The sequence below is a fragment of the Varanus komodoensis genome, unplaced genomic scaffold (genome assembly GCF_004798865.1).
Source record: "Varanus komodoensis strain SLA01 unplaced genomic scaffold, ASM479886v1 scaffold1, whole genome shotgun sequence".
NCBI lineage: Eukaryota > Metazoa > Chordata > Lepidosauria > Squamata > Varanidae > Varanus > Varanus komodoensis.
In genome coordinates this window covers 91,405,457-91,549,632 of record NW_025335268.1, presented here as the reverse complement: position 1 = coordinate 91,549,632, position 144,176 = coordinate 91,405,457, and the positions used below count along the sequence as shown (strand labels likewise).

Here is a 144,176-nt window from a genome sequence, read left to right as displayed (position 1 = left end):
GGAAGGCTATTTTAAACAATACATTAATGACTGGCACAAGAATAGATAAATAGGACGTGGGAGCCACTGTAGTATAAAGGTAAGAGTGTGAAATAGGTTGGAGAAAGTGAAGGTTAAAATTCCTGCTCTAACATGAATGTTACTCAGGGGCCTTTTGCCCATCAACACCTCTCAGCCTAATGCACTTTGCAGGGCTGTTGTAAAATTAACTTGGAAGGAGCCATGGATCTATCGTATGCTCCTAGGAAGAAAAGTGGAAAATAAATAAAACAAGAAAAAACTGCATGTATTTATTTAATATATAGGCTGCCTTTCAGTGCAAGTTGCCAGGGCTATTTACAAGAAAAGCAATCAATATAAAATCAATGCAAATAATAGAAGCATCAGCCAAGTACCAGCAAATCCAGTAAATCTTTCAAACCCAGCAAGCCATTAAAAAGCCCAGCCTTAATGCCAGGGCAAATAAAAGTCTTTCAGTGGCACTGAAGAGAGATCAAGGTGGGTGCAAAGCAAGCTTCTTTGGAAGAAGCATTCCACATATGGGGTGCTATGACTAACAAAGATTCCTGCTCAATTCTCATCTGATTATGTTCAGTTGTAAGGGAACCCAGTGAGAATGAAGGATTGGGGCATGATGACGTAGTAGAAGGCACTCCTTCAGAGAACCGGCTCTCAGGGTTATGGAAAAGAAAGGAAAAGATAATCCCAGTGGCTGGGATTTGGAAAGCTTACATAGGGCAGCTTGCAGGACAGAACTATTCCGACACCAAACATTGCATCCCTGGGGGCTAATTCTCCACTCGGTTACACAGGTTTTATGCTGCCATGACTCTATTGACTTCAGTGTAACTGAGTGGAGAATGAGGCCCTATGGCCATAGCATAAGTGAGGAGTCATGAACTGAATTTCCACAGGACATGGAAAAGTATTCTGGTTTTCATCCCTTTCACCCTGCACACTGAACTTTTAGTTGCCTGGCCAGTGACCCTTTATCAGTGCCTACTGCTGACTATGTTGCCTATATTTCTTGGCTAATAATTGACTCTTTCTTTCTGTTTGTGAATTGTTCATGAAGAGCCCATGAGTTTTTCTCACTGCATAGTTCATAGGTTAAATTTTGGAGGAAACTACCATTGCGCTTTCTTACAAGAACAGTCTCTGCATCTGAGTCATCAGTGTGAAGCAGTAAGCATGTATGAAAAGCCCAGCTTAAGATAAGGTATAAGTCAAACAAATAAATACACCCTGCTTGATCAGGCCTATCTAGTCCCATGTACTGTTTCCCAGGGTGGCCAGTCAGATGCCCAGGATAGCCAAAAAGCAGAATAGCCCTCTTTCATGGCTGTTCCCAGGAACTGGTATTCAAAGGGCCACTGCCTGTGATCCCAGAGGCAGTGATAGCCACCATGATAGCTTGCCATTGACAATCTTACCCTCTATTAATTTATGTAACCCCTTCAAAGTCATCTGATTGGTGGCTGTCACCATGCCTCATGCCATTCAGCTTATGTAGGTGTCATACGGGAAACAGGTCTTTTTTTCTCTGCTCTGAACCTCCTATAATTCAGTTCATCAGTTCATATTAGAACAAGAAAATATAACTCCCCAGTGTTATTGAAATGCTGGGATGGGCTAACATACATTAGAGTGTTGGGACAACCCCTCCACCATCTTCTTGGACAGCAATGGGATAGGGGGAACCTGTGTGACCTGAGGGAAGGCGGAAGAGGGGACACCCAGGCTGGGAGCTTGGCCATCAGCTCCCTAACCCTTCAACCAGCCCGAGAGAACCATATTCTAGTTTTTTTAAGTTTATTATTTTGGAGGTATCATATGTTCCTTTCTATATTTAAAAATTATAAACTACCTGAGTGTCCTGGCAGAAAAATGGTATAAAATGTACAATAAATGAAGAAAGATAAATACATAAAAGAGGACACTGTAGGCAGTACTCCATTATGAACCGGAAATGCTTTTCCTAGAGGAAAATATATTCTGGCTTCAAACCAGAGTTGTGGTCAACAGCTGAATAATGAAGGCCATATGCTGTATGTATACAAGAGAACCCTGGGGCGGTCCTCATCATATTTCACTCTTGCTGCACTATCTCCCCTACTGGGTTAGATATCACAAAGTCTGTATCTATATTTCTATTGTTATGTTTATACTTATTCCAGAAGTGCTTTCAAGGTTACTAAGTACATAAAAATCATACAAAATAGAAATGAAAAATGGAGAACATTAAAAGACCATCAAATAAATAAATAAGTCAATTTGCGCAGTAAGACTATAAGACAGGTTAAAGGCCTGGCAAAACTAAAAGGTTGTAATAGCCCGCCTAAATTTAGTGGTGAGGAGTTTTCATGCCAAGTCTTTTACTTCCAAATAGGTATTTCCTAGCACTAGCAATCAAAGGCACGTCTTTCCCTCCTCAACAATTATTTATGCAGTAAGGAAAAAAAATGGAAGAAGCTGTGGGGAAACACAGGAAGGTTACAAATAGAAAACTGTATTGGTGACCCACCCACATCCCACACGCTCCAAAAACGGGTGTAAATAAGGCAAGGCGATTGTACAACAAGTCTCTTCTGGAAGCACCCCTCAGCAACACATTTTCCAGAAATGTCTTTTGTAGGAAATTCTTCTTAGGCATTTTCCAAGAAACCTACCTCTGGCACTGCTGCTTCAGAAGATAGTCCAGCCAGTAGCTGAAGCAACACAGTGTGCCGCACTGCCAATGAATTGCAGTATTATGAATAGCAGCCAGTATTTTAGACATGACATATTGCTTTGTATCCTGTACATTTCATATTTCTCAGAGCCATCCTGTTGCCCCAGTATCCTGGTGGCTCTGTAAAGTTGGGTCATGCTGGCATAGTACAGTTTGGCTTTCCAACCACTGTAAGTTTGCAGTGGATTCTTAATGCTCTGTGGATAATTTTTGGGTATCACAGGTGATGCCTAATACTTAGGCTGCATCTATACCCCAATTTCAGTCTGATTAATTGAGAAGCTTCCATCATTTTATTCAGGTATTATATGCTAATTAGTACACTAATTATACTAAAACAAACATTTGCATACATTATTTTAGTAATTCTTAAGGCTCTACAAGCTGGACCATCATGCTTATGTTATAGATGGCCTGAGGTGCAAAGAACTGGTGTTTGTATAATGACATCTCTTAGATGTTCTGCTGATCTCCCAGTGGGCTGTTTCCTCACCACCACCAGCAGTAGACACAAAGACGTTTAACTAAAAGCTTTATTATGGTAATGGAAACCAGGAAGGCTGGCTTTAAAGCACAACTTAACCACATTGCCAAACCAGTAGCAAAAGAAACATGTTTAGTTGGAATACTAGTGTGATCTCAATGGTTAACAGCTTGATTCCAAATGGAGGACTTCTACTCCCACCCAAGTACAGATTGCTAACACCCTGCCTTTAAGGTAGGTCCCCTTGCTTTAGGGCCGACCACTCAGAACATCTTCTCAGTTGATTTGCCATCTTTAACTGGCAGCCCACTCTCAGATTACTTACACAGGCTCACTGTCGCTTTCCACGGTATCAGAAGTTAGTGGGCTCTCCTACTTCTCCTTCCTCTAACTCAGTATCTGTCCCCATGTCTCTTGAGGCTCTTTTACAGCCTCAAGTACTAAACAGTTGAGCAACTTGGGTTTGCGTGCCACATTGCAAAACCTACTAAAGGACACTATAATGATTTGTATTCTAAAGTAGGCAGTGTGCCCACATGTCCCCAAGAACCCCTTTATTTAGATCTGAAGGATTGTCATTACAGGTGAAGCAGATCGACATGGGTCAAGGAATCTGCTCATCTCCATGGATGTTTACAATTGGCTCCCTATGAGGTTACACTCTAAAATAGCACGTTCACAACTTAGGATGGGCTAAGAATGTCTCATCCGAAAGTCACAGCATCTCAACAAATTCCAGTTTCCAATATCCTTTGGGAGAAGCAATTATAGTTAAAGTGGCAAAAGAAACAAATGCATAGCACAAATATGCTCTTTATTGTTTCCACCTCCTTCCTTTTTATTTAAGATGTAAACTCATGAAACTGACTCTGAGGTCTGTTTTGCACACTAATGAATCCCGGGAAATGAGAGTGTCCTTGGGGAATGCACAATGACAGTTGAATACAAGCAATACACAAATTAATTAGGAATGATATAAGACGCAGCCGAGTCACTGAAAGGCAATGAATTTCTAGGAGGTAGGCAGGAGACAGTTGCCATGTCTTGAATTCATCCACACATACAAAAAGGTTATTTACTAAAAACATTAGGAATCCATTACTTTCCATTGCCTGGCATTCCCTCTTTGCCTACTGGAAACTGGATCACTGCAGAAAGTTGCTTACAGTTAACATAAATCAGAATCTGTTTTCTTACTGAAAACTCCAACACAGCAAAGAGACTGAGAGTCTAAGAATAATGCAGCATCCTCAGTCACAATGAAAGGAACTTCAGCAGAAAAGAGAAAAGTTGCACCACAAATTGGCATGTTATAATTTGCAACTTAATTTGTATGCATTGTATGTGAACTTGGAGATGTGGCTGCCAGATCCCACTTGATGAATACATCACAGCATGGTAGTGATGCAATCTTAGGATATCTGGGAAAGAGAGGTTCTACTTTTCTAGCATACACAAGGCAGTTTACTAACTGACAGATTATGTACTGTCTGTTACAAAGGATAAGCTGTGGAAATGATTCAAACTGTGCTTTAATCAACGTTGATGAGTCCTTCTTTTTAGCCTTCAAATTATTGTCAACATGCTTGTTAAGCAGAGTGAACAAGAAGTATCAGTCTGAACTTAATGGTGTTGATGCCTACTCTTTTCCTGCACCCAATCTTACCATCTTATGGGGGAGCTCGTTAGATGGTAATGAGTATTACTTCACTTACTTCAAGTGATCTCGCAGCTGGGCTGGGGAGTCTCTTGAGAGGGTAATATCTGCCATGCCACTTTTAGGGGCACTCCTGCTCATTCTGTTGTGGGAGACCCTAAACATCTGCCCAAAGTCCTGCTGTAGTGGTTTTACTAATTCCAAATGATCCAATTAATTATATTTTTTAGAAAGATTACCTCTTGTGGGTCCCATTCCAGTGTGGAATTAATTCGTTTAAGAGCCTTTTTCTTTCTGTACTGAATTATGGCTGCAAATCTGGTTTCTTATCCTTTTAAATGGTGTGCTATTCTTCTTTAAAGCTTTCTATTGTACCCTCAAAGGCTCAGTTATTAAATGGTGTGTGGAATTAAACTCCAGCTTTTCATAAAAGAAGCGCTTACACAGGACAGTCAAGCAGGCTTGAAGGCAATCTCCTTAGAATGTTCTGCAATGACCTGTAAGTTTCATGACCTCTTCTATTTACAGATACTGGATGCTGGAGACCTTGTGGTCATGCCAGGGATAATAGACCCTCATGTGCATGTCTGTGAGCCTGGACATCCAACTCATGAAGGATTCGCATCAGCAACAAAGGCTGCAGCTGCAGGAGGCATCACCACTATTCTCGATATGCCTTTGTATGGAACCAGAGGAGTGGAGGGATGGAATAAGGGTTTTCCTATTTTAGTGCAAGATGCACAAAGAGATTCAGTTGACTGTTGTCGCCTAAAACCCACAACGTAAATGAATATAGGCAGGGTACATATTTGCCTCTGCCCACTTATCCCCAATTCCCTAGGTCCCACTGAGGCGCCTGTCCCACATGTGATTTCCGAGGAGGCTTTCCAAGGACGGCTTTAGCAGGGAAGAGAGGGCTGGGATTCTCTTTGAATGAGCATCCTTGGTCTTATTGTGCACTGGATGGAAGCCACTGTTTTTGTTGCTTTCTGTATCGCTGCATGAACTCACTTTGCCTAACTATGTATTCTTCTGGCCTATCTTATAGATTTCTGGAATCCATTACTTAAACAACAAACAAACAAACAAAAACTAGGCGTCGTCTCTCTCCCTCTCCCTCTCCCTGTGCATAAATAATTCCCAAACTGCCATCTATGGTCCTACAGTGCCAGCTACTGGTCATATTCAGGTGCTGTAGCAGGTAACCAAGGATGCAGTTGAACATTCAATTTTCACACCAAAAATGCATGGCTTTTTCTTGGAATGACATCTATATATAACTATAGCATATCACCTAAAACCACACATGCATATACTAAACATTAACACTGAGTGCCTATATGGTGTAATAGTTATTATTCCTTCATTTATCAAATGTATGCTACATCTTTACGGATTGTTCAAGGGAGCTAACAAAGAGAAAAATATTCAGGCTAGTCTAGAAATTCCTGCTCTGCCATGAAGCTTTAGTGGATGACCTTGGAGCACATCACTTGCTCTTTCAGCCAAAACTACCTCGCAGGTACATTTTTGTTATGAGGATAAAATGTGAGGAGGAGGGAGAATTATGTGCACCATCTTTATGCAAACCTTGCTGATACCTCCCTTCTTGTGCGTGGGTACTGCATTTTGGCTATATAAGAATCCAGACCCAGAGAATGAGTTTGCTATTACTATACAGGGTATAGCAAGGTGTATGTGCTCCGAGGCTGGCAGACAGACTGGGTTAGCTATGAGACAGGGCACAGTTTGGATGTTCTTCAGGTAATATTTTCCCCTCTCATGTCTCTGTCACGCAGGTACTCCTGTCCTCCAACAACAACCTTGTCTGCCCTTGATACAAAGCTCCAGTCTGCTAAGGGGCAGTGTCATATAGATGTTGCCTTTTGGGGTGGCATAATACCTGATAATCAGGTTAGTATACAGCAATGCAACTGCATCAGCTCACTTGCCTGAAACACAGAGCATTCCAGAAGTAGAATGATCCATTCAGTGTGAACAGATGGTAGATTCTGCCCCATTATATTGGTTGGAGGGGAGGCTAGAGTTTGGAACCAAAACTTCTGTGAACTGCACCCAATCAACAGGCTAGAAGTTTTCCACTCCTGCTGCATCTTACACAAATATCCAAGTTCAGAACAAATGTTGGCACCCCTCATTTAAAACAGGAATTACGCCCTGCAGCACTGAAGTTGGGCTGCTCCTGTTAATTCCACGCAAATATTTGATTTATGGTGTCCAGTTCCCTCTTGCAAAATAAAGTGCTTCCATTCTAATATGAGCCACTCTGGTGAAAGATTTAGCTGATTACTTCAGAGATATAGGACTGACTGGGGACTTGCCCATGCTCCCACTTGCTTTTGCTCTAAATCTAGCAGGAATTGCAAGAGATCAGGACTTAACGTGCACTTTAGCCATTCCCCTCATCTCATTAACATGCTTTCTGTTTTGTTAACTTTGCCTCACACTCCCTGGAATTCTGATCACTATCCTTGTACTGTCTGTGTAGGCTGAGCTCTTGCCCATGCTGAAGGCTGGTGTTCCTGGATTTCAGTGCTTCCTGATGACCACCGGTGTGGAAGGTTTTGCCCATGTGCGTCTGCATGATTTACACATGGCAATGAATGAATTGCAAGACACAGACTGTGTACTCCTGGTAAGGATCTGGGGTTCTAGGCTTCCACTCAACACCCTTCACTTTAATACCTGTGGTGGTTGTTTCTCTTGAAATTCTCTTTGCAGGGCTGGTCCTACCATTTGGCAAAATGAGGTGCCCATCACAGGCTGCTGATTCTAAGGGCACTTAGAATCAGACAGCTGCTCCAGCTTTTCTTTCTTAATGGATTTGTTAGTTTATTTCTGGAAAGAAAAAAAAGATGGGGAAAGTAATGGAAAAAGCCAGGAGGGTTACAACAGAAACTCCCATAAAATTCCATGGATAATCAAGGGCAACCCCAGGATAAGGCTTGCTCCAGACAGAAAAGGCTTAGCACTAATACTTGGAGGTATGTTGTAGCCGTCCAGTCTTTTTTCTTAACTGATTTTCTGCCATAAGAGAAAAGATGAAAGAAGCAATGGGAAAACATGGGAGGGCTATAGCTGGAAGGTGAAGTTACTGGGATCTCTGGCTTAGCATCCATGAGGAAGGATGACATCACCATAAGGGCCTCATCTAGAAGTGCCATGCAACGGTAGTAAATAGTTAGCTGCTTGGTTTATTAATATTGTATTTTTTTCTGCTATAGAGGTGTCACCTATTATGTGCAAAGGAGAAAGAAGCAGCCCCAACATTTAGTGATAACTTGTGGTACTGCTATTGCCTTCATTTTGGTGCATGCCTGCCTTCCAGAATACAGCATCATAGTGGAGTAAACCTGTTCCTAGGAGCACATTCCAGAGAAGGGAGGTGCTGTAATGATCAGGGTGGTGTGGTGGTGAGAGTTTTGGACTGGGGACCTGGGAGATCCAAGTTCTAGTCTCTGCTTGACCAGGAAGCTCACGGGGTGACTTTAGCCCAGTTACTTACTCTCAGCAAAACCTGCCTCACAGGATTGTTGTGAGGAAAAAAAAGCTATGTAAGTTGCCCTGGGTTCCTCACAAAAAGGAAAAAGGGTGGGATATATATGCGATTTAACAACATCAAAATCATCATCATCAACTCAGCAGTTTGGATTATTTTTCCCCTCAGTGCAAGAAAGTATTTTTCCACTTTAAATCACATCTTGTGGTGATCCTTTAGATGAACTTTAGATTTTTTTAAAGGAAGGGAATTATTGTTGAATTGTTCTCTCCTTGTAGCAGCTCTTTTAAAAATTGATGCTAAACATTATTTCTATTTGGGGCTCTCTCCTCAGTTTCATGCAGAACAGGAGCTAAATGAACCAATGCCTGTCCTGGAGGGTATGTATGATGACCATTCTTGGCAGTACTTTTCCTTTTACCCCACCAAATGTGCCTGCTAGGAGACCTGGATGCAATTCCTCCACCACCCCATCCCACCCTCCTGGTCATTCCTTTGTATTCTAGTACACTTAATTGTTTGTAGAGCTTAGAGCTTATTTTGTACCAACAAAGAGAAGGATAACAGAGGAGATACCATCAAAGGGGTGAATGAGAAAGGGTGGATAACACAGGAGACAGCAAAGAAAGGAGAATCCCTAGACAGTGAAACCTTTGAAATATTCCAGCTGTCCTCTTCTTTATGACATACAATGAAAGAAGATTTGAGTTGCACAAGAAATGGGAACAATTTTCCTGGGGTGTAAGCACCTGTCCTCAGAAAACAGTGTGTATTTTAATGCACTCAAACATTTTTAATAACCTTGCTAAAAGCATCCACAGTTCCTGGAACCCTGGAATTAAAGCCAACAAGGAAATTCCACGTTTGCACATGTGTACATGTGAGTGCACATGTGCACCCTGTTTCCAAAGGCTTCACCACCCTTCCTGCTGTTGCTGACTTACCAGTGCTAAGTGAGGGAGCAGTGCCACTGCCTGTACCATACCCTGGGCCTCATCTCGACACCTTTACTTTTCAGTGGACTGCTGAGGAAGATCGCAAAGAGCTCTTCTGGCACATGGACAGTGCTGCCTGCTTGCTCAGGGCAGTTCCCCTCCCCAGCTCCTGTTTGCTGCTGCCAGAGAATACAGGCAGTGGCAAGTGCTGATTCAGCTGGCTTGAGCTGAGTTCACATGGAAGCCCATCAGGGCAGTCAAGCAGGAATGGAGGGCTCTCTTGCTCCAGCACAATCAGCTACTTCACGCAGTGGAAGCAGGGCATTCTCTCCTCACCTTGCCAGCCCCATGGGTGTCTACACAAGCTGGAAAGGATCCCGCTGCAGCCAGAATGGAGGCTGGATAGACCAGTGAATGAGTGACGGAGTGCACAGTGGGGTGCCTGCCAAGAGCCTGCACCCCAGCAAGGACTCACTAACAGAAGCCTCAAGAGTTGCCCCGCCTCTTCACCACTGCAGCTGGCTTCCTCACTGACCTCTCACTCTGACCAAGACGAGGAAGGAGAAGCTGCAGAACCCACCACTTGCTTCGTTACTGCCTGTCTTCCTGGCGAGCTAGCAAGGATCAGGAGCAGCTGGTGCCAATGGTGGGGATGAAAGTCAAGTCATGGAGTGGGGAGGCCTCATCCAAGGGTTCTCAAAACCTATGGCAGGCACTGAGCCCAGTGGCCAAAGTCCAAATCCCTGTTTCACTAGCCTGTTCTTAGGGCACATAAGGAGGGGGTGCAGCAGGGGTGTGGAGGGGTGTGGAGACCCTGGTGGCCTGTATTTGTCCTGCATGCCAAAGGTTCCCTAGCTTTGCCTTATGACCGCAGTACTAAATTTGATAGGATAAAGAGGGTATCTTTATCCCTTGTTTTTCCTCTTGCCCACCCAGACAGCACAGAGTATGACACTTTCTTGGATTCGCATCCTGACACCATGGAGATAGAGGCTGCCATCACCATTGCTGAGCTTTGCCTTCAGTACAAGTGAGACAACTACCTTGTTTAACAAAGTGCCATGGTCAGGTTAGAAGGGAAATTCAAACCCGATGAGATTCTATTAATGAAATTTGCAATTGCATGAATTTTAGAAAGAAAACTGTAGACATGTGGGAGGCAGCCTGGATTGGCACCCTGGGTTCTTGGACCACTGAATTAAAGCTTGGAAACAGTGCAGAATCCCAGATTAGGAAACCTGTTATGCATATAGCTGTTGCAAAAGGATCTACTAATTATACACATCCCATGGTCAAAATATCAGAAGATTTTAAAAATAATATTATGGGAAGGTATTCTGAAAAGAAAGGAAACATGTATTTTTTTCTTCAACAAATTCATTCCATTTGTAGGTATACCCTATAATATATTATGGCACTTCCTCTTGAACATTTGTTTAGATCTGCCTCCTCTTGAGCAAGTGCCACAGTCTCCATAGAACTAATTTCCTTCAGGCACAGAATCCATGGATTTAAGCTAAGTTGAGAGAGATCGGTCAATAAATGTCTGATTATCCTGTGGTTTCTACCTAATAGGATACCATGTCACATCATTAATCTCTCCTCTGCTCAAGCCTTGCCCATCATCAATGATGCTCGTCAGAAGGGAGCACCAATCACTGTAGAAACGACCCACCACTACCTCAACCTGACATCTGAATGTATTCCTCCAGGAGGCACCTACTACAAATGCTGCCCTCCTATTAGGGACAAAAACAACCAGGTGGGAAAGCATATAGAAATGGAAGTTTACGGGAAAGACACAATCAAGGATGGTATATACAAACACAAAAAGAGAAAACGGAAGTGATGGGATGAGAGAGGGGACATGCAGGACAACACTGGGTTTATTTAGAGGATATAGTTGATAATGTTGGTAAGAATGAAACAAACTAGTAAGAATGGAATGCGGGAAAGATGGAATAAGCCAGTATGTGATTACCAGATGTTGCACGTTTGCAGTAATTGTAGGTTGTTCTGGATTAATCAGACACAGAAGATTATTAAACTGGTAGTCTGTACACACCTGCTTTGCAACACTGCTCAGACACATGAGACTTTTCTACATGAGGCATGTATTGTAAACTGCCCAGAAAGCTTCTGCCATGGAGCAGTATAGAAATGAAATGAATGGATAATAATGTACTCTCATCATTCCCTACTCACAGTTTAGATGACATTGTGACTCTTCAGTTTCACTTCTGGCTCTAAACAGAATTTTTAGTGTGTTCTTGTGATGCAGTATTATTTAAAGAAAGCAAAAGAAAACACTGTTTTCCACTGCTATATGTTGACTATTCTGTTATGCCATAGGTTATAACCTATAGGTTATGGAGCAGAAAATCAGGAAAAGGAAAGTTCATCTAAATCTAAATTCTGTGACAAATCTGAAAGTAGATACCAAGGATGAATAGCCTCATTTAGAAAATGTAATGGAGGGATGGACAGAACCTGCCTACCTGTAGGCCAAGTCAGGTATAGAGCTGCCTTTTTTAACATTATGAAGTAGCACAATGAAAAAGAAGGAAAGGAATCAGGGAGAAATAAAAGGCAAATACATCAAATGCAATACATCTAATTAGTACTAAAAATAGTAAAGGCTAAATTGTATAGTGTGTATATTTCTCACATTATACATGTCTATAAATATATCTACATGACTGTTATAAGTTAAATCTAAAATATTAGAACAAGTTAAAACTCTATCAGTATCAAAACTGTACCAAATAGAAGGAGACCACTTTACATTACATTTTCTAATATTTATTTCCCAGTGCTCAGATAGCAATCTTCAGGTCCCTGGGCAAGCATCCGAGAGACCATACGATAACTTGGAAAAGTCCTTCCAAGGTTGGAGACAGCTCTCCAACCTCAGGAGGAGGAGTCAGAGATCTGCTTTCCTTCCTCACAGCTGGTGAAGAAAAAACTGCTCTGGCTGCCTCTCCAGGAGTGGAAAATCAACCACCAAAAATCAATGAAATTACCTCTCCAAAACAAATTGCTCTAAATAGCCTTACAGGATTGCCAGGAGATCTAAGAGTATTGACAGATGCATTATCAGCAAAATTCTATTACACATATTGCTCACCAAATCTTTGGTTAAAATCTTCCTATCTGAAAAGAAGCAGCTTGGAGGTTGTAGGAACAGAAGCCTTCAGCTCTAAGCTGAGCTCAGGCAGGCTGTGGGAAAAGATTTGTGACCTGGACATCAATGATATTTTTGTGAAGACTAGAGGATATTTTTCACTGCACACATACATAGCTGTGCATCACCACAATTTATTTTTAAACATGGAGAAGTCTGAAAGTGTGCATGGAGTTACTGAACTTTTTTTAAAAAGCAACTGGAAACAGCAACAAGGCCTACCATTTCAGCAATCGCAACACTACACTGTGGCTTCAGGCATGTCTCCCTTTAACCATGAACTGTCTGTCTGGTAGTCCACCAAGCAAAGAGGGCCATTTGAGAAGGCTTTCCTAGGTATTCAAGGGTAGGCCATGGTTTTCCATGTTGGTTATGTCGTTCAGTACTTTGTGGCCTCTTCAGCATTTATGATTTGTTAGTACTTCTTATTCATCTTAACTGATTGTAACCAAAGTGATGTACAATAAAAATAGGTAAACAGTGGCTCAGTCAAGTCAGTATTATTGTTTATAATCACTGGTCATCATGACTTAAATACACAATGCAAATGGTGAATTGAACAACTGTTGCAGAGTGAAAATAAACTGGCCAGATAAAAATGCAGAGTCATTTAAACATGTAAATAGGAAATGTGTGCCAACAAGCCTAAACTGAAGCATTTTTATATCAGATAATCACCATTATGGGCAATTGTTTGGACAAATATAAGTTGGATTTTGCAAGCTGCAATAGCAACTAAAATGGTTTGTAGGTGATATATTTATCTTGATCTGAAAACAGAAAATCAGTAAGGGGCATCAAAAGCTATGGTATGATCTAGTTCTAGGATTGCAAACTCTTCAATCTTCTGTATACAAGCAAAACACTATTACATTTTGGTTTTGCTCAAGCATAATTATGCAAAAGTAAGTCCCATTTAGTTCCATAGGACTGACTTTCTTGTAAAACTGACTAAGACTGAAGCCTTAATTGTTTTATACACACTCTCTCACACATATAATGGCTCTTTCTACCACTAGGTTTTAATCATGAGGAGGTTCATAGAAGATAAGGCAAATCCATTTGCACAAGCATAGTGGCCTAGACCATGAAGGACCTTAGAGATAACAACAGCACCTTGCATTGGGCCTGAAAAGTAATAGCACATACAAGCAATAATATATTCTTCTTATTCCCACTACCATCAGTAGACATGAAGCTGCATCCTGCACTGCAAGAGCAGTTCCACAGGAAGCACAGTAATCTATTCAAACAGCTACCAAGATATGCAATTGCCATATCTTTGTTGTTGAGGAAAACCTTCAATTGGTGTCTGAAATGTAGTTGATCAAAGTATAGCCTGCTGGGCATCTAGGAGCAAAATTGAGTCTTAAAGCACACCTGAGTTGCTTGCCTGGGAGATGCATGGCTCCATCTAGAAAAAGAAAAGTTCTTGAAGTGCACAAGTGCAAGCAACATCCATCAAAACTTTACTCTTGTCTGGATTCAGTTCATTATTAGTACTTCCCTAGCATATAACAGCAGCAAAACACTGGTTCAAGGATTCCATTGCTGTTCCTTTATTTGATAAAAAAGAAAATTAGAGTTGGGTGTCACCAGCATACTAATAGTATTGCATTTCAGTATGATGAACAATCTCTGGCAGCTGCTGAACATAGATATTAAATGAGGGACAAGCTGGAGCTTTGCGGGATCCCTAAGATAATTTCCAGATGATAAGGCATTGATCAGCCCATAACATCCTCTGGAACTATCCCAAAAAGCAGGCATGGAATCACTTCAAAGTGGTGTCTCCTATTCTCAGTTCCTTAAGATTGCCCAGAAGCATTTGGTAGCTGAGAGTACCAGAAGGATTAAACTTGCCCACACTCTCCATATCCCTTTCTAGATAAAGATCATGAAGCAGTTCTCTGTCCATGCTTATTCCTTTTTGCCTTAGCAAGTCAATGAAAATAGCCATTAGCAGCAGCCCTGCCACTGTTGATATTGGAGGGTCTATATTAGGACTGAAAGGTCACACAGGAAACATTGGTACATTAGGAGGAAATGTTAGCTTAGTGTTACTTTTCTGTTTGCAGGAATATCAGAGAATTAGTGAGCCCTGGATGACTTTACTAACACCATAAGAGTTTAGTTACTTCATGTTGCTCCAAGAAATCTGTGAAAATGTTTCCTTGACATAATCTGTTCCTTTACTTCTTTCATATCTCTAGGAACAACTGTGGGCAGCTTTGCAAGAAGGAGAGATAGACATGGTTGTCTCAGCCCATACTCCTTGTTGCCAAGACTTAAAAGTTTTGAACAGTGGAGATTTCCTCAAGGCTCAGGCAGGGATTTCCTCACTACAGTTTGGTAAAATGTTTATCAGCTACACTATCATTGTCTATGGTATTTCTTTTTGTTTTCTCCATCTCTTAAGCAGATCCTAAGAATGGAAATTATTATTCTTGTGGCTGAAGACTAAAGGTTGCTTTCTTACACTAGGTCAGATGCTTTGTCTGTCTAGCCCAGTTTTATCTGCTCTGATGGGAAGCAGCTCTCCATCATCTCTGGAAGGTCTTTCCCATCAGCTGCTATCTTGCTACTGGAGATGCCAAAATAGGGGAGCTTCTGTAGGCAAATCATGTGTTCTGTCTTTGAGCTATGATCCCATCACCAAAGGATGTGATACCCAACACCTGATCCAAAGCATCCCACTTCATTTAAATGATAATATGCAACACTACTTTTCACCACATAAACTAAAGTAACTATTGGGATTGGATCCAGAGCTTCATGGAGCAAAATTCTATCACCTGGATGATCCCATGGGTGGAGGAGGAAAATATTTTTCAGTGCCTTCTTTCTCCCCGCAGCCCTGATTGCCACTTAAAAACTTCCCTGGCAGCTTGGGGGACCCTTCAGAATAGTGTGTGAGATGGCCATGGAAGCTGCAAGAGAAGAAGGAATCAGCAAAGATCACCCTGCCATCTTCTCCTAGTGGGGAGTTTCTGTTGAGCCCCAGTTCCATCTGCCAATGGAAGAAGACCTTCCATTGGCAGGGTCATCTCAGGAGAGTTAATTTAAGATCAAACTATTGATTTTAAAATGACTATTCAGAATGCTTTTTCTAAGATCATGCTTGCTACCTCCAGTTTTATGACTATCCTTATTAGAAATAACTAAAATGGTTTTTAATGATCTGCAAGGATGTCCAGTTCTCCAAATATGCTTCGGCTCTTAGTTTATTTCCAGTCCTTGCAAAGAAAGGTGGCAGTGTTGTCATAGGAACAAAATGGGGGAAATCTGACAAGTATGTCCAGTAAAAGAAAGCAACACAAACAATATATGCAGGATCATTTTGAAAAACAGTTTGTTTGATTCTTACAGATCTTTACCAAATCTTCAAGTCTATGAATTCTAAGTCATGTCAAGTAATTTTCTGTGGGAATGAACCAGGTAAGAACAACCTTCTCAACAGTATGATCTTCCCCTAACTGTGCCACACAGGTCTTCCTCTTTTTTGGACCTCTGCAAAATCCAAAGGGTTCTCCTTCCATGATCTAGTACAATTGATGTGCAAAAATCCTGCTACTCTGAGCAGACTGGAGGACCAGAAGGGGTCCCTTAGTCCAGGGATGGATGCAGACCTGGTCATCTGGGATCCAGAAAAGGAGTTTGAGGTAAGGATGGAAGAAGACATAGGTAATTTTTTATTGTGAGAATCATGTTAGGGGCCTGGGACAGGACTGAAAGCAGGATATAAATTTAATAAAGAGTAACATTCTAGAAAATATGCAAATTACCATACCAAATGGAGAATTAAATATGCCAGACTTATGATAGAGGAATCCAATCCATCACTTACTCTTGAAAGTTTCCAATATAAAATCATAATTATTTCAGCCAAACACTTTTGGACTCTGTTTATGCTTCTTAACAACTGAACAGTCTTCACATATATCATTCTCAGCCCATGGAACCAGGCTTTGGATGACCAATAGTGTAGGTATAACTTTTCTTTGAGTTTTTGTGATCTATGAGCCTGGGAGCACTGCAATGATTGAGGCAGGGTGATTGCACAGAAAGCTCCTCATCTGTAAGGACCTCATAGTTCATAACTTGTTTGAGCAGATCCAGGAAAGGGTCAGCTTAGAAAGAGATGCATTCTTTTTGATGTAAGACAGAGACAAGAATATTAGCTTGAGAAAAAATTTCCAATGCACAACAACATTTCCAAACTAATATGTATTCTCTTCTCTTAGGTGAATAAAGATATGATTCATCATAAGCATAAGGTATGGGAAATGCTCGTGTTTTCTCTATTCTCCCAGTGTTCCCACCACTGACCCCCTCCTCAGGCTACTTCCTGTAAAATTACTGCACAATTCACTGAACTTTTTGGTCTCTAGTTAGAGCAGGCTTTACTGCTAGGCAGGAAATCTCCAGTTTTAGTTTGTATGGTAGGGAAGGATATCAAGAATTCTCTTTGTATGAATTGGTTCTTTCATAATCTTAAAAGCATCTGCTTGTCAGAGAGTTTGCCCATCCAAATTCATGTATACACTGGCCCAAATAGGTATCAGAATTACAAATACACATGCAGAGAGGTGTAAATTCACATCTGGTATGAATCTGTGTCATGGACCCAACCTTGAGCTCAATGTCAGAGGAGGATGGGCTGGCCATGTTTGGGGTTCCTGCACCACCAGCTGAGTTCATGATACTGAACCTGTAGCTAGTGGTCAGGAGTCAGGATCCTACTGGATGCCTTGCTCTGAGCAAGATTTGTCAAGAGCATCCCGTAAGTCTAACTCCTTTGCACCTGCCCTATAATGAAGAAAGTGGACCAGGTGGGAAACCACAGAAAAAATAAATACTGCCCTTCAATCTAGAGGATTAAGGATTCACATTCTTCAAGTGGGCTGGAGGTTCGAAGCACTAAAGCGGATGGAGGAATTCTATAATGCCTCACTTTGGAGCTTTCCATGGTGCTGCAACCACTGCCTTGACTTGCTTTCCAGAGAATACCTGCTGTAGATGGATCAGAACCGTAAACTACATTTGGGGCCAAGGAGGTTGGGTTTCATATTCTCAGTATTGTTACTTTCTCTCTCTTTCTCTCCAACTTTAGCTGACCCCATATCTGGGTTTTCAACTCTGTGGCAAGGTCTTTGCAACTCTTGTACGTGGCAGGCTGGTTTATATGAATGGGAAATTTGCACCCAAGCCAAAAGGAGATTTGCTTCTGATTGAAAGAAGGACACCCACAAGAGTCTCTTCCCCATACTACTAATGGAGGAGTGAGAACACAAGGAGCCTACTAGCCAAGTCAAAGTACCAGGGACACTTTGGGTCTGGATAGAGGAATTGTACAAAGTGAGTGGTTAGAAAGAAGAGAGGAGGATGAGAAGCACACAGGAATAACACCTTTCACATTCATGGTAGAACCAAAAGGAGAACAGAAGCAGAAATGTCTGATGTTGCCTCACAACCATTGAATTTCAGCTGATATGCACAGAATTTGTGACAATAGAACAAAAGAGGTCATAATCTTGGATGGGCACCAAGTTCAAACATAATTCTGTCTTGCTGTCTACTAATGTAAATGAGGTTAATAAAGATGTGGATAACACAGAAGGATCTCTGATTTCTTTGCTCTTGCTGTTCCATCTCAAAATGTTTCTTTTGTGAATTATCTCATGATCAGATCTAGTGTAACACACTGCTTGCAATACAGCATTACACAAAAGGGTATGAAGACTTTCCAAATGACTTTCAGTCCAGCATCAAAGTGCTAGAATAAACTTAGACACAAGGGAAAACCAGCTTTGTAATATTTCCATGATATTGTTGCAAGGGTTGGGAACACTGGTAAAGAAGGATTGGTAAGTGGGAAGGGTACCTTTAAAAAAAACCCTTTCCCCCTTACTACTTAGGGTCCAAAATTGGAAGTGAGTCCATGAGGGAAAACAGCCTTATGCAGGGGAAAATTGATAGGAGCAGGAGCTTGAGTACTGATACTGTCACTCACAGCTGTGTCTTCAAATTCCCCCAGGCTCGTACACTTCCTTCCCTTCACTATAAAGAAAGGCACTGAGATCTTGAAATGCAGAATCCCTCTCTACAGGGTGGGTGCAGGTGTAAGCCAAGGCCTGCTCCTAAGTTCACTCTAAAAATCTCATTAAAAACAGCCATGAGTAAACAGGCCCTGGGCATAAACTTAGCTGTCCCTCAGCTGTGAATCTGAGTTCCTGGCACCCTCCAGGTTTAAATAAGGAACTAATAAAATGAGGCTGGGAAGGTGTCTTTCACTGTTTGACACTTACAAATCAAAGGCTTCTAATTGCTTCTAAATAGCTTCTTCCCAATAAATGGTTCCATAAGATATGGAAGTTTGGTTTTGATAAACTTACTAATTTATGCAGTTATGTGATGGGAGGCGACAAGAAGAAATAATTGAAAAATCATGAACTCCATTTCTGTCAGATATGGGTCACTGTTTTAATGCAGAAATCAACACATATTTCAAACCATTTGAGATTTGCCATGCTATTAAATTTTATCACATGATGTATAATGCAAAGGAGAAATATATGAAAGACTATAAAAATTATATAACCCTGCATCAGAGGAAATCCTGGATGTCTGAATAAAGAATTAGAGCCTCTGTCAGATGTGGGCTCTTGACTGAAATCTATTTGGCCTAGTTTGCCCCATGGGGTTTAAACATCACTGACATAGCAGTCTTTGGATAGTGACAATTTTCTTTTCCATGATCCAAAGATACAACCATAGAATCATACATTTGGAAGGGGTTTAATAGGTCATTGGGTCTCTTCAATGCAGGACTCCGGTAACCCATCCAAATACCAACCAGGCCTAATCCTGCTTAAGCTTCCAAGATTAGGCAGGATCAGGTACCTCAGACTATATGGACTCTGGAGTTTACATGTGGCTTCAAGAACTCCCTGTCTTGCAGCAGCAATCAACTGGGTGCCAGCTTGTGCACCTCAGGGGATCCCCTGCCGCCCCTTCTCTCTCTGGCAAGCTGTAGTGAGAAGGGGACAGTGCTATCTTCTCTTTATTACTGCCCCCCCACACACACACACACACACTGACATGCAAGAGGTACTTTCCTCTGGGCAGAGGGGGATCTGTTGAAATGCACAGCCACAACAAGGCACCACTGGCCAGCTGATTCTCATTTCTTCCTTTCATGTGCAAGGGGACATCAAGGGAGAATTCACAGGGGAGTGCTGCTGCTGCCCTTCCCTCTTGCTTCCCTCTGGTGAGTGAGAGGGGCTGCACAGGGGAATCCATGGAAGCCTGCGACCCCCAACCAGATGCTGCCACACTCTTGGTTCTTGTGGGAGGGGCAGAGGGGATCAACAGAGCAGCCTCCTCTCCCAGCACCAATCAGTTGATTGTCCACTCCTGCACCAAAGGAGGACTTGAGGGCTAGAGTCGGATTGAGCAGGGAGACCTCTGACAGTTGCACAGAACAGCTCTTGCCAAGCAGCTTTATGGTTTGGGCCTTGGTACTAAAAGAAGTTTTGACTTTCACTTTGAATGACCCAACAAGCCATTGTGGTACTAAGAAACTGAAGAACAGTTCATTGTTTCTGTTTGTGGTTTCTAAAAGTCAAACATACTATGCTGAGATATCAGACAACACAACAAATCACCTTGCACAAAAAAACTGTCGCTTGTCATGTTGTGTGAATCATGCATCACAACAATCTCCCACAGAGTGTGTACCAAATGGTTGCTGAAATAATGTTACTGGTGTGCCATTTCTTACAGTGTATCTGAATCTGGTTTTCCTTGTATAAAAAATGTACACATGTTGTTCTCTCATGTCAGGGCCCGTTTACTTCTATGGGGGCTCATTGATGCATGGATGACACTTCCATGGGAATGCACATAAGCTCAGTACTCAGTGTTCCTTTGTTTCTGGCTTCAGTTAGTAAAGCACTTTCTAAACTATCATAATTGTAATCCAGCTTCATCACTGCACAACAGTAATAAAACCATAATCATTGCACCAAAAAAGAAAATGCTGTGATCCGGAAAACACTTAAGTAAAGAGAAAAGTTGTAGTACTGCAAAACTTACTGTTCAGCTTCTTTGTGGATTAAATGGATCCTTTGTTGTTGTTTTTTAAAATTTCAAGACCTTGAGGAAAGCAAGATAAGACATGTTTACAGTGGGCTATTTCTACTGATAACCTAAAACATGTCTAAACTCCAATCCTGTGCAATACACACAACTTACATTTTTGTAGTACTTACCCCAGGGAAAATTAATTGGCGATGCTGCCATTTGCCCACCCATTATGCCACTGCAATCACTAATGGATTTTTGTTTGTCTTGGATTAATTATCTTTTGCTACTGTGAACAAAACTACCTGTTTACTTCCATGTTCAGCAACAATACAGCTCTGTGTACTAATTGCTCTTAGTATATGTCTGTGTGTACTTATTTCAGTGGCTGTGTGCATTCATCTGCAGCCTCCATACAAACCGAACCCCATTACCAGAAGTAATGAAATCAGGTATTCTACATTTGGGGACATGACAGCATGTTAGTACAGTATGGTGTTTCTAGGTAATCAGCTTTCAGTTCTACCTACTCACTGATTCTTCCAGGTAAGAAAAAAGATTCACACCTAGTAAAAGTCTTTCACTTCATGAAAATAATGGTGGAATTTGGTTTCATTTGGGTATCTGAAAACTCTAAAACTCCACTGAACATGAATACAATTTTCTGAGAGAAGTTGTTGAAGCACATGATCAGGAATATGTTTAACTCTGTCTCCATGAATTAGGTATGGTGCCCACATAGTGAATTAGCTAACCGTGTGGCCTCTGGACTCCTTCCAGAGTCATACTCTGTGCAGATTCAGTACACAGCCTCAAATTTGTTTACAGCACTGAATTTGCATTGTAGTGGGCATTCATTCTAAAATTATGTCCATCAGTTTGAAAGTAATTTTTTTTCAAATTCCTTCTCTCTCTCTCTCTCTCTCTCTCTCTCTGTGTGTGTGTGTGTGTGTGTGTGTCTGTCCATTTATCCAAGATCCTATTCAATTTCTTCCCATTGAAAATGGTAGGAGCACTGATTCAGGTTGTGGCTCTGTTATTGGGCAAAGGCTTAGAGCCCTCCCTACCCTACTTTCTCATGTGAGTCTCCTGGTCAGTACTCCAAACCAATAACTCAAAGGTAGAACTGCAAAATAAAGGTCATCAGTTTGCTCCCAAAGCTGACAAAGAGCAAGTATGGTGTGAAAACAAAGGTGTGCCCTAAGAATGAAGGTAAGAAAGACTTAAGATCTTGTAATATTACAAAGACCACTCCACTTTCTTAGGTGTAGGAAGGGATTTCTTCAGGATCTAGAATAATTTCACGCAGCAGGCAAGCAGGACCAGCTCTATCACTAGGCAGGAAGAGGTGCCCACCTCAGGAAGCTAATTTTGAGTGTCCTGAAAGGGCAGCAAATGGTTACGTTATTTTTATTGCATTTTATTTATTTATTTATTTATTTATTTAATTAAAACATTTCTATGCCGCCCCTTGCCGAAGCCTCGGGGCGGCTCACAACATTGAATAAAATACACAATAAATTAAAACAATAACAATTAAAATATATACAGTAGAATAAATAAAATAAAATTTTACTACCAGGGAGGCACTTATGCACTTATGTAGAAGTACCAAAATAGCTTGACCAATTTTAGGTAGTTATGCATCTAAGAGACATTTTTGCTGTTCCACTTCAGGCAGGAAAATGTGTTGGGATGGCCCTGCTGAGGCAGGGGAAAACTAGCAGGCACAGTTATTTGTTAACCCCTTTATTCATCTAGAATTTGCTGCTCCTGGCAAACATTTAACCGAGAATTGTTTAACTGACCAGTGCTTGGCAATTACACTGAAGAATACAAAACTTTCATGGATACTATTTTGGGTTCAGTGATTTAGGACATAACCACATTCCAGCAGAATAGTCCAGTAGTTCATTTTCTTTCTGATATGTGTGGGAAGCAGATTGTATAGAGGTCAGACAAACAAGAAGTCCTTGTAGGAATTGTCCAAAGAACAAGGAGAAATATCACCAGAGGAACTTTGTTTGTATTACACTTAACTTTTCAGCCCCTAACAGGTGCAGAATTCTCAGGCAAGGAGGCCAAAGGCTTGAGAAAGCTGAACTCTCTGGGACAAAACAGGAGGAGTGAGTAGGTTGGAAGTCATATGTTGCAGTTTCTAAGTCAAGCTCATCTTACTAGGAGCCTGAAATCCAGTGTCAGAACAAAGAGGGCTCAATAGAGTTTGAATAACTGGAAGATTATTCAGCAGAGGAGGGAAACAAGGGAGGTGCTCCAGCATTTATCTTATCTAAGATCTGTTGATTTTGCCTGCCCTCTACAATCCCTCTATTTAAGGTCAGGGATGAGCAGTGCATTCCTAGTGCTGCGGGCAGCAGGCTGGGCTCGTGTTCAGTTGCCTGTTGTTTTGGCTCGGCGTTGCCACACCATGTCTTCTCATACACCATTGATGCCACCTCCTGCGCTCCTGGTACAGCCACTGTTTGTCCCAGAGAGGCTATTGCTGGGCCCTGGGCCGTCCAATTCTCCTCCCCGGATCTTGTCTGCAGGTGGTCGACAGCTCATAGGACATATGCACAAAGAAATGATCCAGGTAAGTCAGTCCCAACCAGTTGCAACAAATAATTCTGCCTACCATTTGCTGCTTTTCCAGGCCTGAGGCATGACACTGAGAGGCTGCTTAATTAGCCACCAATATAATACATTTCTTTTATTTTTACATTTCCTTTAAAAAAATAAATTTCTAACTAATTCTTTTTACTAAACAATGCAGTTTAGATTCCATAATAATGATTTATCTGTTGTTCAAACCGTAAGTCAGTTAGAGGAATTCAACATAAAGAATATCGCCTCCTTCAGTGTGACTTCTTATTTCCTCTCATTTTAAGTGGTTTCATTCTACTGTTTCCACATGAGCTTCAGGCTTTCCTCTAATCTTGAACCATGTATAAATTTGTAATTTTTTGTGGCAACCTCCCTCCCTGTTTAAATATATAAACCCTGTGGTTGTTGTGCTTTGCTGGTTTTCATTCCTCTTTATGTAACTGGGAGAACTTCTTTTGAGCTCTGTTATCTGGGGACGGTTTTGTTTGAGGGAGTCAGGAATCATGAGAGCTCTGTGTTGACCCAAAATCTGCTGTATAACAGACAAACTAGTCACTGTGTTCCTCAAATTAGGCAGAGTTTTGGAATTTAAATGTTTTCCTTCACAGAAGAACATGGTTACTGCTCCGCGTAATATAGCAAAAGCAACCATCAAGTTCTGGGATGCAAGAAAATGAAGAATCAAGAGCAGAGCTTCATATCTAGTTGGGTCACTGTAGAGGCTGAGGCAAAACCTAAACACTGTAACATAATTCCAGGACCATGTTTGGGTTTGGTTCGTCCTCTTCTGGTTGTTGTCTTCTGCCTAAACAAATATATGCACACAACTTTATTAGGTGCCACACTGTTACTCCTTTCTCCTGTGAATGTCCCTTTGCAATTACACTCACACTGCTAACCCTGGGAAAGTTCTGTTTAACTTTGATTGCCCTTGCCTCTTCTGTCCTCAGATAATGGATGAGATCAAACTGGGAATCCAGTATGCATTCCAGACACAGAACCCTCTTACATTGGCTGTCAGTGGCACTGGCCATTGTGCCATGGAAGCAGCCTTCCTGAATGTAGTGGAGCAGGGTGACAAAGTGCTGATAGCAGTGAATGGAATTTGGGGCGAACGAGCAACGGACATTGCCAAGAGGCTGGGTATGGACTTGGGATCCTTTTGCTTTATGTTTATATTTCAAGACTGAGAATGCAAAAGTAGAAGTTATCAAATTCTCCCACTTTTTCAGTAGAATAATTCATCATTCCTTGAATTTGAACTGTGCTACCGTGATCCAAGGCAGCCAGCATTCAGAGCTGCTCACAAATTAGAGAATATAGCAGATCCCTAGGCAAATGCAAATGAACCAAGGTACTCATTGCCCCCCAGCACACCTGAAATCACACCTGTCTTCCCCTGAGCACACCCATGAATGCGCCCATCCCCCCCCCCCGCGCGCCCCCAAACCCCCCCCCTCCCCCCCCCCCCAACACACCCGTGATTGCACTGTCTTCCCTGTGATTAAAAATATATATATTTTCAGAACGGATTAGCCTTATTTACATTGAACCTTATGGGGAAATTTGACTTGGCTCACGACCAATTTGAGTCATGACCAGAGTCATGGAACAGATTAAGTTCCTGAGCCAAGGTACAACTGTACACAGGACTGTGCAGTCAAAGTATATGCTTTGCAATCTTATTGTGTACAGGAGGATAAGATGGGGTTCCATCTCACTGGTGGTGGTATGTACTGTTAATGTACAGGCACAATCCTATGCATGTTTAGAAAGAAAAACATCCTAAAAATCCCAGCACACCCCAACCAGCCTTTTTTCTGTCTAAGCGTGCATAGAATTACACCTTAAATGACATAAATGGCTGTACCAAGCTAGATAGCTTCACAAAGATATCATGACCCTGCTGTAATTAGAAATGGGAAAAAAACCTGACTTCTGATCAACAGGAGTTGATTGATTGTCCTCCTTTTCACAAGGGGAAGCACAATTAACAATTTCATCTCATATCTGGGTGGGAAATAACACATGCTGAAGTGCTGGCTTGGATGTTGGTCAAATGTACAGAAATGTTTAAAAATAGTAAAGAGTCCTGCGGCATTTTAAAGACTAACAAATATTTTGCAGCATAAACATTAATGAGCTAGAGCAACCTTCCCCCACTTGGTCATTGTACTACAACTCCTATAATTCCCCAGCCTGGATGGCCAATGGCGAAGCTGACTGGGAATGATCAAAGCTGTGGTCAAAGGAATCTGGAGGGCACCAAGTTGAGAGATGCTAAGAGCTATAGGACTGCTTTCTAACTAGGCATGGGACTGAGTGCCATAGCTGAGGTGTGTACACACGAATGCATGAAACCCCATGAAACTTAAGCAGCATAGGATCTGCAAGGGCCAAACAAAACGTCTACAAGATAAGAATGAATTTTACATGATTATCCATATTAGAATTTTTCAATATGAACAAAAAATAGTCTTGTGGTACTCTTAAGGCTAATGATGACTGTGACTCAATTATTCATGGATCAAATGTACCTTCATAAAATTACTGATAATACTAATTTGTTGTTTTCCTGTAGCGTATCATCACTGGTATTCAGAGGAGAAAATATTCACATAATTAAAAGTACATTTCAGATGCAGGGAGCTCAATTCAGATCAGGGTCTCAGGGGGTCATATAAGGTTTTAGCCTTTATTAAGGTCCCAGTCCAGAGTGAGAGAGTGAGCGCATGTGTGTGCGCTTTGCGTGCTATTTGTGCTAGACAAGCTTTCACGAAGAGGTCTGGAGATGTGAGCTGAAAGGGTTAACTGACTTGGTTGGTATTTTATTAATTCCCCCAGGTTCAGCTCCCAGGATCCTAATAGAGTGGGAAGTCTCTAGCTGGAAACTCTGAAAAGCTACTACTGGCCAATGGAGAAACTGAGATAGTTGAACCAAATATTTGACTTTGTTCCAAACTTGCCTTTGGATCTAACGCTACTTCATTTTAGACAATATCAGATGTCTTAATAATTAAATGCTCTTTTTCTGGCCCGTGTTTAATTGCACTAATTGTACTATACAATGGATGTTCCCATGGAACTTGAATGGACTTTGACAGGCTTCTGCTATGTACTTAAGTTAATATATGACTTATTTGAAACAAAAACCCCAATAGCTCTCTAAAATAACTATCTGTGATCTGCCATTAAATGAGAACTGGATATTCAATTTTCCCATCTGTCTAGCAGAAATGCTATTCCACCACAGCCCTTGAACTTAAAGGTTGTGAGAACTACATGATTTTAATGTGCTAAGACTCCACATGCATTTACTGTAGTGTATTGAACCAGGAATCTAAAGGCTTCAACCTGTGACTAGATTGCAATTAATCCTAGTTCAATGTTTCTCCAAACTTTTCAGGGTGCACCTAAATGCATCCTTATTAGCCACAGCCACACATACATGGCTAATGTTAGTTCCTGCAGCTGAAGATGGATGTGGTCCCCTGTTTTGTTTTTCAATCAGCCAAATCCATCCTTCTTCACTGAAAACCTCCAAAAAGCTACTCAGCTACACACAGTTGTCCCTTGCTTCAATTCATAGGGAACTGAAGATAACTGAGATGAGACAATTCATCCAAAATTTGTGGCGTACTGTGAAAGTCATGATAATTAGAATCATAGTTGGAAGGGGCCAGAAGCCCATCAGGTCCAAACCCCTGCTATTGCCGAACACTAAGTTACATTCAGCTGTCAACTTAACTATAGAAGGGCTCAATGGTCTATTTATTGCACACACAAATAAATGTCAATGCTTTCCTACAGTCTTTATGACAATTTCTTGCGTGGATTTTCATTTCAATTCTGGTGAAGTTTAAACAATATGATTTGTCATTCTTTACCTTATAGGAGCTGAAGTACATCAACTGATAAAGACCCCCGGAGAGTACTTTACTCTAGAAGAAATAGAGAGGGTGAGCTGCATAGCTAAAGTATGTTGAGAGTAGTGATACAGTATATTTAATGAACAGATTACGTTTTCTGTCTTCCTCATGGAAATTATTGCGAAAATTGATTCCCAAACAAGTAGGATTTTGCCACTATGATTCCTTTTTATCTTGCTGCCTCATAGGGTTTGGTGGAGCATGCCCCCTTCTTACTTTTCATCACACATGGAGAATCATCTACTGGAGTGGTTCAGCCTCTAGATGGCCTTGGAGACCTTTGTCACAGGTCAGTGGAGCCCTGGAGACCAAACTCCATTTGCTTCAGAGAAAACATGGTAGGGCTGTGATCTGAGCTGACTGATACACTATTGTGATCTTTTATAATAGATGCTACAAGTCCACAACAAACATACTTTTCAATAAAGCTATTTCTTTACTGAAAATGGCACAGAAATAAAGAAACTGAGCAAACAGTGCCAACAAAGAACTCACTGAAGTACACAGTTGTGGCATGATACCAAAAGCCAATGATCATTTACTAAAGAATTGTGCTGCACTCAATGAAGGCTGACTAATATTATGTGTTTCATTCACGCAATAGTGCTACAAAACTAAACTAAACTAAAAACTAAACTAAACTAAACTAAACTAAACTGTAGTACAGCATCAGAGTACCTTAGTCTTGCTGAAAAAATGTGGTCTGGGAAAACAAAGTGACAGATGAAACAAGATACACTCAAACACAAGGAAGCAACAAAATTTTATCTTGCTATGGCTAAAACTCCTTGTCCCATGAGATCCCATTTTTATTTTGCTTGTGAAATACTATAAAACCTAAAGCTGTCAGATAGGTTGCAAGGCTGAGTGGTGAAAGACAGGTCATTTGAGAGGCTCTGAAAGTCTTTTTCATCCCATTACTTTTCCTTGCACAATCCCCTACCTCAACTTAATCAGCTTCTAATATCTTCAAGTTGCCTTTTCACTTTCAGAAAAGAAAAACATGGAAAATCTTATATATTGAGTTCCATGAGGGGAAAAACAGTTGAAGATTTTGAACCAAAAAAAAAAAAAAAAAACCCAAACCCCAAACCCAACAACAACTGAAAGAGAATAACTTCTAGCCTTCTAGCACTATCCTTCTACCATTCAGATATTAAGTATGCAGTAGGCTGCTTTGAGTCAAAATCCTCCTCCTCCAAAAGCAAGGAGCTCCACATAATATATAAGGTGTTCTGAGTAGCACGATCCTGTGATTATGTCCAGTATAGTATAGGATTATATTTCCAGTCTCTGGGGTTTTCTTCACATGGAATTATCATGTGCTCATCATTCCCCACTCATGATTGTTTACATGTTCTTTAGATGACATCATGATCTTCCAGTTTTGTTCCTATATCCAAACAGCACTTTCCACATGTTTTTAGAACAGGACAATGTAAAACTGTAAATTGTGAATGGAAGCACAATTTCCTCTTATGCATTTGTACTATCCTACTATGCTACAGTGCCACCTAGAGGTTTTCGAGCAGGAAAGCAGGAAAGGAACTGCTCCTAGTGTGCTGCTCACATCTGTGTTCTGTGTTGAAATCAATAACTTCCCTACACAAAGCTGTTAATTAGGTATTAAACCCTTGTATCCACTTTTAGTTTCATCACAGGTAGCATGTGCAGTTTCCAAGAGGAAATGCCGTTGCTTTCACATTTGCTGCATTTTCTCTACGGTTTTTTTAAAAAGCCATTAGTGCTTCTTAGGCACAGAAGCAGAACTGGAATAGAGAATGATGAGTGCACAGTATATGCTTCATGTAGGAAAAACCCAAAAGTAAATCAATGGATGAACAAGGTCACGTAGAAAACCAATCTGTTCTTTCCTTGTTTTAGGCATAATTGTTTATTACTAGTAGATGCTGTGGCATCCCTTGGTGGCACTCCAATTCTCATGGACCAGCAAGGTGAGCAACATGTTTCAACCTGTTATGGTAATATGGATATTTGACATCATTTTATAATGTTATGGTTTGTACAAAATGGAATTATGTAGAAATGGATACCAACTGGGAAGTTTTAAATGAGATTTGCTTGGCTATCTGCTCCTGGAGAAGGCTCATGCTAGAAAATAAATGTACATTTGCTGAAAACATAGTTTCAGTGTGGGCTTCTATAACTGCATAGTAACACTAGCAGGAGAATGCAAACATTTTTTCTTCTTCAGATGATTCTGTGTTCTGATATTATGGCCTATAAAGGGCTGGTAGGCAAATCTGAAACTAATGCCCCACCTCCTTGGTCTAGGATCAGGTTTGTACTTTAGGAATAGATGAAACAGAAGATTCTATGCTATAGTAGTCTCATGCACCATATTTACTAGACTTATGTTGGTTTTAGACCACTTTAACTGCAATGGTTTTTCCAGAAGAATCCAGGGAAGTGCCATTTTTGCCATGCTGTTAGAAATGTTCAACATTTCTTTAGAAGAATGACCTCTAAAGTTACAATCCTATCCATGGGTAGATGTAAAAAGATCTTCAAGTATCAGTGTTTCCCAGCCAGGGGATTCTGGGAATTGTAGGATTTGTCTCCCTCTCTAAACATGTATAGGATTGTCCCTAAAGCAGTTAAAATGTGTAATAGTGCTATGTCCCACAAAGCTGTCTTAAAAAATTGTGGAATTCTAATTCCTTGAAAACATCTTCACTTTGCAATTTCTGAAAACTATACACCTTTACAAAAGAAAACCAGAGTTAGTAGAAGACAGCCAAAATGCAGAATTAGACAGTGACAAAAAAAAAACAAGGCCCAGGTTACTCCTCCATGGGAAACATCGTTTGTGGGCAACTATTATTAAAGTGAATTCTTAAAAGGTTGTTTCTTTATTGAACACACAGGAATTGACATTCTCTACTCTGGTTCCCAAAAAGTCTTAAGTGCACCACCTGGTGCTTCTCCTATCTCTTTCAGCGAAAGAGCCAGGTAAGAATAGATGTTATATATGTTATTTTCAGCAGGATGTTAGCTGCCATTCCTTCTGGGATAATATATCCATTGAGATAGCAATGGGTAATTTATTTTCCTCCTAAAGACATTGGATTTGAGTCAAAAGCACAGAAGGTGGCTGGGATATGGTGTTTGGGAATAATATCAGTAATAATATACAATTATAAAATAATTATACATTAATTATTATACAAATATTATAATTGTTTGGGCACCAGGTCTGGAAAACCTGCAAAGGGTGGCCTCAATGGGGGTGAATGGGTTGGGGAAGAAGGCGGGCAGGATGATGTCCTGGTTCAGGTGAAACGAAGATGTCACCTTTCGGATGAAGCTTGGGTCTGGATGAAGTACAACCTTGTCCCTGTGGAACGTCGTGAAGGGAGCGTTGATCCAAAGGGCTGCTAGCTCACTGGCATGTCGGGCTGATGTGATGGCCACCAGGAAAGCAGTCTTCCAGGACAGGAGCCTAAGGTCCGTTGTGGCCATAGCTTCGAAGGGCCTCTTTATGAGGGTCTGCAGGACTACAGAGATGCTCCAAGAGGGGGAGTGGGGCCGGCTTGGTGGGGCAAGGTTGCAGAGGCCCCTGAGGAAGCGGCGTGCCAGGGGGTGGGCAAATACAGAGGATCCTTGTATGGGGGGTGGTGGAAGTGGGAGATGGCCACTAGGTGAACCCTAATGGAGGAGGGGGAGAGACCCCCAGTGGCCTAGAGCACGCATGTCTGCACAGTGACCACCCCAGCCGGTGTTGGAGGCATCAGTGGTGATGGTCACAGAGGGCTGGGGGGGAGGAAGGGGATGCCCATGGTAAGATTGTCCATGGTGCACCACCATAGTAGGGACTCCCTGACCACCTGGGGGGGGGGGTCAGGTGGGTTGTGTGAGGGTCTTCATCCCACACGAAGGCTCTCATGAACCACAGCTGAAGAGGTCTCATGTGAAGCCTTGTCAGCTGAAGCACCGCCCCTGTGGCGGCCATGAGGCCCAGCAGCTTCTGGATGGTGTGGGCAGTGCGGAGAGGTGTGGCCCTGACGGTAGTGGCCAGGGTGGCAATGGCCTCTGCCCATGGCTGTGGAAGAAAGGCTTTGGCGAGGGTGGTGTCCAGGCAAGCCCCTATGAAGAGTATAGACTGTGTAAGGGGAGAGAACAGATTTGTCATGGTTCATAAGAAGCCCCAGGTCCTGAAGGGGACGGCGTGTCAGGGACACACCGCGTAGTACATCCTCCCTGGAAGGGGCCATGAGGAGTCAGTCATCCAGGTAGGGAAAAACCTGAATCCCCTGGAGCCTGAGGTGGGCACAAACGACCGCCACGCATTTGGTGAATACGCGTGGGGCCGTGGCTAACCCAAAGGGCAGGACGCAGAACTGAAAAGCCTGCTGGCTGATTTGGAAGTGCAGAAAATGTCTGAACTTGGGCTGGATCGCAATATGGAAGTAAACAATGCTGAGCAGTGCTAAAAACCCTGAAAAACCACAACAATTTACATTAAACTCGAAGTGTTCCTGTGAGGCACCCCCACCCTCACGCATGAATTGCCATGCCCCACTCATCAAAAGCAGCTTTCCTTCTACTGCTACCATTGAGATAATGTGTGGTAACAAATGGTATACAGTAGGGTAATTTCTTGCCAATGCCACAGTTGTTTCTTCATATTCATAGCACTTTTCTCATTCAGATTCAGCCCTTATAGGATTGGGCAACAAATCGTTGCCACACCCTGGTAAGTGGCCTCTAGTGATATTCAAATATGAGGTTTAGAGCACAAATATGGGACAAAATGACACATGACAGCTGTACTTTGGAAGTGGAGTTCTTGCAGTGCCCAATATTTACCTTTTCTTTTTGTCAGGAAGAAGATTTCCAGTAGGAAGACAAAACCAATCTCCTTCTATCTGGATATGGAAGAGCTGGCTAAATACTGGGGCTGTGATGATAACCCAAGAAAGTAAGGGCTGATCATATAGCGTTTTAATCTTTGAATCTGAAAAGTGGCTCCTTGGTTCTCCAGAAATGGACTAAGCACTATTGTGCTACGTGTATTTGTGCACCGACATTTTCCCAACTGAGACTTAAATTGCATCAATTGTCTGGGAAACTGGTGGGGTGGGGAGAGATTTGAATGGGCAAATGTCAGGAAAGGGAAGAGCAGCTACTCCCATCTGTCACAGTTTCCATTCAATTTGTTCAGGCTTTCTTTTCTTTTTTCTTTTCTTTTGCATTAAAATACAAGTCTGGGCATATTAAGTTATGCAACTGAGAGCAAAGGAACAGAGGGCAACATCCAATTTAAAACAGTATTTTAGCCTTGAAAAAAGAATGGTGCAACAGTTCCTCACTTCTTGGCTCCCTCCCTCCTCCTATCTTGTTTTGGGATGGAAGTTGATACTTAGAATGGTAGATTATACTAGAGATTCTGGTGCGTGCAAACTGAGCAGCTCATATGTATTTTGTTTTTACAGATATCATCATACTGCACCTATCAACACATTTTTCTGTCTGCGAGAAGCCTTGGCAATTCTTGCAGAAAAGGTCAGTCATTATACTAAAGTGGAAAGCCTATAGTTTGAAGATGGGGTGGGATATAGAAAATGAAGAAAAGTTACTGATAATCAAGCTGTTCCTGGTGCTTATTTAGAAATTTTTTAACTCCTTCAGACATCATGTAACTATCATGATTGCCATGACAACACACCCTAGAATGGCCGCTTTGAAGACTTGCTTTTGACCAGTCAAATCCAAGTTATCTAGTTCAGGAGGCAACCTTGGACGCCAATTTTGTAACACTAGTAGATTCTATGGGGCTATTTGCTTCCTAATGAACATTGCAACACAACCCAACAGACAAAATGAACCTCTTCCTATCAAATTTTTTTATAACAAAACAGCTTGAACAATTATAATACATAATTACAAAATACTACAACCCATGAACCTAAGTCTCTGGCAACAGTACCAGTACAAATAAAAGTGGCTGTAGAGTTTCAAAGTTCAAATGTCCTTTTGAATACAACACAAACAAAGGAATCCAAAATGTCCTCTTCACCTCGTCTGAACACAGAAAAGTCAGCTGCATGTGCAGAATCCTCAAAACCCTGGAATAAAATGCCAATTCAGTTGTATATACATGAATTCATTATGTGTATTCACCCCCAACACAAACATATAGGAATTTTACCCAGGCCAAGTTGGGAAGGGCCTTAGTGGCAAGAGCAGGTCCTGCTTCTTCAGCTTCCCTGCTCTTTAAGATTTGAATTTCTTACAGCTCCACCCTTTCTTAATTCCACCCCTTTGGGTTGAACCATATTTCATAGGGGTTACACCCGCAGTAAAACATGATCGAGTTGATGTGTTCCTAAATATACAACTGACACATACAGATCCTGCACAACCAAGTAGGCCTCCCCAGCAGATGAGTCCAACTTGTTTAGGACTGCAAGTCTTCCCTTTGTATATTACTGGAAGAATGAAAAACTTGCTGTATAATATCTGAAACAACTTTGTATTCACAGAAGGAGCTAACAGAAAAATGGCATGTTTTCTAAATTGGAAAAAGAATGAGGAATCTTGACAGCTGATTCTGAGTTCACTTCTGAGGTCCATCCTTGGATTTTCTGAGACTAATAAGGAAGGTGCCATGAGTACATCCTTTTTTCAATGTGGATGATAAGAAACTGAAAAAAGTATCATATTGCGTTTGAACCATTCTTTGCTATTAAATTATCAAAGAGCTGGTAAAGCCAATATCCATTGCCGTTAACTCAGCTGAGATTCCTGAGGTAAAAAGTGTTGATCCATGGAATAAACTAGTACATACCAGTGATATCTACATGTAATAGTATTGAATTTGAAAGGATGCTTTATTGCCCCTATAAGGTAATGCATTTATTTCTATAATGTGTTTATTTCTGCACAGGGACTAGAGAACTTCTGGAAACGTCATAAGGAGAACAGCGTGTACCTGTGTGCAGGACTACAGAAGTTAGGCCTTCAACTCTTTGTGAAAGAACTGGTAGGACTGAAAATATAATTATGGATATAGAAGTAGGCCAAACTAATCATCAATATAATGAGCCAGGAATATAAATAGAAAAGAAAGAGAAGAAATCAAAACTAGAGCCATATTGCAGACACTTAGTTCCTACCAACTTCAGCCTATGACCTTAAGCTGGAGATAGACAACAGTGTTTCCAGTTGTAAGCAGTTTTGTAACAGGGATAGTTCTTGTGATAGGAGCACTCACCCATGTTTAGCTCTGGTAAACAGGCCTGTACAGTTTCAAATCCTTTTTGACCAGAAGAAATCATAAGACAAAGATCTGTGTGCAAGATGGAATATAAAATTTCCTGAAAGTCAGCTTTCAAAATGTAACTCTATCATTACACATTACAAGTTGAAAGAACCAATAGTTGTTCACTAGCTTCTACTGTAAATTAGCTGGCCATTTCAATGGGAGGGTCTCTCCATTGACAAAACATGAAAAACATAAGGAGGGTAAACCATTAAGACAGACTGAGCAGCTTCCTACAAATCCTGGACATAGCTAATAATTTATACAAATCCAGAAACCACTTAACTAGTTCTGATCAATCTTTTCCATTTTAGGATGCAAGACTTCCAACAGTGACCACTCTCTTTATACCTAAGGGATATGACTGGAAGGATATTACAGAATATATTATGAAAAATCATGGGATTGAGATTTCAGGAGGCCTAGGTGCTTCAGCAGGCAAGGTAAATACAAATTCATGGCAAGGAATAATAAAACATGTAAGATATTTCTGATTTCGTAGGTTTGGTTGATTTCTAACAGATGAAGAACAGAGCTTTATATATCTTGCATTACTCCATTACTATGCTATTCCTAACTATATAGTTCAATTATATTAAACTTGGTAATAGGGTACAGGCTACAAATTAACGTCTTCAAAATTCTCTGTCCATTAAAAAAACCATGCTAATTAGAATAGTCTTTTCCCTAGTGTGTGTGTTTTCTGTGTGAAGGAAGAAATCTAGATGTGCAATTACCAACCCAATGGTCTTATTAATCTACAAGACCAATTGAATTCAGTATTTGAATGCAGATTACAGAATAAAAGAGCTTCATAAGTAAAAATGGTCTTTCCCCTTTACAAGTACAAACAAGAGAAGGGGCTGTCTAGGGGTTTTCCAATAGTTATAGAACATTTGCTAGTCTACTGTTTGGTATTTTCTGCCAGGTTCTTCGAATAGGATTGATGGGCTACAACTCTACTAAATTCAATGTTGACAGAATTCTCCATGCCCTGGAAGATGCTCTCCAACACTGTCTCAAGACCAAGCTATGAAACTCCACCTCATTATTAAAGAGAATTTGGGTCCTATGTTCTTCCTGCCCTCACTCTTCCTATTTGCTTTGTTCAGTATGGGCTAGTATTTTTTCCAGCTTATTGATTCATTATGTCATCTTTCAGAGTTAGTAGGACAGTCAGAAAGAGCTGACAGTAAAAATATTGCCTCACAATCTGAAGGCCTTTCTACTTCTACAACTGAACCCCAAATTCCTTTTCTGCATTGCATGGTGTTTTCATAACTAGCTTACGGTTCAACAATAAAATCTGTTTTCATTGCCTATTATTCTGTGCACACCAACATAATGTAACATCCATATGCAAGCCATCCTCATAAACCTGGGGATTTGCTATGCTCCTGCCACTTCCTTTGATTTTTATGCATGGTTCATTACCCAAGTTGGTATATGCATGCCCATATTCACATGAGCTTCTAACAGCATGCAGGTGACAGAGGCTAAGCATGCTACCTTTCACACACAAATCTTCCCAGTTTTCTCAATTCCACTTCTGCTGTTGGAACCTTGTTTTCACCTCTTCTGGATCTAGGCAGTGGCATTGAGAAGTATGAATTAACTCTGTATGAACACTTCTATAAGTGGTACCTATTTTCAAGTTGTATCTATGGTGCATCAAGCTTAGCATTCTGTGAGTAACAGCAACAGGGCAAAATGGACAAGTACAATGATGAACGTTTCTGCCCAGCATCTCCCACCATCTTGTCAGAGTTATACCCAGGCAATGAAGAAGCTTGAATGAGTTGGTGGCTTACTCTTGCTGTTCCATGTCAGCTTCTGCCACTTTCTTCTTAACACCAGAAGATGCCAGGATAAAGGGACACACATCTCTGAAACACAGAACTTTCACACCAATAGTACAGAAGATTATTTTTGTAAACTTCTCTTGGAATATGACTCAACAGGTGGTATATAAAAATGAAATTCCCCTCCCTAAAAAGTACTGAGCAAACACAGCAGTCAGGAATTAAGAGAAAAGGTCCTCTTACAGATTTATAATCACAAAACAAGTGTTGGTTGAAAAAGAACTGAAGTCTTGGGGGGAGTCCTTCCATGCCCTATGGGCAGGCCTAGTGCCAGGCTCCCACTGAATACTAATTAATCAGCTTTTGAAACTTCCCACATGAGCTCCACGCATGTGTGCAGAGCCCATGCATGTGATACACAGAGACCAGGAGAACTTGAGATTGTGGTGGTTAACCCAATGAAATGTCAAATCAGTGTGCAGCTATTAAAAAGGACAACATTATGCATAATTAGAAAAGGAACTGAAAATAGAATTTGCCAAAATAAAACTTTCCTTATTCAAGTCTATTGTGTGAGTACACTTGGAATAATGTGTACAATTCTGGTTATTGCACCAAAAAAGAGCTGAAAAGGAGCAGTTAAAATGACTGTGCAAGTGGAACAACTCTGCTATAAGGAAAGGTTATAGTTTCTGGACTGTTTAACAGAGAAAAGGCTAGTGAAGTATACAAAAATATGCATGGTGTGGAGAGAATGGATGAGTAGGTATTAGCTTCTACTCGTTAGCTTCTACAGTAGATTTTCTCCCTGATATTAGCATGTGGGTCATACTATAAAATGATTGGTAGGAGATTCAAGTACTTCTTCATACAGCATATTGTTAAATTATGGAATTTGTTGCTGCAAAATGTAGCAATGGCCACCAATTTGGATAGCTTTAAAAGGAAATTTGATAGATGTATAGCTCTCAAGGAGTACTTGCTCTGATGGCTACTTTTAGCATTAGAGCAAGTATGCCTACGTGCACTAGTTGTTGGGAAGGATAGGTGGGAAGGGTGCTGTTGTACTCACATTCTGCTTGTGGCTTCCCCCACAGGCAGCTGGCTGAACAGAACAGGACGCTGGATTTGATAGACCTTTGGTCTGATTCAGCATGGTTGTTGCAATCTTGTGTTCTTAAATCTATGGCAACTATATAAGCTTGGGGTAGATGGGTAAAAAATGGCAACGAATGGCAATTTTGAAGTACGCATCATTCATGCTGTATTGCAGAGAAAATTCACTATAGAATGCTAGCTGGAAGAGGAACTGCAATTTTGTAGTATCAAAGTACTATGCTAGAAAAATGCTGTTGCTCCACAACAGAAGTGCTATCTTGATAATAGCAATCAAATAAATTATGTAATTTATTCTCAATTGTATGGAAAGGCCTTAAGAGAAAGAAGCCTATATCATGACTAGAAACAGAGAGTAGTTTCCAGGGAGGTGAAGGTGGTATGACAGCCAGAATTTTTCATGCTGTGGGTATACTTTCATTTAATCAGTTTTAAAAGTGATCTTTTTAAAGGGCTACAAAAAACAACTCCACAATTCACATGCATCAATGGGTCGATCATACCACTTTTAACCACCAGAAGGTACCAGTTTAACTCTAGCCTACTGGTAATAGATTGGATGTTAGCTACAAAAAAAGATCAAGGTGGGCCTTAGATCAACGTAGGCTTTACAAAGCGAAGTCTCATCCCTCTGCCTTCTTCAGAATCAGTTTTATGGGTTGTGATTCTGACATAAAGTACTGATGCCATTCAAGAGGAAATGGAACTACTCCAATGCATTTCTTTTGCTTCCATTGATTTCCAGTGTGTTCCTAGGGAGCTTAAGTGCTGACTTTATTAGCAGCATATCAACTGTTTACCACTCATGGTTTCTAATATATCTATAATATTATAATATGTAATATTAATGCACTTTACCATAAGCAGAGTGTAGTTACTTTTAACTTCTGATACAGAATTGCATTCTTGTTATATATATTCTGAAAAATAAACAGAGACCCAATCTTGTATTACAGTTATGAATTAGTTTGAATGGACAAACAAAATCTAGCAGTTAAGGACAAAAACATATTTGGGCATTTCCTGGACTGTTAGAACTATTCAAAGTGAGCCAAAAGGTAAAATGTCCTGACCTAAAGTGTACTCACATGTTTCACTCATTTCCTGTTTTGCAAGTTTACTTTGAAGGCTGAAAAACAAAGGGAAGTCGTTCTCCCAAGAGAAATTTAACAGAAACCACTATTTACATTAACCACTATTTGAATTAAATAAAATTAAGCTTATTTTATTCTCAGGTACTATGTAAAATAAGTCATGCTAACTTCTTTTTACGGCAATTATGAACAAGCCTTTATAGAGGAGGATCTGTGTATAAACTACTTATAAGCATCTTCATGACCTGTTTTTATAATTGACTTTCTTAACATTTAGAACTTCTGTTTGGGATAGTTAGATATGATGGTTTTAGGCTACTGCATATATGTATTTTTAAATACTTGACAGAATTTTAAATATTGAACTTTTTCTGTAACATGCCTTGGTTTCTAAATTTGCTAAATGAAATTAATGGTCACAAGTCTATTGGGTGTAGTGAACATATCCTAGCAGGCCATTTACTTTGGGGCATATTCTGAAAAAGGGACCTAATTGAGTGCCAGTATCCTAGGCCTACACTTGAAGACAGGAATATATTTACCTTCAGATCAGCTTCCTTCCCTTGGCAAAAGATTTTGGTCACTTTATTCTACTAGTCCTCCAACTGGATATCAGCCTCTGCAATGGACACAACTATCTTAATCACTTCTGTTCCTGGCTTGTAACACGATCTTCAAACTACAGTTTAAAGTTTCCAATTCAGTTGAGATTAAAAGTTATCTCCCAGGAGGTAAGCTATAGACCAGAAGATTTTGGATCACTTCCACTTCCTAAAATTTTAAAAATCAAAATGTTTTCCTTAATAAAACAGTTAAGATACATCACTTGATCAGTTGCAAGTTATTCACTAAGCTTAAGTCAAAGACAGAGGGGGAAAAAAATCTAAAGGCACTAGGCCAGGGGTCGGCAGCCTTCAACACTCAAAGAGCCATTTGGACCTGTTTCCCACTGAAAACACTGGGAGCCGCAAAACCCTTTTGACATCCAAAATGAAGGTAACACTGCATATATTTTTACCTTTATGCTATGTATAAAAAAACTATAGTGTGTTGCATTTATGAAATCAATGAACTGCTAGAGAGAAAACAAATTTTTATTCCTGCATGCAACAAAAACATTTTGAACTCGGAAAAAAAAGACGCTGGGTTGAAAGTTACTTTCAAATAAAATACTCAATGTCTATCTGAGTCCTCCTCATATTTATGAAATAAAAAGTTGAACTTAAATTATCCACCTGCAGCAAACCAAAAATGCCATCTGCTTCTGTGTGCCCTCATCCTTTTATCATGTGTTCTGGAGGGTGCAGTCAGCTGTCAACCTGAATTTAAAAAGGATTAACTGCAATACAACAAATATAAATAATAGTCTAGTGAAATATTGAGCAAACATCCCTCCCCCAATGTAATAATGTTGCTGCAATTTTTATAACTCTTCTTAAAACAAGGAAGTAGATCTATATCTTCATCATGAATTAGCTGCAGCTCTTGTTCAGTCACTAAAAACTGTTATTTTTAATCTTACATTATAAACTAGTAGGACTCCTTTCATATATTTTGAATAGGAGAACAGCTTCCTGCAAAGTCAGTGCTAAAGGGCTGCATGCATTAAACAGCAATCCCCATAAGTTCGTCAGCAATAAAAGCAAACTAATCTACCCACATACCATTAAACGTTCGGTTTTCTTCAGAAACTTTTCTTCGATTTATCCATGGGTGGCCTACCGGGGGAAAAAGCTCAGTAAATTGCCGTGGGTTGCAGATTGGCAGCCGTGCCGGCACGTGTCACAGATCAGCACCTGTGCCGGCGCAGGTTGCAGAACGGCGGCTGTGACGCATATTTTGAGCGATGGAGCCGCAGCAGAGGGAATCAAGAGCCACATACAGCTCCGGAGCCGAGGGTTGCCGACCCCTGCACTAGGCTATTGATTGTACCCATGATGACTCAGAGGCTTATGAACATCCTATGCAAAGCAGAAGGAGCAGATCTTCACACACAGCATAGTTAAAATATGGAATTCATTATGTACTGATGGCTTCCAATTCTGATGGCTTTCAAAGGGGTTTGGACAAATTCATGAAGGTGATCAGTGACTTGAATCTTGATAGCTACATGCTACCTCTGGTATCGGAGGCCTATATACACAAGTTGCTAGGAAATTCGAGCAGGAGAGGGCTGTTGCACTCATAAACCACTTTGGGATCTTGTGAGCAGCTGGTTGGCCACTATGAGAACACAATGTTGGACTAGAGAGACCATTGGTCTAATCTCTTATGCTATGTCTTCCTGCTTGGCATTTTTTGATAGAAGGGTTTTTGTCCCTGCGGTTTAAAAGGAGGTGGAGGGAGGAGATCAATAGAGGCTCAGGGTAGCCTCATACCCTGGCCTCTCCACTCTCCCTCACTCCAAAGCACCCTCATTTCTACCTTCTTTGAGGTCAAGTTCCTGATCTTGGAGGCCATCTAGCATGGTTCTTTCCACACCAGCTGCAAAAGAGAGGAGGGTTAGATCTTCAACTCCTCCTTCTGAGATTGGAGCGCCGTCTTCTACATCAAAAGGGGAACTCCAGGCAAGCCTATGAGTTCCCAGACACTGTCTAGAGATCATAGGATTGCTGCTAAACTCTAATTAGCAGCAGGGGACATATAGCAAATAATGTGTCATATACATCAGAAAGAAAGAGCATGAAAAATCTTTCCAAATGGAACCAACTCTGTTCTTTTATCTATTGTAGTGATCACATTCCCAAACATTTAACACTCTAATCAACCCCTGAAAATATAAACACTTATGCTCTTGAATAGATTTTATACTACAGCTGATCCCTAGCTTTTCTGAGCCACCATAAGAATTAGACAAAACTTTTATAATTGAAAGTTAGCATTTTCTGAACCTTTACAATTTGCAGAGTTCCACAGTTCAAATCACCTTGACATTTGGAAAAAATCTGAGAAGATAAACTTGTTAATTTCTTAGTCTCAGACAACAGTTTCTTCTACAAGGGTGTAACTAGTTCTCCACAGACCTAAATTTTACATTCTTTCTTTTTTAAAAAAATGATTCCTAAGCTTAAAATGCTTACAGTATAGCCTTTCCATCAAGAAGGAGAAAATATTAATGGGGCCAAACCATTTTAAATATGTTCTCCAGTAAAAGGTCATTTTTATTTACAGTGTTTTTCTATTTGTACATATTTATAGCAACATCAAAAAGTATTCACAATGCTTCACTGAGTGCAAAATGCCACTTCATTATCACCTACCATCCTAATATTTAACCAACCTTTCCCCAAACATTATCCAGATTGTCTTAGCACAGTTTATAACCTTCTTGTACATATAGGGCCACTCCATTAAAAAGCAACCTCCAAGTGTGAAAATGAAAATTTGCACATCTCAGCTCTATTCAACACAGTTTTAGGCATATCAATATTTCAAAGTAAATGGATATGCATATGGATGATGGAGAAATGACAACAACATTGGAAATGCATGTGTAATAATAATCCAGAGTGCAAAAGCAGCAGCCAGGCTAAGGAAGCCCTCCCTCTTCCCACCCCTTCTTCCTGGGGAGTGGATTTGAACAAAGGAAGCAATTTTTCTCAGTATTATTAAGGCTACAATCACTATAATGACTTAACTAAGGCTTCTTATTTCTGAGGTACTAGTTAGCAAGTGGGTACACTGCTCAAACCTGCAGAAGTCCAATCCCAATGAGTCTGTAGCAATGACACTGAGAAATGACATCACTTACTACAATCCCTGAATCACTATTACTTCCCTTTTAGCATAAAAGAATACATTAAAACCATATATAAAAACTCTGGTTTTATTTTACCACCTCCCTCCAGCTCATTAACAGTTCCGACCAGAGGCTCAAACTCCAATCTTTGCAGTGACAGAATCAGTGTCATGTCCCTATGTATGTGCCTGTTTATCCATTATAAATACAATTCTGGGATTATGAAAGCTGGTGAATTAGGTGAGACACTCAGCTTCTGCCTGATGCTCCTGTCCCTTGACACAAACATCTGTGGGTTGAACCCACAGAAAATCTACTTGGTGAGTGAAAAGGCTTGAGGCTTTGTTGAATTTCAGAAGTTTATCTCGTCTTTTGCAGAATCAAAACTTCATACTTGTTTTCTTCTGCTGCAAAAAAATATTTAGCCTTACCATTATATACTTCTGCAAGAATACCAAAGCTATGTATTGGCATTTGATCTGAACCTAGATCTTCGATGGGGTTCTCCTCTGAAATTTACCACTGTGTGGTTCCAACTACCAGTAGTGAGGGTTTTGTTTTACTTCAATCAATCCATTATCACAGGTTCAAGTCAAGTAAGAACAATGCAAAGTTTTATAACAAGTGTAATTTCTCTGAGGCAGCAGTGGCACTGGCACAGGGAACTATAATTTCCTTGCTGGGTAAACTCAGCAGGTATGGTTTCCACAGTTTAATCTTGGTATAATCTAAAGTGTACTTAGAAGACTCCACTTGGGTAGTTTGAATGTTTTGTCCCATGTCCAGGGAATTGGAGCTAGTAACACATGGCAGTAGAAGATTTGCTTTAGTCACATTACATGTACTACTGGTCATGTAGATGTCATTTTGTTTCAAAAGAGGAAGTACAGGTACATTAAGCTGAGGTTTAACAAATGCATATATTTTACTTAAAAACATTCATCTGATCAAAATAAACTTCATGGGACAAAACTGTTTTTAAATAACATTTCAATCCAAATCGTATATAATTCTTTAAAGTTTTCATACAGCAAAGAATGGTTAATCCTTGAAAATCTGTAGAAAAAACACAAAAAGGAAAACAAAAGCTTTGAGGTATCATGCCCACCCAGACACAGCCTTACAGTGGCTGCAATATAAGCAGAAAATTGTAGGCCCAAAGGAAAAAGATGATTGATTGTTCTAGTAGAGTTCAGGTAGTTCAGGAAAAAAAATCTCAGAATAGTCCTCTGAGTCAAGGAACTACCTCAATAAAGTCCTCAAGTGCATCGGAGACCTGATCACTTAAACTGCTCCTGCCAAGCAGCTCCCTGCACCTGAGAAAAATGCAGCCCAAGGTGCCTTGTGCAAAAGATAAGGAATTAGGTGCGGCTATTTCCCGTTATTCCTTATTATATAGCTTTGAGAGTTGTACGAAAGTTCAGCTTGTCTTTCATCATGCAAGATACTGCTGGAGTGCTGTCTTTGCCCTGTAAGGAAAAACACTTTGTCAACTAAAGTATGGGATCTATAGCAATAGTAGAACACAGACAATAAACTGAAGCAGTGCAAACTGGGTACATGAGGTTTTACTCCAATTACCTAGGCAGGTAAGGGGCACCCCCACACTGGTGGCATCTGAGATCCCACTGGATAGCCATCTGTTAGATATACTTTTTACACTATGCAGGGGACTGGATTCAGTGGCCTTACTGGCCCCTTCAAACTGTACTATTCTATGATCTCCTAACTTCTCTAATGGATTGTCCAAAAAAGCTAAATTGCTGATGGTTTCCTCAGAAGTCGGTTTTAGGCTAAAACCAAAATAAATGCCAAAACTTTCTGAATAAGCACCATATTCCCCTTGCCAGGATCTGATAAGCTGCTCCCAATAGTATTTCAAACAAGCAACTGCTTTAGAAAACCTCTGTAAAGATCTAAGATGTAGCTCTAGACAGACATTCAACTTAGGTAGAAGTAATTCTGGAATAAGCAGTAGTGAAAGCACACACACGTCAATTAGTATGTAATTTAAGAAATTTTTAACAGCAACTTCCAACAAAGCAAGATTTTAGTTTGTCCTTTAATAATTTGTACCATTCTGTGCAATTTAGGGATGCAAAGGCCATATCCTAAGGGGTCTGTAGTTAATGGAAGTATGGCTATGCTTTTGTCCAAAAGAGAAGACAAACTTTATTCCTGTCTTTGCATAGCTAGGATATGGAGCCAATGAAGGGCCACTGACCCATTGGAATAGTCAAAAGGAAGACAGTCAGTGATGGACAAAACTAGAAACACTGAAGGATTGCATAGTGTTCTCTTTCCCTGTGTTACTACCCCATATGAAATTAGGTCAAGGGCAACATGTGCCCCAAAGCCCTCGCTCCACAGTTCAAAAGCAAAGTGTTTTCTTATCTGTTCCAAACAATTTAGTCAAGATGCTTCAGCACATCTTTGCACTGGAAGAAGTGTACAGTTTGCAAAATAATTAACACTCAAAATAGTATGATGCTTTCAAGAAATAAAATTTACTGATAGTGCTGCACAATAAAATAACAAGTTTAATTTTGCATGCACATTTTAAAATAGACTGAGATCATCCAAATTTGGTTTTGGAATTTTATACTTACTTATCACAAAGATTTGGATCTGATGACTGACTCAGTTTGTGTAGAATATCTACTATCCCAATATCTCTGAGTTTATCCTGACGGTCTTGGGAACCTAAAATGAGGAAAAAAGCATACTGTTGGTAATGTGTTTTGTTTTGTTTTATCGGCCAAAAGCAATTATAGAATTGCAAGAAATGTAGTACAATGCCACAAAAACTCCAGAACTCTAGTTAGCTTCAGCCAAAACTCTAGTTAGCTTCAAATGTTATGTGCACATGCATTCCCTGCACCCTGTAGCACCTTTTCCCATGCATTCTCCAAGTGAATTAAGATTAGACAATGGAGATCTTCTTAGATATCATCACTGAAGCAAAGCTAAATAGACTTGTTTCTGGATTTCCCTTCCAAAATTAATGTGTTAAATGTACAGCATTGGCCCATTCAGAAAATCTGTGAATATCTTTATTTCTCCAGGGCTTTCACCTTATGTTATTGAGATGTAATATTTTAGATACTGCCTTCTGTTTCTGCAATTGTGTTAACTGATTTTATAATGCAGAATAAATACTGTACATTGATAATTTCTATGTTTTGTTTCTAAATGGTTACATTTAAAAACATTTTATGTTATATGTGATATACTGTGATAGCTTATTGTATTACAATAAATAAACTACATTAATATACTGATTAATTCCCAAACACATCCAACAACTGATTTCGGTAAGCTGCAAAAATGTATATGCTGTAGAAATATGTGTGTTACTCCTTCAATAAACAATAACCACACATTTTCTCTAAACTTCTTGCATTGTTGTCTATTTTTAGTTTTTACATAATGTATTAATTTAACTGTAACATCCTTCATTACTGGGGGTGGGGTTGGTAATATCCATTATTTGGCATATAAAATACTTCCTGTTGCAGTCACATAGGATAATACTGGAGAATGAATATGTGAATCAGTAACAACAGTAATATAATTCAGCCAATTTTGAAGATTGTATTTTCAACATTTAAGCTACCTTCTTTTCAAATTCTAATAAACCATATATGTGCTCTAAACTCATCATATGTCTGCAATTTAGAACAGTTTTGATGTCAGTATTTTTTAATGTCATTGATTCTTATTTTCTGTATTTTATCATTCTTGAATAATGCATCTTAAGAGCTTCGTTATCATTATCTTAGCCTACCTGAATGATTTGGGCAATCAAATGAACAAAGTTACAAAGTAGCTCTCAATAATCTCAATAATAGAACTACTTGGCGCTGCATGATTCCTTAAGACAATCCACTTCAGAAAAAAAATCTTTTAACACTATTGCAAACCAGTATCTGCTTCTGTGCAGCATGTAGTGGCAGTGACACAGACCCTAATTATGATTAGCTTTTATGCAGCATTTTCCTGTTCTATGGTTGGAGAAACAGTTCAAGCAGAGCCCCAAACTCAGCATCTTGACACAAGCATGACACTTGTTCATGTCTCAGCCATACTGCTGATAATACTTCACTAGAAGTCACTGGAACATTAAACACATATCCTGTCCAGTGGGGTTTTTTTTCACATTTAACATGCTTTTATGCATATGTTCCCTTTTTGGGTCAAGGGAATCATGTGGCTTTTTCGCATCACCATTCTTTTAATTGATTGGTCCCTATTCCCAAATGAAAATACATTCTACACACTGAACAGCTCAGTTTTATTTCATCTTATACACAATCAAATAGATGATGCCCCCCCCAGCACTGAAATTGAAAGCTTCACAAGCCTCCTGCACCAATGCCTGTAGAAGGCATATACTGCATTTGAAACACACATAGACAACGCACACAAGTGTTGCATCTTCTTACCTTCTTCTTCATTCCAAATAAGATTAGATACACAAAACATAGCAGCCAGCTGAAGTTTTGCATTTGAGTGGCTCTGCATGTGAACAGAAATCCATTTAGACAAATGTGTTTTTGAATATTTGATTCTTAACCACTATAAACTCCAGTTCTCAAAATTATCACCCAACAATCCTGAACTCACCTGTTCAATCCAAAATTTGGAAATCAGTATTGTGACTATGTACAGTCTATGATGTGATGTATCAGTAGGCATTTTGGCTGTTAATTACACATTTTAATTTTGAGTGAGATAGTGTTTTTGTTGCTGCCTAGTAAGATCTCTACACTAGACAGAAACCCCCTGATATTTAGTGAACATATAAAGCTACCTTATACTGCCTTCAGGACACTGGTCCATCTGCACAGAACTGCCTACTCATACCAGCAACAGCTCTCCTGGGTTCAGGCAGGGCATCGACTTTAACTGGAGATGCCAGGGATTGAACATGCAACGTTCTGCATGCAACATACATGCTCTGCCACTAAGTAATAGCCCCTCCCCCAAGAATAACTTATAGGAATGGTATAAAAGTGGTCTAATACATTACATACCATGTAATACTTTATTTTTTGTAAGATATCATCATTTGTCATAATAAGCTCTTTTGCTGTGGTTCCATCTGCTATGTTGGTAAGTATACACAATGTCTGTGGAAAGGGAAGAGAATAGCAACAATATAAGGCATAGAAAGATGGTAAAGTTTCACAATAGTTTCAACAATTACTTGACTGAGTCCACACAGTGACCAGGGAAAAAAAGCCACTGTGCATGCCAGTTGTATACCGTGTGATTTGCCTAATTACACTTATGGAATTCAAGTTGTGGTATCTTTCTAACTGCACAAATGGCACAGTTGGGGGAGGGCTTCCAAAGCACCACAGAACCCATGAACTGTTGTAGGGTTCTGAAATTTTTTCAAAGTCACCCTCTACCATATACTTTGCCAGGTTCAGATGACATATCAACCTGTGTACTGCTAGGGTAATTAGAAAAATAACAGACTGTGCTATTGGCAAATGCTGGTACAGAGGAAAGAAACCACTGCATTTTCTTTTCCCAGGGACTGTGTGAATCTGGCCAATGTTCTCAAGTAGTTTACCATGCAATGCATGGAACTGAATAAATGGGGGACAAGAGAAAAAGGAAGAGGATTTCAAGTGATCAGAGTTTTAGTATCCTGCACAAACTTGACAAGCCAAGTTATTCTTAAGGAATGTATAGGAAATGATATAGCAAGGAGGCAATTTTTCTGTTCCCTCATGTTCTTCATCTAATAGACAAGGGATTTTGCTGAAGAGTACTATATCCTGAGAGTTCTGGGATTCTACCCACCCAGTGCCCCCTAGCCCAGCCCCCATGATGGGTTCAGGATCAAATGTGGGGTAACTTGCTTCCTCTCTTCTTTGGCCTATGGCTATCCTAACAGTTTGACTTAGAATCAGATGGTGAAAATGGTATCCTGCATTAGTAACTGAAGTACAACGTGCTCCAGCACCTGTATGAGTTAGGGGCTAAAGAAAATGAGAACAAAGAGTGATTGTTCTCTCTCTCTCTCTCTCATACACACTCTAAGGGATATCCTTCAGCCCTGAAGGTGCTACAGGAGCTTCTGCTGAGATTCAAATTTCCAGGTCTGATCAGCTGAGGACCTGCACATGCTGATTGATCTTTGCTGTGTGGTAGCTTTCCTGGAAGCATGAGGGCAGTGTGCTTGGTTTAATTTAATATTCTGTATGAGTGGGGAATCCTGCAGAAGCCCATCTTGTACCTTCCCTTCTTTATATGTTTGGGAAGGAAGCAAGAAATAAATGCATGAAAGTATCCTTATACATATCAATTCAGATTTTCAAGACAAAGAATTTGGATTTACTTTACACAGAATTTAGATTTGTATAGCTCAGTTTAAAAAAAGAGGCTAGATTATTATTTAGGCATTTTTTGACACAACAGTACACAATACCTGTTCTTTGACTTCTATATTGTGCTCTCCTTCCAGAATCAGAGTCACTGCTTGCATGATTTGCTTCCCATGTGTACTTATTATTTGATCTATATGCTGTCAAATTTTTCAAACACAACATTAGTAAATAATTCTTTTACAAGGTTAAGATTCACAAAGGAATTCCATTAACAGAATTCTTATTCCCAAGTATCACAAATATTCTAAAACTCAGGAGGCAAAAGAGGCTGACTTGCATACCTGTTTATCATGTGATTACAGAAAGTATATCTAAAGTATGCCAATAGCTATCAGCAACAGTGGAAGTTGAACAGAGTCCTACATAAGTAAAAGCTGCTATCACTGAGCATAGAAACTTCTCTTTACAAATGATAAATAAAAGCAGAGAAGCCATGAGAAAAAGGTAATTAGTTTCTGAGGAAAAACAGAAAAATATACTACACTTATTTTTAGTCCTCTTTACAGACCTAATGTCACTTTGTTGCTTCATAACAGCTTTTCCAACCTGATGTCCTCTAAAAGCTTCCATCAGCTCTGTCCAGCATGATCACTGGTTTGGAATGCATCAGAAGGGCACCAGGTTGGGATGCTTTAGGAACAAAAAAGATACACTTTTCATGTAATCCACTTACCGAGTCTTTTGGACTATGGAGTGTAAGTTAAATAAAGTATAATTTGGTTTGGTCATAAAATCACTATCATGGTATTTTAAATTCCAAGTTAATAAATTTGCAAGTACAATCTGAATGAACTTTACTTTTAAAATTGATTATGCCAATCACAATAATTTTATGAATAAATCAAGTTATACTGTACATCATATGTTTGAGGTTCCTACTTGGTTTTGAGCAAAGGGAGATTCAGTCAGTAGTTGATGAACTTACAAATGATTCTAAAATCCAAAAGAAGCAGGAAGAACTGTAAGCAGAAACAGATTGATGTACAGATCAGACAGATCTGTTTCTGTCTGTAAGGGCATTTCAGGAAACAGTGGAGTAGAGTTTAAGGAAATCTAGTCTGAGGGAAAAGCTACTGAAAATTTATCATACTGGGAAAGACCCTCTGATTATTAGGAATGGCAAGCAACCATATTTAAGAAACATTAAGCAATCCCAACCTTTTAAGAGTGAGTGCTGATTTATAAATAATTTTCATTAAACATCTTACTTTTTTTGTTCATTTTGAAAGGCTGTCTCTAGTGGTGCTGGCAGACCCTTGCTTATAATGTAAGACTCACCATTTTGCTGAGTTTTGTTTAGGGTTTATCAAAACTGTGGCTGTGAATTCCATAGACCCAAGCCACTTTTTTTTTAAAAAGCAATAAACCACATACAATTTGGCTTCATGTGATTTAGAGCTAGTGGAAAAGAGAAAAGAGTTAATGTGTTACAAAGTGAGGAAGGCAAGGAAATATTTGTTTATTCATTTATAGCCTGCCTTTTTTCTTACAAAGGACCTAAAACACTTTATAATGTTCTCCTGCTGCTGCTCCCAATCATATAAGCATTAAGATGATGTATTTCAGGGATTAGGATGTCTGCCAGATCAATTGCTAATTAAAATGGTTCCACAGATAACATCTGTATTACGTACTTCTTGTAAAATTCTAGTAATGTTAAAGAAAGAGATAGGAAAGGAACTTAGAAGAATGGAACAATGAGGTATGATTATTAAAGTGGAAGAACCTACTGAATGGGTACATTCAATAATGATTCTAAATAAACCTGGTAAAGCTCAATTCCCCTTCATGGATACTGCCTTGTCATGGAGAAGGGGCTTGTGTAGCTCAATGAAGTTAAGAACTATGCTGTGCAGGGCTACCCAAGACAGACAGGTCATAGCAGAGAGCTCTGACAAAATGTGATCCACTGGAGAAAGAAATGGCAACCCACTCCAGTACCTTTGCCATGAAAACCCCATGGACAGTACCAAAAGGCAAAAAGGTATGACGCCAGAAGATGAGCTGCTCAGGTCGGAAGGTGTCCAATATGCTACTGGGGAAGAGCAGAGGGCTAGTACTAGTAGCGCCAGAAAGGATGAAGCAACTAGGTCAAAGTCGAAAGGACACTCAGTTGCAGATGTATCTGGTAGTGAAAGGAGAGTCCGAGGCTGTAAAGACCTATACTCCATAGGAACCTGGAATGTAAGATCTATGAATCAAGGCAAGCTGGACGTGGTCAAACGAGATAACAAGACTGAACATCGACATCTTAGGAATCAGTGAACTAAAATGGACAGGAATGGGTGAATTTAATTCAGATGACCATAAGGTATATTACTGCAGGCAAGAATCCCTCAGAAGAAATGGAGTAGCCTTCATAGTCAATAAGAGTAGCAAAAGCAGTACTGGGATACAATCTCCAAAATGACAGAATGATCTCAGTTTGAATCCAAGATTATACAGAAGAACTATACAAGAAAGAGCTTAACGTCCCTAATAACCACGATGGGGTGGTCACTGACCTCGAGCCAGACATCCTGGAATGTGAAGTCAAATGGGCCTTAGGAAGTCTGAGCAACAACAAAGCTAGTAGAGGCAACAGTATTCCAGCTGATCTATTCAAAATCCTAAAAGACAATGCAGTAAAAGTACTACACTCAACAGTGGCCACAGGACTGGAAAAGGTCAGTTTACATTCCAATTTCATTTCGCATGCTAGCAAAATTATGCTCAAAATCCTACAAGCTAGGCTCCAGCAGTAGGTGGACCGAGGACTACCAGCAGTACAGGAAGGATTTCAAAGAGGGAGAGGAACTAGAGATCAAATTGCCAACATACGCTGGATCATGGAGAAAGCTAAGGAGTTCCAGAAAAACATCTACTTCTGCTTCATTGATTATGCTAAAGCCTTTGATTGTGTGGATCACAACAAATTGTGGCAAGTTCTTAAAGAGATGGGAGTACCAGACCATCTTATTTGTCTCTTGAGAAACCCATATGCAGGTCAAGAAGCAACAGTGGGAACTGGACATGGAACCACTGATTGGTTCAAAATTGAGAAAGGAGTTCGACAAGGCTGTATACTGTTGCCCTGCCTATTTAACTTATATGCAGAGCACATCATGAGAAAGGCGGGGCTAGATGAATCACCAGTTGGAATTAAGATTGCCGGGAGAAATATCAACAACCTCAGATATGCAGATGATACCACTCTAATGGCAGAAAGTGAAGAGGGACTAATGAGCCTCTTGATGCAAGTGAAGGAGGAGAGCACAAATGTTGGCTTGAAACTCAACATTAAGAAAACTAAGATCATGTTATCCAGTCCTCTCACTTCCTGGCAAATAGATCGAGAAGAAATGGAGGTAGTGACAGATTTTATTTTCCTGGGGTCCAAGATCACCATAGATGGGGACTGCAGCCAAGAAATTAAAAGACGCTTGCTCCTCGGGAGGAAAGCTATGGCAAATCTAGACAGCATACTAAAAAGCAGAGACATCACCCTGCCGACAAAAGCGCGTATAGTCAAGGCTATGGTTTTCCCAGTTGAAATATATGGCTGTGAAAGCTGGACCATAAGGAGGGCTGAGCGCTGAAGAATTGAGGCCTTTGAATTGTGGTGCTGGAGAAGACTCCTGTGAGTCCCTTGGACTGCAAGGCGATCAAACCAGTCAGTCCGAGAGGAGATCAACCCTGACTGCTCTTTAGAATGCCAGATACTGAAGATGAAACTCAAAATACTTTGGCCACCTAATGAGAGGGAAGAATGTTGTCCATGGAGTTGCGATGGATCAGACATGACGTTATGACCAACAACAACAACAAAGCTCAAATAAGAATTTGTTTGGATCCAAGAGATAAGAATAAAACCTTAGAGAATACTTTCAGTTACCAGTAGTAGATGAAATTAATAGGAAGCTGGCTGGTACAAAATTGTTTTCTGCATTGAATATTCGTAATGGATTCTGGCAGATACAAGTGGATGAACTGAATTCCAGATTATGTACTTTTAACACACCTTTTGGTAGGCATACATTTCTTTTGGTATTTCATCTGCTACTATATCTAAGAGCTATAAGACGTTTGAAGCTTTAGAACAGGGGTCCTCAAACTTTTTCACCAGGGGGCCAGTTGAAAGGCACTGGTGCTGGGCCAGAAAGGTGGTGCCAGAGCTGTGCGCGGGCTGGAGAGGGGGCGAGAGTGGGGCGTGCGGGTGTGCATGCTGAGGCAGGGGCGGGGTGCGAGGCAAGGTGTGAGCAGGCATGCCCAGCGAGGGGAGGTGGGGCAGCACGCGCCGCGAGGCGGGCACACGAGGCAGCAGCATAACAAGTTTGGGAAGGATGATAGTAGAAGTGACAGTGAGAAATGAGAACAGAATGATTTTAGAAAGATGGAGTTAGAGGAGACACCAGCAATTGCATCTAAAGGAAGAATAGTTAGAAAGTGTTTAAGATATGGACGTAGGGAATGAAAAAGAAAAAAGGATGCAATAATACGTGTTTGTATTTGCTGTGTATTGCAGGGGAGGATTCATTTTAGTGCTGCACTGATTTGCATAAAAGGACACACTTGATATTGTAATTAGGGCGGGAATGTTTTGTACTGTGACTTACTTAATAAAGTCTACATTTTGCATCTTGCTTAGACAGTGTTCTGTTATACCTAAGAACACCAAATACTAGATTCAACATTGAACAATGATTTGGCACTACAGGAGTAAGCTTGAGCACCTTTCTTCCCTCCAACTCAATTAATTACTCCTTGATTTAATCAAACAGTAGTTTGCTGTTATGTTCAAATAGCAATCTATAATTAACATTTGCCCTTAAAACTATATTTGCAAACAACTTCAAATCACTGAAGAGGAATGGGGAATATGCAAGTGCAGGGCTCATTTCTCATAGTACTAAAATGACAGTTTCCTGTTGCATCTAAACTGATCCAATAGATTGGGAGGGAGTTGCTCAGCATCTAGTTGATAACTAGTACTTCTTAACAGAAGAAAATGCTCTCAAGGTCGGACTGGCAGATGCACTGGATATTTCTGGTTTCAAGTAGACAATAGCATAGCTCAAATGAAGCTATGTAAGCTATTTTGGGTTCCTCACAAGAAGAAAAAAACAGGAGAAAAAAGCAATGTAATAATGAACAACATCTAAAATTGTTTTGTTAGAAACCTATTTCTTATTCTATAAACATAACATTGGAAGTGCATCTTACTGCACCATAAAGTCTGAAAATGGTATTCCAGAACCTAAATTAAATATTATTTAAAAATTAAATAATTTTGTACACATGATTTGTACACAAAGGTTGTATATATGACCTTTCTTTATATAAAAAAAATCAATAACAAAGTCATAGCTAAAACCAAAACAAGCAAATCCACATGCATATTTCAAGATGTCTATTAAGAACATATTCTTATCCTCATTTATGGCATTTCTTCAGTATTCTAAGGAGGGAATCTTTTGAATGCTTAGGCAGAAACAATATGCAAATTCTAGATCATTTTTCTTGTCTAAACATGAACAGAATCTGTCCAGGATCTGTCCATTAAAATTAATTTTCAGAATTCTTTAAAACTGATTCATCATGTTACTTACAGGACGAGTAGACAAAAGGTTTCTAAGTAGTCCCAAAGTCTTCATTAGTACATTTACATCAGAATCAGAGAGTAACTGGAATAATTGCTCTGTACTTAAACCTCGTAAAATGTCTGCTTTAATCTTTTGTTCTGCTTGAAATGCCATGTTCTAAAAAGACAGATAAGTCCAATCACATATTTGCAGTCATTGCAGCATTTTTCACAAAAACATACAATTCCCACTACAAAAGTTTTCACTGTCTGTTGTACACAATCATACATACAACTATAATATACAAGGAACATTTCTTAGGAGTAAGCAAGCACTTTTTGATATCTCCAAATGCCCTGAGTTAAACATTTTAACTTTCTCTGCTGAACTTTGTATTTTCAATGTTATTACAATGCAATCTTTGGGAAAGAGGGTAGTGTGCAGACAATACTACCTGGTTAAATTAACTTAATTCTTACCATTAAAGCCCAAACTCCATTCACTCGCAAGGCAAGATTGTCACTCTGGGTTAAGCTACAGAGAAGTTCTATGGCTCCTGATTCTAAAATAGGCTGTACAGAAAACAGGAAAACAAAAAATCAGTTTTGAAATTGGAGTTATACTTTTACCTACCATGTGTGTTTATGTATGTACAAGAAGAGTTTATTTTTTTAAGGTGCTTAGTCCATTAAACAAATATGCACTGGTTTATAACGTGCTTATACTCTCTGTAGCTGGGTTCTAACATATGCTTAATTTGCAATCTAATACCTTAAAAACTTTATTGGCATAGTGGTGGAAATCTAAAATACCTTCCCAACACAATATGGCTGTTAAATGATTGTCCTTGCATATATAGACTCATTTTCATTAAAAACAAGGCCTGGTATTGGATCAACCTACTGACTGAAAGGTAACAGTGATTTAATAAGAAGCTTCTTTACTTATAAGTGTATGTCTTGTGTAAAATATTCTCTATGAAAAGGCCTGCTAAGTTCTAACACTGAATACTTTCAGATGCCAAGTTGAGCCCTAGCTGTACAAGGATGTCTTTGGTATACGCTGAGAGCTGCTTCAGTTGTTTCTTCCCTTCTTACAGCGAGTTCAGCTATACCAAGGATGGACTGGCCACAGGGCCTATCTGCTTCTGATCCAGCCTATCTGCTTCTGTGTATATGAAAACCCCACTCCTGTCTCCGCTCACTGCAGAGAGAAAGGTGTAGATGATATCAAAGGATGAAGGCTTTGGGGTGAAAGAGGAAGGGTCCACCTCCTGAAAAGATTTAGGCCCCAGGCAGTAGTCCCAGAAGGCACTCTGGCCCCCAGAGCCAGAATAGTTCCCCACTCCTTGCCTATAGCTTGTGGTACACCTTTTTGCTTTTATGAAGTGGTTGGCATATTTTTGCTTTTTCTGTTTTTTAGTATTTGTGATCAAATTAAAATGATAAATGTATACTTCACATTAAAATAATTTAGAAACATAGAAACAGAGCAAGTCAGAAGGGACCTCCTGGGCCATCTAGTCTGACCCCCAGCTCCAGCCGGCTCTGCTCATGACATGCCCACCGTTTGGGGTTGTTGTTTTTAATATGAAGCATGTGATAAGAATTTTTAAAAATTAAAACTGATGTGTTCAAAGTATTTTCAAAATACGCAGTTTTATCTTTCTTAATGTATTTTACAGGTTTAGAATGTTATATGCCCTTACAGGATAGAACATATAACTGACACAGTCCAAAGACAATTATTATTTTGAAAGTGACCTCACAGCTGTAGAAAGGGATCTGAAAAATATGAGCATGCTCTTTGTACTCTGAAAATAGACTTATCAGGGCCAATAATTAATTACCTGCTTTCAATAAAATAACAAAGTAAAAGTAAGCCTGGCTCGTTCTTGTATAGTTCCTCTGTGTAATCTTGCCATCTCTTCTTAATCTCTTCTGTCTCTGTTAGGTCCCTGCCATTTTGGTCCTTTATCATGCCCATCTTTGCATGAAACGTTCCCTTCATATCTCCAATTTTCTTGAAGAGATCTCTGGTCCTCCCTATTCTATTGTTTCCATCTATTTCTTTGCACTGTTCATTTAAGAAGGCATTCTTATCTCTTCTAACTATTCTGTGGAATTCTGCATTCAATTGGGTGAATCTTTCCCTTTCTCCCTTGCTTTTCACTTCCCTTCTTTCCTCAGCTATTTGTAAAGCTTCCTCATACAGTCATTTTGCTTTCTTGCATTTCTTTTTCTTAGGGATGGTTTTAGTTGCTACCTCTTGTACAATCTTGCGAACCTCCGTCCATAGTTCTTCATGTACTCTGTCTATCCAATCTAATTCCTTAAATCTATTTGTCACCTCTACTGTATATTCATCAGGAATATGATTTAGGTCATACCTGAGTGGCCTAGTGCTTTTCCCTAATTTCTACAATTTAAGCCTAAATTTTGCAACCAGAAGCTCATGATCTGAGCCAGTCAGCTCCTGGTCTAGTTTTTACTGACTGTATAGAGCTTCTCCATCTTTGGCTGCAGAGCGCATAGTCAATCTGATTTCTGTGTTGACCGTCTGGTGATGTCCATGTGTAGAGTCGTCTCTTGGGTTGTTGGAAAAGAGTGTTTGCGATGGCCATCGTATTCTCTTGACAAAATTCTACCAGCCTGTGCCCTGCTTCATTTTGTACTCCAAGGTCAAACTTGCCTGTTATTCCAGTTATCTTTTGGCTTCCTACTTTAGTATTCCAATCCCCCATGATTATAAGCACATCAGTTTTTGATGTTAATTCTAGAAGGTGTTGTAGGCCTTCATAGAACCGGTCAACTTCGGCCTCTTCAGCACCAGTGGTTGGGGCATAGACTTGGACTATGTGATGTTGAATGGTTTGCCTTGGATTCAAACTGAGATCATTCTGTCATTTTGGAGATTGTATCCCAGTACTGCTTTTGCTACTCTTTTATTGACTATGAAGACTACTCCATTTCTTCTGAGGGATTCTTGCCTGCAGTAATATACCTTATGGTCATCTGAATTAAATTCAATCATTCCTGTCCATTTTAGTTCACTGATTCCTAAGATGTCGATGTTCAGTCTTGTTATCTCGTTTGACCACGTCCAGCTTGCCTTGATTCATAGATCTTACATTCCAGGTTCCTATGGAGTATAGGTCTTTACAGCCTCGGACTCTCCTTTCACTACCAGATACATCTGCAACTGAGTGTCCTTTCGACTTTGACCTAGTTGCTTCATCCTTTCTGGCGCCACTAGTACTAGCCCTCTGCTCTTCCCCAGTAGCATATTGGACACCTTCCGACCTGGCTAGTCTAACTTTTGCTTCTGTTTCAGTAGTTTCTGAAGGCTCAATATCTGTAAACAATTATTTATGTTCAACCATTTTTGGAGATGTATAGATCCAGCTGGAATATATAGCTCTTCAGTGGAAATATGTATTAACCCAGATAGTCATTCTTGTTGATGGTCTTCTGGTTCAGCAAGGCCAGGATATTCTTGCACATTGATAAATCAGTCAGATAAACCATTGCAACCATTATATAAATATACTTAATGGAATATGAAGCTGAAGTAGGATGATAGAAACTGGAACACAGTATTAAATTGGTACCATACTACTTGCTAAATACTCTCTAGCAGAATTATTTCATATGGTGAATGGCCTGGTAAATGTGGACTATCTGAACTCGAAAGAACATTCTGGTCTAGGGTGAGTTTGTTGTCTATTTGGAGATAAGACAGAATTGCTTACAGATTTGAAATCGGAGAGTTGGGAGCATGGCCCAAGAACAGAGAGACTATCGTCACAGTCATGGAATTAGAAAGCTTAAAGGGACCATGAGCGGTATTCTATGCACATCAGCCTAATGTAATTTAATTCACAGGGCACACATTTTAGATTACATAAAGAATAACAAATGCAGTTTTTGAGTTAATGGAGTCCAACCAACCTCTTTACTTGGAGAAAATTCTAAGAGCAGATTGCATAGAGTGGAAGATGCTACCACTAAGATTTCATCTGGAGCATTCTGTAACACCTAAGGAGAAGGAGAAAGGAATACCTTGTTATAAAAGAAAAGAAGTGTCCATGGTTGCAGATGATTCTATGGTCACCATGGTTTCCCATCCCAGGAACAGAGTTTTAAGTGGCATCCTAGTCATCCTATCACAGCCGGGGAAGCAGGAAGAAAAATCAAGCATTCCTTTAACTATCAAATCCCACAAATAAAAACAAAAACAAAGGAAAGAAACACCCCTCATGCCAGAAGCCAGGGCTTAAACTGGGTGAAAGGTTCCCCAGATGTAGGAAACGACTCCCTCTCTTGCTAATGAAAGAACAACATGTGACAGGTTGTATTCCACAACTTAAAAGGGGATATCATTCTTGCACTCTCTAAAAGTAATTTCATCTATACATTTGTTGTGAACTCATCACAAGGATGCCACTAAGTAAATTTGCCACAGCTTTGAAGAGCATCCGCCCTCTACAGGGTAGCTCTTTGCACATGCTATGATAGGGATGGATTTCCTTGCTATTTCCACCAGAATAGTGTTATTTTTTAAACAAAAAAAGCAGCTTTATCTCTGCTTTATCAGTGAGTTTTAACTTTATTTATAGTTACAAATCAGACTAACGCAGAAAAATGTCAGGGGAAATGCTAGGCCAAAAGTCAAGATTACTGTTCTGCAACTAACCACTTACAGTAAAACTTAGATTTTGAATTGTTCATAATGAAACCAATGACATCATAATAGGTAGATCACATTTATTACATATTAATTAAAGATAATTCTACATCCAATAATACCTTTTCTTAATATATACTTTTTTAGAACTTAGAAGATCACCTTCTGGATGAATTCACATAAATGGCTGAGGACATCACAGGAAAGATATTTTTTTCAGGGACTGCTGGGTAGTTTTAATATTCTTTCATAATTCATGTTTCATGGCAGCTTATCACTTCCTGTCTCATCCCATATTGTGAACATTTTATAGAAAATTATGTTTCCATCATTTTTATGTCAAGTACAAGTGTTTAGATTATCAATGAGATAAAATCTGTGCAACTTTTTTACTACCACAGCCATGATGTGGTTGCCAAACACGCAATACTATCAAGGTTTTTGAATAATGTACTATCAAACAAGAGGATCCAGTTATGTGTAAATACAGATGAACAAGTGTGGTAGAGAAGCCTGCACAATAGAAATCACTTTTGGTCAGCTAAGCGAATTAATTTAGAATGTATGTTCAGTCAAAAAAAAAGGCCCCACAATTCATAATAATCCCCAGACAGCCATTCATGCACGCATAGGATTGCACCTTCAAAGATTATTTCATGATATCTTCAAAAGAAGATTTACGAGGAAATATAATTGTAATTTCAACATTAAGGCCAGTATCCAATGGAGTGCAACCACTGATGTAAATTACATGGTACTAGAGCAACTATTCCAGTGCAAGGCCAATTGCATTAGGTAACATGCAGTTTTCCTGGGGAAATCAGCATGTCTGCTTAAACTATTGGTATTACATTAGAGTAGTTTACAATGGCACAATGAAATTTATGTTAGTAGTTGCGCCCTATCGGACAGAGCCTTGTAAGAGTAATCTTGCGGCACCTAGGCAGCATCTGAAGGCCATGCACCAAGATTTCCTCCTGCTAGGTCACAGACAAGTGGGTATGCCCTCCACCCCACTCACCCCCACCCTTCTCAGTAGTCATTAAAAGGTTCACAGTGGCTTCTGATGTCTTAGTTCCAATCTTATGAAAAGAAAGGAGACGTGAGGGAGGGAGTGGAGGGGGGGAGAGAGATGGGGCCAACAGACTCCCAGTCACCACTTCCAGCAGCACGTGACATCTAGATTAACTCAGATGCATAGCAGCACAAGATACAATGAAAGTCAGGGGTCCTCAAACTTTTTCAATAGGGGGTCAGTTGAAAGGCAGGGGCTACATGGGCAGGCCGGCGAGGGGGAGGGATGCGAGGTGGCATTGGGCGTGCAGTGGAGCAAGCCGCCACCTGCCTCTTCCACGCATGCGCGCTCGCCCGCTCGAAGATGGTTTTGAACTCGCTGGGAGATCTCCGAGTAAGTCCAAAACCATCTCAGAGTGAGGACATCACCGCCTCCAACCTGCACTGCAAGGCAGCAGCGGGCGCAGGGGAGGCAGGCGGCAGCGGCAGCTTGCTTGCTCAGAGATGGTTTTGAACTTGCTGGGAGATCTCCCAGCGAGTCCAAAACCATCTCCGAGTGAGCAAGCCACTGCCTCCCGTGCACTGAAGGCACCACAGGCCGGATGAAAGGGCAGGATGGGCCGGATCCATCCCACAGGCTGTAATTTGAGGACCCATGATGAAAGTAGATGGATGAAAAAAGACTTATTTGCTCCTCCGAACTGCCAGCAAGAGCAAGGCAGAGCACAGGATATTTGATCAGGCAACTAAGCCAGATGACTGCATCCTAAATAGTAATGTAATATGATTACTGGAATGTTCAACATGAAGGCTGAAAACAGTTCATTATTTCCAAGAAAACTCTGTGGTTAAACCAGCAGAAGGGAGAAGCAGTCAATCTAATATGTAATATATTAGAACAGTCAACAAAGACAAAAAGTAAATTAAATCCATCCCTACAAAACCCTGTGGTGGTTTTGCCATCTAATTTGAACATAGGTATTTATTTATTATTTATTTATTTAGGAGACTTCTGTGCCGCCCCATTCGCCGAAGCCTCGGGGCGGCTCACACCTGTAACTCATACACATCCATGTGTATGAGTCATACAGAAACATAACTTTTAGAACAGAATATCTAACATTTTGATGGGCAAAAAATTACCTTCATTAAGGGCTTCCATACAGCATGGTCTTGGAAACTTGTTCGAAGCTGCTGCACGGATCGTGACAAGCTGTGCAAACATCTGCAAAGAATAATAAAATATGAACCACAAGACACTTCTATTGCTTAGAAGTAGCTTTTTCATGTGGTTTACAGAAAAATCTAATGCAAAACTCATTTATTAGATTGATATGCCATGTTTTACCTAATTAAGTCAAAGAGGCTTACATAATTCTCCTTCTCCTGCTCTTAAATTCTTATCCCAACATGAACCCTGTGAGGTAGGTTGGTTTGAGAGTCTGTGACCGGCCCAAAGTCAACCAGCTGGCTGAGTGGGGAGTAGAACCCAAATTGCCTGAATCCCAGACCCATGCTCTTAACCACTACACTGCACTGGCTGTAATTGAGTATGATTTGAAAATGAACCAAAATTTATTTCACTTCTCTTCAAATAATAAATATTGCTGAAGAAGATTTACAGTCTTCAGGGCTTTTAACCTCATTGTTTACTCTAGGTAATTAAGTGCAACACAGTTAAACTAAGCATACTAGTGTCAGGATCTAGGCTGCTCTGGTGTCCAGGACCACAGCAACCACCACCATATTCAAAGGATCAGTTGCAGGCCCTGCTGAAGTTCTCATCTACTGAAAAGTGCCAACTGGGAGTCCTGGGAGAAGAACTGTGTAAGAGCAAGCTCTTCTCTCCAGAACTGACCTCAACAACCCAGATCCTCCTCTGTGCCTGCTCCTGATTCCTGAGTGTATCCTGCATCTTGCTGTCTGTCTCTTCACTTCAATGTTCCCTCAGCATCACAAGTTATTCTCTTTGCTGTTGTACTTGCATTCTGCCTGACCTATATCTTGCCTTGCTGTGTATCCTGTCTTGTTGTGTTGCCTCAGCAATGCAGGTTTATCTGCTAGCTGTGGTTGAAATACATGCACCTTGCCTTGCTGTGTATCTCGCCCAAGGTACCGGCACCTCTGTTTGTCCTCCAGGTTCTTGACCCTTGGTGTCTTCCTGACCACATCCTTTTTTTGCCCTGATATGTACGACTGGTTCCAGACCAAGGCCTCTTTGGTTACTACAACTTGGACTTTGCTATTGGACTTGCCATTAAACCTTACATTTCAACACTGTCTCATTTCAAGTTCTATTGCCCTGTTCCAGCCCCAGACCCTAACAAATGGTCACAATGCTTCTCACAATAGATAAATTCATACCTGACTGCAGCTAAGCGCACCTTGATACTAGATTCAGACAAACCATTCACAATCCGATCCATCATATTTTCAGTTTCAATTATCTGAAGGAAGAAATTATGAAATTAAGGAAGTCCCTAGAAGAGTTGAATAGTACTAGAAGTTACAGCCATGACATATAACGTGTTTGCATCAATATTCTATATTCTTCATGCAGTATCTAAATATGCTAACTAGAGAAAATGTCACTTTAATAAGACAGAAGCTTTCAGAAAAAAATCATATTCCTGATAAGACATTACATCAGGGGTTCCCAACCTGGGGTGCCTATATGCCCAGGGGTGAGAGAAAGAGGAAGGCTGAATTACAATTTACCAAAATTGGCGGATTGCAATGTTTTTTGTCCAAGATTATTTATTATTACATTGTTTGCATTTGGATTCAGTTCTCTTTTGTCAATCAAGACAACATTAAGGAATTGCCTGAATCCACAGACAGACCTCACAATCAACAAGAAAGTTCCATCTTTTAACAAAATTGTGAATAAGAAGCAGGAACAAAGAGGTCATTGACTTTTATGTTCACAATTGGAATTTATTTTACTGTTCACATTTTTTTCAGGTTGCTCAATTTGCATTTGAATTTAATGTACAGAGTTAAAAGTTTTTTGCTTTAGTCCAATTTGTTCACCCATAGTACTGCATGTGGTTCAATTGGTGGGTCAAAATTAGAAATTAGAAATACCTCACATTGCCATTATTTTGTGCATGCATGCATGAAAGGTTGTGCAAGAGTCACATTCTCCTACATGTAACATTTGATTAGAACTAGTGACCAACAAAACATACACCCCAGTGGCCAGGCCATATTTTCAATTTTTAGGGATTCTTTTCTATACATTAATTGGATGCTCTATGATTCCCCCTTCATACAACTTGTGTAAGAGTAGCAACAGCAGAAAAACAGTTACTTCCCAATCTAGTGCACAACACCATACTCAAGTTACTTATAGGTTATTGCACAAAGTGGAAAACATGTTTCACATGCTTTTAGTGTCTGAGTAAAGAAACCCTTAATACAATTTGGGAAAGTTCCCTTAAGGCAAAGTCCCATGCATATTTAGTCAGAGAAACTACTCCCAGTTATGCTGGCTGGGGCATGAACATCTGCCTCCTAAAGGGTACAGAAACCTAGAATACCAAAGATCTATTTCTATTCACTAGCAAAAACTAATTTAAAAGATCTCTTGTGGAGGTTTCTGAAAGTCAACACATTTAGGGTCCAACTAACAAAAAAGGGAAAGTTCAGTAATATATAGAACTCAAAAAATTAAACATAAGAAGAAGCATCACAGACTGTATTTCAGTGACCAAAGACTCTTGACAAGGACACAAAATCGAGTTTGAAGGAGGATTTTTATTATTCAGCAGGTCAGGAATGGATGTTTTATCATTCTGCATATTCCAGAAAAAAAATGCTTCCCGACTGAGCTACTGGCAGGTTAGAAACAACACCGTGTTCTTAGGCTCACCTTCTTTCGTATATCTTCATCATTTGCTCCAAGTGCAGCATACAGCTTGAATGCTGCTTGGCGTAGTTCATGAGCATGTTTTAAGTCATGATCAAGCTATTTTTAAAAAGAAAAAAATAAATTAGTTTAAATTATTTAAATCATTCTTAAATTGAAAACTCTCTTACTTGTTTGCAGAAGAGTACCTACTCTGAGCTCTGAGTAACATGGGAGACTGAAAGGGACACAAAATAAGTGACACAGCTGTTTTTAAGCAATATGCTTTTTATGGACATTATACAACCACCTCTCAAACAGCTATTAGAATTACATTTGAACCAACTAAATTTTACAGTGTTTGTACTAGGCAAATACCATTAATAGTTTGTACAAATTGATATCTTTCATGCCTCCAGTAGTATTCCACTTTTTTTTTCTGTGTAGTATTACTAGGCAAGATCTTATAAACCAGAGGTGGGCAACACAGAGTACAGGCCAGATGGAGCCGCTAGGGACCACCTTTCAGACCTACTGCAGACATCTTGGCTCCCAACTGCCCCCCAATATGTTACTGTGTGTGTGTGTGTGTGACAGAGAGAGAGCGAGCGAGCGAGCGAGCGAGCGAGCAAGAGAGTCCACATGGGCCACTGGCTGCCTATCTATTGCCACGTATGTCTCTCAGGGCCATTCAAGTTGCCTACCCTCTTAAAGCTAGCACTGATTGCTGATGTTACAACCTCAGCAATCTAAAGTAAAGGACATTAAGCAGAGGAAGATTAAAAGAAAGTTGGCAACAGTACAGAAAACCAAGTAGTCCAACACCACCATACATTCAATTAGCAGTTAATCACACAGAACATTGTACTTTGCTGTTAGCTGTTTGGCCTGGTAAAATGCCATTTCCTCACTAGTCAGTGTAACCTAAAATGCTGAACACATTCTTGTAGGTACAGGGTGCTGAAGGAAAAGTCTTAATACTAGAGTTGTGCTTATTGATCAAGGTTAGCAGCACCTAACACAGTTCTGTCCTTTTTATTTTTTGAGTACGCCTCAAGATGGAAGCAAAGCTGGACACTTCTATCTGGAGTGCCAAGGATGAAACTCCTTTTTTCCTACTACAAATTGGGCAGAATATCAGCTGGATATGTAGGACATTTAAAGCTTTAACTAAAATTTCATTTTCTTAATTTTCATATCATTTAAGACCAAGCCAGAATGTTTTCAATAATCAACTTAGTGTGATATTAAGAATACATTAAGTATTGTGCTCAGGAAGTCACATTAAGTTGCTTTGAACAATCATATCTCAGCTTAATAAGTTAACATATGATTAAGTCCTGTGGAGATGCACAGAGCCCTTTCACTCTTCCTTTTACAGTAGGATTGAACAAACCAAGACCTCTTCAATTAGTTTCCCATTTTGTCAGCATCAGAAAATTATGGTTGCTTTGCTTAAGCCAGGATATTAAACCAGCACATATCTATGACTTCATATCTTAGCTTAATCCAAAGACATTTCCCAAATGGGAAACCACAGATAATTGAAGACTTCCTGGACTGTTAACTCATTCACACTAAGGGAGGAATAAATGTGCACGGCCAGAGTTTATTCTTATCCCAGTCTCTGTGAAGGATTTCATCAAAACTCTAGTTTGGTTGGTATATAGATCTGGAATTCTACAGGTATGCGATAAAATATATTAACCTGTGTCATCTTATCACTCAGATATAATTTAATAACTTTTCCCATGTGCTTTTGTAAACTTTGAATTTGCTGACATAACCTACCCTTTTTATATCAGTGATGGCACTCACTGAACTGGGATATTTGAAGTAGTCTGCAAGCATTGCAATAAGGTGGTCAGTAATACTGGCAATTCTTTGCAGCTCGATATCTGCTTCAATCAAATAGGCAAGAGTTTCTGCTCCATCCACTCTCTCTTCTAGCAGTCTCTCTTTACTACACATCCGTGCCAAACATGGTAATGTCTAGTGGGCAGAAGCATTATAATTAGTTTTTCAAGTAATTTATTCATACATCTTTTAGTGAGTTTGTTACAGTTATCATTTAAAGTCTTTTTTCTAAACATTTCCTAATCAATTATTTTCCCAAAGATCTATGTAAGTGCCTGTTCAGAAGCATAATTTTATGCAACCACTGCTATAAACATTAAGAAATGATATGCAACTAAGAATCCCAGCCTGTCAAATTTGTCAAGATTTATTTGAAATTGTTCTCACAATTCCACAATTTAAATATAGGCCAATTGAGTGTTATGACAGAAGAGAATTAAGCACAACCAGAAACATTTTGGCCCATAATACCTATATAGTAATGGTCACAACATATAGCATTCTGGAATATAAAACCACCCACTTCCCATTTGAAAAACCAAATGGTACCAAACTAATAGGAATAAGGAGCAATCCCTTCTACAAAAAGCCCCAGGCAACTCTTCACAAAGTGAGGCATTAGATAAGATGTATTGTTTTAAAATTACATGAACAGAATAGTATTGGTTTACTGAAAGGAACCCATACTTAAGAGGCAGTCAAAAGCAGCTAGCTGTTACAAAAAGCTAAATGATAACTTTCTGAGATGTAAAAGATGTTCTTGACCTCAAAACTGGAGTAGAGCTATTTTGAAGGTTTTTTCTCCTCATTATACCTGCTAATTTCATGATGATCATTTCTGACCATCATACTCCTGAGGCAACATACTCAATACGGAATGTGAAATACAAATACGAAATCCATTCCAAATGACTCCTCATATGACATAATTACTACACTCTCTTCTTTTAACAAAGACAAGCCAAGAGAAATTCAGTGGGAAAGGATGAACATACAGCTGAAATCAGCAACAATCATGGCAAGTAGGAACAGTCTGATTAGCTACTTTCTAAATCCCTAGCAGAAACCATGGTTTCAGTGAGGCTGTTCACATATGACAGGGACCGCTTCTTCTTCTTTGGTTACACAACCCATGTTCTTCATAGGCTGTGCAATATTTGAACCAGGACCACTGGGTTGTTTAGGGGCTAAACAAGCCATTAATTGACCCAACAACAAACCATGGGATAACTTCTAAGTTGTTCTGCCCCTAAACAACCCATAATTCCAGGTACATGTGCCACCCCACAGAACTTACAAAGCAGAAGCTTGTGGGTTATGTTATAAACCAGCATGCAAATCAGGCCAGTGACTTGGTTCATGACAGTTTGCATTTGGTTAACTGCTACAAATGCTGTTGTAGTTTTGACCAACTTACCTTTAACACAATGCAGGTATCATCCGTGCTGATTGCTCCAGCTCTGCACATATAAGTAAGGCTATAATGAAACCATCAAATGCTTATTTACTGCTAAGTTTAATTTATCCAGATAATGACAAAAGAATGGAAGATTAAAGTATCTACTAGGATCCCAAGGACAATTAAATACTTTCGACAATATGGGTAAGTTAAATCTAAAGTGTATTTTAGGATCTGTTATATGCTGATCTGGATTAACCATAAAACAATAAATGGTATGCCTTTAAAAGTTAAATGAAAAACAGTTAAGCACCTGAAAGCTAAAAATTTGTGATACTGGGGAAAAAAATTCTCATGACATTAGATTTTCCCAATGAAGAAGCAAATTGGATCATATACATGTTGGCTGGGAGTACAGTTGTATCCAAATAAAACATGAAAAGCTGCTTTATTATAATAGGAGAAACAATTTTCCATTTAAAACATTATGGTCTATAATGACTACCAACAGCTTATTTATGTGATAGAGTGGTTAAAAGTGTGTGAATGGAACTCAGGAGATGTGGGTTCTATGAGGGAATCAGCCATGGAGCTGACTGGGTGACTTTACACAAGGCACTGACTCTCAGCCCAACCTACCTCACAGGGTTGTTGTTGTGGGGATAAAATTGAGAGCAGGAAGAAGAGAATTATGTAAGCTGCCTTGAGTTCCTTGAAAAGAAAAAAAATGAATTTGTTTATTTTATTATATTTCCATCCTGTTTTTCCTTACAACGAACTCAAGTTACCTTATATAATTCCCCTCTCAATCTTATCCTCATAATAACAACCCCATGAGGTAGGTTGGGCTGAGAGTCTATGATTGGTGCAAAGTCACCCAGTCAGTTCCATAGCTGATTGGGAACTAGAACCCACATCTTTTGAGCCCCAGGCCCATGTTCTTAACCACTTAATACACTGGCTCTCAGCAGTTCCCCAGAGATTCAGCAAAGAGAGGCTTTCCCCATTACCAGCTCCTTGACTGTTTTAGATGTAGATGCCAGAGACATTGTTTTAAATGGGGATGCAGGGACCTTCTGCATATAAAACATATATTCCAAATCAGGACCTCTACCTGTAGTAATATCACAGTTTGCATAAGCAAGTTAACACAACTATATAGTTAACTTGTCCTAGGATAAACACCTGCAGGATTGTCACCCTCTCAGAATTCTATACCCTACTGGGATTTTGTTGGAAGGACAGGATAAACAGTAAAGGCAGTTTTTGCCTCCTAGCCCTCTAAAAAACCTGCATTAGACAGGTTTTTGAGCTCATCTTGCTAGGTCATGAAAATGGTATTCAATTTGGCTTTCAATCAGAGATAAAATCTGATTTAAACAATAATAAAACAAATATACTCAAAACACATTAAAATATAACAGTATAAAAGAAACATCTAACCCAACAAACCTCCTTACACATCAAAGAGTATATTTAGAATTCATAAATAAAAATCTATTTTTATGACCTTTTATGCCTCCTGTCCCCTTGTCCTCTTCCAAGGTCATGACACTGACCTCTGAAAGGGAGCTAGGAGGAATGGGGAATTATGAGTGAGAATTCACCAATCTCCTCAGGTGATAGATCTATCTACATGGAATCCCCCATTTCCTATTCACCCTAAGACACTCTTTCAAGGACCGTAGGACTGTTCTCTTAGTAGTCTACTAAAGCAAGCATTTTAAAGTTTTCAAAATGTAGAGGCTATAAATATAATTGTAGAGACATGTATTAAGGTAGCAATAATTATTTAGGTTGACTCAAAGTACCCCCCCCATTTTTTGTATTTTGAGAATTTGCTGTATGGTTTGGTATAGTGTTGTCATAATTACTCAGAAGTTAATGTAATATAAAAATGAATAAGTAAATATATCTAGCATTTATTGTTTCTAGATCCTGGAAAAGTTTACCATTTGGCTGATGTGAGCTGCATTTCAATAGGCTTGTCTCTTTGTAACATCTTCACAAAAATCTGTGGTAACAAATCTCCATCAACTAACACTGAAAGAAAGAGAAAATACATTTCAGGAAATAACTAATTGGCAATTGCTTTGTGAAAGTTCTCATTAAAGACTGAAACTTTCAGCTTACCATTTACTAGAGTCATTGATACCTGGGGGTTTTCAAAGGCTAGAACTGAGAAGCATTTCAGAGCTTGCATTCGAACCTGTACAAATACACAGCATTTATATTGTCATTAAGTTCAATGAAAGCTATAATCTGGATTAGGTTTTATTAACTGTTCCATAAGAAAGTCATGTGAATACACACAGGAAGTCCTTAAATAAACCAGTAAAACTAAATGACTGGAGGCATGGTTCTCAAGTCTGAGGCAGAGCTCCAATGCGACATTTTCAGTCCTCTGAAAGTTGTTAGATTTGGACAGGAAAAGTTCTCACCTACTTCTCTGCTTGATAAAAGAGAGATAGTAATATGAGCAGCAGTAATAATGTGCCTACAACCAGAAACTTATTTACATACAGCCTGCTTTAATATTTAGGACAATATACAAAATCAGACTTCTGAGCTGACTGCATAATTGAAATATCTTCTTATAATTAAGAATTTACTGTCTAATTGATTTGTCCACTCAGCTACTTTCCTAACAGCTGTTCTAAGATTGTTTTTAGATATTTTAAGTTGTATATAAATTGAATGAATAATATACCACAATACTTATTTAAATTTAGATTGACTGTCCATTTATTGAAGTAGTATTCAAGGCAACTAGCAACATTCAAGCATAACAATCAGCAACTAAAGGCCAAAGGAAAAGCAACAGCATAGCAGATAAGTAAAAGAGTTAATTTTAAATACTGCCATGGTGAATTACATCTTCAAAAAATACAAGGGAGGTGTTCTTTTGGGCAGTGTCAATGGGGAAGATGAAACTGACAAGGACATTGATAAGAGGAAAAACTCTGTACACTTGGCTAAAAGAAGCAGAGGAGTGGCCTTGAGATGATCTCAAAGAGAAAAAAATGCAATACAAACACATTACCATGTTCATAAAAATTAATTCAATTCAGCAATCTGATGTTAGAAGAATTTCCTTGGGAGTTGACAAGGTCATTGGAACAACTGCAAAAAGGGTAGTAAGTTAGGGACTGAGAAAATAAGAACTTGTTACAAAGGCATCTGGGATATGTTCAGGAAACCAGTAGGACTGAAAGAGAGGGGAGCAAGCTATAGCAAACTGCAGATTGTCCTCTTTTTAGTGAACTAGCAAGTAACACATGGTGGCTTAATTTTAGGGTAGCTTAGTGTGATATGCAAATTTGTCCAGAATTTGGGTTCATTCTCTGCAGTCTTCCAACACTGCAATGAATATTTGCTTTCAATTCCTTTCCCTTATCTGCTTACATATTATGTACAAATATTAGATTTAAATTAATCATAGCTGTGGGTTTCACAAAGTTATTAAATTTGCAGAAGTTCAAATTCTTTTTATCACTTCATATTATAGTAGAATTATTGCCATATTTAACTTTGTGCATCCTTGGCTTGGAATATTTAATTATTTCAACTTTCCCTTTAATTGTGCCCTCATTCTGCCATGTAATTAAGTTGCTTCTGTTTTGAAGTGTGAGATACTAAATACATAGTCACATTATAGACAAGTGCTGACTGATAATCATTGTTACATCACAAGATGCATGGCTAAAGCCATCAATGGAGGTGCTGCTCCTTTTCATGTTCTTTCTCCCTCACCTCTGATATGCCTCTCCCACTGATCATAGAAATATTCCTCTATGGCAGGGATGGAAAATGTGCTGCTCTCCCCATCGCCATTCTGTGATATATGAGTGGGCAGAAGGCATTTCTCCTAATATTTTGCACTTCACTCAGAAGCCCCTGTCAACATGGCCAGTGGTCAGGAATGCTAGGAGCTTAAGACTAAATCATCTGGAGACTATTCTGTGCCCACTTCTGGTGTAGGAAACACTATTTAAAGTCTCTCTACATATCTACACCCAAATTTACAGGAAAAAAAATATGGAATCCTTTTCCTATCAGAACAGGAGCTATTATACTTACACTTTCATTTCACCAATAATGCTGCATCAAGATTTTAAAACAGTAGCTTACATTATCGATCAGAGATTCTATTAATGCCTTACTTTATAGGATGAAGAAGTTAACAGATGAGCAATATTCTGCACTGCTCCATGGTTAAACAGGACTGTCTGATGGTCTGGACCCTATTAAAAGAAAAGAACAGGCCACAGCAATTTAAACATACCGTAAAGGTTGAAGAGAGATAATTCTTTGCTGCATTTTGTATTACTTAATTGAAAGCTTACTAATTTTCAAGGTTTGATTTTATTCATCTGGAGTTAAGACTGGAACTGGTTTTTCATTGTACCTCATCAATTTGACTGGCTTTTGGTAGCAATTCTGAAAGGTATCTTGTGCCTTACAACAAAAAATGCTCAAACTACATCTTACATGAAATGTGTAGTTGCTGTGTTCTAGCTTCTTCCTTTAAAAATATAGTCAGGGTGCTGATCAAGATAAAAAAGGCAAGGTGTCTCAGTCCTGATGAAAACCATTCCCCTCCAATCAGAAATTTACCTCAGAATGGAAGATAAGTAAAAGCTTTGGGAAGAATTTTCTTTAGGACTGCAGATGCAGGGAGGGGATTTTTAACCTTTCCAGTAGCTATTTTAAGAAAGAAAATGAGAAATGCAAGCTACACATTTAGTGCAATGTTTAGTCTGACCATAACAAAACATTTTCTTCTTAACAGTTTACCACCAACAGGTAAAAGAAAAATAATCAGTACCAATGAAAGATGCCCAGCTGAACTCCATTTATATTAATTTTGAAAGACAAGCAGCAACTTTGAAAGTGACATTTTAATTTTAAAAATACACCAAAAATCAGTGGGTATTATGCACTGAATGACCATCTTCTGTGATGTCAGAGTGCAAAGAAATGAGACCCTTAGTATTCCCTTTATTGATCAAATAAGTTGAAAGTATGGCTGTAGAATATCAAAAAGCAGACACCAATATCTAGTGGCCCATTATCTCTAGCTGACTTAATCTCATGTGAAAGAATAACAGAAAGAACTCCATAGGGCTCTTTCTTATTTGTATTTTAATACAACATAAAATAAGGAAGTCCCAAGTGATTTGCAAAATGCACATCTCAAACAGGCAACCAATTATCCAAAATTATATGACAATAGTCTTCTATAACCAATTCTTGGCTATTGTCTTACAGTTGGTTCTAAAATGTTAACAACCACAACTGCAGCATCAAAGTGGTGCTGATAGTTTCAGTTTTCCTGTTTAAAGTTGCAGCTGCCAGTCATTACAGCTAACCAATTCTTACAGATGAAAGCTGTCCAGTGAAACCTTTAGCAGTATTACTCAAAAATAAAAACATGACCACTAATGGGAGGCTCTTCTGCAATATTACATTACTAAGCACGTTGTACAGCACAGCTACACAGAACTGTGGCTAGATGGGAAAAGCAGAAACAGATGTACATAGGCTGGTGGTAGATGCCATTCCAGGAGGAAACATAGGCAGAAGATATGTTCATCTCAGCAAGGGACAAAGATGCTTGCTGGTAAGAAAGTATTTTGCAGGAAAGCAAGGTCCACAAGATACCATAACATAACACTGTAGGAATTTTGTGGGGATGTGGAGGAAGAAAGTTTTTAAGTTGATGCAGCAGCAAAGACCAAGCACTATCACTGCTGAATAGGAAGGAAAGGCACTTGGTGGCACATATTTATTGATCTTAATATTTATATCCAGCTTTTCCATTAACATAAATACCTTAACACTGCTCATAATTACAAGATTTAAAAACAGCCACTTTGAAACAAAAGTAACTTAAAAGCTACAAGAAAAAAGCAGGAAATGGTCTCTGAGAAACATGGGCTACTAGATATTTCATGTGTGCCTTATTTGTTTTATTTGTTTTGTTATGATGATGACCATAAAGCAAAAATCTAGTTTGGCTAGTTTGTCTGTTTGTTGATATATAGTTTTGAATGTGTCCAACACTGCTTTTTTTAATTGTCTGTTTTTAATTACCAGATTGGTTTGGGAAGGCTCCTGCCCTGAATGGCAGGTAACAAATATTAATATTAATATTATTAATAATAATAATAATAATCAGCTTTCCTTTATATTTGATTCACATTTATCCCTATTCCTTAACTGTCTGTACCCTTTATCTGAAATTTGTAGAATTGCTTCTGGACATTCTCCCTGCCCATTATACTCTTTGATATAAAACATCTGAAAAACCTTTTGTAATACTTGCATAGCACTCACTAACTGTATTAAATATTAATTCATAAAAAGATCTATAGCTATATTTTACATAATATAATTGAACCATAAAAGATATACCAAGCTTAAACTAGTCTAGATATGTCATAAAAAAGCTAGATTTCAAAAAACCTTAAAGACAAAATATGTATCCCATCAGAATTAAGACACTAGTTAATTCTCTTTCTATAAATGATGCTATGGTTGTAATATGACAATATCAAGTTGACACCTGGGCACAGGTTCTAGCATGTCACAGTTTCTAAATAATGCCAACCACAGCAAGAAGAGATTTCTGTCAATAAATTGAGAAGACTTGGTGGCCATGTTTAGCTGCAGGCTCAAGGTCTACCCAACCATTGTTACATGAAGTTATGAGAGAGCTTTCCTCAGCCAGTTAATCACTGGAGGATCATGCCCCTCTCCCTTTTCTGTATAATGAACACTTCAGGCTCCATTGCCCAAACCATCCAATGCTCTTCCTTTGTGATATAATCTGAAGCAGCCTGATGATTCTGATTTGCTTTTTCTAAGCTAAAATCAGATTAAGTACATGATACTTTTGAGACTTGATGGCCAAAGAGTCTTAGTTTGGGACTGGCAATTTGGACTTCATACCTTTTGTATTCTTCTGGTGTTATGAATGTTAGAATAAATGCTATAAAGTAGGAAAGTAGCCACACTCCATTCACCACTCAACAGTATTGGTTCTGGCTTAATCTTCTCAAGAGAAGAGTTCTGCTGCTCTGATTTCGATCTGCAAGACATCTGAAAGGATTAAAGCAGAACCAATACACTGGCAAAAATGCCAATAACATGTATACATATATCCTGCCTCAAGTGAAAATGTGCTGAAATAACCAACTTAACAACATCTGAGAAGAATTTGGGCTTTTAAGAAAGACTTCAGCTACTACCACTGACAACGTTTCTAATAAAAATGCAATTATTATACCATTTTGTAGAAAAAACTTACATTGGCACATAGAAGTGGCTGAGGCGAGGATTTAAAGCCGCAGCTATGCCAGTGTCGGAGCTGAAGAACAGATATTGAAAGATATAGAATTAAAGTCAAGTATAATTTTGTCTGCCTACTCTTTTATTCTTGCAACTTATATGGGCACTGTGGATTTACACCCTCCCCTCCCACACAAGTTTCTCAAATATCATGTAATGATTTATGAACTAAAATTTGAACCCTGGTTTGTTAGGTCTATATGCAGTATTTTGGACTGCACTGGGGTCCATTCTGGATTTAGCAACTATGATTTAATATACAAGATGGAAACACAGTCCTGCAGAAAAGCAATATATAAATTTTTAAAATAGTGACAAACAATAATTGCAAGGTGAATAGCGATCTGGGAACTACTAAAGGTTCTAATTAATTTCTACTATGAATTATTTAGGTGGGAACTGGTAAAAGATAACTTAGAATCCACTGGTAAATCTAAGGATAATCTAGAGTAGATTGGCTAAATCATAAATAGTACTTTTAAATAGCAAAACTGAAAGTAAAAGAAAATCTCTGTCATTAGATTTGTGATTATTGTTCCTGGTGAGAAACAAAGATTCAGTGTTCCTCACCAGCAAATATGGTATTGCTTGCCTTTAATGGGACCTTTATCTAACTCTGATGCCAGTGTTAGAATTCTATAACAACTCAGCTGTAGATTGTATTTGGTAATGAAGGACACAGTGCATAAATCACCATAACCCATGAGCAAATATTTTGCCTCGGGTTCCGCTGTGAGCCACCATTTTGCACATCATTCTGGTTGACAGAGTTCAGTGTTCTAATTAAAACAAAGGTTCTAGCTAGCATTTGGTAGGTTGGTCTTTCAGCCTCAGTTTTCCATTTGTAATTTTATGGAAATAATACTGACCTATTTACTTATAATAACCTTGATGGTAAGGATCATCAAAATCAATGTATATGAAATAGTTCAGACACCATAAATAAATGCTAAAGATCATTAAAGCACATTAGTAGCTACCTGACATTCCAGCTACATAAGTACAACACAAAACCCACCCTAGAAATAAGCCATAATAGGTTGGTTGCTTTGTTAAGTACCCATGATAAGCATGACAGACAATCAAGCTCATTTTGAGTACTACAGGCAGTGTTCCAGAGGGATGAATTTCTTCACCCTGACAGCCATGATTGCAAGCCAATTCCAGCTTGCTGCAGCTGTCCAAAAATTCCCATTGCATAAACAGGACTCCATTCTGAAGTGCAATGGGGAGAATGTGGAAGCTGAAACAGGGTATGATTGATCTGTTCAGTGGTACCATCTTAAGGATGAAGCAACACTGCCAAGAGGATCACCCACTCCTGACCATTGCCCAAGAGTAGATCTCTTGGGCAGAACAGAGGAGCAGGGATGCCCAATCCTGCCATGGACTTGAGCTAGTGCCACTGAGCACATCAGACATCCCTACCTCCTGTCCAAGAATAGACCTCTCGGGCAGCTGAGTAGCATGATCTGTTCCATGTTGCTGCCCTGAAAAGCAGTGTGAAATGAACAGTTACCTCCTACCCATCCTTGCCAGCAGTTTGAGATTATACCTCTTCAGTGACCAGGAAGGATGTTTGCTGCTCCATGCCAAGGGGACCCATGGTTCTTGATCAAAGAGGATGGGATCCCAGCCAATCTTTAGTTTGAAAAGCCTATTCTTCAACCAGGATGGTTGCTGCATGTTCCTGTGGGCAGGGGCAAGCAACTAACAGCAGCTCTGAATTGTGACCTGGGCACTTTGTAAGCTGTCTCAGTGGTGCTCACCTAGCAGTTGCTTGTAAAGAGTAGCAAGGGATTTTTGTTCCTCTCACCAAGTGTTCCACTGGCTGTTGGAGCTCTCCCACAGAGGGTCAGGTCAGCCTCATTTAGATGATATGACAACCCACTATCAGTGACAAACACAACAGCCTATGACCAACTATAGGGAGGCTTGAATTTTAAAAAGCCAACTATGGTGAAATGATCCTGCTTCACACAACATGATAACCTACCAATGATATAAAATGAGGTGGGTTGTCATGTCATCTGTACCAGGTTTCTAACTCAAACTACTTTTGAAACTTTTCAGGGTAGAGAGTTCCCTCTGGCCCTGGTGAAATGTAAATTACTGAAATAGACAAGCTTTCTCAGTCCAGTTTTATCATCATCATCATCATCATCAGTTCACCACTAAGTCTGGTTTGTGCTACAGTAATCTACACATTAAATACATGATTTAGGCTGCTAAGTTTAATCATTCACACAGGGTTCCAGATAATCTACATTTCCTATTAAATTCTCTAATATTGTAATGGTTTGGAAAAAACAAGCATTTTCCTAATAACTGAACAACATGCACACATAGGTTATATTGTACAGCCAAACATTTGAATAAGTGTTCTCCACTGAGCAATCAGACAATATACGTAAAGCCTGAACCTTGTTCATTTGATAGTAGCAACTCAGCAAGGGACATCTCTAAAATGATACACATTGTTTGACAAAACTATCACTTACAGCTTCTTCTACATAGACAGCAGTAGTTTCAGTTTATTTCTGCATTGTAGCATTTGCATCAGTTTAAACCGCAACAGAACAAGACCTTGAGCAATAGCACGTTATATCCACATAAAAGTGCATGATACAGACTTGCAGAAATAGCATGTGGTAGTAATGCATCTTCCTCAGTGGTACCATTTCAGACAAAAGCTGTGAAATCACATGCTTAAACCCCACCCCTCTGCCTGCCTTTTTTCAGAGCTATGGCTATTTCTTTCAGGTTAGTCTGGCTATGAACATAAATTTAAAAGAATGGTGCTGTAATTTTTGACTTGTTAGTACATTGTTTTTCTGTCTCAAACACAATGTATTATTAACTTTGAGCTTCTCAATGCTATGTATGGGATTTTTTGAAAGTCACATAATAATAAAATGCTGTATTCCCCAAGGAGACCAATAGGAAATGGTAGGCTGAACTCAAGGACATCATCTACTACGGAAAAGAAATACAAAATCCTTATGCACTGTCCTAAGAGTTTATAAACTGACATGCTTACAAGCTCTGTGCTAAAGTCACTGAACTGGAAGTTTTAAAAGTCCCTTTATTTTCATACTCCAAGAGTAAGAGACTCATGTCAATCTCAGGTTTAAAATAAAAGAGAAATAATGGGAATAATGCTACATCCATGTCACATACCTGTAGTTAAATATGGAAAACAGATAACATAACATTATGAACTGCTGGGTATCTGGTAGAGTAGGAACAACTCTCCAGATTAAAACTTTTTTTTTGTTGGGTTTTTGATTGTGGGACTGGAAATTGGAACATGTATAAAACAGTTTTTGTATCAATTTAGACTATTAAAAAAGTAAAGGCTCACCAAAAAAGGGAAAAAAAGAAAAGAAAGAGGTTATACTGCAATATATGCAGTCATTCACTTAACAGCATGTGTTACATAAAGTTTTGAAAATTGTGTCCAGATAAACTGGAACAAGCTGAAAATGATGGGCTCGTTGCTCTACAAAGTAAACAATAACAATTTATTCATGTTGCTTTGATTTAAGAGCTCACTGAAGAACTTGAACAGGTTCCCATCTTGAGAAAATCTTGTTCCTGACTATCTTTTTATAATACATATAACAATTATTTTTCTTTTATTTTACTTTAAGAGCAAAAACCCATAATCCCTTCCAAGCAAATGGAAGAAGAGACTCCACCTGGCTGGCCCAATGTTATCACACAGAAGAAAAATTACCTTAATAAAAAAGGGCATTTTGAAAGCCAAAACCTGGGGGGGGGGGATTGGTTTTACAAACCCCTGAAGAGAATATGCATGCTCCTTTCTTACTTTGCAGCAATGTGAGAAGATCTGACATATGTATTCTTGAGTATACCGAGACCTACTGAGCAGTGCCATGAGGTGGGGGATAACTGTAGCATCCTAGAAAGTCAGGGAAGAAAACTGAACATTAAAACTAAAAATTTAAACACCAGAAAGCAGTTGTTGTATATTTGTTACATTCCTATTTATTTTAAAATGTGACTACAATGTCCTTTTATACAAAAAGGATCTTAATGTGGTTTGCAACATTATGGATATAATACAATAACCACAAAATTACAGGCATAAAAACTATGTAACTAGCAAAACAAACAAAATCAAGCAAGCATGTTTTGAAAATGTTAAATATTTAGAAAAAATGGAATATTCTAATATGGTAGGGTTGGCTCCAGTTTTATCTCTATTGGGAGTGCATGCCAAAGTAACTCAAGGGGTGTCTGCTGTGATAAAGGAAAATTCTGCATTTGGGACCATTAAGAAAGGAATTGTCAATTCAGTCCAAAATGAACACTCTCATCCATAATTTAATTGTGGTTGAGAGGAAGGGATGAGCTGATGTGCATTACTAAAACCTGGGTGAAAGAACTGGGAGGGGTTAATTTCTCCTAGCAGTGTCTTCCTGGGTAGTCATATACCACCAACATTTACTTGAGGGTCAGGGAAAGGGGGTTGGTTCCTGTGGTTTCTCGAAATTTGATTTCCCTCTTCAGCTGTCTGTCTGTCTATTCAAGTGTTAGTTACCTGAGATAGATTAGCACTTCTGCTGGGTGTAATACCCACCCCATTACCCTTCAGACTCTCTGTCTAAACTAACAGTGATGGTCTCAGATATGGTGCTGAGGACTACTAGAATAATAAGGCTGCCAAATCTAGGGTGGCTCAGGACTTCATGGCTACCTTGACAACCATAGCTTCAACATGTCATCAGCCCTAGAATGAAAAGAAACAAATTTGGTATGATACTTTTGATTGGACAGAAGGAAAAATGGGAAATTAACAGCAATTATTTTGTTACTGAGACTTAAACTCTTGCAGCCTTTCCCTTCTGTAAGAGTGGCAGGCCTATTAAAATGGTACACATGTGAGGCTAGTGGGTTCTGATGGATTCTAGAGGGCTCTGGGGAATTTTTCTGTTGGTATGGCTGGTGCTTCTGTTGAAGCCAAGTCACTCTGTGAGATGTAGCAATGACTCGGGCAGTAGATATGATTGTGCCCTAGTGCCATCTCCCTCTGAACAGAGTGAGGTGCCTTCATGTACCTCAGATGGAAGCACTGAAGCAAGAAGGAAGACAGCTATAATTCAGGTGGAAGAAGATTAATGCTGAATTTGGGCCAAGAAGACAAATGCTGAAACCCTTGGTAGTGCACTGCAACAAGCTTGCACAGCATTTTGAAGATAAGTTGCTTAGACCCATCAAGGAATGAAGACCACAATTAATACGGTTCCATTAACAGAGTTGCCAGTGGGTAACCAGTTTCATTGGGTAAATTCCAGTTGCTAAGACCTGAGGATGTGGACAAGGTTCTTGGCCAAGCCCTGTTAATCAGCTGTTTGCTTGACTCTTGCCCTTTATGACTTACTATTATTAATTAGTATTACCATCAATTTAATTTCTGTACTCATAGCCAAAGGTTACAACAATTGATAAAAATACAACAATAAAGTACAATAGAACTATTTAAAAATTAAACCTAAAAACAAAACAGCCAAAACATACAGCAAAGAATAACTCTGTAAAAACCTATATAGTATAATTTCCAGAGACAATGAAATTAATTGATAAAATTCATAAATGGGAAGCCAACATAAGTCTTCTCTAAGCATATAAATTACTAGGCACGTAACATTCATGGTGCTGACTCTTAACACATGAGCTTTGGAAATTCACTGAGTTATTGGAGCACTTATTAACTCTTCTTTACCCCAAATGAATCCCATTTATGTCTAAAATGGAGGGGATATCAGGCTGAGTACAGTAGGTTGTAAACACTTCCTTGAGAGAAGAAGTGTCAGCCTTTTCAAAGATGGAAGTAATTAGGCCACTTCTGAAAAAGCCTAACCTAGACTCAGATGAGGATAAAACCTATAGGCCATCTACCTTCCTAGGCAAACTGCTTGGCATAGGTAGCCACTGGTCAACTCCAAGCAATCTTTAAGAAACTGATTAATTAGATTAATTCCAATTAGAATTCAGGTCTGGTTTAGAACAGAATTTGCCTTGAATGCCCTGTTGCATGCTAGGCAAGGACAAGAAGAGAGTGACCCGATTGATACTCTTGGACTTCTCAGTGGCTTCTGGATAATCTGTTTGGTTTAGGATTTGGAGGGACTGCATGGCAATGGGTTCCATTCATACTAGGACAGTCAATTCTGGAAGGTAGTGCTGGGGAACTACTGCTCTGGGCCTTGACATCTATGCTATGGGGTTGCACACAGCTTGAGTTTTATCCCCCATGCTGCTTGAGTTTCATCCCACATCTCCATGAAACTGCTGGAGGAGTTTATCAGGAAGTGTTTTATCAATATGCAGATGACACTCAGATCTCTCTTTTTCTTCAAAACCAGCTGAGGCAGTGGCTGTTCTGAATCAATGTCTGAGCAAGGTAACAAACTGGATCAGGGTGAATACATTGAGATTCAAACCAGACAAGACAGAAGTACTGTTAGTGAGTGGTTCAGATGGATGATACTCAAACTGTTCTGGAGGGGGTTGCATTCCTTCCTAAAGGAACAGTATTGTTATGGTGTGGTTCATGGATCCAGCACTGTCACTAGAGACAGAAGTGAACTTGGTGGCAAACAGCACCTTTCATCAGCTTAGGCCAAAATACCAAGATCTTATCTAGACAAAGATAGCCTAACTACAATTATTCATGCTCTGGTAACCTCTCAGCTCAGTTACTGCAATGTGTTATACATGGGTTGTCTTTGAAAATGGTCTGCAAACTTCAGCTGGTCCAAATTAGGGCTATGAGATTACTAAGGAAGACTAGCAAATGTAATCATATTAGGCCAGGACTTTACCATCTGCACTGGTTGCTAGCCATATCCAAGCTTGGGTCAAAGTGCTGGTATTAACATTGAAAACTTCATGGGGCCTGTGAGCCTGGGACCAGGTTACCTGAAAGATTGTCTCTTCTAATATATACCTGCCTAAACCCTTAAGATCATCTTCAGCAATCCTTCCACAGGAGTCCTTGCCAAAATAGAAGGCCTTTTCTGCTGTGGCATCCCAGTTGTGGAATAAACTCTCCAGAGAAATTCACCTATTATCTATATTATACTCTTCTGAAAACCAAGCAAAGACCTTATTTTTTCAGGAATTTTCACCTTTCAATTTCTATTCTTCTAAAATCTTTAGGGCAGAATTCTATAAGTGCCTAAATGGGGGAGGCGGGGGGAGCTCATGGGATTATTCAGGGTCCAGCTCCAAAATCTTGCAACTGTGAATCTGGAATTCAAAGCCAGTAGCTTGACACAGAAGGAACCACACTGACTGCTCCTCCATGAATGCAACAGGGTCTCACAGTGAAGAGAAAGGGGCATGCTGGGGGGCAGGAAGCAGTGGAGGTTGGGGCAACTGGCTTACACTGTTTTCTGTAAGCACCCTGGCCTTGTCCATTTAACCAGCACTTCATCCGGACTGCCAAAGATGGCCATTTCAGTGAAATACATGGGGCAAAGTGCCATGAAGGTCAAAACTGCTGCCACCACACCTCACTTCATGCTTTGGATGCATGTAAGCCTCTGAATTCAGAGAGTGACATGCCTTTCCAGTGGGGGGGGGGGGGCACTGCATTGTGTCCTTAATGTTTGCATTACTGCTAGATTTTACTTTGACTTTCACTTCCATTTTGCACTGTAGTTTTAAAACTTTTGAATTTTGATAGCATATTTTATGGTTTAATTGGTATGAACAACCCAGAAAGCTTCAACTAAAAGGTGGCATGGAAAAATAATAAATAAGCAAATAAATAAAGCCTCTATAGAAGTCTATGGTATGACCCACACTTGGGATGCTGTGTAAACTGATCCCAAAGACAGCACCATGGTAGGAAAATGTGCAGCTGGCAATTGGCTGAAGTTGACTAAAGTTGGCTAAAAATCAATGTTTTTTGGGACCCTAGTCATGATAATGCATCAAGGAGCATCTATAAGCTGTACAACTGCTCCTTCAAGGGGAGAGCAACCCTGTCCAGGACAAATGAGCACCAGCTTCTCAGATTGTGTATTGGTCCTCATCCATCCTATTACCAAGTCTAGAGAGCATCTCCACAGTTCAGCATTTCCAAAACATCACCAGATCTGACATTACTAAGAGAAGAGCCTGGTATAATCAGCATACTGATGAAATCTTGCTCCAAATCCTCAGAACATCTCAAGCCAATAAATTCGTATTTGTTTAAAAACACAGAATACAAGAAGAAATCTTAGAGGACTGCACAGTTCCTACGCCATCAGTTTGAGCAGTAGTCCCCTAATATTACTTACTGAATGACCTTACAAGGTCAAGTAGAATAACATTATCACTGTGGTCTGCAGTCTCAAACCACAACAAAGCAAGATACCATAGTCATTGTTATTGAAAACTGCCAAGAGGTGGAGAACAGGCTCACATTCCTCATCTCTCTCCCAATAGAAGTCATCTATATGGTGATCAGAGTTGTTTCAGCACCAACTCCAGCCTAACCTCCCTAATGAATCTAGATAATCCATTCCATAAAAAGCACCTGGAGGTGGACTGCCACCACTCTCTCAGGGACCCTGCCCCAAAGGGGAATGTTTGCAACCAGGTTAACTGTAAAAACAAATAAATCCTCACTGAGACCCAGGGAGGTTTTCTTGGGCAGTGGTCACACAACTCCTTATCTTAATAAGGCAATAAATAACCTTCTAGGCCCACCTAATCAGTTTGAATTTATATAAGATGTCAAGATGGGCAGGGGTCAAGTACATAGGTACTTTGTTAACCTCTCCACATCCTCAGACTGCAATAATGGAAGTTGCTTTCATAAAACTAGACTGACATTTCTCTGAACACTTCCACTGGAACAATATCAATGACACAATTTAAGTTCAGACCAAATTCAAGTGATTTTATCCTTAAAATACTAACAAGCTTGTCATTCCAGACCATCCAGGTTTCCAAACATATCCTTTCAATGGCCCAAATGTAACAAATGCTATACTACTTGAAAAAGTTCTACTGGACAGTACTCCAGAATGAACAGGAAATGGAAAAGTAGGAAGAATACTGTGCTCAATTGTAGCTGCTATCTACACTAACTCCATTCTGGTTGTTGTCCTGTTGTTTCAATAACGATCAAGATTATCTGATAAATAGGGGAACTGGCTGAGGGCTTCAATATAAGAGAGGATGTCTGGGAACAAGCCTGTCAACTGCTGTTCCCACACAGAGTAAGATCTGCACTCCAACAGGAGTACGAGTCATGTCAACGAGCAAATCCTCCAAAACATTCAAGAATGTTACAGATAATACAAGTTTGTAGGGCTTGTCCATTTTAATGGATCCACCTCCCTTGCATAAAAAGAAATACCACTGCCAATCTAAACTGAACCAGGACATTATCTGAGATTTACAATGGGATTTTTGAGAAGCCCCCTTCAATCTCAAATCACTAGTTTCTCATCAAATCACAAATATTGGATCCAGAATGTGTCCTGCAGAAAGTATTTGGCTGGTGATATGTTGACACATCATGGTTACTATAGAGACCATGAACTCCTGAGCTGCCACCATAAAGGAACCCCAGCATGGCTGCTAAAATCCCCCAAGGCAAGTGTTCTCAGGTTTTTCAATCCCATGCGAAAGACTGCCTCAGTCAGCATGGATAGAGATTGATGGGGGATCAGTACCCCTGTTGAATTCCTGATCTGTTTAACTTAACATCTAGCACAAATACTCAAGCCTAGCACTTGAATGGACAGATCTCTTAAAGAGAGGAGTTTTTAAAAAAAAACAGATGAGAGCAATACCCCCCCCCTTATCTTTACCCTCAAGCTTACTGGTGCTCCAATAGATACCATTTCAGCTTTCTCTTGTGTCTCTGAGAAGGGAAAACTCATACTTATCACCCATGCTCTGTGTAAATGCTTCCCTGGAAAGCATTTTCCATTCTTATGATTATTGTCAAATTAATGTATTGATCAGGAACAACAACTGTAGCCAGTATTACACCTATTACACAATATAATACTTGTTTTGTGAATTTATTTTCTCCATTCACAACTCCACTAATTCTAGTTAACCTAAGCAATTATATTACTGCATGATCCAGTGAATCTTTGCAGTGAACAACATTGCCAATAGTTAGACTGAAACCTACAGTAAAAGTTTTAGAAAGTTTTCTCACTGGTGTTGATATTACAAATATTATTCAAAACTTCTCTGAAAAGGGGAGAGAAAGACTTACTTGCTTCTACCCCAACAAACAGCATTAATTACATATGTTTTACAGGGATACAGAACTTCCACTGATTTGCTTTAATATTTTGAAGAGAAATAACTGCATACCTCAGGTACCCCACTACACACTACTGTTTTAGAAATTGTGATCTGCTTTCTAATTCCTCTGATCTACAAACCACACATTATGCATAGTCTCTCTATGACTACAAATGAATTCCTACTCCTATCAAAACAGTAGCAGCTCAAAACAGCAGAAATTCAACTATCCGACCACTACATACTAAATAAAAGCTATGATACAAAAAACAGTTATTGTAGAAGAAAAAAAAGTTATGCTCCTGCTGCCTATAACTTACCGTATACAACAGTTCTTCAGGAGTTACAGGGCTGGTAAAAATGGTGCGAAGACACCTGAGGCAAGCTTCAATAAATTTAAGATCTGGTGACAGTAATCCTGTGAATACAAGTTGAGATACTTTTTCTACTTCTCACAAGTTGTGTCATCAAAACACCAACACAGTAATGAAAGTGCAAGTACCTTGCAGTAAGGCTGGTATGATATGGCAGTCCAGTAGAGATTTAACATTGTTTTCTGTACCCATTGCAAGGCTTCCTAGCACAACTGCACATTCAGTTTTCAGCTCGGTGTTGGAGGTTTCTTGCTGAAGCAAGTAGAGCAACCTATATATGGGAACACAAAGGAACAGACTTACTAAAGAGAATTCAACCTAAACAGAGTTTCCTATAAAAAAGGAGGCAGGTTCTACCAAGAAGGAAAATTTCAATTTACATAGTTTAGCACATATTATGCATTAAGTGCATACAAAACAGAAATGACATGATCCTTCTCTGGAAACTACACATTGCACATTGAATGGGAAAAAAGAGATGATAAGGTAAGGAATCTGAGGTTACTTAGTCCTCCTCTAAATTAAAAAAAATCAGAATATCAGATAATAGGTAAATGCTCTGGATGCTAAAATTTATAGAAGGGACAGGATAGGTCACACTGGGGGTGGTATTGTTCTATATAGCTAAAGAGCATTGAACAAAATAAATTGCAGATTGTAGCTTGACCAAATCAAGAAACAAATTGGTGTGATTATGAATACCTGGCAGAACTGTAATTTGGTACTGGAGACAAATAATTTTCCTGACCAAAGCTCCAATGTTGCTTTTGAAAGAAAGATTATGGAGATAGCCAAGAGAACACTTTATAATGATAGACAAAGGAAATGTACAGTAAAATCAGGAAAAAGAATCAATCTTTCTAGTTGTAATCCATGATTATTCCTTAAACTAGTATGTACTTTTCCCTGACCCTCTTGGCTAAAAGACCATCTCGCCATCCCTTTAAAGACAACTCAGTAGACAGTTCACCAACAACTAGTTGACACATTCTTTGTTCCTTTACAGTTGGGATTTCCAGGGGTATCTGGGGTATTTGGACTCTGAAGTATGTCCAAGTATAAATCCATCCAACTCCTGCTCAAGCATTGCAGCTTCTCTGATCTGTGGGAAGAAGGTTTAACAAGTCCACTGCAAAGGAAATGTACCTGCTGCCTCTGGAGGTTTGAAATGCTCTTATTAGCTAATCTGTGGTCTCCTTTCACAGATTAAACTTAATTTTTGTGCCGTCATTTCTGGGGACAGAAATGAAAATACTGGGCAGCCCCTCCAAGGTGCCACTGTGACAATCTGAAGCTGGTGGCTGCCCAAATGGGAAGCAGAGAAGCTGGCTGTCAAGCAGATTTTTCCAAAGGGGAGGGGGAGAACAGAGACAAGACTGCTGTGGCTCAGCTTCATGACAGTGACAGGGGGATATTGCTCTAGAATACCACCTAATGAATGAATAAGGGGAAGGAAAAAACAAAATACTTAGTCTTTTGGGCTCATTCTGGGTGCTTTGCAGAATAACCAACCCATGATTTGCTGCTGTGAAAACACCCAGTGTGTTGGGTACACTTGCACAGGAGCCCATATGCTGCCCACCATGCACCATATGACGCCACACTTTTGATATTTTGTGCCTTCTTTGCCTTTATAAGTCTTCTCCCCCACCCCAGCTTTCTATAATCATGACTTATACACACATAATGAATATAATAAAGATATGAAACATATGGTACAACATATTCATCACTTTTGGTAAATAGCTCAAGAATCATCAGGTCAAAAGCAGGTTACCATAAACAGTTCAAGCACATTTCTTCAAATTCAACAAGGGTTAGGAGCCATGGCAAAGTGTCCATGCTTTGTACATAAAAGGTCATAGCTTCAATTCTCAGAACAGTATCAGATAGCAGAACTTAAAGAAACTATGCAAGAGATTCTGCTGGTCATTGTAGGGAGTACTGGACCAGGTGAACCAAGGGTCTCAATGAGAACCAAACTAACATGCATTACATTAAGCTCCAACTTCAACTTCACCAGGTCTAGGAAACACTCCTCACTGGACTCTGTCCACTGCTGCTGCATCACCACCACATTATTATTAATTTTCTTTCTAAACCACTCAATACTGGAAGCTCTCTGGGAGCTTTATAACAATGCATAAAATACAATATGAAATGCAAACAACAATACATCATAAAATGCATTACAATATTTAGAAGTTAAATATAAAACTAAATTTAAAAAGCTACAGTAGCTAATGCAAGGCCTGTTAAATAGCTGACATAATGCATTGCAATGGTGTTGTGGAATTTAGTTTTAAAGCTTGATGATCTGAATGGATTCCGCAGGTTAGATGTACCAAATTTAGCTTAAAGAGAAACAATTTTGGCTCATCAAATTCTTCCCATAGGTTTGCTGAAATGGCAGCAAAATGACATTATTGTGTGTATGGGTAGAATGCAGTTGAAGGAGGTGTATTTGGTCTTGTGCTAGACATTCCCTACCCCTCTCCATTAAGCAATTTCTTTTTTAAAAATGGCTATATTTTTGTTAAAGAAAGACCTGTGGCACCAGAAAGAAGTGCCAGAAATTATGCAGGGTCCATGGGCCTTGCACCATCTCTCAACTTCTGTGTTCTATTTGCGTAATAATGGGTGAGGATTATTATTCCCATCTGAAATGGTTGCTAAATACATGAAATAAGGAGGTATTCAATCCTTTAGACAAACAGGCTATAGACCTTAAAGCACAGAAGTTCTTGCAGAGCTTGCACACTTTAACATGGTGAGGAGGTTTGAGAGTGTCAGAGAAGACAAGAGAAATGCAGGCAGAGGGCCAGAATATCTCACCAGGCTGGACTCCTAGCAGGGTCACCGAAGGTGGAAAGCTCAAAGCAGAAATGCTAGACCAAACATGCACCCAACCTCTACAGGAGGAACAGTTACATCAGCAGACGAGAATGATATCTCTAGTGGTGATATGGGTGGAGAAACTTCTCAAGGGAAGCTACTAGGCATCTTCAGTAGTGAAAAGCTAACTCTGAAGCTAACTCTGGATAGCACTGTGAAGTAGAAAGCAATGATAAACAACATCTGAATCTTCTTACCTTGAAAACCCTATGATAAAACAGTCCAAAATAAAACAAGAGGTTGTAGAAGAAGATGAGACCCCCCCCAGGTTGAAAGGCATTTAACGAGCCACTGGGGAAGGGCAAAGGATGAGTATGAATAGTGCTCTCGCTAATGATGCAACTAGATTAAAGTCTAAAGGAAGTCTACTGGCTGACATGCACAGAGATGAAAGGAAATTCTGTTGTGGCACAATACATACAATTGGAACATGAGAAGCATGAATCAAGACAAACTAGAAACCATAAAGCAGGAAATGGAACAGTTACACTGCAGTACTTGGTGTGAGTGAACTAAAGTGGACTGGAATGGTATATTTTCAGTTAGACAAACACAAAGTGTTCCACTCTGGAAATTACAAACTCAGAAGAAATGGAGTGGCTCTAGTATTGAGGCAAGATATAGCACGGGCAGTAAGAGATTATAATGCAGAATCCAACCAAATGCTCTCAGTCAGAATATGTGGAAAACTTAACATAATCACCATTCATGCCTACGTTCCATCAACAAATGCTTAAGAAGTATTTATGTAGGTGTTCAAGAGGAAATTGATAACACACAAAAACAAGAAATGCTGATTATCCTAGACAACTGGAATGCACAGGTAGGAAACAAAGAATCAATTATAGGAAAATTTGGGCTAGGGATTAAAAAAAAAAGTAGGGGAACATCTCACAGAATTCTGTGAAGCTAACCCCTCTGTTTACTGAAAATACATATTTCAAGCAAATGAACAATGACTGTATATATGCACATCACCAGATGACCAATACAGAAATCAAATAGACTATGGTTCAAAGTATGGTCTAAAGGCAACATAAGGCACTCACCATGTTGAAGCTAAGTAGGTCTAAACTAGCCTAAGCTAGGAAGAGAGACCACCTGGAAACCAAATGTAGCCAGCTTGAGTTCTCCAATGGGAGAAAGGTGGGTTATAAACATAATAAAGAAATAGAAGCAGGGGATGGAGAAGCTGTATTCTTGCAGCCAAAACAACAAAACAAGAGCAGACTGTGGTAGTGACCATGAACTCTTAATGTAAAAAACAGAGTTAAGCTAAAAAAGATCACTAAAGGAAGCATAGTGCCAAAGTAGAACTTAAATAATATCCCTGAGGAATTTAAAGTGCAAACAAGACAGAAGAACTGTGCACTGAAACCAGAGACATAAGAAAAGAATGCAAAAAGACAACTCCTGTAACAAGAAAGAATAAGCCTAGATGGATGACATATGAAAAAAACATTCATAGTTGCTAAAGACTGGCGAGAAAAGGGTGACAGAAAAAATCTTGAATGCCACTTTTCCTTCTCAGCTGCCTTGCTGGGTTGGGAATTGAAGGGATTGTTTTACAGTGGTCCCATTCTTTCCTAGAGGGTAGACCCAGAAGGTGGTGATGGGGTGGAGGGGAGACACGCTCCTCTTCAACTCCCTGGTCACTGATCAGTGGAGTTCCTAAGGGTTCTGTTCTGTTCCCCATGCTGTGCTGGATGAAGTTACACTACCTCTGAAAACTCAGGTTTGCAACTTGGGTGTACTGGATTCAATCCTAAAACTGGATGCCCAGATCTCAGCAGTGGCCCAGAGTGCAATTGTAGTTAAAACTAGTGCACTCTATGTGGCACTGCGCTTGAAAACAGTCTGGAAAAAGCAGGTTGCTTACCTGTAACTGATGTTCTTCGAGTGGCCATCTGTGCAGTCACACATATGGGTTCTGCACCTGCGCAGTGCCTTTGGCCGGAAGATTGAAAGCTAACGGTTTTTGGAGGGAAGCTCCGCTCCCCTCCCCCATGGGCTATAAAGAGCGGAGCGTCCGCCATTTGTTCAGTCTTTGACGACCGAACGTGCACCCCCTTGTGGAAAAATTCTCAGTATGAGATAGGAAAAAGGGATCGGTACCAAGAAAAAATGGGAAACTTTCGGTACCGATGAATGAGTCCACTCACCGACACCAAGTGGGGCTGGTGGGTGGGTGGTGTGACTGCACAGATGGCCACTCGAAGAACATCAGTTACAGGTAAGCAACCTGCTTTTCTTCGTCGTGGCCTCTGTGCATCACACATATGGGTAGATTTACAAGCTTACCATCAAAGGAGGAGGGAAGGTGTCCTCATTGTAGGACGGAGGAGAGTACAGCTCTACCGAAAGAGCAGTCCCGTCGAGCCCGAACATCAAGACGGTAGTGCCTGGCGAAGGTGCAAGGGTTCGCCCAAGTAGCGGCTCAGCAGACGTCATCGATCGGAACTCCGGATGCGAATGCAGAAGACGTAGCGACAGCTCTAGTGGAATGGCCTCAGGGAACTGTAGGCAGTTCGAGCTTAGCTAACTGATAGCACAAGGTAATAGTGTGGACTATCCACTTAGAGAGCCTTTGAGGAGTGACTGGGTCGCCCTGATCTCTAGCCGAATATTTAATGAACAGTTTATTGGATCGCCGAATAGACTCCGTTCGCGATCGATAAAAGGCTAAACAACGCCGAACGTTGAGGGAGTGCAAGGATCTTTCCAAGGGATTCGATGGCGATGGAAAAAAGGCAGGCAGTACAATGTCTTGTCCTGTATGGAAAGGTGTAGAGACTTTGGGCGAGAAAGATGGGTCGAGACGTAAAACGACCTTTTCTCTGTGGAAGTTTAGATAAGGAGGGTCGATGCGGAGGGCACAAAGCTCACTAGCTCTCCGGGCTGACGTGATAGCTACAAGGAACGCCGTCTTCCACGAAACTAATCGGAGATCCACAGTCGCCAAAGGTTCAATGGGGGCCCTCATAAGGGCCTGTAGAACTACAGAAAGGCTCCACGTGGGCATAACCGGTCTAATCAATGGATTAAGGTTATACTGTCCTTTCAAAAATCTCTTGAAAATAGGATGAGAAAACAGGGGTGATCCGTCGACTAAGCCACGGTAGTAGGCTATTGCGGCCGTATACACTTTAATAGAAGACGGCTTCAGTCCGGAGTGATGCAACTCCAGAAGGAACTGAAGAATTTGTTCAATTGATGAGACAAGTGGGGAGAACGAATGAGACTCGGCGAAGGTGGAAAACCGCTTCCATTTAGCCGTATATGACTTTCTTGTGGACGGCTTTAGAGCAGCGTCAATAATATGCTGAATCTCAGAGTGCAAGAGCATTGGATTCGAATTCGACGGGGTCTGTCTCGAACCAGATGGTACAGAGAGATTGTGGCAGTGAGAAGCACCCGCATGGTTGGATTCGAAAATCGGGGCCGAAGCGGTCGAAGTGATCGTCGATACCGATGAATTAATAGAAGCTGTAGGATTCGAGGCTCTCGAATCCGTCGCCGGCCCCAATGCAAGGTCAATCATCGAATCCGCCACGCTGTCAGATTCAATGAGAGCAAGTCCGGGTGACGAAGTGTGCCGTCCATTTGCGTTATAAGATACGGAAGTGTCGGAAGATGAAGAAACTCCCCTCGGGAGATGTCGAGCAGTTTTGCAAACCACGCTTGGCGTGGCCACCAGGGGGCAACTAGTATCCCCGATGCATGGTCGCTCACTATCTTTGCTACAACCTTCATCAAAAGAGGGATCGGAGGGAAGGCGTAGAAGTTCATATTGTTCCAGGGGATCATGAATGCGTCCCCTAGGGATGCGTGTCCGATTCCTGCTCTCGAGCAGTAAGCCTCGCACACCCTGTTCTGTTGGGTAGCGAATAAGTCCACATCGGGAAATCCCCAGTGCCTGAACAGATGGTTGCGCGTGCGAGGGTCCAGTTCCCACTCGTGAGAAGTGAAGATGTGTCTGCTGAGAAGATCCGCGTGCACATTGTCTGTGCCAGCCAGATGAACGGCCATCAGAGTGATGTGTCTCTGAATGCACCAGTCCCAAATTCTCATAGAAAGCCTGGCTAAGGTTGGTGACTTCGTCCCTCCCTGTTTGTTCAGATAAAAAACGGTTGCTATATTGTCCGAAGTTATCTGAACGATCTGATAATGAAGGAGGTCTTCGAAAGAACGAAGGGCCTTGAAGACTGCCAATAGCTCTAGGAAGTTGATATGATTCGTGGATTCTAGACGAGTCCACGTACCCTGGGTAGACAGGCCAGAGCATATTGCTCCCCATCCTAGGAGAGACGCGTCGGTGCCGAGAGTTATCGTAGGAGGTCGCGCCTGGAAGGGGACTCCCATCACTAGATTGGTCGGCTTCAGCCACCAGGACAGGGAGTGGAGCACGGAAGACGGGATCCGAATCAGTTTCGATTGTGGGTCCCTTTGAGGATGATACACCTTGTTGAACAATAGTTGTAAGGGGCGAAGCCGAAGTCTGGCATGTGGAACTATGGCAACTGAGGAGGCCATATGCCCCAGGACCCTCTGGATGGATCTCGCCGTAACTGTTCCCTGTCGACGGATTCGATGAATATGGTGAGCGAGGGTCTGCTGTCTGTCCCGAGGAAGGAAGGCTTTCTCCAACGTCGAATCCAAGTGGGCTCCAATGAAGGTGAGCGTCTGTGTCGGGAGAAGAGAAGATTTCTCTGTATTAATACGGAGGCCCAGACTATCTAGTAAGGTACATGTTGAATGGATGGCATCCAAGAGTCCTTCTCTGGACTGCGAAACCAACAGCCAGTCATCGAGGTACAGGTAAATTTGTATACCCTGAAGGTGTAGGAAGGCACAGACAGGAGCCACGCATTTAGTAAAAGTTCTTGGGGCCGTAGCCAGTCCGAAAGGTAAAACTTTAAACTCATAAAGTTGGTTTTCAACAGCAAAACGAAGGAAACGCCTGTAAGTTGGATGAATTGAAATATGAAAGTAGGTGTCCTTCAGGTCCAGTGAGGCGAACAAATCCCCTCTCCTTAACAACGGCAAAATGTTTTGCAGGGTGGTCATACGAAACTTTCTCTGTATAATAAACTTATTCAAGTCCCGTAAATCCAAAATCGGAAGTATACCACCGTCCCGCTTGGGGACTGTAAAGTATCTAGAATAGAACCCGTGGAGTCCGTCAGATGGGGATACTTGGCGAATTGCTCCTTTTCGGAGAAGTTGCTGTATTTCGTTGAGAAGTATCGGCGAACATGAAGTAACCCGGATCGGACTCGATGGGGGAACGATGTCGAATTCTATTCGATAGCCGTGTTGAACGATGGATAATACCCACCGGTCAGATGTAACCGACTCCCAAATGGGAAGTCGGCTCCGGAGCCGATCCCCAGATGAGAGAGGGGTGGGTATTTGAGGAGTGTGAGGAGTGGTTCGCCAATCAAGTCAGCGCTTTCTCCGATCGTCGAATCGGCGACGGCCCTGCTGGTATCTTTGCTGAGGTTGCTGACGGCGGCGTTGCTGTTGCTGCCGATGTTGAGGCTGTTGCCTGGGGTAATACTGCTGTCTGTAGGGCGGACGGTTCCACAGCCACTTACATTTGGGCAGCGACTGAAGCTCCATTCGTCGGGCCGTCATCCGAGACTCATGGAGTTTCTTGAGCTTATGGTCCGTCTTAGCGTGGAATAGCCCGGACCCATCGAAGGGCATTTCTTCGATGCGCCATTTGGTCTCCTCAGGGAAATTGGCGCTCCGTAGCCACGCATGTCTCCGAAGCGAGACAGCACCAACCAGTGCCCTCGAATTGGTGTCCACATGGTGCCTGGCTGTGGACGATTGTTGCACCGCCACGTGCATCGCCTCTTTGATGAGGATCTTGGCCAATTCGCCCTGTTGATCCGGGAGGGCCGAGACGACGTTGTTGAGACGCTGCATTATGAAATACTGGTATCTCGCCAACGTCGCCTCGTAATTAGAGATACGCAATCCCAAGCCTGAGGCTGCGTAAACCCTCCTGGCCAGTGCATCTACCTTACGGCCCTCCTTGTTTCTCGGCGCGGTATGACCCCTTGCCTCCCTTCCCTGGGAGGACTCCACCACGACTGAGTTCGGCTTGGGGTGTCGGAGGAGGAATGGAATGTCCTCCTCCCAAACCCGGTACATGGCTTCGTACCTCCGGGATGTAGGTTGAGGATGGGATGGCAAGTCCCAGGGTTGGGTCATCGCCTGCCGCAAGGTGGTAATCAGTGGCAGGACGATGGAGGTGGACTGCTCCCCGCGGACGACGTCGTATATTTTGTCCGTAGACGGCCCTGGCCGTTGGACGGCGTTGATGTCCAAAGATTGGACGAGCCTGCCCATTAGCTCCGCAAAGGACACATGGGACTCATCTGGTGATGCGGGGCCCTGGGAGGTAACCGCAGCATCAGGAGAGGTCGAATCCAAATCAGAGTCGACGGGATCCGCGCCATAATAAGGAGGAGCCAAAGAGGAAGACTCTGCTGGCGAGACGGAGTGACTGCTATCATCCCGTGGTACTGGGGATGAGCGCCTTGGATCCGGATGGGGCGGGCGGTCACGAAGGTGGAATTGTGGTTGATCCCTTGAAGCGGGATAGAATCCGGTCGAGTATGGCTCGTCCCAAGGTGGATAATAGGGACGACGCCAGTCCTCGACCCTCTCGGAGCGCAGCTCCCTAGAATGGCTTCTGCGGGTCCTAGGCGGGGTGTCAACCACATCCGCCTCCAGCGTAGCCGAGGGCATAGGGGTTGGTGACCTAGCCCTGGGAGGAGAGTCCTGGATCTCTCCATCCGAGATCGAACCCCGTTGGACAGCTGGCGGCGGTTCAACCAGGGGATCAGCCACACGGCGAGGAGATCCTTGAGGGGTGACCCTCATGGCTGCCCGGATCGCCGGCTCGGGTGGCGTCGGCACGGTAGGAGGCGCCGGTACCGACGCTACTGTCGAACCCGAGGTACAGTGTCGGGGTTGATCCGGATCCTTAGCCTTCGGGGTCGACTTAGAAGGCTTCTCCTTCCTGGCCTTTTTGGCAGGTTTTACAGCCTCGGCATGCTTGCGCTTCTCCCTTTTTTTCTTAGGGGAAGCTGGTGGGGCCCTCAAAGCGGAGGCACCTTCATCTGATGGACGGGAGGGCGGTACCACCGCAGCCGGGCAAGGCTTCTGAGCAGTGACCAATGGGTCGGACTGCATAAGAGCCCGATCCCACAGGAGTCTCCGGAGGCGGTTCTCCCGGTTTTTTCTGGCCTGTTTGGAGAAGACCAGACAGTGGGAGCACCTGTCAGTCCTATGCCCCTCCCCCAAATAGATCGTGCGGGTCGGATGGAGACATTTTCGATCCGCACTCCGCACACTTGCGGAAGGCCGCTTGCTGCGCCATCGCAAGAAGAAGAAGAAAAAGGAAGACAGTGCAGAGGGTAAGAATATATATATATATATATATTTTGAAGGAGGAATGGAACACTAGAACGATAGAAGAAGAAACTAGAAGTAACGAGTTTTAGGGATGTAAAAACTGGGAATGAAAGGAAGACAATAGCTACGAGGAAACGGTCAAGCGAAAGACGAAAGCGGCACGAGGCACAGCGAACGGCGTCGCAAAGACTGAACAAATGGCGGACGCTCCGCTCTTTATAGCCCATGGGGGAGGGGAGCGGAGCTTCCCGCCAAAAACCGTTAGCTTTCAATCTTCCGGCCAAAGGCACTGCGCAGGCGCAGAACCCATATGTGTGATGCACAGAGGCCACGACGAAGAACCTCAGTTGGTACAAAATAGGGCAGCTCATCTGTTGACAGGGACAGGCAGGCATGAACATCTAAGTCCTGTTCTCTGTCATCTGCAATAGTTACCAACTGAAGTCTGGGCCTGCTTTAAAGTGCTCATATTAACACATAAAGTCCTAAACAGCATAGAACTTGGATATCTAAAGGAATGTCTCCTCACATATACACCTACCCAAATCTTCAGGTGCTCTACAGAGGTACTTCTCTGGGAGCTACCTTTAAAAGATGTAAGGAAGGTGGCCACAAGGGAAAGGATCTTCTCAGTTGTGGTGCCCTGACTGCGAAATCACCTCCCCAGAGAAGTGCATCTGGCATTAACCTGTATACATTTTAATGCCCGGCTAAACCATTTTATTTTCCAAGTATTTTAATAGCAAAACATTTTTTGATTTTTATACTGGTTTTATTGATATTGTTATTGGCATAATATGGATTAGTTATTTGGTGTTATGTATTACTTATTGCTTATAATGTTGCTTTCTGGTGGATTTTTAGTTGTCTTACTAATATTAAATACGTATATTATGTTATGTTTTTATCTTGTACACCACTGAGAGCTCTTTGCTAATTAAACAGTTTATAAAAGCTTTAAATTAATAAATAATGCTGGAGAAATTGGACTGACAGAAAGATGGAGACGTGGATCCTAGATCAAGTCAAGCTAAAACTTTCCCTAGAAGCAAAAATGACTAAGCTGAGGCTGTCATACTTTGGACACATCATGAGAAGTCAAAACTCCCTGAAGAAGTTTCATGCTAGGAAAAGTTGCTGGCAGAAGAAGAAAAGAACTAATATAAGAAGGATTGACTCCACAACCTTGAATTTACAAGAGCTAATCAGGACTGTCATGGATAGGACATTTTGTAGTGCATTCATTCAGAGGATCTCCATAAGCCAGAGACAACACAATGGCACACAACAACAATAAACTACACTAATTGGGGTCAATCTCTTTGACACTAATACTAATTGCATAAACAAAGCTCTTATTTTACATCCCATGCAGAGACTATACAAAAGAAACTTTCTTTAATAGGATTGTACGATTATATTAATTAATCTTCTTTAGCAGGAGTTTCAGAACTGCATTCCATATAGTTGCTGTAACACTACACGTACAAACAAAATGTGTGCATAATATAACACCTCCAAACAACACATGACTAGATCTCTCACAGAAATGACTAAGCACTCCTATGAATTTTTTTTTTAATTCTAAAGCAAATTAAAAGGCAGTAGAAAATGTATAATGTGGGTTTTAATACAGTAGAATCAAAATCACTCAAACCTAAAAGTTATTCAAATCTCATTTACAGAGTTCATATTACAGACACACAGAACTGACTAGCTTATATTCATTAGAGAGCAGGGGCCAATCACAGCTCTCTTGAGTGAAAATGCATGATACATTGTCCAGATACACACAAAAATGCAATGCAGGAAGGAAGTGGCTCTGATTTGAATATTAATATATCATTCCCATTACTTGAAAGGAAAGATAAAGATACAAAAGAAACTAGGTTCTTTAATAGCATGCTTATCAGGCTCCTAGATGGTCTCAATTCTGCCATCCTTTGACTTTCACTGGACAGAATGAAGACATAATGTTGATACTGGTCATGACCCTCAGTCTGACATAAGCTTGGGAGTTTTTCTTTTAGGCAGTGCCCTTTACCAATCACAAACTGATCTTATGGGAATGAAACTGCTTAAGGGAAACTCAAAAGAACTTTAGAAAAATGTGCCCTTCTGAATTTCAGTCATGAATCAAGACATATCTGCTGCCACTAGAGGATGGGATCTTTTTTTTTTCTTTTCTTTTTTTGCTGCTGCAAATGTAGTATCTTCTCCACTGAATTAAGTTATGCAAATTAATGAGTGCTTATTTTCTTGGCATTCAGTAACAGAAAAAACAGTGAGAAACTGAGAAAAGCCACAGGGGTGCCAGGGCTGTTAGATGAAACAAATAAATGCCCTATTCCCCATTCCATCACTGAAATGTTTATTTTGCTCCTTGCTTTTGTTACATTCTACCACAATCCTTTTTAAACTATAAATTAAACAAAACCATGTTCTTCAGGATATGTTATATTACAATAAATTGTATTAGAAAATAGACTCCATATCCAGAAATAACATCTAGCCCTAGTGTTACCAAAGAAAGTACACTGTTTTACTGGTGTTTTCTTGAAATACGCTGTGGAATATTGTGCTAACTAGTTATAACATTCTATAAAAGTCCTGAACATCCTAAAGAGACAGTGACTTTTCCATCCTGACAATACACTATATTAGAAACACTTTAGTTGAATCCAAAAGGTCTATTCTTCTTGGGGATAATGGAAATTCTAGTCTAATGCATACGTAGGGCATCAGGTTGGGGAACACTAGACTAAGCAATATTAATACATATGTATGGAACGTCTCATATATATTATGTGTTTGACCAAGGACTATTTAAACATAGAAAAGTATACTGGCTGTAAACTCAGATGAACTTATCATTCCCTGTTTCTGGTTTACAGCTGTAACTGCCTATGGTTATACAGCCAAGTGGCATTACGTGTACACACAACCCCCCAAAAATATATTAGGTGCAGCAAAGGGGTTGTAGAATGCAAAAATTCCTTTGGTAAAAGCTTAAGAAGAGTGGGGAAAAAAGCAAAGAGTCTCCAGTGAGAAGTGAGCATGTTCAGTGACTATAAAATGTTGATTTTAGGAACTATGCTTAATTAACATGGAAGATTCCAAGGAGGAATGGAACAGTATGAGGCCAGATCACATGGGCACATGCCTCACACACCATTCAGACTAATATACAAAGGTATTCATGTCTGAACTGGAACCCAGTGTGCTCAAGCAGCAAACGATCAGTGTCAGCTTGCTGGATACAAGGAAACTTAACTATTCACTAGGGCTTTCTTTTCATAGTCTGACACAGTTTGAAGTGTGGAAAGAGATCCCCAATGCAGCACCCTACAGGATCTATTTATCTCCCCCACCTGATGTCCTTTCAGCAGCTCTGAAATATGTTTTCTTTCAAAAGAATTTCAATCTGATCACAATGATACTATGCTAGGCTGTTATCTGCTGTTTCTGTCTGTTTTGACCTTATCAAAACCTGCCTGTCCCCAGCTGTCTGTCATTAGAAATCTTTATCAACTCTTCTTTTTAAAGCAGTGTTTTAAGAGTGGTAGTATTGCAGTATGAACTCATTGAATAAATAACTCTAAATTTACTTTGATAAAATTTTGGAACCATCTTGTCATATATCTACTTTATGAACTTGCGCTTTCCCCTCCCTTCCTACATTATGCTATGGGGTTTTATTAATGCTTAAAGTATAACTTGAAGTAAACTAGATTTTCTCACCAATTCAAGTTGCTTCTTCCTTTACATATTAACAACTATATTACTTCTACTTTGTCTCTTCACCAAAATAACTTGTCCATGCCCCTGTGAACTCTCATTTTGATTACTAAAATCTTACTTCTCTTTGATCTTCTATTGTCTCAGTTTCATTCACTCATGCCCTCCATGGCATTTTTGTGATTCCTCCTATCTGTGACTTTTGGTTCCCCTGCTCTACCAGCTTGAGCTATTTAAATATTTGCCTGGTTCCTGAACTAACTCCACCCATTTACTTTTGCTATCTCTCAACCCTGGAATTGACTACCAAAACACCTCCATATAATCAACTCCCTTATTATCTTTCTGTCATTCCACTTAAGTTTTCCTGAAAAAGTGGGTTATCTCCTAGTTCCTATATCTTATTATACATAAATGAAATTATGTATAATTGAAATAATCACATATCTTCTTTTGGTTAACCATGATTACATTTCACCCTTCCTTGCTTACTTCCATGTGTCTTTTTAAATGATGAGCCTGTTGGAATAGAGAGTCATCATAGCTGTTCCAGCTACGTGGTGGTGGTGGTGGTGGTGGTGGTTTTTATATCTGATATTCTTGCTGTTTAAATAACTTTGTTTAAACATTGCTTGCATAATGCTTAAAGTGCTAGACTGGAACTCTGAACAACTTGGTTTTAGTCCCTGCTTGACCATGAAGCTGAGTGGGCCAATCACTTACTCTCAGCCTAACCTATCTTGCAGGGTTCTTATGAGATGAAACAAAGAGGAGGACAATGGAGGAGAGACAGGATTAGCTGAAATGAAGAAATAAAATATAGATTTCTCCCTCTTCTTTTTAATGGTATATTTATACAATGCCTGCTTCTGCTTCCTTTCCTTGTGCTTAAACCTTCTATATTGTTTCTCTTCATTTTGAAATACAGAACAAATAGTTTTATTTAGAAATCTTTCTGATCAATTTTGGAAACATTTATGAGACTCTCCCCATCACACACATCTCTGGTAGTCCTTATTGGACTACAACTGCCTGGATCTGTTCTATATGTTGCTGCATGGTGGGAAATAGAGATGTGATCTTTTGGTGGTTTTTAAAATATTTTGTTTTCCTCCTCTAAAAACTAGGTGCGTCTTATGGTCAGGTGCATCTTATAGAGCGAAAAATACGGTAAGTTTCAGTTTGTTTCCCAAAGCCACCTCCAGACACTTGTCCAAGAGTTCCATAGCTTCTCTGGGAGAAAAAGATGAAAACTAGGAGGTAGCACTGAGTATTAACCACACACTGATGACATATCAACCAAAACCTCCAGATGACTTCCCTCAGTAGTTTCATATAGCTGATAAATTTGACAGAAGAGATGACTGTAGCACACTATAGGGCACGACACTTTGGTGAGTACAAAGAAGGATGACCAGGAGCACTTTGGTGCCTACTAGCACCATAATGCCTACTCCTGCCAATGGAAACAGAAATTCCCAAAATAGCACATTCTGAAGCTCCTGCTCCAAGAAGACCCAGAATCACTATAACACATTGGTTCTCTAAGCCTAAATGGAACAGCTGAGAGGGCCTAGCAAAAGTCTTAAATCAGAGCATCAATGATGTTTCTAGGCCTAAAACCAGACTGGATCCAAATAATCAGTCTCATGGTACTATCTGGACTGAAGAAGCCACTATGTGCTCTATTTTATTGCTCACCATAGCAAGAAGGAGGGCTGGTTGCCTTGACCTCTTAAAATTTCACCCACACAAAACCAAGCCAGTAAAAGAAAAACATTTCCTGTTCTGAAACAGGCACATAAGGCAAACACTTGTGCGGCTGCACAGGGAAAAACAGCATTAGTTATCTCTTTTTACCAATGGTTGACTTCAGGCAATCCAAAAATTATACACCCCTGTCAAAATGGAATATTCAGTCCTCACTTTGTCTTTTGACCATTTTAGTTACCAAATTACCATAAAATGATAATGGAAGAAACCACATGAGAAACAATTCTCTTCCCTGCAACAAAAGTGCGAGAGCCATTTCAGCATAAGAATGACAACTTTATGAATCCCCTAGTCCATATTATCTGAGGCAATGAAGTTTTTCTGCCTACTCATTTACTTCCTGCTCACAGCCCCTCTCTCTTTAGCTACCTCTTTATTCAACTCCATGACACTTCAAGCCTTTGTTTTCCAGTCCTCTGACTTCTCTCATAATTGTTGACTAACACCTGTGTCCATACACTATTTTAATTTCAATCCATCAAAGAAGGAATTTAACAAGCTACCTTATACCAAGTCGGATCATGGGTCCATCTAGGTCTCTCTTATTTAAGTTGGCAGTGGCTCTCTATGTTTTCTGATGAGATTACTTCCCAGCTCTACCTGAAAACTGATTCTGGGACCTTCTGCATGCAGGCCTATACTCTACTACTCTACTCTTCTTTCAACTGTCTTCCTACACCATTCTACTTAGTTTCCATGCCTTTTAGCTTTCAAGCTTCTTGAGACCATCTCCATCAAGTTTTCTAGTTCCCTACTTTTCCCACACAACTCTTGGCTCTAGGGCCAGTGTGAACACTAATTCCAGTCAGATGGAATCTATTTTTTTGAGTCAGATAGAAAAACTGCATAACCTTTCCCTGGAATCCTTAATCCCCTGAAACCCAGAAAGAGGACAAACAGTTGAATGAAGGCTATCCTGGCTTGCAGAAGGGTGGAACTTTAAATATTCCAGCAATTCTATTTATGTGTAGATAGCAAGTGCTGTCAAGAACGCAGCATCAGAAGAAGATGAGTGATGTTTTTCTGCAGAAACTAAAATTTAAAAACATTTATGACCATATTTTCCTCTTATAACTAACTTTAGGTACCTCAGGGCTACAGGTCCAAACAAATTCAAACAATGAGAAAGAACAAGCTTAACAGGATAAGCTTAATGGATCAAGTACTCAGTTTTATCACTATGATCACAGTTTCTCATGTTTAGCATATCAAGTAACATCTTGTATACACTGTATTAAGAGTATTATAAGCCTTGGTCATCATCAGCAGCCACTTTGAAGTCATTAAAACCAATAATACCATAGCTTCCCCATCTCCTATTAGATTAATTCCTTTATGCTGAATCTACAGGACCCTCTAACTCCAGAACATTTTCAATAGAATTACTTCATTTAAGTAATTGGAACCAGCTGTATTGTAGAATTTCAACCACCTACTAATCAGCTCAAAATATTAGGCAGCCAAGCAATTTATCAGGCAATTGCAACAGTGACAAATTGAAGTAAGGTCAGCCAATTAGTAACCCACAGACTGAACTCAGCACATAATTTTGGTTCTTCTTCAGCTAAAAGGCATTGAACAATCCAAGAACAAAGGGCAAGGTAGGATAGATTGTAAGGCATCTTATTGTCTATCTACCTTGGAGGCAGAACCACTACCATTCACATGTATTTTAATACACCTTACTTTTCTAAAGGCTTTAAATGCTGAATAGGATGGAGCCTTTTACAGAACTTTCTTAACAACCAAGCAAGCATGTCTGCCGAGCAATTCAGCATATTTATAAGGCCACCCTTCATGACAGGTAAGAGAATCAAATCAACACAAGCTTTTAAGTCATTTATTAAGGCTCCAAGCTGAAAGAAGTTCATAGTCAACTGCTTTAAAATTAAATATAGCACCAAACTAATGTAGCATTCTCACTAATGGAAAACCTAAGAGTAATTCAGCAAAGCTGCTTACAAGTAGGGGAAGTGATGAGGCACATCTGGGCTCTAGCCTTGGCTTTTCTTGTTTTCACTCTTTGCCAAACACCTGGCACACAGAAAATTGCAAAAAGCAAGAGTATGTCAGTGAAGCTGGGCATTTCCCAGGGAGCAAATTCAAACTGAGCAATCATCATTAGCCTGGAAGGACATGCTTATGCATATCCCTGGTGGACTCTACAAGGTTGTTTTTTTTTTTAAGCTTAAACTGAATCAGCCTGGGATGTGCAGAAATGTAATATGAGGGGATGTACTGCAGGATGGTGACGACTGGCACAGTTTTTGTTCAATTCTCTTTCCAGGAAGAAGAAACAGAAGTTCACAACTTTTATACTGAAGCTCTTTTCAGACCACTCCTGACCTCCAGACCTGCATTTTTCACTTTGACAGAGGAGCAGGGAGATAAGCGGACAGAAAGTAAAACTAAGATTGACTGATACCTCCAGTTTTCCTAGCAGAAGGGTAAAGTAAATGATCATGTAAAGAAGTGTGGAGGAAAAGTCTTATATCTGTCTATTTTTTTAAGTTTACATGCTTAAACTTAAGTATGTAAACTTACATACATATGTAAGTTTACTTATGTAAAAGTACACATAACTGTAACTGTACTTATGTAAAGTACACATAACTGATCCTGTCAGCCTGTGTGTGTATGCGTCTTAGGTATTTACTTTAATTATAATTTTGTTTTCCTTAAATCATACCCCTTCTCCTCCACTACTGTACTAAAATTAGGCAACTCTTTTAAAACAAGCATGAATGATACTTCTCAGTATGCTATACCCTATATGGGGCTGCCCTTGAAGATTGCTTCAGTAACCTCAAAACAATATTGGCCATACTTTCATTTGCTGTGGTTTTATGGACCATTCAAGACATGCCCCATGTCTTGGAACAACTATGCTGGTCTCCAATTTGTTTCGGAACTCAATTGAAGGAGTACAATTCAAACCTAAATGACTTATGGGCAGATTACCTGAAAGATTGCCTCCTCCCATGAGCCTATCCAAAATCTGCATTCATAATCTGAAGACATATAATCTGTTGCATATTCCCTTTTCCTAGGGAAATGAAGTTGGTGGCACTTGTTAACAGGGCCATTTATGTAGCAGCATCCCAGCTGTAGAATGCCCTTTTCAGGAAGATTTAGGCTAACCTTTTCCTTAATGACCTTAAGAGAACAGATCAATATATTGGTAATGTTTAACCAATATAACAATATATATTTTAATGCTTTGTTTTTAATAAATGTCTCAAGTTTTTCTATAGTTAAGCAATTTTTACATTTACCATGTACTCCCTCAATCACTCGGTGCAAAGAAGCAATCCAAAAATATTCTAAAATATTTTATTTTTATTTATTTTATTATTAACAATATTTATGCTCCGTCCTTTACAAGACATCCCAGGATGGCTTACAAATATTTTGTTCCCATATCTGCAGTTGTTAAATAAATTTGTGTCTTAAAAGTTATTTAAGACAAATTAATACACCTATATGATATATATTTGTATCTACATACTATTTTACAGTGAACTTGGAACACTTGGCTATTTGAGTTGTGAACACTGTCAGCTTAACATACATAGCGGAGATTCTTGGTAGAATATTTTTGCACTACACGTGATAGTTGGCCCAGTCTATTTTCTTAGCATTCTTTACAGACATTTAAGTAAGTTAAATATTATGTGATCACAGCAGCTTCTCAAACGATCACTGCATAGCCTCATGCATATTACTAAAGATCTTTCTGCTCTAATTTGTTGTGATAAAGTGTGCCAGAATAGCCTTTCCAAGGCCTACTCATTTGAATGTATGAAGTTGCCGTATATTACAGATTCAAACCTAAGTCCCTCTAGCCCAGTGCTGCACCAGTTTGAAGTCTTTGGCATTTAACTGTCAATGTCACAGACAGAACTTGTGACTTTCTGTGCACAAACTAGTATTTATTTGTTTATTACATTCTACTTCTATGTCACCCCATAATCTGAGAGTTCTCTGTGCAGCTTACAAATGCTAAAAACAACATATAAATATAATCAGTAAAATGGATGAAAACAGAAATTTATATAGAGAATTTTATCATAGTTTATTATTAAAACTCACATAATAAAAATTAAATAAAACTATACCCAACATGACCAATACAGCCAACTAAATTAACAACCAGTAATTTAAATTACATTTTGTTATTGATTATTTAGCCAAAAGCTTGTTTGAACAAAAGTTTTTATCTGACATCTAAAAGAAAGCAAGGTCAATGCCAACCATATGTCTCTGGGGAGCAGATTCCAAAGTCTGGGCACCACGGCAGAAAATGTCCCCCTCCTAGCCCTTTCCCCCTTGATTTGATGGGGGAGGGTATTCAGAGAAGGACTTCAGAGAAAGATCTAAGTGGATGGACAGGAATATATGGAGAGTGCCACTCTCTTAGGTACCCTGGTCCCAAGCCATTTAAGGCTTTATATGTCGAAGATAACACTTTGAATTGGGTCAGACTGGAACAGGGAGTCAATGCAGCTGACAAAGGACTAGTGAAATGTGTCTCACCGGCCAGTCCTTGTAAGCAGCCATGCCACCCTGTTCTATATTAGCTGTAGAGTCTGGACTGTTTGAAAGGTAGCCCCATGTATAGTGCACTGTAATAATTCAGGGGAGAGAGAGAGGTTACCAGTACATGTATCACTGTGGCAAGGCTTGCTCATCCAAGTAGGAATGTAGCTAAAGCTGAAGAAAGGTGTTCCTGATGACCAAACTCACCTGGGACACCAGGGAGAGCTCGAGGACCAGGAGCATCCCTAAGCTACAAACCTTATCCTTTATGGGGAGCGTGACCCCATCCAGAGTAGGTTGAAAATTTTCCAGTTGGATTGCAGGAGTGCCCACCAGCAGCACCTCCATCTTGTCTGGAATAAGCTTCAGTTTAGTGGCCCTTATCTAGCCCATTACTAATTTCTGGCACCAGTTCAGTCAATGCCTCACCTGGGTCAGATGAAAATATGGGGTAGAGCTGGGTGTCATCAGCATATACTGGTAACACCTCAGGCCACATCTCTGGATGACCTCACCCAGCAGTTTCATGTAGTTGTTAAAAAACATTGGAGGGGGGGATTGAACCCTGTGAAATTCCATAACACAGTCATCATGGCACAGAGTCCTCCAGCATCACCATCTGCAACTGGTCAGCCAGGTATGAGCAGAATCACTACAGAGCAGTTCCCTCAATTCCCAACCCAGTCAGCTGAAAGATACCATGGTTGATGGTATCAAAAACTACTGAGAGGTCCAGGAGAAACAACAGGGCAAAGGCTAAGTATTCAACCATTAATCTGTGACAAGTTTAGGATGACTGTCTTCTCCAAGAGTTGGGAACTTGGCAAAGACATCCAGCTCGGTTGTACAGAGGGATCTGAAACTCAACATAAAATCATCATTCTTCAATTCTAAACTAAAGTCAAAGGTCATTTGCGCAGCAGTAGCCCTCTGAGATATGCCTCCACCACCTTCCATGCAGACACATGCCAGATTTCTTTCTACCTGGAGTAAGAGGTAATGAATGGGACTCAGTTGGGCTCTGGACAAAAAGACCTCATGCATCTTCAGTACTGAGCACCTTCAAATGCAAGCATGGAACTACAAGAGGGCAGACAGAGTTCTACTGCAGAGCTAAGCACAACTGAAGGGCCAAGTTCAGTTCAAGCCCTATGGAGAAGTAAACCTGATTTAAGTATGATTTTGCTCCCAGGAGTAATTGTAGTTCCCTAGCAGCAGAGCCCTAGTATACAAAAACGTTGACTTAGCTATGTAGGTCAACTAAAATTTGTAGACACACGTGCCTGAATGTTGCAATTCTGCTCCATCAGCAGTCAAGCCCATACATCCATGGACATTTAAACAGTTTTGCATCAACTGGCAAGTCATCCTGCTACTAAGCAACATTGCTAATATCAATGCAATATTTGCTATCAGATTTAAAGTAGTCAAACAAGTTTAAGTTACTATGGTCCCTAAGGTGAAATCTTTTGGACCTTCCAAAGAAGGGATGTTCTCACTGATGACAAGAATTGTGCATTTGTTCTGTATTGTTCTTTAATGGATTTTTCATGGTGAAAAAAGATGGAAATAACTATAGAAAAATATATGAAATAACTTATAATATATTTGATTGTATAATAGTATATTTGGATTATAAGAGGAAGATGTCACCTGGACCTCCCTGTTAAATTTCATGAATCAGGCAAGGTGATTACATGATAAATGCTTCATCTACAAATACCCTTACACGGATCTTCTCTAATACTAACCATTGCAATAATACAAAACCTTAATATATACAGTTATTTGTATCTATCAGATATCACATTCCCAGTCATTTTTCCTATCAGATAATAATTACAATTTGTGCTATCTACAGCTAATATACATTACAAATCCTGGCTGACAAACCTTTCCTATTAAGCTCCTTTCCAATTAGTTCCTAAAAACTATTTAAATTTTCCTTAGCAGTCCCTCATTCTTTTCCCTGTCCCTTTTTTTTCTTGCCATGAAGCTACTTAGTTGTAAGTTCTGAAATCAACATGGTAAGTGTTCCCCTCTCTAGGTACCTAGTTCAGCTTTGTTCATAAAAGACATTTTTATCTTTACATTTTAAAAAGTATATGATAAAATCTCTCAAATTTAGATGAATTGTTAAAAGTATCGATGAAATGCTAGGACTAGTGGTGGAATGGCTGGCTTGTACAAGAAGACATTCTCCTTCTCTTGCACCCATTGCAACCCCTTGCATCTCCCAAAGCCTACTCCTACAGGTTCTCCAATTCTCCAGAGCAAGCTATGGGCAAGCAGAGATTGGACATATCATGCCCTCACGATTCTGCTGATGCCTACTGAATCTATTTCAGTGATAATTACTGAAACTGATGTTTAGACTTTGCATTATGTTCACATTTGCCATCAAAGGCCTTATACCCATAAAAAAGATGGATGGAAAACATGCCTACTAGCAGAAATACAAAAGAACCCACCCTTATTCTAAGAAACTATGTAGATCATCAGATAGGCAGAGGGAAATACAACTGTATTCTGATGTGCTACAACTAAACCATGATCAGGGGAAATAATTGAACTAGTTTTCTTTACTTTTTCATAATGCTATGTGAGAACAGTTTATTGAACTCTGAACAAATTATAATGAGAATGCAATACAAGATTAACAATTAGCAGGACTCAGTCGTTATACTTATTTAGGGCTATAAACCTCTATTAAATAAGGTGACATCTAATGCCACCTAGAGAAGACATTAAGAACTTTACAGTCTGAAACAACTCACAGCATAGGGAAGAATCACTTTTTTACCTTGCTTTTTTATGCTCCCAAATTGTGGACTGCAATCCAAATGCAAGTGGAAGAAAGAAACAGTGCCACTGGAAATAGTTTTAGACATGTTTTTGGAAGGCTTTACTAACAAAGTTTGCTGGGGCAAACATTTTCAGAAGTCTGAAAGAGATAAATCCCAGATTTTGCAGTACAGATGTGTTCATTTATTACTTTTTAGTAATTAGAACTGGATATATTGATCTCAGTTACAGTGAAGACAAGGCAATGTCAACAATCATCAAAGTTCCAGAATCTTAATATCTTAATAACTTGAGACCTGTAGCGCATCAGTGAAAATGAGAGTAGCAAAGGACATACCTTGGAACTGCTCCCAAAACAATCAAGTTGGCTTTTTGTTTGTTGTTTCCAATTACAGCATTTTTCATATCTCTGTAAATCCAGAAAGAGAAAAACCCTAGTAAATTATGCTGAGGTACTAAGGGCTCAGTTTTGCAGAATGTAGTTCCTTCGAGATCAAATAGTTACTCTAAGGACTGAAGAGGACACAAACAATACCCACGCCCCCAAGAGTTGCAATAGCAATTAACATCTGTGGTAGTTCTCTACCCCAACCAAACTGACTTGATCATTCATCATAAAACCTCCTGGCATGCATTTCAGATGTCAAGTTGTCAAACACTGGTAACAAAAATAAGGACTAAGTCATAACATGCAAGGAGTAGGAATAAGAAAAGGAAACATGTCGTCTCCACTTATCTTGTATTTCTGATGACAGTCACAGTTATTTTCTATGCCTGCAGTGTTTTTCTCTATGGAAATTACAGTCTTACCATTTTTTTCTGTTACAATTCTTTATGCTAAAGCCATTTTCAACATAATAGGGCTTAAGGGTGGCATTACCCTCCCCAACCTTTCCTAGCCTCACAGCCCCTCCCCAGCCACATAGTAGTTTAAAAAAAACGAATGAAAACTTGGAAAGTATTTTTGAGCATCACTTTAGCATCTCCATTCCAAAAAACAAAGAAGGCATTTGATAAGTTGCTTTTTGCATGTATTGATTAAAATACAGAGAAGTAATTTAAAAGTTGGGTTATAATATGTTGTTATCTCCAGTAGTCAAAATAACTGCTGGTAGCAATGATTTTTGAGGATGGATACAGTTAGATCAGTTTCAACATTATGCAAAAACCCCAAACAGCAAAGGATCAAATAATTCTCATAATGAGAGCCCCTCTGACATGCCAGTGAGGGATTTTGAAGGGACTGCTCATAGTTGTCAAAACAGAGATCAAGGAAAACAGTTTGAAAGGTGACTTTCACAGCATCCCTAAAAATAGCTTAAGGCAGGGGGAACCACCCACACAGCATTCATAAAATAACTCCCATGATTGTGTGTGTGTCTTTGTGTGTGCCACTTGAGCACTTTGGGAGTAGCTGTGGGAGCCACATGACATGAACAGCAGGGGTATTCTGCCACTTTTGCCATGAGACTAGCTAGCCAATTCTGCAAACACATGATGAAGTAGATTTGGTCATTCAGGTTTGGGTGACACAACAGCCCATCATAGGAACAACAATCCCTAGAACGAAATATGAACTGTTGTGCCACCCTGGAGAAATTAGTGTAGATTCACATAGCACAACCACCCACTGTGGGCAGAAACTCATCATGGAGTGTTGTGTGAACACAAACATTAAGAGCAAACCAGGTCAGTGTATAACCTACTCAGCAAGCAAGCATAAGAAAAAAATATGGTACCATGACTTGCATTTATTTCCTATGCTGAAGCCCTTGGGTCAGATTCCACCCAACTAGAAATGACTTCATTTTTTCCTGACCACACATACAGTAACCTAGTTCTTTAAGTTGTTCATTCATTCATTCATTCATTCATTCATTCAATAGTGAACTCTTGTTTAGGCTGTTTAAATGTAGATACTCCACAAGCCTATCAGCTATATACTAAACTCTATAATTCCCATTTCAATATATTTTAATATTGGTAACAATATAGAAATCTACTGAAAAAGTAAGTAGTGATTTACTTTGTCTCTTTAGTGATTGTTATATTATGCATATTCTTTCCGCTGGCATTTTGTTGGCAGACCCAACATGTGACTGTTGTTCCCACCATATAAGAAAATAAAGGAAAGAGAACACTGGTGTATAAAACATAGTGTAGATTGTAGCTTCTAAAAAATACTTAGTGAAGAAAAGCTATCTGCTCTTGCATCCATAGTGCAGCATATTAATTATAAAACCCACTTGCAATATAGTCTTTCTAATGTAATTCTATACTCTTAGTCTTTTCCCATCCAAATTTTTCCAATCTTCCCCTATTTAAAAGGAATCCGATATCTTCCCCTCCAGTAAAATCAATTATAGTCATCTCCACAAGATCTTCTTAACACAAAGTAATACAATCAAAGAAAGCACTTGCTGGCCTTAAATGCAGACCTAGACCTTGTTATATTGCATTCATGCATTCTTTAAAACTAGTAAACTGACAGCATTTGTGAATTGTTGTAAATTGCTCAGACAGCTTTGGCTACTGAGTGGTATAGAAATTAATTAAAATGTAATTGAATGTTTGTATGTGGAAAAACTCTACAGCAAAAAGTTCTAAACCAATTACAATTTATTTTTGGAACAAAGATATCCAAACATAGATGAAAGGGGTCAGATATAATCCTAAATACAACAGCAGTAGGCACAAAGCAATTCTAAAAAGGTAAAGGTAAAGATTTCCCCTTGACGTTAAGTCCAGTCATGCCTGACTCTAGGGGGTAGTGCTCATCTCTGTTTCCTAGCCGAGGGAGCCAGCGTTTGTCTGCAGTCACCGTGGTCATGTGGCCGGCATGACTAAACACCGAGGTGCACCGAACGTTGTTACCTTCCCACCGAAGTGGTACCTTTTTATCTACTTGCATTTGCATGCTTTTGAACTGCAAGGTGGACAGGAGCTGGGACAGAGCAATGGGAACTCACCCCGTTGTGCAGATTGGAACCAGCGACCTTTCGATCAACCAGCCCAGCAGCACAGCAGTTTAAATTACTGCGCCACCTGCATCCCTACAAAGCAATTCTAGTTAGTTTCAAAATGGAACTCATCACTTCAACTCATTGAAGTGACAACCATTTTTACTCTTCTACAACAATTAACACAGTGGACATAATAATGACAGAAACTAATGTATTGTTTTGCCATGCTACAATAAAACTAGAAGATACACATAAGTGCTAAAATGAAACTCATAGATCAGTCTTTCCCAACTTTGTACTATTGGGATATTTTGGACTTCAGCTCCATTAGCTCCAGCCAGCACAGCCAATCATCAAGAATGCTGAGAGCTGTACTCTAAAACATCTGGAGGTCCCAAAATAAGGGAAGGCTGCCAGAGATCATATCCTTTTAATTTTTGTTTTTCCAAAATTAAATAAGGAATATTTTATATTGCATTACTGAGATACTTCCTTTTACTTCAGACAGTTATTTCTGCAGAGATTCCAAGCTGCTATACTCACGTGAAATGCCAGTGATAAATATGATGTCACTAAAGCATACATAAATCTGCTGCAATGCCCCCCATTAAACTAGAAAAGGAAGCACAGAAAACCTTTAAAATATTCCCTTCTTCAAATGCTTGCAGAAATGGACTTAAGATTCTTAGCAAATGTTAAATTCATTAAATTCAGAAAATGAGGTATGTTGGACACTGCATTTGCACTATATAAAATAGAGTGGAACCTTGGTTCACGAACTTAATTCGTACCACAATTCTGGTCGTGAACCAAATTGGTTGCGAACCGAGTCACATTTCCCCATAAGGTTCAATGTAAACAAAGTTACTTCATTCTGAACCATATGCATTTTTTTAACCACAAAAATATGAAACAAAGTACAGTACAGTATGGAGAGAAAGAATACTAACCTTGTTTGAGGCGACTTCTGGCCTAGAGGGCAGGAAGGTGGGTGGGGAGGAGATTATTGTTTGGAGGGAGAGTCTGTGACTGCGATCTTGACTAGAGGAATCCACGATTATGTGTCAGAGCAGGGAAGATGGCCACGTTCATGTTCGTGCAAACACCAACGCGACCATCATCCCCACACGAACACGATTGTGGCTACCTTCCCCACACAAACACGCTCTGACACGTCACCTGATGCAAAGTTCGTGAATGGAAGCAAAATTCTGCCAAACTTTCTGTTCGTGAACCGAACTGTACACGAACAGAAGCATTCGTGAACCGAGGTACAGAAATTTTCTAAAATTCAGGAAAAAAATTGCCTTAGGTCACGACCTCCACATCAGGTAGCAATCATGGTCGTGCCGGGGCGGGGGGGAGAGATGGCCACAATCATGCTCAGGGGTGGGGGGAGATGGCCGCAATCATGCCCATCTTCTCTGCCCAAGCGCAACCACAATTGCGCTCATCTTCTCTGCCCGAATGCCCCTGAACTTGTTCAGGGAACACAGAGGCCATCGCAGTCATGCTGGTGTGGGGGGGAATATGGTTGTGATTGTGCTTGGTGGGGAGATGGCCACGATCTTTATTGTTCTTTGTCACTCTGCTTCAAATTTTTGTGATTTAAAAAAAAAAAAAAAGTTACAGAACGGATTAACCTTATTTACATTGAAACTTAAGGGGAAATTTGACCAGAGTCATGGCATGGATTAAGTTCGTGAGCCAAAGTACCACTGTATTACTGTAAGTTATAAAAGTGACCCTCCTCAGTACATGTAAATAAATCTCTTAACTTATGGTTATCTACAGTTCTTCCTGACAGATTAGTAAACATGCCCTAGAAGGCTCAAACCATGATAGGAAAGTGTCCGCCCTCCAAACTAAGGCATTCAGTTTTGCCAGCTGCCTTACAATACCTAAGTAAGTCTGTGTAACAGCTGACAGATATGACTTTCCACTTTTTTAGTGTACCTGCTATAACGCTAGTTTATTTTTCTGTTTACCAAAAGTATATCTTTACTGTCTCTAAAAAAAAATTCCTTAGTAACTTTTTGAAGTCTGAAGAAGCTGGCCAATATATTATCAGCCCTTCATGGCTGTTAATTTATGAGAACAATTAGGACTAACTCAACCAAGGGCTACCATGAACCATGGGAAAGAAAGCACTGTCTGAATACCAACAGTTTCATAGAGAGTGGTGACTCTTCAGAAGCTGAAAGAGTTGCTTATTAAATATCTTGTCAAATCATTTGGGAGACATGCTATCCTTCCATAGTCAGAACAATGTTCTTGGCGGGTGGGTTCATTTCTCAAATCATAGAACAGTGAAATCATCTTCACTTTAATTAGTTTTTCTGTTTTGGAAGCATTCCCTATGTTGCAAGGCTAGAAATAGTAAAGAGATAACCACATGGAACAGTTATAAAGCACAGTAACTCATGTAGCAGTAAATTCCAAATAAGAAGACTTTAAGGATTTAACCACAAATACTAGATACTCTGTATTCTTTATATCAAATTACTGCTTTCAAAGATGTGTTGAAAATATGTTTGAAAGCAAGCCCACCTTAGCTCACTAAACTTCTATATCCTGAGAGTCGTTAAGATAATGTAATGATTGTCAAGAATAATTTAGAATTAATTAGAATTAAGGTATTTCCTGAATAATCATGCATGCTAATTAAATGTTTAAATTAAACATTTAAAACACAGTTTTGCCACCAAGAACATGTTCACAGCTAAGAAGTATGTTCCAAAATGTTTGGATGCAGTCTATAAGCATTGCAGAATTCCACCTTTCTTAGAGTCAAATTTACGTTTAGCTCTCTAAGCTACTAAGGAAGAACACATTTCTGAATAAGTGTCAAAATCTTATCAAAGCAGGTACTGATTATTGGGCAATCTGATAGTTTACTATGAGATAACAAGTAAATGTCCATGATGCTTGGTTGTCAGGATCATAAATATTGTACAATGATTTAAAAGCATATCGCAATGCTCCAGAAGTGGAAAGGGATAAAACAGGAATGCAAGTTCACCTATATGAGATCTGTGGATGATCTGGGGAATATGAGAACTGTAATTTTCTAGGTTCTGCATCAAGTAAGAAGTCCACAGTAGAAAAATGTACAGCAGTGACATGATTCAGTTAACTAGAAACCATTATTTCCCAAAATATGAACTCATCAAAGCATTCCCCTTTCCTCTTTTTATGCCTGTTAAGGAGACCTCTTGAAACATTTGTTTGATTTCATACAAATAATGGTTCTCTGTAACATTAGGGAACAGTGGTTTAAACAAGCCAGAGATAGTGACAATAAGAGTCAAACTGTGGTTTCAGATATCAGTTTGCTCTCATCAAACACCATGGCAAAACGCAGTTGCTTTAAAGTCATAAGGAGAACTTCTGAGGGAGGGAGGGGCAGGCACAAGGCTCACCTCAATTCATTCGAATAGCAGAAAACCATAGTTTCACATCACAACTAAACTGGGTCAGTGTATTATTTACAATGCTTGATTTAGGAAGTCAGATGTCTTCCCATATACACACACAGACATTTAGCATAAAAAAGCTGCCATTGTTCACTGGTATCATCATGATGCAATGCTACAGTATATCACAGAAGTGAGTACACCCCTCACATTTTGTAAATATTTTATTATATCTTTTCATGTGACAACCCTGAAGAAATGACACTTTGCTACAATGTAAAGTAGTGAGTATACAGCTTGTATAACAGTGTGAATTTGCTGTCCCCTCAAAATCACTCAACACACAGTCGTTAATGTCTAAACCGCTGGCAACAATAGTGAGTACACCCCTAAGTGAAATTGTCCAAATTGGGCCCAAAGTGTCAATATTTTGTGTGGCCACCATTATTTTCCAGCACTGCCTTAACCCTCTTGGGCATGGAGTTCACCAGAGCTTCACAGGTTGCCACTGGAGTCCTCTTCCACTCCTCCATGATGACATCACGGAGCTGGTGGATGTTAGAGACCTTGCGCTCCTCCACCTTCCATTTCAGGATGCCCCACAGATGCTCGATAGGGTTTAGTTCTGGAGACATGCTTGGCCAGTCCATCACCTTTACCCTCAGCTTCTTTAGCAGGGCAGTGGTCGTCTCGGAAGTGTGTTTGGGGTCATTATCATGTTGGAATACTGCCCTGAGGCCCAGTCTCCGAAGGGAGAGGATCATGCTCTGCTTCAGTATGTCAACACTACGTGTTGGCATTTATGGTTCCCTCAATGAACTGTAGCTCCCCAGTGCCAGCAGCACTCATGCAGCCCCAGACCATGACACTCCCACCACCAGGCTTGACTGTAGGCAAGACTCACTTGTCTTTGTACTCCTCACCAATTTCATGCAGTGTGCGGCGTATGATCTGAGCATTGACAGGCTGACCCACCACCCCTTCAACCTCTGCAGCAATGCTGGCAGCACTCATACATTTATTTCCCAAAGCCAACCTCTGGATATGACACTTGAGCACGTGCACTCAACTTCTTTGGTCAACCATGGCAAGGTCGGTTCTGAGTGGAACCTGTCCTGTTAAACCGCTGTATGGTCTTGGCCACCATGCTGCAGCTCAGTTTCAGGGTCTTGGCAATCTTCTTATAGCCTAGGCCATCTTTATGTAGAGCAACAATTCTTTTTTCAGATCCTCAGAGAGTTCTTTGCCATGAGGTGCCATGTTGAACTTCCAGTGACCAGTATGAGAGAGTGAGAGTGATAACACCAAATTTAACACACCTGCTCCCCATTCATACCTGAGACCTTGTAACACTAATGAGTCACATGATACCGGGGAGGGAAAATGGCTAATAATACCCAATTTGGACAGTTTCACTTAGAGGTGTACTCACTTTTGTTGCCAGTGATTTAGACATTAAAGGCTGTGTGTTGAGTGATTTTGAGGGGACAGCAAATTTACACTGTTATACAAGCTGTATACTCACTACTTTACATTGTAGCAAAGTGTCATTTCTTCAGGGTAGTCACATGAAAAGATATAATAAAATATTTATAAAATGTGAGGGGTGTACTCACTTCTGTGATATACTGTAAACCATGACCAAGTCATGTAAGAATAAGTCACTGTAAATCTTGAGTTTACATGCTCCCATTTCTGACATGACCACAAGGAGGAATTCAGAAGTTCTTGTTTCCATTTTAATTAACATATTTGTTAAACTTTGTAGAATACAACATGCTGTGATTTTAGGTAGAACTTGCTGAAACAAAACAACTTTAAACCTAGTGAATGAAGATGACTTGATTCAACCAATCACTGATCAGATTATCCTGACCTTCTGTTTCAGACATGATAACTGAGAAGCTCTAAATTCCCCTTCCTTGCAGCTTTGTCTGGGAAGGAGAGAAAGGGGTTGACCATGTACACAAGCCCAAAGTTAATTCTGAAAATGTTCTCAAATGTTAAAGCATTAACATTATGTCACAATATAGCCCCCTTGACTGATAGAAGCTCATGATACAGATTTGATAGAAAAAAGTATGTTTGAGCAAGTCTGTATGATACTCATATATTTTAACTGAGTTATTTTTCAATATTCTAATCCACAATAATCAAAGTATTATTAACAATTATTTATTTTAAAATAAAATTTGAAGCAATTTTATCACAGAGATTTTCAGCTTACATGCATGAAAGTACTGAGTAAGTCAAAGAGAACATTTTTAACAGATTTCAAAGGTAAAGAGTTGGTGTGATTTAGGAAGTCATCAGGAAGTTTTGTTTTACACTGTTTTAAGTTCTATATTGTATTTATATCTTCGTGTTGCTGTTTGGTTTTATGTTGGCTTTCACTTTTATACTGTTTTACCTATTTGAATTTTATACGTTATTTTATAGTGCATATTGGTGAACCACTCAGAGAGCTTTTGTACAATTTTTGGGTGGCACAAAAATGTAATAAATAAAAATAAAATAATAAATCCAAAAACCTACAAAAAGCAACAAGCTAAATAAGGAAAACATTGATACATATATTACAAAGAAATAATATCCAAGTTACAAGAAAACAGTATCTAAATACATTTCATTAGTGGTATCTCTGAAATGAACAAGTGATGTACAGTTAAATATATGCAATGCAAAAAAGCAGGCTATGAAAAAGATTCAAACATTCCTAGAAAATTAAGGGTAGAAATGTTTATATTACTTACATGACACCCTGCAAGACTTTCTGGGGATCAGGATCAAATAATCTGTCAACATAGTGGCGACTACTGGCCGTGACTTCCTGTAAGCAAAGACGTCTACAGTTGGTCAATTTGGCATAACAAATGTTAAATGCCGAAGACAAAGGCCCATAGAGCTATCACACAATGATTTTCAGTAACAGTAATTTTTCCAACACTAATTTCAGCTTAAGACAGCTAAGCAACAATAATTTTAGCAATTTGTTTAGCCTGATTCTTTGGGATCTATTCATTATACAAGCAGAGCTCTTCCTATCTTCCTGTAACAGCAAAACTAGATTTTATCCTTATAAATTTTGCACTATGCTCCAGATGGTGAATTACAGGTTCTCAAAAACAAAACATGAAACAAAACAAAAACAATACTGCAAGCCTGCAGCCAGTCCATACTAGACCAAAATGTGGGGGGGGGACCCCCATTGGTCTAGTTACTAGAGAACCTGTTAGCATTATATTGTTTTTTTTTAACACTCAGCAGGATTGGCACTTCAGCATTTCATGCTCCTGCCCAGGGATTCCATGTAAGCAATATCCTTACAAAATGCTACATGTATCCATTCATTCTTGGAAGGATTCTCTTCTGGGATACCAGATGACTTTATATCAGAAGGAAAAAAGAAATGAAAGATAAAATCACCACAGTGTTTAACAGACTGCTGTACAGAAAGAACAGGTTTCTGCCAGGATTCTGATGCAGTTTCAGATTACATCAAAAAGAATTCCAGAATGTGAAGAACTTTTTTCCAGATCTTTAACCTAGAAAAAGTATCCATCAATATAGTTGGTTTAATCAGGTTACATTTATAGTCAGTTTTTATTACTACTTACCAACAGGCTTAATTTTGAAAGATAACATTTCAAAAGCAGAAAAAACCCTAACTTTCACAGAAAACCCAACGCTTTTATAAAATAGCACAAAATAACCTGAATTATTGGCAACATGTATTAAGGCTATGACCTCTCTCTTTCTGCAACCAATACTTACTTTAAAGGTGGTTATATGAAAGTAAGAATTATATCTGTAACTTTTTTATGCATTCCATCCAACTGACTAAGAGAGCAATTTCAAAATGAAAGCTGGGGCTTAAGATTACAGGAGCCAAGAGTTAGTAGCAAGATTGCCAACAGTGTCAAAAGCAGCAGAGAAAGGATAAGTGAAGAGTGGTGACAAAATGAATAATTTAAAGAAACAAGGCATGAACCATGTCAGATACTGGTTCAGTATGATTAACATCTTGGACTCTATCACCCTACAGCTTCTTGCAGAAGATAAATGTGGGAAGCTGTTTAATATGCTCTTACGTAGGGGTTTTACCAGACAGGTAATTCAGACATAATTTGTAAAAGCTTAGAAAAGTTTGACACAATCACAGTGAACTATTTTTACCAGACTAATTTGAAATTAGCAAGCACTGCCAAATGCTTGTGTTGGCTTTACACAACAGCAATGTCAAATAAAATAAAATTACAGGTATTTGGTAATAAACTCTTTTCTTCAATCAAGACTTTTTCTATCATCCTATCAAACTAGGCAATGTTTTCTACTTCAACCAAATCCAAGAGAAAACAAATATTCATACATGGTCTCAAAAAGAGCATCTCTAGGCATATCTTGTACCAAAAAGGAGAACCAGACACCTGAACCTCACTTGAGAATAAGCTAGACAACACAGCAAAGAAAATGCAATGTAAGCCAGAATGAAATAGCAAGACAAGGTAGCAGAAGATACAAACTCTACTAAATTAGGGCTGCAATTAATGCTACTCCTGCATACCTGAGATCAATTCTCACTGAATTCAGCAGGATGTACTGCTGAGTAGAGATACATAGGGTTGTACCTGGCATGTTTCACATTTAATTTCTGATTTAGATAAGTTGTCAGAAAACTCCTTAATGCTACAGACATCAAGCCTAAGGAAATTAGTTATACTCACATTTGTTTCTATGGATCTTGGTTGCAACTATTTTCTGGTTCATTAAGGCCAATACAATCTAAAATAAAAGTGATTCTACCACAGAGTTGAGCCAGTTACTACAATATATCTGATTTCCAAGAAAGGGGTGGTGAAAACTACTACTGAATGTTAGCAACAAGAAAATGAGCAGGACATCTGTCAAACTGTGAAATTATACAAAGCTAGGAGGAAACAATAGTTTTTGCACTGTAGTGAGATAGAATCCCATTAGATGCATACTGTAACAAGCATTTTTTTAAACTAATCTGGATTCATGAGTCTGAAAAGCAAAATAAAGCTCAAAGCTTTTTTAAGCTTTTATATACCATCCACTACAACTGTCTAGGGACCACAAACAAAATAGCAAGTTGGCAAATGTTACCAAAATATGTATGACAGCATAATTCCCCCACAGAAGTCCAAAAGAACTGCAGCAGAATCCTTATGACTTTGGCAAAATGGCAACAGGTGTGGGCTCATCAGCTAAGTGAAGAATAAAGATTCCTTTACAGGAAATACCCCCCCCCCCCCCCCCCCATTCAGTGGAAGAGAGGCCTATGATTGCACTGTTGGAATCACAATAGAAAACTCATCAAATGCCCAGGGTCACTAAATACAGAAGAGGACAAGGCTTCTCTGCCTTTAATAGCTGTACATTGAAGTGAATTAAAGCAAGTGAAATTTCTACCTGCTGAAATTCTCCTCTCCTTCACAGCTATTAAAAGAGGCAGTCTTTTCTGAATCTAGCTATTCTAACTGTAATACTGCCTTGAAAAAAATAATAATAAAGGCAAAAGATTAGGAAAGAAACCACATTCTGCCTCACTCAGAGAGTACAGTCATGTACTATATAGAAAATCAGAACTTCTCCATACGGGGGTGGGGGAAACCAGCATAAATAAGTAAATGTAAGGGCAGGAGTCGGACAAAAAAGTACGGAAGTAAGAAGCGTGTTCACTCCCACAAGTATTCCAGGTCAACTACTGCCAACATATTCTGCCTTCTCAGTGCGGATTCAACGCGGCAGCGGTCTGACCCCTACACAGCATTTATTTCCTCCTGGCAGAAACTCCCGTACCCTTCTCTGCCACGCAGCCATATACTAAGGGGAAAGGGAGACAGCGTGCTGAGGGGTGTCTGTGTGGGCTGGGGGAGAGAAAAGGCGAGGATGGAAGGAGAAAACGAGACAGGCGACCAGCGAGGGCGGGACCCGATACAAACAACCTAAGTAGGCAGTCCCTTGCTCGTCCCGCTGAGCATGGCAGGACCGGACCAGTTGCCGCCTCCACAACAAGGTAACAGACAGCCGCCTGACGGAAGCCCTGCCGTGACGGACTTCTTCCATCAGAACCCCAGAGGCGCAGCTGTCGCTGCCTCGCCGCCCCAGGCCTCCACTCACCGACAGGACACTCATGCGGAGCGGTGTCTCCAGCACACACGCCATCTTGATGCGCGCCTGTGGTGCCAGCCTCTCAACCCCACGCAAGAGCCGATGCCACGACCGCCGCCGCCGCCGCCACTGCCGCCGCCAAATGCGGCCACATCGCCGGGTGGAGGGACGGGGGTGAAAAAAAGAAGAGAGAACGTCCGTTCGGCTCGAATCGGCTAACGAAAAAAACAAACTGTTTCTCCGTGCGATGAGCAGTACGCATGCGTAGAGCGTATTAGAGGGTGGGATTATTGCCGGAAGTAGGTGGATTAATTCCCTCTTGCTTACGGAACAGGAGGCTAAAAAGAAGCGTGACGCCCCCGCTCTACTTTCAGACGTCTAGAGTGTGGGCCAATGAGAAACTGAACGAAGCTTTCTGTTTATGCTCATGCGCGGTGTCGAAACCACCTGTCCAAATCTGTCCTTGGCAGCGAGGTGGAGAAAACTGTAAGAATGCAGTACGGGGCACCCTTAGGCTGGCACGCCATCTACTGGAGACGTTATGGTGCGCCATAGCAAATACACTTGGAAATACAGATTTTGTTACAGGAAAATTAAAGTCATGTACATAAGCTTGTCACATGTTTATTCCTTCGTTTCTGTGGGATTTATACATGCCTTTCAATACTGAGGAATAAGTGAATAGGGCGCCGTCCAGAAATCATGACAGTAGCTTTTGGCTGTGAAAGTTTAAATAGCCTTAAACTTACTAGGTAATTCACAGAAGTTATATGGCTGAAAGAGTTTTAAAAGAGGCAACTGCATTAGATGGGCAAGGGAGGTGTGATCAGGAATATGTTCAGTAGTACAGATACAGCAAAAGTGGAAAATAGAATCACTTCTAGACATGCAGTGCAATCTTATGTATGTTTAATAATCAGGAAGCCTCACTGTATACAATACAGCTAATTCTCAGGTAAGTGTATGTAGAGCTACATCCACAGGGAAATGTGCTATAAGGACAGTCATGCTAATCTGTTTCAACAATTACAACTAAAGACTGTCTTGCAGCATGTTGAAGAGTAAGGAATTTATTTTCCTTAAACTTTAATGGACACTAGCTGCTTCTGTGAAGTGTTTAACCTAAAATTGGCAGATGTAGATACATATAATGTGGATAGGGTGCAAAGATGTAAGCAGTGTTGTCAGAGGGAACTGAAATGCAGAAGTATAGGTAGTGACAATTACTGTCCCAGCACCTGTCTCTACAGGAATTTGCAGTATGAAGTGGTACAGTCTAAGGAATTTACAAGAGTTTATGTTTGTATAGACCTGGCTGTCCTATAGAGCATTTAGAACAGACAGCTTGTGAAGGTTGAGGCTTTTCCAAAAGTTACTGTAGATTACTTAAGTAAAATGACTGCTCCATCTTCCTCTTACACAGATGCAACTGATTGTTCATTAACCTTCTGCTCAAGTACAAAAGGAGGAGCACATGGGCCAATAATACAATTTAACACCAGGTAAAGGTAAAGGTAAAGGTTTCCCCTTGACATTAAGTCCAGTCATGCCTGACTCTAGGGGGCGGTGCTCATCTCCGTTTCCTAGCCGAGGGAGCCAGCGTTTGTCCACAGACAGTCTCCATGTGGCCAGCATGACTAAACACCAAAGTGCACGGAACGCTGTTACCTGCCCACCAAAGTGGTACCTTTTTACCTACTTGCATTTGCATGCTTTCGAACTGCAAGGTTGGCAGGAGCTGGGACGGAGTAACAGGAACTCACCCCATTGTGTAGATTCGAACCGGTGACCTTTTGATCTACCACCCCAGCAGCACAGCGGTTTAAACCACTGCACCACCTGCAGTGATACTATTTTATAAATTATAAATGTAGTGATGTATCTGTGGGTGCTTTCTTAATCAATAGAACAGAAAACCACTTGTGGAAACCTTTATGCTGACATAGTGGCAGGGTAGCACTAGAAATTGTGACTGAATATAGAATAATCCTTATCACCCAGTCACAAAATTTTATTTATTTATTTATTTATTTTTATTAAAACATTTCTATGCCGCCCCTTGCCAAGGCCTCGGGGTGGCTTACAACGGTATGGGTCTTTATCTCTTCCTAAAGTTAACAGATACAAATTATGAAGCTAATTATACATTAAGTAGTCCTAAAGAAGGTACAAATTAAAATGCTGCATCAGGAAAGAGAGGAGCCAGAAGCATGAGTTAAAGCAAAAATGTAATTCCATCTGTATGTAATTCCTGTTTATAGGATTTTGAACAATTTATGTTTCTAGGTCCACTTTATGTGTCTAAAATAGAGTGTTAACTACAGGACTTAAAGTATAATAAGCCACCTATTCTCCAAAGTTTGAGAAGAATGGCATAGTGCTTAGAATATTGGACCAGGTCAGTAGATAGCCAAGGTTTACATTTCATACTCAACCATAAAACTTTCCAGCTGATTTTTAGGAAGTCTGTCTAACTTAATTTAACAGGGTTGTTGTGAGAATAAAATGAAGAGAGATAACTGCTTTTGCTCCTTCAATAAAGGGCAGGATAGTTTTTTTTCTGTTCTCAATACTATGACTAAACACAAGTAATTATCTGGATTTTTTCTACACATTTCTACACAATGTTCTCTCACATTATCAACTTCTCTACAGTAGCATATAAAAATTAAGTACAGGAATATGATCATAAGCACCATCATTGAGAAGACTAGGACTGTAAGGCTCCACACAAGCATGCCAAGTAACTATGTTCACAAAACATGACCAGCTACCCTGTGTGGTTATCATAGTGTTTTTTTCTTACCATGAGAGATTGTCCTCTCTGCTCCTTCCTCCCACTGTTGGCATGTATCACATCAGCCACTGAACCTGAAATTCAATCCTAAGTATATCACTCCCTGCTTCTATTACCTGACTCTTCCTCATTGGTGCACACACAGAGACTGGATTGCTGGAACAGCTCCTACAATTCTTAATCTTTCCTGAAGACTTTGTAATAGCTGCATACCATGATCATGGAAACCACATCACTTTACTGACATGGGAAATTAATGTAATGGTCCTATGGATATAGCACTCTTTTATATTACCTTTCTTGGGGACTGGAAACCATGCAAGCATTCCTTCTACTGGTGACAGGTAAACCCATCACCCCCTGTGGCTGAAATTCAGTTCCAGGGCATACCACTCTCACCTATTTTGCCTGCCTTTCCCTCATTGGTCCACACATTGGACTTTCCTGGGCATGTCATCAGCTAGCTGCTCCTGTGTGTGTGTGTTGTTGTTGTTGTTGTTGTTTTTTCTCCCACTGCTCAGCTAAGGCAACCACTAACTCATACACTGTTGCTCTAAAGTAGCACTCCTCTGTGCTGCCATGCTCTGTGCCAAGGTATAAGCATACCCACATCTCTTCCCCACCCTTCCCTTGTTGCCAATGTGTCCACACTGGACTTGCACAGCTGCAGTCAGGCACATGGAGGGCATCAATGTGGGCAGGCTGTAGCTTCCCCCACCCCCTCCCACAGCACAGCGACAGCCAGCCTCATCTGATGCCTATACTTCTGATACCCTCAGAAGGTCCTCCTCCACCGCTGTACCATCATGTACATAGGCAGAACACCCTGGCACCCCTTCCCCTGTGCCAGGGTGCACTGTGAACAGCTTCACCTGGCACTGCCCCTCACCCCTCTCCACTCATCCCCATAACAAGCACTTCCAACAAGAATCACACTGCTGTCACAAAACTCATCTTTTTTTCATGGGAACTTGGGAGCAGGAAAAGGGTGGCTGTGCCAGAAAAAAAACTGCTCCAAGTGTTAATCCATCCACTGGTCTCTTCTGCTTCCCTACAGCTGTGCCCACATGCCCCAGAGCACCCCACTCCATGCTATCATGCATCTATCCGTTGGATACAGGTACTCTTCTTCCACATTCACTGCACTTTAGCAGAGCCTGCTCCCTAACTGCATGGACACATGCCTATACAACTATTGCATAGCTAGCATCAATGCACTAGAAGCTCCAAGTACTGTTTGTGTGTAGGGGGGCATCATCTGCATAATGGACCCAAACTCCACCCTGCATCTCGCTGCAGGGCAGACAGGAAGCTCAGAGGGGCATTCTAATGTGGATACAGCTGGGAAATAGGCTGACATCCATGCTGGAATGGAGGTGCTACTGGTGGAACTTCTGTGGGTAGTTCTTCTAGATCCACTGGGAAATTGTGGCATGGATCTCCTGTGCCTCACACATGGCGGCAGTGAGTGTTGGTGGGTTCAGAGAATGGGGAAGATGACAGGAGTGAATTGTGGTGATCCTATGGATCACCAAACACAGTTCTCTGGTCCATACAGTTTTCTTGATGTGGCGTGCCACACTTCTCTGTTGCCAGTGACATTCCTAAGCCATAAGTGGGCATCTGGAAGGCAGAGTCAGAGATGGAGTAGCCAATCACAGCATGGCTGGTACTGACGCATTAGTTGCTAAGCAGATCTGGAGAGCAGGGAATGCAGGTAGGAGCATCTCCCCCAGAAGCAGCTACTCTTTCCACCAGACTCTGTGTTATCCATGTGGAAACCACAGTTCTGCATTCACACAATTGAACAAGCCATAGTGAAGCATGGAAACTGTACAACAGACCATTGCTTCTCTCTGTGGTTATACAGACAACAAATGTACCATGTGGTAAGCCTCTGATGGGTTTCAGACAACACAATAGCCCATATCACAGGGGTTTCCGCCATGGCTTATCGTTATAGCTGGACCTGGCTTAGTATGTTCATCTGTTGGTCTTTCAGTATTTCTAGGTATGAATGTCTCGGTTTCTTGGATCTTCTGGAAGAAGTCTCTTATTCCTGCTTTTAGTTGTTCTCTTCGATTTCTTTGTACCAGCTACTGTAATTGGTTTTGGTTTTGTTTTTTTGGTCTCTATGCAATAGTCACTGAAAAGTTGCATTCAAGAATCTGACCCTATTTCTGTCACCTTTTGCTTTTCCACTTTGCCTTTCTTTAGCAAATGTGATCTGTCATCCATCTAGCCTCTTTCTTTCTACTATAGGAATGGTCGTTTGGCATTCTTCCAAAATAATGTCTTTAGTTTCAGTCTACAGTTCTTGTTATTCACTGTTAGTTGAGTTCCATAATGCAAATCTATTCATTATGTGGGCATTAAATTCCTTGGAAATGTGAGTTGCATTTTGGCACTCTGCTTCTGTTACAGGCCTTTTAAGTGTTCAGAGTCACTATTTAATTATTCATTTATTTATTTTTCTACCACCCAGCAGCTAAGGCTTTCTGGACCGTTAAAAAAGTTAAACAAAAATACACAATCAAACAAAAAATTACTTAAAACAACAAAACTACAATAGTAATTGCAATTGGATCAGCATAAAAGCATAGCAGCTACTCCAACCTGCTTCTGAAGTTGGCTCCCTTCTGAGCAGACATTATTAGGTACATCAACATTGGTTTGGATACAGTATATACTAGTGTATAATGTTACTTGTGTATTAGGCAAGGTTGACATTTTGGGCTGTTTTTCTGGTGTTTGTCATATGTCAGGCATATAAGATGACCCTCAGTTTTTGCTTCACTAGTATCTTCCTCAGTCATGGCTTGGTGTGAAGATCTCACAAAACTGGATTATTTTAGAGAATATACTACTGGTGACAGCTTTGTCTTGATAAACATTCAGATGTTTGGGCAGCCTATTTCAATCTATATGAGTGACTTAGAACAACAGCTTTTTAAAAATAGTATTCTTATTTATATGTGTTTTAAATGTCAAATTGCAATTATTTTTGTTGTCTATGTGTTTGTCATATTTTTGCTTTGTATTTTATGAGTATGAAGACTTTATTTGAAAAACATTGTAAAAGTTAAATTAAAATTATGAAATTGTAAAATAAAGTGGCTGGAGAGAGAAATAATATTCCACAAGATTCTTAAAAAATCTCAATTTCTTACTGTCCATAAGCAGTAGTTTTGTTGCTTCTGAATTAGAGTGAAGATTATTATGTGGAGTTTTTTTATAAGGACTACTTGAAAACTGCTATCATATTTTACTATATGCAGAATGAAAAATGCACACGTCAGGTAAAAGGCAGTGACATATAGCAATTATTTTTTACAAGACAAAACACAAGCATTTCCATATATAAATTTGGTATCTCTGGACTGAAAAATCAGCTAACTTAGAGGTAGGATAGCCTCCTGACAAGGTTTTCTGAAAAACCAGCCATCATGGTATTGTTTATGAGTTTCACCATCTCTATTGCTTTGAATTAGTCTACCTCATGGGTCCTCAAACTATGGCCCGGGGGCCAGATCCGGCCCACCACGGCCATTTATCTGGCCCGCCTCAGAGGTTTTCAACGCGCTGCACATGCACCCGCACGCTGCATGCGCCCACCACTGCCTGCCTCGCCCCCCACACAGGGAGGCAGTGGCTTGTTCACAAGATTATTTTGGACTTAATAGGAGAAAATGATCTCCAAGCGAGCAAGTCGCTGTATTGCGCGCCTGCTGCTGCATCCTCCTTGCTTCGCCTCCCCTCACCCGTGCCTGCCCACCCGTGCCTCACCCACGTGCCCTGCCCAGCACTGGCCCCTTTCAACTGGCCCCCAGGTGAAAAAGTTTGAGGACCCCTGGTCTACCTGATGGAAGTTGAGGCTTGACAGAATAACCTTAACATCTCTTAATAAATGTGGGTGCTGTTCCCAACAGCCTGGAATCCAACCTTTATTTATTTATTTATTTATTTATTTATTTATTTATTTATTTATTTATTTATTTATTTATTTATTTATTTATTTATTTATTTAAAGCATTTAAGTCTGTTCCTCAGTCAAAAAGTCTCACAAGGCAGCTTACATATGATCAGCAAATGAAGCAGTTCCTGCCCACAAACTTAGAATTAGAAAGACAGAAGGAATAAGAAAAAGCGAGGAAGGAGGTGAAAATGTAAGTCTTTAAAGCAAGGCTGGTGAAATGGCCCTCCTTTGCTCTTGAGAAAATAATGCACCTTGGAACTAGGAAAAGGAGGAAGGGAGTCAGTTCGAACTGGAAGACACAGTAATAAAAACGAGACCTGAGAATCAGCTGAAGAAGAAAAATCTCAGAGGTAGCAGTTGTTCTTTCTAAGGTTGCCTATTGAACAACTGCCTTTTCTTCTGCCCCCAAATATGTATGCTTGGAGAAGTGAGAGTGTATACACAGTACTTTACACATCAGAAAAAAAATTAGGTAGGAGATTCTGATCAACAGCAATTTTTGAAAAACCTCACAATAGACACAGGTGCTTGCTTGTCTAGTTATATTCACTTTTGCAATAAACTTATTTGAAGAGAGTTCAACATATTTTCTTGAAATGAATGTATGCCTTTCTTGGCATGTGCATTATTTTAATAAACGTAAAGTATATTGAGTACCTTAGCAGAAAGGCAGTATACAAACTTAATCCCCTACTTTAAAGGAAACTAAGTGTAAACACCACAGGTTATTGTTGAGGCTGGAGATCCCGATAGGGACAATGTCCCAAGCGGTCTTGAGAACCAAAACGTAGCTTTTCCGGAGTTTAAATTCACTTTCTCATGCCAAGGTAAATGACTGGGATTATTGAAGTCTGAGCGACTGTATGACAAAACAAACTCTAGCCTGAAACTTTTAAAAGGCATTTTACACGCAACTGCCTCCTAATAGCATGGACGTACAGCTGAAAGTTTATTTCAGGATGTACAGCGAGTAGGCACCGCTAAATAAAATAACGAAATAGGGGCCAGCTTCAACCGATGAGTGCAGAAGATGGGTGCAGTGAGAGCAACCATGAACCAGGTATTATGGGGCGAGTGTATTTTGCATAGGAAGAGTCCTGGAGTCAAACAAGACAGGAAGCAGCAGCGGGCATTTCGGAGATGCCAGACTTAAGGGTTTCATAATTTTGACTCAATGTTCCACAGTCATGCGGTTTAAACGTGAATCATACAACTGAGTTGTTTTTCTTTCCTTTCTGGTTTCTTGACACGTTCAAGAACTGCAATCCTTTTCGAACTTTCCTCTGTAACAAAGAGCACGCTTCAAGCCTTACTCCGCATTTCTGCAATTGAGGGCGTTGGCCTTTTGTTTTAAACGCCCACCTAAGAGCCTGACCTCCAAAAGAACTGCCTGCCTAATTCCCCCAGGCCCTCAGAGGGCGGTTGCCCGCAGTCGTTCCCTTAGCCAAGAAAGGCTAAGAAGACTAAGGTTCGGTTGCCCTTGGCGGAATCTTTACAACCTCGTCCGTCCCGCCGCCTGGCGCTCGAGAAAAATACGGCCGCCACGGAACATTTGAAACAGGGTTTCAGGCGGGAGGTGGCCCGCAATGAAAGGCTCCCGCCTTGGAGTCAGTCAGAGCTCTATCATGCTATACCCGTGGGCCAGCCCTCCCTTGGCAGGGAACTGACGCCGCCTTTGCCTCTCTTTCTTCACCTCCCCATCCCCACTTCAACGCGCGCTGTAGGCGCCCCCTTCGTTGTGCGGAAGGGACAGGAAAAGAGGCACAACCTCTCTCCGCTAGAGGGTGGAGGAAGGAGGAGGAGGAGGGTCGAGTGCGAAGAGAGCCCCAGGATGGGAACGGGAGTCACCTCGGCGGCGGGTAGGTGCTGCGCTACTGTCCCGGCCGCCCCAGACACTGACGGCCCCTGCTTATCGCGCGCAACTAATCGCATAAGAAAGTGAGGCACAAAAGGCAGCCGCGATCAGTCTGGAAACCGTGTTGCGCTTTAGATGCGGCAGGGGGCGGAGAGAGCTGAGCGGGGAAAGAGGGAGCGGTCGGGGACGAAATAAGAGTCACCTCAAGAATTTCTAACGCCTTTAGTGGCAGTTAGGAGCCGCTGGGGACAGCTGAGGCGCCCATGTCCGTAGGGGGAACGGGTGACAGCCGAGACGCAGGAGGGACACCAGAGCTGCTTTTAACTCGCAAGGCGGCGGCAGCGGCGGCCGGAGGGGGGGTCGATTTACCCCTCAGTCTATTTATTTCTGAGTGCAAGATGACCGTCGCCCGCAATTTCACCTCACTTCCACGCAACGTTACAGACTGTGCAGTTGCCGTACTTAAGATACAGTCAAATGCTCGCCGCTACCCCTCGGGAGATTGGGCAGAAGCGTGTGCCACCCTCTTGAATTAGGACATTATCCTCTGAGTCACTTGCAGCACAAATCTTTCCATGCCACAGAATTAATGAACCTATAACAGTTCCTCCTGACTTGTGGTTTGAATAAACGATACGGACCTTCGTGTGGAACACCGAGTTGACTGACTGGCTGCTTCTCAGTAAGCAGGCTTCTCTTGTTTTCCAGGCCTGAAGTGCCATTAGAATGAGGCAAAAACGAGCCAGGTGCTATATAGCGACAGGGACAAGGTAGATCACCAACTGTGTGGGACTTAAGCCATCAGCATTGCTATTGACAATGCTGGTAGGAGCTTAGGAGAGCTGAAGTGCCACAGATCTTGAGAACTACACGACTATTCCTGGTGTAAAGGTCATGGCATTGTGGAGGGAGTAGGCAGGTGAGCTATCAGAAACAGCAATAACCAATCCCCTTTCTGAGAGAAAGAAAGGCTGAGCAATTGCATGACAATTTCTCTTCTACAAGGAGAAAAATTACTCTTTCATTCACTGGGCAGTCTGGTGAGCAGGACTGGGCCTGTCGTGCTTCCTAGAGGTAAAGTGCAAGAAGATGCACACTCTCTCTCCCTGGGTGGTGCTGCATTGGATTACTCAACAAAAGGAGCAATTATCACATCCTCTCAATTATTCACCTAAATTCTCCTGGAAGGTGTAGCAGTGGACCCCATTGTGGTGCCCAGTAGATGGGAAGGTTCTGCTATACCCATGTCCTACTTGTGGGTTACCCATAGGTAGCATGTTGGTCCCTGTGTGAACAGGATGCTGGGCTAGATGGACCTTTGGTCTGATCCTGCATGGCTTTTCATATGCTTTGAATGAGAGGGAGTATGGAAGTGGGTTTTTTTTTTTTTTTTTTGCAAAAGCAGCCACTGTCTCCACAAGATCACTCAGATTGCCAATGCCTCTGATACCTCACCTGTGCTTTCCCTCTAGAATACTCTGTTTGTTTACCCATTCTGAGTGGTGCAGAAGGAATGATTAGGCCCAGCATTGTTGTTCAGAAGGAGAAAGCAAGCAAAAGGCTGCAGTGACTATACCTGGGAGAAACAGGCACTTCATAATCATACTTGTTCACATGACTTCTCTTGCAGGGCAAAGCCAGGGAAGACATTCCAGAAAACTAATATGCAACATGACCATGCAGAAATACAAAATATAACATGAAATGCAATGCATATAGTGAATTAACATTTTGTTCCTTCAGAACTTATATCTCACCATTCTTGGTGCCTGTACTTTGCACCCTTTTGTACACTTGGTTACAGGGCAACATGGTGGGAAGGACTGGTCATCTGGGGCCTAATCCCCACTGCTGTACCATCTATGGAGAAAAAATGAATGCAAGCAAGTAATTAAGAGAAGGAAATAGCTGCTTCTCCATGAGAAACCTTCTACACTATGCTGCCCTGTGACAGAAGGCAAGTGAGCAGGCAGAGAGGGCAGCACCTGCTGGAAAGCAGGAACAGCTGCTCATTTTTGCTTGCATACTTCCCCAACAGGCAGCAGAGCTCAGTGTTCTAGGGGACTAACTTGGTTTTGGAAGATAGCTTTCCAGTCTCTGATATAGGACAACTGAAGGAAGGAAAACTTACTGTTTATAAATGACTGATTCTTCTTGCCAGCAATGGTTGCTGATTGGATGCTTTTCCTTCCAAATAAAGGTTATAGTATTAAGCATACTTTCCCAAAATTGCTTCATAATACATAGTTTAGTATTATGGGAGTGTAGTTCTCCCATGACAGTGGGAGAACTACAAACTCCACTGACCACTATCAAATATAGGCTGTTCCAGAATAAAACATATACAGGGAATTAGATTAGAGAGCTGGATCTGCATGTAGGAGACAAATTGACTCAAGTTGTTCCTCTTACATGGACTCATTTAAAAACTTAAGGAGAACTGTTGTTCAGGTTTTACTCCTCATCTGCAAAATGGGATTATTAAAGTCCTACCTGCCCAGGTTCTTGTGAAAGAATTTAATAAAATCATATTTTGCAATCACTAATTTAAAATGAGCCATCTTAGATATTTTAATGAATAAATAAATATCCTATTCTAACCTCCCAGATCATTGAGATCTTCAGGGGAACACATGCAGCCTCAATACTGGCATACGTTAACTATTTACTAAGAATTTGTATTTTTACTTTGATTTCCCCCCAGCTATGGCTAGTCTTTGAATCAGTATATTCTTTGGTAAACTACCTTGGGAGTGAAAATAAGAATGGTAAAGAAAGATTGCTCATGATGATGATGAGTGATTTTAGTGATAGTAAAAGGAAGGAAGGAAGGAAGGAAGGAAGGAAGGAAGGAAGGAAGAATCTGTCATTCTTGTGTGAGAACTCAAGGAGATTTAGCAGTAGCACATGTTTACAGTGTGTTCCAGCAGTGGAAAGTATTAAGATGCCACTCATTTCATTTTAAACTATAAGTAAACAACAAAGTTTTCATTTTAAGATCTACTTTGCATCTGTCATTCTTGTGTGAGAACTCAAGGAGATTTAGCAGTAGCACATGTTTACAGTGTGTTCCAGCAGTGGAAAGTATTAAGATGCCACTCATTTCATTTTAAACTATAAGTAAACAACAAAGTTTTCATTTTAAGATCTACTTTGCAGTCCGTAACAGTATTTTTTGTGGTAATGGCTTTTGACAAAATAGTTGTAAAGTGAAAATGTCTTATGGAAGAAATGACCTCCTGTTTAAATGTTTTGAGTCAGAGATTATTAGTAGATAAGCATACCTCATTGCTTACCACAGTACTTCTACCTTTCAGTGTTTTATTTTGTGCAGTTTTCAACTTTGGAAGTAGACTGAAATAAGACTGGGATTCCTTGCCATAAAACAAGCAGCCTGGAAGCTTAATAAAATTGCTATATAGGGTAAAACTGTTCAGTTCTGCAGAAAATGCAGTTCTGCAGAAAATGCAGTTCTGCAGAAAATGGGAACTTTAGTAATTTTTCCCTAAATAAGAACCATAATATGGTATTAAAATCTAATCTTAGATTCTAGTGAAAAGAGAATGGTAGTGTTACAGAAATGCAAATATTCTGGGCAAGTATATAATAGGTATTTTGTATCTTGAGGGAAAGTTACAGGGAACTTAATAGAGAACCTAATTTAATAAGATTAACCTAATTTAAATGCAGTTGCTTAAATTGATTTACCAATTATTTATTATATTTGTAGCATACCCTCATGGGTGCACAAAGGATTATAGAACTGTATGCAAGGAGAAACGTTCTTAGCCATAGACCTCTGCATAATTACCCTGACTGGAGAGCATGTAGTGCCAGTGAGTGGTATACTTTTCAACAGTTGTAAAATTTTGTGTGAGACAGGAAATCAGTTTGAATTATTTCCCATATATTCTGTTATAATTCAGATGAAGAAGGAATGGTATGTCCTTTATGTTTCTCCCATGAACTGTAATGACCAACAGCATGGTGGAATTATATAGTTTGAAGGAACCTGTTGGTCAATACTTTGTTTAATCGGTAGAACATCAAGTTCATGGGGGTTTTTCCCCTTTTATAAATACTCTGGTGTTACTCAAGCAACTGTTTATTTTTCTTTCATCTTGCCGTGACAGTCCTTTACTAAGGTCCAAAAACCCTCCTGGATATTTGAACCCAGTAAGCAAGGTGCTTCCTCTGATACATTTTCATCTCATAGTGCTGCTTTTTAACTGAATGCAAAATATAATAAAATGTAACATTAACTTTTTGTTTCATTTAACATTAACAAAATATAGCATGGAACAAAGAATGGAGACAGAATTAAAGCTATCCAAGTTACTTTGATTCAACTCCCTTAGCCTAGTAAATTGTAATACTTGTCTTCTTGCAAACTTACATACCTTTTTAGATTTATGCCTTATTCAATTGTAGCTAATGGATTCATGTTGACTCAGGAGCTCATTTAGATTTTGTGTTGAATTTTGTTGTTGTGCTTAGAACTTGTGCTTCCTATGTTACAGAAATAGGAAGATATGGAGCAGATTGGACAAAGGGTGTAGTAAGGCAGTAATGCTATTTGGGTTCAAGTCAGGAAGAATAGGTTATTTGTTCTGAGGCTGGAAAGACATGCTTGAGTCAAGCTTGGGAAATTAGGAGTTGTGTCACAGCTAGGAAGCAAGCCAGGGTCCCAGTATTCACATAGCACAGTGATTTTTAAATGACATTCTATAATTCTGGGATTCCTTGGAAGCTTACCTGGGGGTTCCTTGATGAGAAGATGTTTAATGGTGGCAAAGATGTCCAAAAGACTGTTTATCTTTGATTAACTTTCTGTCTGCATTGTTTAGTTGCCAGGGGGAAAAAACTGTCTCTCCAAGGAGAAGGGAATTCATATGTCACAAAAGGTGTGTATGCATTCCTGCCTAGAGTCATACAACAAAGGATAGAACTAAGTATTTTTAAAGAATTTTCAGATTGTAAATTTGCATCGAACTATCATTGCTTATACAAATGTGATCTCGTTTTTATTTTTCTATTTTCAAGTTACTTTACCAGAATGTCTAAAATTAAAGAGTCAACACTACCAAGCAAATTTGATGCCTCAGCCTGAAGATCACATAAATATTTCCATTTCTGCACTTGGATAGCATTTTCATCTGTGCTTCTTGTTATTATTTTCTGCCCGTAAATAGCTTGCATACTTGAGCCCGCCTACAGAAAACAAAATAAGGGTCATCTGGGTGGAGTGATATACTGTATATATAATCCCGACTAGCCTGAAAGTCATAGGCAACCAACAATTATACAGAGGTTTGTGCATAGAATTCTATGCAGAGTAGTGAGTAGGTCTGAGAAGGAGGAACATTCTCTCCATGTCTCCTCCACCAGTCTGCTTAGTTTCTGTTCTGGCTGAGGAACTTCATCCCCCAACTCCATACTTCCTCCACCAGTCTATCAGGTAGAAGGTCTCTTCTCCTGCCATTTTTTTAAAGTAACTTGTTCAGTATCATGCATTTTCATGCTAGCTGCAGAGGTGGGAGCTTTTGTCTCTTCCCAAGCATGGAAAAATTATATAAGTTGGTAACTTTTTGCTTTTCTTATTTACAAGGCTGATGCAGTGGATGTGTTCACCCTGCAGATAAGTTATTCAGTGTGAGTTGTTAGAAGAACATTTGGGCTTACTGTGGCTTGTTCTTCCCCTCCTCCCTCTCAGTCTTCCAGCATGTATGCAAGTGTCCTTTGCTGCAGAACCCATCTTGTCTCCTCATCCTAGGCCTACCTCTAATCACTATTTTTTCCACCCTTAATATGGGTGGGGCTTTCTGAGAATGTTAATAAGGTGAGGTTTTTTTTATGGCCATTCTTTCACAAGTGTGCAAGAACATACTTTCACCTATCCAACATGTATAGTCCTGCTCTGTCAATTTCTGTGTGTGTTTCAGTTGTAAACAAGAGCTCTGAAATGAGAGAAGTATTTGCACCAAAAGAGGTGGGGAGGAAACAGTATGTGGGATTTTTTACTGTCTATCCAACAGTGGATCAAATGGTCTCTGCTTTGTTTGTTTCTTTGTTTGTTTTTGCATATATATGCTGCCTCCTGCTCCACCATGTATTCATTCCCACAGAGAGAATGTGTGCGGGCAGACTTTGCCCTCTGTTTTCCCTACCATGCCTGTAACCCTCTCCATTCTTATTCCCTGCACCACCACCCAGTGAAGTGTCTTCCTTTGCCCCCTTCACAATCAAGCATGGAGGTTTATCTTGCTGTCAGCCTACCCAGCTACCGTCAACTTCTCCATGTCTTGCTGTAGCACCTTTCTGTCATGCTCCCCTCCCCTTCTCCTGGCTCTGTTTCTGGCACCAAACATACCCTGACTGCCCATTCTCCCTCCCTCATGTCTGCCTTGCCTTGTTGATATGAGAATCTTCTTCCCTCCTCCATGGCAGTTCCTGCTTTGAAGTTCTCCAGTGACCCCCTCCTTTAGTATCCATCAGCCCACATTCCAGCATTCTGGCTTTGCTCCCACTCATGCCTCCTTGTATCCCTTTCAGTCAGCATCATTTCTCACCTCCATGGCCTATACATCCCCATGGAAAACCAATATGTGCACATGTACACATCCTCCCAATCCCACAGCAAACCTCACAGGAAACACATCTTTATTTCTATAGCATCAGAAGGACTCAGATTATGGAGCAGATTTATTCAGATAGAAATCACAGTTTCTTATACTTCAAAAATACCTATGAACCTTTCTTCTGGTGTGTAAGATCTGTTGGCCAAAAGCTGTACCCAGATTCTGATTGCCTCAACCCCCACTAGAGCATTATTACCCATGCTAGCATGATCCAACCACTGGATACCTCTGTCTTACACTAGACCTGGTACTTCCTTTTCCCTAATATTGCAGAAATCATATCTGCATATCTGTGTGCCATAGCTTGTATGCAGCAAAGCACCAAGGGACTGGAAGGTACCTCCAGAATTGCTTTGGGGAAACCATAGTTTTACCATAGCCACATCTGCAACCCACACATCTTTCTGGAGGATAAAAAGCCCTGCCATGGCCACTGCTAGGGAGCATCTATTCATGTTGTAAGCCGCCCCGAGGTTTCGGCAAGGGGCGGCATAGAAATGTTATAATCATCATCATCATCATCATCATCATCATCATCATCATCTTTGCATTCATGCTGCTATAGAGGTTGTGTCATGCACACCTAGTCAGTATCTCCCACTTGGCAAAGTAATCCTCTCATTTTTAAATGCTGCATTGAAACTTGTCAGTATCCTTGTCCCATTCAGCATTTCCCCGAGTCTCAGCAAGTCCAAAAAGGGGAGAGAGTAGCTTTGCCTGCTTTTCTATAGCAACTTGGAACAGTTACAGCTGTTACTGCAGCAATAACTTCTCTGTTTGTCAGGAAGAGTGCAGGTTTGTGTAACAGGAAACAGGGAAGAATGGGAAAATAACACTACAGCCCTATTTATATACTCACTAAACCCTGAGAAAAAAGAGAGGTGGCATTAGGGATGTGTAAGGACTCTGGTATGGGAGTGGGGATCGATTGGAATTCCTCAGCTCAACTCTGTGGACTCTGACCTGCTTTCTCTCTGCCTTAAGTCTGCCTTATGCCATGTGTTCATGTGGACATCTGGTAATGGGTTCAAGTGGATTTCTGCTTTCACACATGCAACTTGTGGGGGTTGTGTACTTTGTGCAAAGAATTATATAATTTGCATACTTTGTTCAAAGAATTATGTACTTTGCATGATTTGCACAAAGAAGCTGTTAGTACTTCTGAGTTTTTGCACTCTTGATCTTAGCTTAGCTCACTTCCTGGCTAGGGCTGAGCATGGGAAAGAAGTCTGGTGAGCACAAGAGAGTTCACCTGATTCCAGCCTGATCTTTGGATTCCTAGGTGGCAAACAAGTGACAGTCCCTCCAAAGTGACATATGGCCATTCATGGATGTAGTGAGGGAAAATGGAAGGGGCATTTTATGGATGGGTGAAATTATAAAGAATAGTTTTTGCTGCTCTTACTGAGCTGTTCTGTAGCAGTCCTTACAACCTACAATAATATTGTTGTCCTCAGTTCAGACATGAAAGCCATCATGTGTAGATAACCCCTAGAACAAGCCATGGGTTGTCAGGGTTGTTTATTCGTGAAAATTAAGCCTCCCTGTGGAAACCACTCCATGTTCATATAATACAACAACTCATCATGGCCAGAGATGCGCATGATGGATTCTTGTATTGTGAAAACCTAGTCAATCTATGTAGCCAAAGCAATCACATTGAATATGGGCATACTCAGAGTGATTGTGAGCTGAAAAACAAAATCAAGGATCCAATAAAACGAAGTGCTGTAATGATGGATGACTGCAGTTACCACCATACTGACTGGATAAATGGATATTCTGGTCAGTATAAAGAGGTTAAAATTCTTGATGCCCTACATGATTACCCAAGAACAATTGGTCAAGGAACTGACTAGAGAGGAGGGAACACTAGATTTAATCCTAAGTGATGCCACTCAGGACCTAGCACAAGATGAAATTTTGTTGAACCAATTTGAAACAGTGATAAAAGTACTATCAGATTAATACGTACTTCAGTGCAAAATTGCCAAGAAATTTTAGAACAATCATATTTGACTTCAAGAAGAAATTTCTAAAATGAGGGAACTCGGGAAAAAGGAAATTGAAAGGGGAATCAAGAGGATTACAATACTTTAAAGTGCTTGGAGGTTACCCAAACCTCAAACCCTTGGTGAAGCTGTGTAAGTCTGGGTTTGGTCAGTGACTGAATGAGAGACCATGGGACCCCATGTATGCCATTTTGGGCTCTCTGAAGGAAGAAAGGTGGGCTATAAGTAGGGATGTGTGAATCAACACGCAAGAGCTTACTGAAATCCTCCAAATTCCATCTTGGTGCTTATTCTGACTGAAGTCTGTATCAGGTTGTGAGCTTATTTTTTATTTTTTGCATGAAAATGTGAATGTATTTTCGAATATTTCTACACGTATGCATCAGTTACGCACATATTTGAAATGTACACATTTTCTTTCCTTGAGGCTGGTGTGGTTCTTTTCACACTGGCTTAGGAGCTAGTGCGGGGCGGGGCATTCTAGGGAGTGTGGATGGGAAAAGCAAAGCATCACTGTCCTGCAAGGAATCCTGCTGGCACCTCTAGCTCCCCTCTTCACAAGGAGAAGAGAGAAGAGAACAGGGGGGATGGGAATGTGGGCCATACCAAGACACTGAGATGAGAGAAGTGGAGATGCTTATCTCAAGGTCAGACTCCCCAGGTGAACAGGCAGTCTCTGGGAATAACCTAAATGCACATTTGACAGGAAAGAACTTGGAGCAGGAGTGTTTCTCAGACTCAGATAAGACGGACATGATTCTTGACAACATGATGCATCATCAGCAGAGGAGGATGGCCCAATTAGAGGATCGGCACGCAGCAAGGAGGCATGCTCATTTTCAGAAGGCCCCTCCCAAAGGGATGGGGTCCAGGCATGCTCATAAAGAGAGATTGTGGAGGTGAATACTAGATTGAGTTCAATCTACTCTGTGCATGCTCAGAGATTCATTCTGGATGTTTTATGCTTTTTGTTCAATAAAGAATGCTCTGCAAGGAAAAGATATGTGGCTTTGAATGCGCAAAGGAGGAACCTCAGCTCCCTTGTTGTTAGTTGCAAAGTCATGTCCGACCCATCGCAACCCCATGGACAACATTCCTCCAGGCCTTCCTGTCCTTCACCATCCCCTGGAGTCCACTTAAGCTCATGCTGACTGCTTCAGTGACTCCATCTAGCCACCTCATTTTCTGCTGTCCTCTTCTTTTGCCGTCAATTGTTCCCAGCATTAGGCTCTTCTCCAGGGAGTCCTTCCTTCTCATTAGATGGCCAAAGTATTTGAGTTTCATCTTCAGTATCTGGGGTTCTAAAGAGCAGTCAGGGTTGATCTCCTCTAGGACTGACTGATTTGATTGTCTTGCAGTCCAAGGGACTCGCAGGAGTCTCCTCCAACACCACAATTCAAAAGCCTCAATTCTTCGGCGCTCAGCCTTCCTTATGGTCCAGCTTTCACAGCCATACATTGCAACTGGGAAAATCATAGCCTTGACTATACACCGTTTTGTCGGCAGGGTGATGTCTCTGCTTTTTAGTATGCTGTCTAGATTTGCAATAGCTTTCCTTCCAAGGAGCAAGCATCTTTTAATTTCTTGGCTGCAGTCCCCATCTACACAGCCTAAATCAGCCACATCAGTGGTTTCGGTGGTGGGAAGCACCCACACTCAAGGTAGTGAGGCAGATCTTGTCTCTGTGCTACTTTCACCCTCCATTGGATACCTACAAACCTGAGTTCATAGGATTATGGGAAATCACAGTGGATCACACTATAAATTATGAGTGAAGGAAAACCATTGTTGTGGTTATGAGCCATCAAGTCATCTCTGACTTATGCTGACCCAGTGAATGAAAGCCCTTTATTTTGTCCTATCCATGATATCCTTGCCTAGCTGTTCTAAATTCAAGGTTGCGGCTTCTTTTATGGAGTAGATCCATCTCTTATTTGATCTTCCTTTCCTTCTTATGTCTTTGATTGTCCCTGGCATGATTGTCTTCTTTAGTGGGTCTTGCCTCCTCATAATGTGTCCAAAGTATGACAGTCTCACTTTTGTCTTGTTTGCTTCTAAACAACCAATCCAGACATTCCTGCCCACTGAAGAAACAGTCTGAGGATAATTTGGAACACTGGAAGTTGCCTTATATTGAATAAGGCAATATAGACACTTCCATTAGTCCATCTAACCCAGTTCAGTGCTACCTTGGCTCACGAACTTAATCCATTCCAGGATTCAGGTCATGATCCAAATTGGTTGTGAGCCAAGTTAAATTTCCCCATGAGGTTCAATGTAAATAAGGTTAATCTGTTCTGTAACCATTTTTTTAAATCAGAAAAATGTGAAGTAAAGTGACATAACAAAGATCATGGCCATCTCCCCCTCCCCACCCAGAGCACAAGCATGCCATCTCCCCCCCACAGCACGACTGAGATTGTGTCTGTCATCCCTGCACGCGCCCATCATCCCTGCACACGTCTGTCATCCTGGCGCACAGTGTGGGGGGGAGACGGGCACGAATGGGGTGTGCTGCGGCAGGGAGAGACAGGTGCAAACGGCGTGCTGGGGGAGGGAGAGATGGGAGGTGGGTGCGAATGGGGCACACTGGGGGAGGGAGAGACGGGCGTGATCTTGGCCATCTCCCCCCCTCCCCCAGCACGATCACGGCCATCTCCCCCCTCGGGGGGGGTGGAAGATGGCCGCTATCATGCTTTCCTGCAGGGAAGACGTGACCACACACATCTTCCCTGCATGAAGGCAACTGCGAATATGGCCATCTCTCCACTTGGGGGTGTGGGAGAGATGGCTGCGATCTTGGTCGCCACCCAATGTGGAGTTCACGACCCACGTCAAAATTTTCATCAAATTTTTGTTCGTGACCCGATTTGATTGTGAACCAAGGTGTTCGTGAGCCGAGGTACCACTGTAGTGTAGATACTTGGTAGCAGCAACTTTCCTGGGTTTCAGCAAACTTCTTTCCTAGCCCTATCTTTAGAAGCTAGAGATTGAACCTTCTGCATGTAAAACGTGTACTCTGAGCTATGACTCCTCACATTATTGCAGGCAGCCACCTTGGTCTATTTGTTGTTACATGCTGTCAGGTTGTCTCTGACTTATAGTGCATTAGAAAGAAGTAAAATATAAATAGTAGCATGCTATCTTTGATTTAGAACTAGCCAAAAATTATAAAACCATAAGCAAGCTTTCAAGTTTTGCAGATTTTTTTCATGCTAGGTGTTAAACAGGAAAAGGTGGGAGAGATTAAAAGAATGATGGTGATAGAGAGCATGGTATTAGCTCAGTCTGTAATTTTTTGCAGTTGTAAGTTCGAAGGTATAAAACAAAGGTTTGGAGAACAGAAATCCTTAAATGACAAGTGAGGTCTGCCATTTTCAATTTAGTGCACATGGGGTACACATGTACACATCCAACAGACACTTAAACCACTACCTTTCCCCTTCTACCCTGGTAGTTTCCTTCCACAAGAACTGACCCCTGCTGGTTACATTGCACAAGTGAGATCTAACCATTTATGCAAGGAAGATATTGTGCTTCCCAGAAGAGGCCCCAAAATGAGTAGGAATGCTCATTTCTGAAAAGAGTCAGGTCAAACAAAATTTCCTCATGAAAGTTCTGACAACCTGCCTTCTTCCAGAAACAAAAACATGAAATCTCACTTGTGAGATGGTACAGTCCTCCATGTTTGTGTAATGGAACTGATAAGAGGATTGGTGGGGACAGAAGTGCCCCTTTGGATTCTGCCCTTAGAGGAAAGCAAACTGAAAAAGTTAGAACCAGCAACTTTTCAATTACTTAACTCTGTAGTACAATATTTAGTGCAACTAGCTCATTAGGTTGTAGAGAGCCTTTCACATAATTTTTGAAGTTACTTTCTTTCTTCAGAATTAATTAATGTTCTGGCAAATAGAAAAATCTGAAGTAGTCATACAAAAGAATTCTATTCATTTACAGTACTCTGAAATAATTTTACTGCCCTCAGGGTTGGAATTTGCTGCGTGACAGTAAGTCCATATAAATTGTTCATGCTACCAGAAGCTCAACTGGAAAACAGTTACAGGCTAAAGAAATAAAAGAAGCTTCTTCTCAGTAATCTTTTATTTCTACTCATAATTGTGCAAGATAGAAATATCTATTTTTAAGAATGTATTAGTTTAAATTAGATAACTGTGTTAAAAAATAATTCATGAATTTGAGACAAATCTTAAGGAGTGATTTTAGGTCTTTATTGTGTGCATCAACAATATGTCAATTCACCCACTATCTGCACAAAAGGAGTTATGGGAAAGCTTTAATAAATGCAATGTCATACTATCTGAACCTCAAAAATAGCCAAGGCACAATGGTTCCAGTATGCACCTAAATGCGAGTGTACTTTGCCCCCTGTTAGAAGAATAAAAGGAGTCAGAAGAGAAAAAAAGAACCCCCTGAAGGAGCGAAAATGATATATTTAGGGGAGTTTCATGAGTCACTGCTGCACAATGTTGCTCATGAAAACAAGACGGTATTTTTGTTTACAAATTTTCCTGTTATAAAACAAGGTTTTCTGACCTAAATCAGGAAACCTTTGACTGCAATCTTATACCCACTTTCCTGAAAGTAAACTCTACTGGACTTAGTGAGAATGACTTATGAGTAAAGAAGCCTAAGGCTGTGCTAGGACAAAGTAATCCTATGGCCTCTAGACAGCACTTAGATGGCCATATGATTTTTTTCAGATTTGCAGCTCCACGGTTGGAAAATTGCTTCAATATTTCTTGAATATTCTGGCAAAATTGCAGTTTGTGTGCAAAGCAGATAAGCCATATTTTATCTTCTTATTGAAATTGTATTCCCATTTAAAATGAATTGCCAGCACTTCTTCCTTGGACTTTGGTTGCAGTATCTTTACAAAAGCACTACTGATACCGTGTTAGTCCGTATTCTAACTTTAGTATCCATGTATGCAGGTTCTTACCAAGAACCATCCAAGAAAAGTCTAATTACAAAATAGAGACAAAATAGAAAGGTGTAAGACAAGTCACAAATCAAGATTTCTGATTTAACAGTATATTTGGGACTGTAGTATGTGGGACTGTACCATTGTCAGAATACAGACTATATAGATTATTTATTGTTATACTTGCATAGGCTTGCACTGAGCATAAATCTGTGTAAAATAGCTGCAGTTTGAATTGAAGTTGTACTTACTAAGAGTAAATATAATTGCAGGTATCTTCCACATCAATGGAAGAATTGGATCAACCAAGCATTCTACGTACCTTTTCCTTCTCCATGCTATCTGATCCTCAGAGCAGCACATCTGGACAAAGTACTCAAGAGAAAACTGTTTCATTTTTCTTCAAGTGGAATAAAGTTCTACAATTCTATGTCTTATATTCATACACACTGACAGAAGGAGACAATCTTTCATCATTATGGGACTCTTGGTGTGGGATACAAGTTTTCAATATTTTAATGAATAAATAAAATGTAACCAGTGTACCCTAAATCCTCATTACACTGGTCATGTTAACTTTTTCATAGATACATATCCTAGAATCTTGTTTTTACTATGTTGTAATATTTTCTTAGCAGAATCACCCAGGAACATGTATGTGATTTGCAGAGTGATGATGTGAATCACTGTCTTAGTTCAGTTCATAGTGTAGTCTGTTAAAATTCACATTATGGCAGCAACGTATAGGCGTGTAGTAACAACAGTGAATTGTTACAGCAGCGTTGTGATAGATCGTAGACTTCAGCATGCTGTGCATTATTGCACTGGAGCATGTCAGGTATTCAAGCAAGGAGTTACATGCATAGTGGCCCACCACAGTGTCTGTGCAGAACTAATTAAATTCCCTACACGGAATCTTAGAAGTTCAGACCTGACCCATAATTTCTCAGTCCCTGAAAATTCTCTTGCTTTGTCTGGGGATGAAGATTATCATCAAATCCTTCCTAGTAATCCAAGACTCAAAAAGGGATCTTCCATTCAAAGCACTGGAAGTCTGAAAGATATCACTGGAGAAGCCATAAATCTTGCTAGTGGAAAAATAAAGGAATTTTCATTTGAAAAACTCAGAAACTCTTCGAGTCAGTTCAACTATAGAAAGGGAAGAAAAGTTAAGTCAGACTCATTCAGCAGAAGGTCACTAGACTTTGACTTGATCTATGGACATTTTAGCAATGATGAAAATTCACCCCCTTCTTTTGGCCTGTCACATCAGTCATCACCTGAAGAGAAATGGCAGATCAGCAG

General features: G+C 40.3%; 4 protein-coding genes and 1 long non-coding RNA gene across 19 annotated transcripts in view; 3 read left to right on the top strand and 2 right to left on the bottom strand.

Annotated features, from left to right (window-relative positions):
* LOC123033366 (allantoinase, mitochondrial-like) overlaps positions 1-17,875 on the top strand; it is a 21,505-nt gene extending 3,630 nt beyond the window's left edge. The window contains exons 3-12 of the mRNA XM_044449974.1: positions 5,401-5,552; positions 6,672-6,786; positions 7,382-7,528; positions 8,727-8,772; positions 10,264-10,357; positions 10,903-11,089; positions 14,725-14,863; positions 16,001-16,173; positions 16,756-16,788; positions 17,625-17,875. Of these exons, the coding sequence (XP_044305909.1) occupies positions 5,401-5,552; positions 6,672-6,786; positions 7,382-7,528; positions 8,727-8,772; positions 10,264-10,357; positions 10,903-11,089; positions 14,725-14,863; positions 16,001-16,173; positions 16,756-16,788; positions 17,625-17,786 (1,248 nt within the window). The 3' untranslated portion in view covers positions 17,787-17,875. The remainder of the gene's footprint in view (positions 1-5,400; positions 5,553-6,671; positions 6,787-7,381; positions 7,529-8,726; positions 8,773-10,263; positions 10,358-10,902; positions 11,090-14,724; positions 14,864-16,000; positions 16,174-16,755; positions 16,789-17,624) is intronic.
* Positions 17,876-22,957: 5,082 nt separating this feature from the next.
* On the top strand, positions 22,958-35,450 carry AGXT (alanine--glyoxylate and serine--pyruvate aminotransferase). Its single transcript, XM_044434981.1, has 11 exons — positions 22,958-23,189; positions 24,151-24,343; positions 27,095-27,159; positions 27,318-27,418; positions 29,014-29,084; positions 30,018-30,102; positions 31,976-32,071; positions 32,586-32,655; positions 34,040-34,135; positions 34,729-34,857; positions 35,343-35,450. Exons 1-11 carry the CDS (start codon positions 23,025-23,027, stop codon positions 35,448-35,450), a joined length of 1,179 nt encoding a protein of 392 aa, XP_044290916.1. The 5' UTR covers positions 22,958-23,024.
* Positions 32,978-39,394, bottom strand: LOC123025875. Its single transcript, XR_006415205.1, has 3 exons — positions 36,226-39,394; positions 34,367-34,441; positions 32,978-33,218 (listed from the first exon to the last, which is right to left on the bottom strand). It is a non-coding gene; the product is annotated as an uncharacterized LOC123025875 (long non-coding RNA).
* A 2,168-nt stretch (positions 39,395-41,562) lies between these two features.
* ARMC8 (armadillo repeat containing 8) lies at positions 41,563-120,924 on the bottom strand. Of its 9 annotated transcripts, XM_044434899.1 has the most exons (23): positions 120,661-120,924; positions 117,270-117,346; positions 108,475-108,546; positions 85,085-85,227; positions 84,903-85,000; positions 78,122-78,214; positions 74,249-74,308; positions 71,100-71,180; positions 69,070-69,145; positions 68,889-68,979; positions 66,955-67,015; positions 65,472-65,672; positions 63,705-63,800; positions 62,195-62,277; positions 60,974-61,055; positions 58,081-58,167; positions 54,610-54,702; positions 54,158-54,307; positions 48,611-48,706; positions 47,202-47,297; positions 46,611-46,683; positions 44,775-44,868; positions 41,563-43,634 (listed from the first exon to the last, which is right to left on the bottom strand). In XM_044434899.1, the coding sequence occupies exons 1-23, from the start codon at positions 120,703-120,705 to the stop codon at positions 43,601-43,603; spliced, it is 2,082 nt and encodes a 693-aa protein (XP_044290834.1). In that variant the 5' UTR covers positions 120,706-120,924; the 3' UTR covers positions 41,563-43,600. The 9 variants fall into 9 exon arrangements, with proteins under 9 accessions (XP_044290834.1, XP_044290842.1, XP_044290852.1 ...); XM_044434907.1 differs by lacking the exon at positions 74,249-74,308; XM_044434917.1 differs by lacking the exon at positions 108,475-108,546.
* An 8,135-nt stretch (positions 120,925-129,059) lies between these two features.
* PPP2R3A (protein phosphatase 2 regulatory subunit B''alpha) overlaps positions 129,060-144,176 on the top strand; it is a 59,479-nt gene continuing 44,362 nt past the window's right edge. For 3 of the 7 annotated variants that reach the window (XR_006415191.1, XM_044434818.1, XM_044434828.1), the window contains exons 1-3: positions 129,062-129,283; positions 134,127-134,183; positions 143,144-144,176. The exon at positions 143,144-144,176 is cut by the window's right edge and continues 1,360 nt beyond it. Coding sequence is in view for 5 of the 7 variants with exons in the window: in XM_044434818.1 (XP_044290753.1) it covers positions 143,602-144,176 (575 nt within the window). In the remaining 2 variants the exon portion in view is untranslated. Of the gene's footprint in view, positions 129,284-133,872; positions 134,184-143,143 lie in introns of those variants that run through there. The other 4 variants (XM_044434861.1, XR_006415192.1, XM_044434837.1 and 1 more) reach the window with 4 other exon arrangements.

Coding starts and splice junctions, on each gene's coding strand:
- AGXT (XM_044434981.1), top strand. CDS start 23,025: ATGTCTTCTCATACACCATTGATGCCACCTCCTGCGCTCCTGGTACAG. Junction 23,190..24,150: donor TGCACAAAGAAATGATCCAG/GTAAGTCAGTCC, acceptor TTCTGTCCTCAG/ATAATGGATGAGATCAAACT. Junction 34,136..34,728: donor AACTCTTTGTGAAAGAACTG/GTAGGACTGAAA, acceptor TTTCCATTTTAG/GATGCAAGACTTCCAACAGT.
- ARMC8 (XM_044434899.1), bottom strand. CDS start 120,705: ATGGCGTGTGTGCTGGAGACACCGCTCCGCATGAGTGTCCTGTCG. Junction 85,228..108,474: donor GTTTTGGGAGCAGTTCCAAG/GTATGTCCTTTG, acceptor TCCCATATATAG/GTTGCTCTACTTGCTTCAGC. Junction 62,278..63,704: donor ATGAAGATATACGAAAGAAG/GTGAGCCTAAGA, acceptor TTCTTCCTTCAG/ATAATTGAAACTGAAAATAT.